This window comes from Notolepis coatsorum, assembly GCF_963971535.1.
Source record: "Notolepis coatsorum genome assembly, chromosome: 4".
NCBI classification, from domain to species: Eukaryota; Metazoa; Chordata; class Actinopteri; order Aulopiformes; family Paralepididae; genus Notolepis; species Notolepis coatsorum.
The window spans coordinates 21,485,247-21,629,425 of NC_140168.1; the positions used below are offsets into that span (position 1 = coordinate 21,485,247).

At 43.4% G+C, this 144,179-nt stretch overlaps 5 protein-coding genes across 7 annotated transcripts in view; 1 reads left to right on the forward strand and 4 right to left on the reverse strand.

Moving 5' to 3' along the window:
* Positions 1-17,028: 17,028 nt before the first annotated feature.
* LOC311226303 (borealin-like) lies at positions 17,029-30,857 on the reverse strand. The gene is made up of 11 exons (XM_084311719.1): positions 30,763-30,857; positions 30,392-30,490; positions 30,075-30,203; positions 29,925-29,965; positions 29,438-29,510; positions 22,578-22,654; positions 22,334-22,407; positions 20,562-20,660; positions 19,831-19,960; positions 18,731-18,817; positions 17,029-17,532 (listed from the first exon to the last, which is right to left on the reverse strand). Exons 2-11 carry the CDS (start codon positions 30,483-30,485, stop codon positions 17,491-17,493), a joined length of 846 nt encoding a protein of 281 aa, XP_084167845.1. The 5' UTR covers positions 30,486-30,490; positions 30,763-30,857; the 3' UTR covers positions 17,029-17,490.
* Positions 30,858-34,954: 4,097 nt separating this feature from the next.
* Positions 34,955-68,095, reverse strand: LOC311227099 (sialin). 2 transcript variants are annotated; one of them, XM_084312637.1, is made up of 12 exons: positions 67,974-68,095; positions 63,308-63,432; positions 62,252-62,413; positions 61,417-61,637; positions 55,427-55,660; positions 54,393-54,567; positions 49,960-50,078; positions 47,193-47,354; positions 46,522-46,654; positions 41,183-41,330; positions 39,692-39,782; positions 34,955-36,759 (listed from the first exon to the last, which is right to left on the reverse strand). In XM_084312637.1, exons 3-12 carry the CDS (start codon positions 62,337-62,339, stop codon positions 36,565-36,567), a joined length of 1,566 nt encoding a protein of 521 aa, XP_084168763.1. In that variant the 5' UTR covers positions 62,340-62,413; positions 63,308-63,432; positions 67,974-68,095; the 3' UTR covers positions 34,955-36,564. The 2 variants fall into 2 exon arrangements, with proteins under 2 accessions (XP_084168763.1, XP_084168762.1); XM_084312636.1 differs by having other exon boundaries at positions 62,252-62,416.
* A 191-nt stretch (positions 68,096-68,286) lies between these two features.
* On the forward strand, positions 68,287-96,168 carry ppt1 (palmitoyl-protein thioesterase 1 (ceroid-lipofuscinosis, neuronal 1, infantile)). The gene is made up of 10 exons (XM_084312416.1): positions 68,287-68,366; positions 69,000-69,131; positions 74,010-74,119; positions 77,758-77,885; positions 79,529-79,599; positions 85,185-85,287; positions 88,272-88,362; positions 90,044-90,142; positions 92,080-92,151; positions 94,530-96,168. Exons 1-10 carry the CDS (start codon positions 68,360-68,362, stop codon positions 94,650-94,652), a joined length of 936 nt encoding a protein of 311 aa, XP_084168542.1. The 5' UTR covers positions 68,287-68,359; the 3' UTR covers positions 94,653-96,168.
* Positions 96,169-102,267: 6,099 nt separating this feature from the next.
* Positions 102,268-130,913, reverse strand: cap1 (CAP, adenylate cyclase-associated protein 1 (yeast)). Of its 2 annotated transcripts, none has more exons than XM_084311820.1 (13): positions 130,805-130,913; positions 122,921-123,013; positions 119,860-119,960; positions 119,654-119,731; positions 118,265-118,408; positions 117,722-117,807; positions 114,627-114,732; positions 111,543-111,717; positions 109,840-110,009; positions 105,824-105,947; positions 105,199-105,281; positions 104,334-104,477; positions 102,268-103,824 (listed from the first exon to the last, which is right to left on the reverse strand). In XM_084311820.1, exons 2-13 carry the CDS (start codon positions 123,009-123,011, stop codon positions 103,741-103,743), a joined length of 1,386 nt encoding a protein of 461 aa, XP_084167946.1. In that variant the 5' UTR covers positions 123,012-123,013; positions 130,805-130,913; the 3' UTR covers positions 102,268-103,740. The 2 variants fall into 2 exon arrangements, with proteins under 2 accessions (XP_084167946.1, XP_084167947.1); XM_084311821.1 differs by having other exon boundaries at positions 130,848-130,888.
* Positions 130,914-139,093: 8,180 nt separating this feature from the next.
* kiaa0319l (KIAA0319-like) overlaps positions 139,094-144,179 on the reverse strand; it is a 79,455-nt gene continuing 74,369 nt past the window's right edge. Inside the window, exon 25 of the mRNA XM_084312219.1 lies at positions 139,094-142,943. Coding sequence (XP_084168345.1) covers positions 142,738-142,943 — 206 coding nt within the window. The 3' untranslated portion in view covers positions 139,094-142,737. The remainder of the gene's footprint in view (positions 142,944-144,179) is intronic.

Here is a 144,179-nt window from a genome sequence, read left to right on the forward strand (position 1 = left end):
GGATGCTAGATCCTAATGTGAAACACTGTGATTTACCATACCTTGCTACCTGTCTATCTTTTTTATGCCCGCTTATGCCTGTAATTTTTACTGTTGTGAAGCACTTTGAACTGTAACCTCTGTATGAAAAGTGCTATACAAATAAAGTTATTATTATTATTATCCAGCTCACTGATGAACTATCAAAACCAATTGCTTTTAGCTCATCAATCAGAATGGAGTGAGAGTGATTGACAGTGTTGAAAGCCAGCACATGCCGCACTAATTGCCCGCGTCCACCTCGTGTTTGATGTGGTCGTTCAAATAGAGAAGGCATGTGTCAGTGGAGTGGGATGTTCTGAAGCCAGATTGGAATTCGTAGATTCGCTTTTTCCCCCCGCAAGGTACTTTTCGACCTTTTCGTAGAATTTTTTTTCCATAACTTTCGAGATGGAGGTAAGAATAGAAACAGGGTGGTAGTTGCCTGGGTCTAATTTGCTGCCTTTTTTGTGCAGGGGGGTCACTCTCGCAATTTTGAAATCTTTGGGGACGTGTCCCTGTTTTATGGAGACGTTTATTATGTGGGTGATGACTGGGGTGATCGTGGCTGCTGAGTCTCTGTCCCTGTACAATGTGTACTTGCGTCCATTGTGCGCTCAGGTCTGAGAGTGTGTTCACCATGTATTTCGATTCAGCAACATGGCGTAAAGAAATTTAGGCCCTGACTTGAAAGCAATGGTCTACTACTACTGTCACCCCCCCCCCCCCCCCCAACACTGAATAATGTGAATCATAAAGTCATCAGTGGTGGAAAGTAAGTAAGTATTTTTACTAAGTACTGTACTTAAGTACAATTTTGAGCTACTTGTGCTTTACATGAGTATTTTCATTTTAGGGAACTTTATACTTTTACTCCACTACATTTATCTGAACCCATCAGTTACTTGTTACTATTTTGCATAGAAAACATGGGGGGAAAATTATGAATATTATATACTGTACTTTCACATTTGAAGCCTGTTAACTTCAAGAGGACGTAATCAGAGCTGCATAACTGGACCATATACCACTTGAACACAATCTTTAATCAGAGCAGCATCACTGGACCACATACCATGCACTTTAACAGAACCGCAATGGATTGAGGCTTGAATGCTCCAAAGCACTGGAATACACAAACGTCATGTAGAATGCATACTTTTACTTTAGATACTTAAGTATATCCAATAGCAAATACTTCTCTACTTTTACTCCCCTGTCTCGAACGCTGCTAGACCATGCCTCCCACTGGTCGGCTGCAGTGAGGACCAAGCCTTGCATCACGTGTCCCCTCCGGTACACGAGGAGGCAGCTGTCGCATCTTTTCACCTGAACAGCACGATCTCTCAGTGGCGAGGAGTAACGCGTGGGAGGCTCATGCTGCCCCCGATACTGCCTGATTCTGCTGTACAGGCGCACCAACCGACCTTTAGGAGTCGCTGTCCACAACGTCCAATCCCCACTCACTGGCTTTCCCACCCTCTAACACTGCCCAATTGTGTTAGTACGACGGCCGGCCAAGCCGGAAGCAACGCAGAGAGCTGGGCTCGATACCAGCATATCCTGTGTTAGTGGTGAGTGCCTTGCCCACTGCGCCACTCAGCCGCCCTCTACTTTTACTTTTTAATTTAATAATAATAATAATAATAATAATAATAATAATAATAATAATAATAATAATAATAATAATAATAATAATAATAATAATAATAATAATAATAATAATAATAATAATAATAATGGATGGAGGACTTTTACTTTTAGACTTTTAGAGTACTCATTTATCTGGGTATTTCTATTAAGTTAAGGAACTGTGTACTTCTTCCACCACTGAAAGTCATATATCTCAAGTGATTTCAGTTTCTTCTTATTTATTCAAAGGATCACATGGTGTGAATAATGGTGATTTCATGTTCATACAAGCAGAATGCAAGTGGAGCAGCCTTGTATTAAAGCTCTTCATGGCCACAGGCAACTACTGGTAATTCAAATGAGGTCGCCCCATTTGCAACACATTGGCACTTGGCAGTCCTCCTCCCATCTCCTGCCGCCACCTCACTTTGATAAGCAACAGGAGATGGTTGAGGTTCACCATTTGGTATGGGGCCTATTCTCTGGATTTAAAAGAAGTGTTAAAAGAAGGAGAGGTTTTTAACACATGTATAGTATGACTCTAATAAAGTGACAGGTAAGTATCCATCCTCTCCAAACAAAGAGCCTAGGGTAATTAACAACCCATTTGGTGAGCACTTTTACCCTGAGTGCACATTTGCACAATAGGCCATGGGTGGCTGCCCCAGTGGGTAATGTTAGTGCTGTACTCTGCCCATTGGGCAACACAGGACCAATATTCATGAGAAGCTTCTATGAATAAGTTTACTGATCTGGCAATGTCATGTGAGCAATGAACATTATCTTCACTAACATAACTAAAATCGAACTGATCTCAAATCAGCATACCAAGTCTAAGGTACTGTATTGACGCAAACCCTGATCCACATTCAGTTTAGCCTTTCAGACTGAGACCATATAACCTATAAATTCCTATTGGGTCCCAGTCAATAATCCTAGATCAGCACTGTTACTTTGAAAGGCTTGAATCTTGAGAGTAGGCTAATATAAGACTATAGGCCAGTGCTGGTCATATTTATGTGATAAGCTATACAGGTAAGTTATCATATACAGATCCCTCAGACACAATAAGACACAACCCTAGTAGCAGAAATAGTCTCTTTATTGTGACATTTCACAATATTTGACAAGGCAAATGAATGAACTGTATTGCACGCTTCCCTTGACCTACTCCGTCCAACGGCAGACCCACAACCTCTCAAGGGAAAGGTAGGAAATAAGTAAAGCTATATAAAAAACGGGAGCCACTACAAATCTGTGGTGAAATAACCACTACAAATACACTGCACTAGATAGATAGATAGATCTTTATTTGTCATTGTTGGTACAACGGAAATTTGTTAGGAACATCACCACTGGCATACAAACATAAGATATAGCATGTGCAAAATAATAATGTCAATAATAATAATAGTAATATAGTAATAAAGTATCAATGTAATAAAGTATCAATGTCCCAATGTCCTCAATATATAACATACTATCATTGTCCCAAGTGCATTTAGTGCTATAGTGCAAATAAATTAATAAATATAAATATTTCCTTGACAGTCCAGTGAGTTAATGGAAGGAAGGGGGGGGCACAGTTCTGTCATGCACTATACACACTGGTGTTCCATAAAACACTTACTGTAAAAAAAAAATGCAAACCACACACCAACCCAAACCTCCAACAGCAGCTCCAACTATGGGGATTTTAGAGGCTGTTGTGGAATATTTTAATGAGCCAAGACAGTGAACTGTAGAAATTAGTTAATTGTATAAAAAAAAAAGAACATGAGATTAGGGGTTTTGTCGTATCTGTCACAAGATTGATATGAAGACAACAAGAAAAAGAACAAGATGTGATTTACTTGGACATGTCATATCTAAGTCAAGCTGTCCTGACCTTTAAGTTGTTTTAAGAACACTGTGAGACTGTCGCCTATAGTGTCTTGACTAGTTAAACTAGTTATAGCTTTGTACAGAGAAATATGTATTTATAACAGAGCTATTTTTTTATCCTATTTTTTTCTGTGTTTTTATTAGTGTTATTAGTCAGGTTTGTGGAAGTGCTGTTTTAACTATGATATGCACTTTTAGGGGATGTTCGATATCAATTTTAGCATTTGTCCTTTTATACTGTTTGTGTTTTTACATATTTTTCCTGTACTGTTTACACAGAGTTTTGCGCATGTACCTGTATTCCAATGTGGATTCGTCCATACATGGCAATACAAATCTTTGACTTTTGACATGATCATATTTTCGACCACAGGGCACAAGGAGGAGGCAAACATTCAGGACCAGACAGACGAACACACACACAAAATATGGAGGAGAAGAGGCCTTGCACCGCACCCACCGCAGCCAAGCAGAGGCCCTTCTCCAAAGAAAAGAAAAAGTCACTTGAATTTACCTTTTGCAAAGTCCCGCCCCCTTTGGTTATTGTTGCTACGTCCGACAAGCTTTCCGTCTGAGAGCCAGCTACTGTACATCCGACAAGCTACCCGTGTAACAGCTAGCATGGAGGGTCTCCGTAGCGTAGTCGTCTTAACAGACTCATTTTGGAGCAATACCACCACAATATCCTCCAGAACTGCCAGTCCTATTAGCGTCAGACGTTTTGAGGGTGCTGGAGTCGGACCTCAGTGAGAAGAATTCTGAGGGCAAACACGTCTCACAAGATGACGTGCGTTTAGTGAGAATATTCAGCAGAAAGAGGATGGCCACCTGGAGATGCCTCTCCCGTTCAGAGGTGGTAGTCCTCCCTTGTTGCCAAACAATAAGAAGTTGGCCACTATTCACTTGCAACATGTAAAGAGGAAGCTTAAGGCCAATCAACAACTCTATATGATCATTTATGAAGGACGTAATCGACAATGGTGATGCAGAGCTATAGCTCCAGAGGCACCTGCGGGAGAGATCGTTTGGTATAATAATAATAATGCAGGACCTCTTTAGAGAGGTCTTTATTCGGCATGCAACGACACAACAACATGCAATGGGCGGCGCACACACACACACACACACACACACACACACACTCATGCAATTGTCTTTCTCAGGGTCGCCAATGCGATTGAGCTCTGCCCTTGACCCATCCCGTCGTCCTTCTCATTCATCTTATCGGGAGGGGAAACCCTTGCGAGCACGGGGAGAACATGCAAACTCCACACAAAAAGGCCCGGGAGATACCCCACCTGGGTAACTGGCAACACCGCAACCTGGTCCCCAAGCGGGAATTGAACCCACAACCTTCTAGCTATGAGGCGACAGTGTTAACCACTACACCAAGAGCGTGAGTAAGTATAGAGAATGACATAGTATCCATCTGTGGATGGTGTTCTACACCCCAAACCTATACTGCGTGGCCATTGGGTGTTATTGTGTGTGGACATTTTTTGCCATTGTGGCAATTTACTATTGTTATGTGCACCCCCTCCATGACTCTCCAAACCATTCTATTGGCTGCTACGGCCATGTGTGGTTCTTCTTCACCAGGCTGCGCTGCATTCAGGCCACCTGTAAGCGGTCCAAAATTATATAATTCCTATCCCTGTATCCTATTGTGTTTTTCACACATTGTAATACATCGTAGGCGACGTTATGAATTGAAAATGGGGGACCCTGATGTAAACAAGATGAAAATCTTTCTCTGGTCTGCATCCCCTTAACAATTGTGTGTATTGAGCCGTACTGTATTGTACCGATTCTAAAATCTGTTAATACAATTTTCAATCAATCAATGAAACCAAAGCAACAGTTCTGACATTTTGGTTCATTAATTCAATGTCAATCGTTTCTGGGGGAAACGGATACACAATTGTAAAAGGCTACTTTTCTCTGAGTTCTAATGAGATAAGTGCTGGGTCTGTAATCTGTATCAATTTGTGTTGACCATGACCATGATAGTGTATGATCATGTAATAGAATTAATCTTTTTTATTATAATTTTTTACCTAAAGAGTAGTTAAAAAGACTATTAATAACAATCTCCACCGCTACCAACGAGGTAGAGAACTTCTACCTAGAGATTGAAATATCAGATGAATAACTTAATAACTGAGTTTAAATGATTCTGTATGGATATATGGGTTAGATATAGTCAATATGAATTGAAAATGGGGGACCCTGATGTAAACAAGACAAACGTCTTTCTCTGGTCTGCATCCCCTTAACAATTGTGTGTATTGAGCCGTACTGTATTGTACCCATTCTGCAATCTGTTAAATAAAGTTTTCATTCATTCATTCATTCAGATGTTGATAATAGGGTATCCAAAGGGAGTACCATGGCTTTTTTTTATTTTTATTTTTTAATTATTACTCATTTTTAAGTCTGTATGTAATTATTATTTTATTGTCTTGTCATTATTATTATTGTTATCAATGTTGTGTGTGATGTACCAGTAGTTAAAAAGAATACATAATTTAGTATTGTATAGGAGAGGACAATAGATCAAAGCAGGACCATTTATTATTGGTAATAAATTACTCTGGATAAAAGGGCCAGTGTGTACAAAGCAGTCACAAAAAAAAGAAGTGAATAAACAGGGGAAGCAGAATACTGCTGCACCCTAATCTCGTGTAGCCACTATTTTAACCACCGCCATCTGCTGGTGCAGAACGTATATTACCGGTATGTAGAATAAGCGCATCTTGTGTCACTCATGCCCAGCCCAGTGATCCATTTGCAAAATAAAGAATAGTGCGGAACATGTATATTTTATATATAATAAAAGTATTAGTATTATTCATAGGCTATACTGTATAATACTTGTATTTTATAAAAAGCAGAGTAGACAGTCCACCTCTCCATGTATTTTCTTTTATTTTGACAGTAGGCTAGGCTCACTATGAATTGAAAACGGGGGACCCTGATCATGTAAACAAGACGAATGTCTTTCTCTGGTCTGCATCCCCTTAACAATTGTGTGTATTGAGCCGTACTGTATTGTACCCATTCTGCAATCTGTTAAATAAAGTTTTCATTCATTCATTCAGGCTACAGACTTTTACGTACGACGCATCATGGAGATTTGGAGGTGCAACGTTTCCCACTGCGGTCGAAAACCAGGTCAAGCACAGCCGCCGCTTGGATCTTGATGCGCGTCTATTCGCACTGTTACGGTACCGGTGCTTGGAGCGGCCAAAAAGGACGACAGACGTGATCAGCAACACGTTCTACTCATGATTCAATGACGTCAGGTTTTTATCTCACGAAGATAAAACTGGGAACGAGGTTAGGTTGAATGTGACGTCACCAACCAGTCTTCAAAACTGTTTCCATAGTACAATAGTTTCCAAATTTGTACATAGATACATTAACCCTTATGATAATAATAATAAAAAAAGAAGTTATATAGAATTAAGAATTATTTTCTGTAGTGACGGATTCAAGTATATTGACATTTATTGATGTTGTTTAATTATTATGTTTAGATATATTTATATTTTATATTTAATGTATTTGCTTTTTCATATTTCATTGATATCAACTTTTGTAGACATTGGAATCCTCATTAGGATGATCCTGAAATTATTATATTTATTTTTTAAGTAAAGGAAAAGTCAGCTCAAATCTCATAACATTCACAATTGTCATAATGAAGTCAAGTCAAGTCAAGTCAAGAGTTTTAATTGTCACGGCATACAGGTATACAATGAAATGCGGCTGGTCTTGCCCGCGACGATGTGCAATACAGTGGTACAACATATAATAGAATCCAATAAAAATACAGTGGTACAACATATTAATAGAATCCAATAAAACAGTGCAATAAACAGGTACATGGTGTGCCATCTCGGTATCTGTACATTAGTATTTACAGAGCATATAGGACATGCTAGGTAGCTTTAGTAGTGCAATACACTGTTCCTGATGTTATACTACTTTAAGTGGCCTTTCCTGTATGTATTGAGCCGTACTGTATTGTACCCATTCTGCAATCTGTTAAATAAAGTTTTCATTCATTCATTCATCCTCTGGCCATAAGTGTGCGTGTGTGCGGCATGAGTGTTAAAGTGGCTGCTAGTGTGTGAGCGTGCTCAGCGTGCGTGTCGTGTATGTGCTTGTGTGTGGATAGTTCAGTTTCTGTGTCTCTCAATGTTCATTGTTCAAGGCTCTGATGGCCTGGGGGAAGAAGCTTAGCCTAAGCCTCTCCGTCCTAGTCGCTGGAGTTCGCAGGCGTCTGCCTGACCTCAGCAGCTGGAACAGGCTGTTTTTGGGGTGGTGGGGGTCTTTCATTATCCTGCAGGCTCTGGATTTGCACCTCTTGTTGTATAGAGCCTGCAGGGGAGGTAGCGCAATACCCGTGGTACGCTCGGCTGAGCGCACCACTCTCTGTAGGGCCTTCTTGTCCTGTGCCGTGCTGTTCCCATACCAGGCAGTGATGTTTCCGGTCAAGATGCTCTCTACAGCTCCTGAGTAGAAGGACTGGAGTATCTTCCCCGATACTCTGAACTTCCTTAACTGTCTCAGGTGGTAGAGGCGCTGCTTCGCTTTCTTTACTACTGTGTCTATGTGTGTTGACCATGTCAGGTCCTCTGAGATGTGGACCCCCAGGTACTTGAAGCTGCTCACCCTGTCCACGGTAGCCCCGTTAATCCTCAGTGGTGTGTGTGTCTCCTGCTGTCCTCTCCTATAATCCACGATCAGCTCCTTGGTTTTACCAATGTTCAGGAGCAGGCTGTTGTCCTGGCACCAACGTTCCAGTACCTCAACCTCCTCTCGGTAGGCCTTCTCGTCGTTGTCCGAGATCAGCCCCACCACCACGTGTCGTTGGCGAACTTCACAATGGAGTTGGAGCTGAACTTGGCCGCACAGTCGTGTGTGTAGAGTGAGTACAGCAGGGGGCTTAGAACACAGCCCTGGGGGGACCCGATGCTCAGGGTGATGGTGTTGGAGGTCTGACCCCCCACCCTGACCGCCTGGGGTCTTTCACTCAGAAAGTCCAGTACCCAGGCGCTCAGGGCGGAGCTCAGGCCTAGCTCGATCAGCTTGTCCACCAGTCTGGTGGGGACTATGGTGTTGAACGCTGAGCTGTAGTCAATGAACAACAGTCTCACATAGCCCCCCTTCTGACGGTCAAGGTGGGAGAGAGTGCTGTGCAGTACCTGGGAGACCGCGTCATCAGTGGACCTGTTTGTCCTGTATGCAAATTGCATAGGGTCCATATCACTGGGGAGAGAGGCACAAATGTGGTCCTTGACCAGCCTCTCGAAACATTTCATGACCACAGAGGTGAGTGCCACCGGTCTGTAATCATTTGGACATGTTGGGGAGGGTTTCTTCGGTACAGGGATGATGGTAGACATCTTGAAGCAGGCAGGGACTACTGACTCCGCCAGGGATTGATTAAATATGGCGGTGAACACCGGGGCAAGCTGGTTTGCACAGGACTTAAGTATGCGTCCTGTTATACCATCTGGGCCTGCAGCCTTCCTGGTGTTCACCTGCATAAATGCTCTTCTCACATGTGAGTTTCCTGATCCTTCGCCCGACATGTTGATATGCGGTATATGTCTTTATCCACACAAAGAACGCCCGATCCGTTTTGTTTCTTTTATGTGAATAGTTTATTTACACGTGATTCATTACCAAACTTCTCCATTGCAACATTACAATGCTCCCAGCTGGGGCCGTGGCCCGTAACCACTCTGAACACCATTTCACCCTGTGCGCACCGACAGCTAAGTACGTTCTCGGCATAGTTTACTGACATTTTCAATGGAATTCTGTTCATGACCCTGACTATGAGCAGAAATGTTTACATACTCACTGCACATACCCGCCATCACCATTGTTCCCATTAAGGCTGTTTGCTTTAAGTGGCCAGGGATGACAAAGTCTAGGCTGGTGTGCGTGTGTGTGTGTGTGTGTGTGGGGGGGGGGGGGTCTGGGTCTTGGGGTGCAAAAATCTGTGCACATTGTAAACATTTAATTTTTTTTACATATTTTACAGTTAAAGGGAAAGTCACTTGACCACAGTAATATTTCCATGTATTTGAAACAATTAAAGCAAAGCATTTCAAGCATGCCAAAAAATTCTGCACATTTTCTTTTTTTTTATCTACTTTTTCTCCCCATTTTCTATTTTTCTCCCATCCCAATTTCATATTATCCAATTCTTCCCTCCCGTCTCGAACGTTGTTAGACCATGCCTCCCACTGGTCGGCTGCAATGTGGACGAAGCCTTGCATCACGTGTCCCCTCCGGTACACGAGGAGGCAGCCGTCGCATCTTTTCACCTGTACAGCTCGATCTCTCAGTGGCGAGGAGTAGCGCGTGGGAGGCTCACGCTGCCCCCGATACTTCCTGATTCTGCTGTACAGGTGCACCAACCGACCTGTAGGAGTCGCTGTCCACAACGTCCGATCACCACCCACTGGCTTTCCCACCCCCTAATACTGCCAATTGTATAAGTATGAACGACCAGCCAAGCCGGAAGCAACGCAGAGAGCTGGGCTCGAACCCAGCATCTCCTGCGTTAGTGGCGAGCGCCTTGCCCACTGCGCCACTTAGCCGCCAATTCTGCACATTTTCAAAGTACAACAATGGAAAAAGAATTATTGCATTCATTAAAAAAATATTGTATATAATAACTTTTGGGGGCATTTCAGCCAAAAACAATGCAGAATTATTTTGCACATAATCTTACATCCAAAAATGTAGTTTTACACATTCACTTGGTTTGACAGTTATGGAGTTTGAATGTAGCCACCAGTGGTCATCGGGGACACTGGATCCTTGTATTGTTAATTACAGGCAGCACCATGAAACATTGTAGATGAATAAATAGCAATACTTTGTCTTATAGGGACTGCTACCTTATTTAATAGAGCTGAAATGAACACAACACAATAATAACTTGGTTTTCTATAGCGCCTTTCATAAAACCGAAGGTTGCTTTACATACGGCTAAAAACAACAATAACAAATATGGACAGAGGACAGACACACAACATTCAATGTGAATGAATGTAGGACGTTAGGGGTCAAAGGCCATGTTGAAGAGGTGAGTTTTGAGGATTTTTTTATTTTTATTTTTTATTTTTATTTTTTTATTATTTTTTAAACAAACACATAAACAAACATAACAACACACGATAAGATATACAAGCATTAGTTGTCAGTGCACATCCAATGAAATCACATTTTAGTTAATTGTCTTATATAGGATATACCCCTAATACCTGTTATCTAAAAACCTACACACATATGCTCCAGCTCGAACCCCCCCCTCCCGGACCCCTCTTTGGATAGTACCTCCATTATCCCTCGCTCCTAACCAGACACTACCATTATAAGCTAGCTTTTATTCTCTCCACCACTTCTAACCACATTGACATTTTGGATTCATTGAGACCCAGAATTCATGCTGTAGATATTTCTTGATAAATCACATCGAGATATGTAAGAAACCAAACTTTCCGGCACATTTTTTCCGGTTGAAACCAGCGTGATGCGATCAGCTTTTTAGCTACTGTGATACCCGATAAAACCAATCTCTTTAGCTGTGGATTTACTGCAAACTCAAAAACATCATTCAATAGTAATACAGAGGGGTGTACAGGTATATTCCAAGATATGAGTTTTGATAATTGTTGGGTCACATCTTTCCAGAATGTCTTAACTGGTGGGCAGTCCCAATACATGTGCATAAATGTCCCTTCGTCCCCATTTGTACATTGGGAGCATTTGGAGTCTTGTTTAAGACCCATTCTGTTCAGTCTTATAGGAGTCAAGTATGTCCTGTGAATATAGTTAAGATTGATTCTTTTTTTAAGGAGTCGAGAGTTGGGGCGTTGCAGAGTTCTGCGGGGAGGGAGTTCCAGAGGGTGGGAGCTGCCATGCTGAAAGCTCTGCAGTATGATTCAGGGAATGGAGAGCTGAGCAGTGTCCGAGGATCGCAGGGACCATGACTGAGTGTGGGGGTGGAGGAGGTCAGTGAGGTACCGAGGTGCCAGAGCATGGAGGGACTTGTAAGTGAGCAGGAGGGTTTTGTAGGTGATGCAGAATTTGATGGGGAGCCAGTGGAGGTGGATGTGGGTGGGGGTGATGCGCTTCCAGGGTTTGGTGCGGGTGAGGAACCCTGGCAGCTGAGTTTTGAACATACTGGAGCCTGTCCAGGGTTTTGCTTGGAACCCCAAACAGGACCCCGTTGCAGTAGTCCAGGCTGGAGGTGACGAAGGCATGGATGTGAGGGTCTCAATTGTGGAGTCGGAAAGTGATGGTCGGAGTCTGGAGATGTTTCTGAGGTGATAGAAGGCGGATTTGGTGATATATTTGACATGGGCTTGGTAGGAAAGGGTGGAGTCCAGGATGATGCCCAGGTTGCAGACCTTTAGGGAAGGGCAGATGGAGCAGATGTCGATGTCCAGGGTGAGATCTCCAACCTTCCGGAGCAGGGCCTTGGGTGCCAAAACCATGAGCTCAGTTTTATTGTTGTTTAGTTTGAGGAGGTTAGATGACATCCAGGTTTTTAATTTTGTGGAGGCAGTTGACATGGGAGCATGGGGGGTCCGGGGAGCTGGGTGGATGGTTTGGTGGAGAGGTATTGTTGTGTGTCGTCTGTGTAGGAGTGAAAACTGAGGCCATGGCGGCGGATTATCTGACCGAGGGGGAGCATGTAGATGGTGAACAGGATTGGGCCAAGTACAGAACCTTTTTGGTTAATAACCCAATACACAAGGATTCAGTGTCCCAGATGACAGCACTGGCAACCATATTCTAACTAATTTACTCTCAATAACTTAGTTTTTGGATGTGTGTGAGATTATGTGGAACTTAAATCAGAATATTTTTTTGGTGAAGTGCCCCTTTAAGGTAAAGTTTCAAAATCAAATCTCTAAAAAACTATTTGAGGCAACACATTACTGTACTCTTTCTTGGAAAATGACTCATACTTTCAAGCGTTCTCTTTAAGACCACTGATCACCTGGTTTGATTCTCAAGCAGCAGTATCCTGGAGACCATTGGAGGAGAAGATAGTGGCCCCACATAGACTGCAGGATATAGTATACACCAACATATCAATTAAGCAATGCTTAAGATTTGGCCCTCTTATTACACATGTGATCCGGATTTGGCGTGACACACAGAAAACGTGTACTAATCACCATAAATGGCACATGCATTCTCCCCTATTTAATAACAATTGACTCCTTATTGGACAACAACCTATCAGACACCCTGGTTGGGAAAAGAAAGGCATACACACATTGGGGGATATCTTTGATGACTCTGGTCTCCGCTGTTTTCAAGATATATCCAACAAATTTGACCTCCCCAGATCCTCCTTTTTCTTCTATTTACAAATAAGAGCAGCTCTGAAGGCTCACGGCGTCCCATGGGATGCTCCACTTGAGCACCACAAGTTTCACAAATTCTTTTATGACAAGGAGACGTCGAGAGGCTTCGTCTCTGACATTTATCGCCACTTACTTACGGTCTGAAACTTAAGGTCCTTCCCCTAGACACGGTTTGGAGGAAGGATATCCCAGAGCTGGAGGTAGATTTTGATTGGGATGCAGTCTGGGAAAATGTTCGGCTATCATCACGCAACCCAGATCACCAACAGATTAATCTTAACTTTGTTCATAGGACTTACCTGACCCCTAGACGATTGAACCTAATGGGTCTCAGACCTGACTCTCGATGCTCCTTGTGTTCAAACGGTGCTATTGGTACATATATGCATATGTATTGGGAATGCCCTCCTGTTGAGACCTTCTGGGAAAATGTTACCACTCAATTATCAGAGATTTTATCTCTGACCATACCGACACTGCCTTCTGTACTGTTGTTGAATGATGTTTCTCAGTTATCAACCTCTGTACATGTAAAGAGACTCATTTTGGCGGGTTCTACAGCTGCCAAAAAGTTGATAGCGTCATGCTGGATTCAACCGGATAAAATGTGCCCGAAGGTATGGATTCTCACCTATCTCGATGTGATTTATCTAGAGATATCTACTGCGCGGGTTTTAGGTGTTAATGAAGCCAGCATCGCCAGCAGTGTTCTATATATATCTATGGGCTATACACATGACAGGGTGGCTGTGGTGGATACGATAAAGGAACGCATATAAATTTGTAGTTTTCTGATGTTGAATGAAGTAGTGGATGTATAGCCCATAGATATATATAGAATACTAGATAGCTTAAGGCGGAGTCACCAGCGTCGCTGAACCGCCGCCATCTTGCCCCAGTCAGCCTTTCTGTTACGTTCTATGGTAGCTGTTGGAGGGTGAGTGATCTGCACAGACAAAAATACTCATAACTAGCTGAAATATTGACGGATTTACAAACGGTACATTTATGATGCAGGACATTGCTGGCTTTGTGTTTACAGAAGTACGCGACCTACCAGTGGAACATGCCTGACTTTTGTGCAGCTTATGGATGCTATACTCGCAGTAGTGTAGAATCAAGAAGACGTGGGATCACCTTTCACCTGTAAGATATGACAATATTAGGTCTATAATTAGGATAATCGCTAGTTACTTAGTGGATGTATGTACTATACAAGTCCTGCTACAAAGGAATAGTGGGGTTATGTGAGATAGTGTAGTGGGCACTTACATGGACACTTACATGGACTGGACATAATCCACCTACACTGTCACTTTAAGGACACGGGGCATTGTGGGTAGCTAGAGCGGCCATATGAACTCTTGGCTTGGTTTATTGTGGTATCCACGCTGCCTATTGCTTATTAACAGCGGAGCAGTGCTGCCGTTGCTTCCGCGTTTTCCCTGATTGTATGCGACACGCCCCGCGGCAGGCGCGGCAACCGCAGAGCGGAGCGGCAGAGCTTGCGGCATTATGTAACCGCCCTAATCCGCCATGATTTTCATTTGAAGCTCAGCTCACCTGGCAGCGCAGCGGTCCTGCGGTCCGTTGTTGACAAGTTCGAATCCCATCAAATTTTTTTTTTAACGTGTATTCTTTCGCCGGTTAAGGTTAGGCATGGTTAAGGTTAAGGTTAGGCATTGTTTCGGAGTTGGTTAAGGTTAGAACGGTTAAGTTTAGGCGCTGTTAAGGAGCTGGTTAAGGTTAGAGTTTGTCTTAGAGAATGGCAATATTCTTTCTATGGTTAAGGTTAGGCATGGTTATGGTTAAGGTTAGGCATAGTTTCGGAGTTGGTTAAGGTTAGAACGGTTAAGTTTAGGCGCTGTTAAGGAGCTGGTTAAGGTTAGCGTTTGTCTTAGAGAATGGCAATAGACAGCCTATTTCCGCATTGCCGCTCTCTCGCGCTGCCGCGGTCACATGGTCAAATTGTCACATTCTTGCACACCTCCGCTGTTAAAAAGCAACACGCATCCACGCTATGCTAATAAATGATGCACACTGATGTGTGGTCAAAGAAACTTCACTCTCTCTGGTCGTGATTTCCCATCTCCTACAATAGCCTAATAGTATTGCAAGATTGTTTTTGACCCAGCCTTTTTAGAATGTTGCTAACATTGTTTACAAAAATCATAGAATGTTTCTTTTGGACACCTTTTTATAAATCTTAATGTGGTCGTCTTATTCTTAAAATTTGCATAAATGCATACAATTACCCCAAAAATATCATAATTTAGGTGTGTATTTTTGTCCTTACTGCTAAAGTAAAGTAAGGTGGAAAATGTTGACAATAATTTCTATATTTGGCTACCTTTCTCATGTTCTGAAGGTTTCCCAAAGCCGGAGAGAGGAGGAGACAGTGGGAACTGGCATTAAGGAGGGACGGTTTTGTTGCGACTGGCACGACACTGCTCTGCAGTGACCACTTTACCAGTGAGCAATTTGACAGGACGGGGCAGACTGTCCGCCTTAAAGATGGTGAAACACAGCATGGCATTGACAGTCACCACCATATGCTGTTGACATTAGTTGTGTCCCTGTTTTTCAAGCTACGGCTGCACCACATTGCCAAATTAGATACTCTGAGCTTACAGAGTGGCAACTTGAGACAGAAGCTCACCAAAACTGTCCTTTTCAAAGGGCATTAGGAGAGTAAGAGCGTTGACTTGGTGTTTCTCTCCTCAGTCGTACTCCGTTTCTACTACTTTCTACTGGTGGAAGAGGGGTACACAAGAGAGGTACACAAATGTGATGTTATACATTCAGGTGCTGGTCAGAAAATTCCACTCCTGTTCTGAGATCACACTCTTTCCGGCTTACTGTACCCCATCTATACGGCCCCCTTGTGGGTAAAGTTTAAGAAAGCGAGCATGCATAAAATTCAGGTTGCTTATAATGACTGCATGCGCATCTTGCTGAAAAAGCCCAGATGGACAAGTGCAAGTGAACTGTTCTGTAAGGCGGGGGTGGCCACTTTCCAGGCACTCCTGAGAAAACTGAGGTACAGGTTCATCTGTAGAATAAATGTGTCTCAGAATGCCATTATCACGCTGCTCACTGATCCTGGGCTAAGCACTGTGAGATACCAGTCACAAATGTGGAAATTCTGGTATGACTCTTTTATAAACGTGTTTTTTGTGTATGTGACATCTATGTGTATGTGACATCTATGGACCAAGTGTCTGACAATAAAGGTTTGATGATTGATGATGATGCTGTGTGGCAATACAATTATTTTAACTTGGAGTGATGTCCTTATCCTTTTTCTTTAACTATTGACAATGTAATAAAATAAGTGGGATGGATATATGTATATATATATATATACACATATATATATATATAGATGTGTGTGTAAGTAATATAAATAGGCTACCTTATCTGTGTGTGTAAAGCCATTGCTTTACTTATCTGTTTAAAGTTATTTTCATATGAAAGTCCATAATTATAAGTATGCAGTATCATAACTACATCTTTGATGTTTATAGCAAACCAACCCGTTTGAAAATCGGTAAAGAATTGCGCAATATATGGTTAAATAGTACATGCACCATAGACATTAATGTTATCAGTAGCTGAGCTGCCTGGGGCAAGATGGCCGCCCTACGACGACATTGCTCTCCATTGGCCGGCAGCACGGGTAAGCCATCTAGTGTTCTATATATATCTATGGTATAGCCCACGTTGGGGTCCTGAGGGGGGGGGGGGGGGGGGGGGCGAGCGAGCGAGTGTCCATGTATTGTATTTATTCTTTTTATGTCTTTTAGTCTATTTTAATTCTGATTTAATTACCGGACTGTCATTATTGTTATTATTATTTCTGTTGTCCTGTGAGTTATTGTTGATTATTACTGTTACTGTATTGTTTGTCTTGTTTCATGTAAAAAAAAAAAGAAAGAAAATAAAACATTTGATAAAAAAATAAATAAGAAATTACTCATACATAATAGTGTAGTTGTGGAAAAAAGAAATTAAATCTGGGACACACCTGGAAAAAACAACAACATATAATTTAAATACTTTTTAGAAACGTCCTTTTATTTTTTCACATGTTTCAAATCTAAGCAGGCACTGAACAACTCAACAACATTGGCACCAAAAATAACTCAATGCAAACGTCACAACGCAAGCCAACATAACAGTGTTGTAACCTGGTGGGACTTTAAAAGGTCAAGTCAGATAAAATAGAAAGAAAAAATATTAAGATTATAAAAAGTATTATACAAAATTAAATCAAGATACAAAACAAGATAAAAATCTTTATAAAAAAAGTATAATACAAAAGGGTGGAGGACAGAATGTTGTTAACCCTTTCACTACCACACTACGGAAGGTTAACCCTTTCACTACCACACTACAGACGGTTAACCGTCTGTAGTGTGGTAGTGAAAGGGTTAACCTTCCGTAGTGTGGTAGTTAAAGGGTTAACCCTTTGTCATGTGGCAGTGAAAGGGTTAACCCTCTGTATTGTCCCAGTGAGAGGGTTAACCCTTTGGTAGTGAAAGGGTTACGGCTGGTGTGCTGGTCCACACAGTGCCGTGAGGCGGTTCTGTCGAGATAAACACAATGAGACAACAGGTAAGACACACACCGTGACATCATTTTAAAGGACCAAGTTTCCCAGGATGTAGGAGACACTTAACCACAGACTGAGGGAACACCCCACACACTAACTCTGGTTAGTATCGTTACTGGTGTGAGATCAAAATGAAACCCTTTTCTCCACCTACAGTATAGACAGCCATGACATACTGGAGGAAAGATAACTACCTCTCTGGGAGCTGGGTTGTGGACTGTAACCAATTAATTGAATTATTTAACATCACGATTGGACTCGTTTCTTTTTCTTTTCTTACATTCACCACTTTTTAGCTCTATTTTAGCCCTATGTATTTGTCCATCTTGTTTTTAACACATACTAAATAAGTGTATGTTATGTATTAACTGTTTCCATTAACTGTTTTTAAATTGCTGTTATGCTGTGATGGACATCTGAATCTCCCCTCGGGGATAAATAAAGGTTTTCAATTCAATACAATACATAAACATTCTGTGCAAGGCCTCTATTCTGAACTAGATCCTGACTGGCATTAATAATCTTCTAAAAAAGCGGATGCCTCTTGGATTAAATGTTATTATATGGGGCTTCATGGACTAATGCAGATCTAATTGGGGTGTAAAAGTCATTCATATTTGAAAGCATTTTCAAATATGACTTGATTGATTGATTTTTATTTCGAAATTACAAACGCATCATAAAAAACATGATCACGACCAATTTGTATTCCGGAGGATATCACCTATAAAAGCATGAATTAAAACACTTATTTCCAAGGTGGTCCTCGATGGGGGAAAAAAATGTAAAAACACAGAACCTAGGAAGAACTAGAGTTTCAGTGCCCCGTGTCTAGCCCTGGAATCTGATTTTCTGCCCTATGGCTGCGGAGCCATGTGCTCTTCCCATAATTTAGCCTTTACCTTTGTTTTAAAAAAATGCTTTTGGTTTGACTTTGCTTGGCAGGCAGAGGTAGTTCATTCCAGAGTACTACACCTGTGTAAAAAAAAAAGGAGCTTCTTGCCATCTTACTCTTAACTTTAGGAACACTGCAAGACATAATTCTAGCTCTGGTGATATGATTGTGTAGCTTGGTAGACTTGGTCATAAATAGATGACAAACAGCAAAGGAGGATCTTTTTGGCTAATGACTCAATACAAGTCAAGTTGGAAGGAATATTAATAACTGTACCTGGAGCAGCCGGATGCTCTTCAGGGCGTTCTCATCCAGCAACGACAGGTCAACTGAGTCCATCTGACTGGCCAACAGCTGGACACACTGCAAAACAACAACACAGTGGAGAGGCTTTTAGTCGGGCTGTTAAGACACTCAAACACATACAGTACACTCCCAAATATACACACAGATTAGTAGATCAGCATTCCCAGGCATGTGTTCTTATTTCCCCTGAATAATAAACACAGGAAAACTTCTTTCTAAGCTAAATCAGGTTTACAGCTAATCATTCTACCCATCATTCACTTTCCACTCTTATTAGGAAACCCCTTTTTTGGACATTACCAAAAGTACAATGAGAAAAATAATTCTGCACACTTGAACAAAAGACATGGGGGGGGACACACAGGTGGTGTGTCAAAGAGAAGTCACTTGAGAGAGAGGAAAAGGTCGCGCACACCGTTTTCATTGAATAGAATTGAATTCATCATATTGATAAGATAAATGTTTGGATCCAGTAGATCGTCCTCTCCATTGGGATCCCCAAGCCTAACCTAGTAAACGCTCACCTCTCCACTGGGATCCCCAAGCCTAACCTAGTAAACGCTCACCTCTCCACTGGGATCCCCAAGCCTAACCTAGTAAACGCTCACCTCTCCACTGGGATCCCCAAGCCTAACCTAGTAAACGCTCACCTCTCCATTGGGATCCCCAAGCCTAACCTAGTAAACGCTCACCTCTCCATTGGGATCCCCAAGCCTAACCTAGTAAACGCTCACCTCTCCACTGGGATCCCCAAGCCTAACCTAGTAAACGCTCACCTCTCCACTGGGATCCCCAAGCCTAACCTAGTAAACGCTCACCTCTCCACTGGGATCTCCAAGCCTAACCTAGTAAACGCTCACCTCTCCACTGGGATCCCCAAGCCTAACCTAGTAAACGCTCACCTCTCCACTGGGATCCCCAAGCCTAACCTAGTAAACGCTCACCTCTCCACTGGGATCTCCAAGCCTAACCTAGTAAACGCTCACCTCTCCACTGGGATCTCCAAGCCTAACCTAGTAAACGCTCACCTCTCCACTGGGATCCCCAAGCCTAACCTAGTAAACGCTCACCTCTCCATTGCCGACCGGCACGTTGATCACAATGTCGTCACTGCTGGCTGCAATGGGAGAGCCGTTGACTGACATGCTGTAGACCCTCTCTTTATGCTTCACGCTCCTCACTGCAGGGGTCCTGGGAAGCCTGAGAGAAGCAGAGAACTGTGAGCATCGTGTCCCCAACAGGTAATGTGGCTTATTACAAAAGAATAGTCCAAAAACCACACCTCAGCGATTTGGACCAGTGCAATTTTGGCCGTCTTTAGCTCTTGCCAGACAAAATGTACCCATTGTAGACAAAACGTTTAATTGTGAATGGTCTGCTAACTCGAGTGGTTCAGTGCAACAGGGTCACCGACGGCTGTGGAACCACGCCGTCCCCAGACTCCAACAACATGCCCGAAAACTTGGGGCATAATTGTGCAGCGTGGCTAGTGCCACACGGCTGTCCCAGAAGTTGCCTAATGCAGCTTTAAGTGAACTGGGCCAGTCGAATCAATTCAGCACACAAATGCAACTTTAAATGGTTGTGCTTTAAAAAGCAAAATCTGAGATGTGGACGTTTTCCCTTTTGTCATTCTGTTAATATCATATTCAGAGTGAATAAAGAGGATCCCAGTTATAAAGGCACAAAGTCTGTTAATTTAAGACGAACTGTGAAGGAAAACGGATTCATCCTTCAACCACCCCTGTGGTTCCATTTCAACAAACTGCCCAACAGTGGGGCTGCTGTAAATACTCCTTACCTGGGGTCAAAGCGAGGGGTGATGAGAGGAGTGGTTCCCATCAAGCGAGAGGAGTCGAGCGTATTATTCCCAGCAGGAGTCAGAGGGGCCCTGCTGGATCTGAACACATTCACATGTGTTTATTAGTCACAGCTTTCATACAGAGCATAAGCTCAGAGCAGTGAGTCAGCCTTTTCTACCAGAGCTGCGGAATCTTGTAAACTCCATACCACCACACATCCGCAATATGGAAACAACCAGGCATGTGACCACAACAACTAGGCCCGCCACTTCCAGCCTCGATCTCTAAGTGCCCGTTAGTCTGTGTTACTAGTTCATTAGTAGTGTGTGTTACTTAATGTACGTCTGTCTGCATGCCTACATGTTGCTGATGTTACATTGTCCCCGTCTTGCCTTGTTGTCCCAGCATTTTTTCCTGTATTGTATTCTCCCATCGTATTCTGTATTTTCCCCACTTTGACAATAGCAAATTGTGTATTTAATAGCCGTAACCACTTTTAACTATGCCGTTATATTAAAATACGGTTCCAATTATGCTCTTAAAATGCTCTATTCAGTTTTTACCTGGCATTTATCATCTTGCTTGGGACTGCAGTTGAAAACTAGCTACACAGCCAACACTGGCATATTTACAGTGGTGGTACTTTGTCTCATTACTGTTGAATAATGTGCACTGTCCCCATTTAAATAAACAAAAAAATTCATAAAAAATAACGAGTGAAAACCCTTTGTCTCAGCTCCTCTGCCTAGTAGCAGCAACATCAATAAGATAGGACATCAGAAGAAGAAAAGAAAGCTATAGAAATAGTGTTAAAAATAATGGTGTAAATAGCTCTAATTTGCAATACACTAATTTACATTACATGGCGTTTTCACATTCACCGAAATGCTTGCTTGGGATTGGTCAATAGCCCCCCCGACAGCGGTCATTATCAGACAATAATGACCGCTGTGGGACAATAATGACAGCTGTGCGCAGCTGTTCGCAATCAAGCCCACTGACACACACTGTTTCAGTGCAATTAGACACTGCCGGTGTTCTGCTGCTGGCGATGACAGGGGGCGGAGCCAGAACGCAGCCAGAACCAGTGTTGCGAGTCGATGTAAAATTAATTAGGTATATTGTTAGTAAGTTAGCCATGTAATAAGCGGGATAATGTATAGCTATACTCGATCATTGTCGGAAAATAATTGACCTTCACTGACGTTTAAAACACCTCGCCGAGGCGGCTCGGTATTTTAAACTCTGTCGGTCAATTATTTTGCGACAATGACCTCGTAGCTATACATTATCCCTTACATAATCACATTGTGGGTGTAATGTGTGCAAAGTGGCAACAGTAATTCAAAATGACTCACAACCCGGCATCAGCTCCCAATATTCTTCTAATTTTATTTCATTAAAAAGACAAAAAGAGCCGATACAGTGTTGAGTCTTTTTTGAATTACATGAATTCACGCTTCTCGACTCGGCACCTGCTAAAAGAGACGTGCGCGTGTATGTGTATACTCTTGACTACAAAGTGGCAACAGAACAATGATAGATTATCTCTAGACTATAACATAACAACCATGTGCAAAACAGCAGTAGAAACAACGGTAAAAATACTCAATTACAATATAACAATCAAAGTCGGGATGTAGTGTGTGCAACGTAGCAGGGGGGGGGGGGGGGGGGGGGAGACGACTGTCGGAGGCTGCTGGTCCGGGCCCCCTGCTGGAACAGTCCACGAATGGAATGGAATCCCATTAGAGTTTCTTAAGCTTGGTACCTGGCAACGGGGGTCTTTTGCTTGCCGACAGCCTTTGCCTTTTTCGACGTGGTAGGAGGCTTCCTAGATTTGCCCTGAAACAGGAAACACAGACAGTTAAGACGTGAAAGAAACACTTCCGTTCAAGCTAAAGGATGCTGTGAGTCAGCAGACACCACCGGCTGCTCCATGGCCTCCTTCCTTGTGACCGACACATGTGATGTAATGTTGGGTCAGAATGCCGGTGCTTATTGAAAACAACTACCTTCTTCACTGTGCTCTGGTCCCCCATGTTCTCCTCATCCTCGGAACCCGCCTGGGCTGTGGCCCGTTTCTTTGATGCTGCAGGAGGAAGGGGACGGACTGTTCATCGAGCGTTGTAGTATGAGAAAGCATTAGGGTCAAAGGCCAACGCATTGACAGGAGCCAGAGAGAAGTTGCACACGAGTCTGGCTCCAATCCGTTTTGTCTGCCACTTCCACCACAAAGGAGTCCTCTTTTAACATCCCATCCAAAACAGTGGTATTATTATTAACAGTCGCAGTCGTGCTTCTTGACACAAAACTTGATAATTTCATTGAAGGTTAAACGGGTAAGTTCAGAATTTTGGAGCCTGAGCCCCGTCTCCTACTAACTAATCATGTTGCTGATCGTTCAGTCCTTTGAGCACAATGTGTTGCCGTTTCTCATACTGATTTGATTTTTTTTTTTTTTTTTTTTTTTTTATATTATTAGGGATACCCATTAGCTGGTGCGATAGCAACCAGCTAGTCTTCCTGGGGTCCACACACAAAAAAAAAAATACAAAAACAATCACTATTGCAAAAAACAAAATTATTAAAAGTCAGTACACACAATGCATAATGAACCTACTGTAACAATTAATATAGCTAAAATTACATTAGTGTAAAACAAAAACAAAAAATTACTTTACAGTGTTAAAAACAATTTAAGATTCTTTTTAAAAGTGAATCTACTGTAAATGCAGCAGAGGTTCCGAGGCAGGCCATTCCAAAGAGTTAATGCTCTAAAAATAAAAGATCTCCCCAAAGCGCTGGTTCTAGGACCTGGCAATTCAAGCTGCCCACTACTGGAACCTCTAGTGTAATGCTCGTGCACAGTATTACTAAAAACAATCCGATTATGTATAAAAACAGGAGTTTTACGGCTCATGACCAACTTGAACAGCACAAGTATATTAAAAGTAAGGCTGTCAATGTTAACGCGATATTAACGCGTTAACTCCCGATTCTATTAATGCCACTAATTTTTTTTAACTCAAGATTTACTTAAAAAAAAAAAAAAAAAAATTGTACTAGACTTCACTCAGGTGTATTATTGATGCTCTCATTGATACTATGTTTGTTTCTGAAGTGTGTGTGTGTGTGTGTGTGTGTGTGTGTGTGAGATATAGAGAGAGAGGGGTGTGAGAGAGATGAGGAAGGGGCAAGAGAGAAAGAGAGCTGGGAGAGTGTGTGTGTGAGGGAGAGAGGGGGGTGTGTGATTAATCAGCCCTTGTGTGTGTGAATGTAACAAGTTCCTAACGTTTTTTCCCCCCTATTATTTCATGCACACTTTATTCATTGTTTTAAATTATTATTTTCTTTTAAGTTATTTTGTGCATCACTCTGTTTTGAACTTGATGCAAATTTGCAATGCATGAGGGTCATCCTTTTGTGTTAAATGGCTGCATAAAGCAAGCATTTGTTGACTCACATGTTGATAAGAGTATTAAAACTTGGAACTTGAAAAAGATCTGTTTAACACTTTGACTGCCGGGAACCGTCTTTAGACGTCTTTGCTGGCCATGCTAAAGTTGCCGGAGGACGCGTTACGTCGTCCTTATATCAATATTTCAAAAATCTGCGATCGGATTCATATGTCCCCTCCGCTGGCCTGAGATCCACCAGCAGGACCCACTGAGGTCTCTGGCGGTTCAGGAGCGCCATCTGGTGGCCGATCGGCGCAATCGCCAAACAGGATGTTGCATAGAGGTTGTCCTAGACGTCCGTAGTACTTCCGGGCGCTCGCTATAGGTCATGGGACTCTGGCTCGTCACGCTACACGGTGATCGATTGGCAATAACTCGATAAACAACATGATTTGGACGTATATACCATTATACAAGCTGGAGATGGACCGGGTAAAAATATATCCCATAATGATAAGATTTCTACTCTACGACGATCGCCCAACGGCGCGCGGAGACTGGGGTGAGTTTCAGCGTGTAACGTTACCGTCTTCGATACTAACTGCTATTATCAACATTTGACCCACATTAGATGATTGGTATAACGCTGCCCACGGAATTATAAACGCCCCCTCGCCCATCCGGTCAACATCAGATGACGTGTAGTAACTTCTAGAAGTACGTCTAGTTGGGATTTTTTATATCGCGCCGATTGCCATCAAACTATATTTCATCATCAATATAATGCATTTGGGGCTATATATCACGTTCTGGAGAAAGCTGCAGAAAGAGATGAAAACATACTTATACATTAGACCATACTTTACTATGAATATGTGAATGAAAAAGTTTAACGTTGCTACACAATGAATAATACATATAGGACTTTGAATGGGCCCTAATAATGGCAATGTAGCAATAGAATTAAAAAAGTTATAGCCCTGCAAAGAAGGGGACTTTCTCCATAGACAAATAGCGCTGGCAATCTATGGTATATCATGAATTTAACCTTAGGCAGCCAAAGTGTTGGTAAAAAAAATAAAAATGCGATTAATTTGCGATTAATCGCGAGTTAACTATGGACAATCATGCGATTAATCGAGTTAAATATTTTAATCGTTTGACAGCACTAATTAAAAGACAATCTATTTTCAATGTTAAGCCAAGAGAGGCGGCTCACATTAGACCTTAGTGAGCAGCCCAGTACCAACCGTGCTGCCCTGTTCTGGACCACCTGGAGCTTCCTGAGGTCACCACTGGCAGCAGATGACCACATCGCAGAGCAATAGTCATGACATAAAACTAAACTTTGCACTATCAGACATAAAAGGGGACGGGCAACAAAAGAAGCACATTTCCTGGAAATACCAATTGCTCTTCCCATTTTTAAAACAATATAATTAATATGCTGAGACCAAGACAGAGTGCAATCCAGCATCACTCCAAGGAGTTTAGTACTTTCAACTTGTTGAACTGCTGAATTACACAAGTTTAAATTAAGCTTTGGATTTGTAGATAACCTGTGCCTTGTTCCCAGCACAATACATTTAGTCTTGGAGATATTAAGGACAAGTCTATTACATACTACCCAGTCATGCACAACTTTAAGTTCTCTACTCAAAACTTCATTAAGTACATTGCATGATGGTGCAGCGTAATACAATGTTGAATCATCTGCATAAAGAACTGTTGTAGCACATTTGGTAGCCCAAGATAAGTAATTAGTAAATACAGAGAAGAGCAAAGGTCCTAGGCAACTTCCTTGCGGCACGCCACACTCTAGACCTCTGCTACTGGACAGGCTGCCATTTAGATACACCTTCTGTGATCTAGACAAATAACTTAGTATCCACTTTAAAGCAGAAGAGTTAAAACCATAACATTTAAGTTTATCAACCAGTAGAGAATGGTCCAGCACATCAAATGCAGCACTAAAATCTAACAGCACAGCTCCCACCAACATAGAGTTATCTATAGCTTTAAGCCAGTCATCAGTCATCTGTATCAAGGCAGTAGAAGTAGAGTGACCAGCTCTATAGGCATGTTGAGAATCTGTTGCAAGCTTGTTTGAAACAAATTAATTTGTGAATGCACCAGCTTTTCCATGATTTTGCTCAAGACAGGTAAAATACTTATAAGTCTAGAATTCCCCTCATTAAAAGCAGCTTTGGTATCCTTAGGTAAAGGAAAAACCTTAGCCTCCTTCCACATCTTTGGAAATAGACCCAAATCCAAACATCTATTCATAATATGGCATATAGGAGATGCTATAATACCAGCAGTCATTCTCAGCACTTTACTATCCAGGTTATCTAGGCCTGCTAACTTACTATCAGGAAGAGAGCGGAGTAACCGCTCCACCTCACTGACTTCAGCCTGATGAAATTCAAATTCACACATTTTGTCTTTCATTATAATATACTTAATACAGTCATTTGTTTTAAGGTTGTTTGAAATATTCATAGCATGCCTTAGTTTAGATACTTTACCCACATAATAATCATTAAAATGATTTGCAATCTCACCTGGTTTCGTGAGAACAAATCCATTTGATTCCACTAAGGGTGTGCACACAGTTGTCTTTCGACCCATCATTTCATTAAAAACATTCCATATTTGTTTGCTATCATTTCTCGCATCATATAACCTTTGTTTAAAATAGTCCCTTTTTTTTTTTACCTCGTTTAGTTTTGTCACCTGATTGCGTAAAGCACAGTATTTATACCGGTCATCAATTGAACCAGAACTAACCGAGGCTTTTTTGGCCATGTCTCTCTTTCATTAGGGTCCTGAGACTGCCGTCAAGCCATACTGGATAACTGCAGCTCCAGCTAGTGAGCCCCAACACAGATGCAAACTGTGGAACAGTCTGAATGTGGTGCTAAAGCAATGTCCAAACATGAGACAATTCAAACTGAACTATAAGGAAATTATTTTCACAAGGTACAGGGATGAGGAAGGGATTTGACATTCACGGGTGTTTACATTTTTATTTTATTTCTTTCATGTTTTACATATATAATAATTTCTTTTGCATATATATGTATTTGTTTTGTAATGTTTTAAATTAGTACACTCATTTGAGTAGTGGAAAAGGGGTAGGATTAAATAAGTGTATACTTTCGAACATGTAAATTGAGTTATGTTTTGTTTTTGTTTATTTTTTTTCCCATTTCATAGAGATCAATGATTTGTTTTGATTTTATATTGTTTGTATTTACATGTTTGAAATAAAGATTTCAAATCAAACTCAAGGAGACCACGCTCCAGTCTGAACAAACACCTAATTTGCGACACTGTTGGCCACAACCACAACGAGGACGGCGCAGGGAAGATCACACCACCTTGATGTTTTTCTTTTTTTATATGGACTTTTTCTCCTCCTTTTTCTGTTTTTCTCCCATCCCAATTTAGTCATGCCAATTCCCCCCTCCCCTGTCTTGATGGTTGCTCACATGTGCCCCCCACTGGTCGGTCGTAGGGAGGGTAGATAGATACTATCGCATGTCCCCTCTGATACTTGCGGTGTCAGCCCGCCACTTCTTTTCACCTGCCAGCGCGGACTCTCATTGGCGAGGTGTAACGTGTGGGAGGCTCACACTACCCTCGCCCTCTCCTGTCCTCGCTGTGCAGGCGCCCTGACCGACCTGTAGGAGTCGCTGTTTACAACGACCAGATTACCACCCATCGACTTCCCTCCCGCTGACTCTGCCAATTGAGTCAGTATGACGGCCGGCCCAAGCCGGAGGCAACGCCGACAGCCGGATTCGATACCGGTGTCTCTCGCGTTGGTGACGAGCGCTTAGACCCGCTGCACTACCCAGCCGCACTACCACCTTGATGTTTGAACAGGTCCTGCATTATTATTATTATGTTTTTCAAGAGTTTTGGCAAGTTGAAATCGGCTCAGGACTAGAATGTGTGACAGTGGAGATATGGAGTTCTGTTGACTGTAGTTAATCTATAGGGGTCACGACCCAAATTGGGGTCGCGGGTAGGTTACAGTGGGGTCACGCATTGGCAAGTAATTTAAAAAAAAAAATTTTTATTTTATTCTGGCAAGATATTCTGCCTTGTTTTATAAATGTGTGTTGATAACAATAGTGCTGTAAAATTTTCGAAATAAATATGCATGATCAAATTCTACAACGTGTGCTTTTATTTTGATATTCCTTACTTCCACGTTGAAATTACTCAATACATTAACACTTTGAGAGCCCACCACGACATAACACGTGTTATCAGCCCGCCCCCTGAATGCCCACCACGACAATTAGCGTGTTATTCTTTTTATTAGCGATCCGAATTCATATTTCATCAACCGAGTCTCTCGTTGGGAAACCAGCCCCATCAGGAGCTCAGATGTGAAAAAAGCGCCCCCTATCGTCTCCCAGATGGTAATGCACCCTTTTGGAATGGACTCAATGAAAATGGATGAGAAAAGAAAAATTCGGAATCCACATTCTACTTCTCAGGCATGTAATCCGAGCCGATTGCAGTCATTCTGGTCCCTCAGAACAGCGTGGAATATGTGTTTCGAGCACCCAGCGTTGGATCAATAAAAGCAATCGATTTTTGGAATGGCGATCAGGAATTGGAATGATCTTTTTGGCGAACATCTGATCTGAGGTAAGGAATCTATTTTACAAGTCTTGGGATAATCAGAGTTGTATTCGCTGAGCTCTCAGCGTTCGCCCTATGTGTGTGTGTGTGTGATGTTGAGGAAATGAGGTAATCGATTTTCAGCTTGCGGCCCCAGCGTGCATACGTACACATATACTATCGATAATCTAGCGTTTATTTGAAAACTAACTGATGGCAGAGGCAAGCAACCATGCAAGGTGCCAACCTGCTCATCGGGAGCAATTAGGGGTTAAGTGTCTTGCTCAAGGACACTTCGACACACTGCCCGGGAGGAGCAGGAATTTAACTAGGAACCTTCTGACTACCAGATAACCGCTCTACCTCCTGGGCCACTGTCGCCCCATATATATGTATATATATGTGTTGGAATGGAATATCTTTGCGCATTAGTATAGTCACACCCCTCTCACCTTTGAGAAAGTAGATTGATAAACCTGCCCCACCAAGCTGCACCTCAGCTCAGTGTTTAACCCTTTCACTACCACACTACAGATGGTTAACCTTTCACTACCACACTACAGACGGTTAACCTTTCACTACCACACTACAGACGGTAAGCGGTGATTTTTCTTTTGAAGTGATTTTGAAGGTCAAAATCGAACAGATTTAATCTCATTTTGACTGATTTGACTTAGAATTGAAATCTTGTAACCCCTAATTGGGATATATTGTGGCATGATATATAGTCACAAGTTCAACCCCTTGTAGTGTGTGTGTAGTTATCCAAAGTTCTGAACTTGTACATTAACAGGGACCAGTGATCGGAAGCACAGAAGTTTGTGTTGACTTACTTTTTTGGACTTTAGGAGGCATCATGAGAACCTCTGCCAGGGCACTTTCCACCTTGGCAGCATCTTCTTCCCCCTGTAAACAAGACAAACAGGAGGGCAGAACGACATGACACACAGAGTGACCCAGTTTTATAAATACCAGTTCCTGATTATATGCCCAATATAGAAATGTAACAGATGATGGATAAATAAATAGTAACCATTCTGAAGACAGAATTTACTTGCATGGTTTGTATGTTATTCTGAATCGGGATACATGTCTTGTGCAGCACAGTATGAGACATTATGGTACAGCACAGTATGAGACATTATGGTACAGTATGAGACATTATGGTACAGCACGGTATGAGACATTATGGTACAGCACAGTATGAGACATTATGGTACAGTATGAGACATTATGGTACAGCACGGTATGAGACATTATGGTGCAGCACAGTATGAGACATTATGGAAAACATAGATGTTATGGCAACTCAGTACTCACCTCGACTTTATCTTCTGGTGACATGATGGGGTGCTCTGACCCTAAAGAGAAACAGAGGGGTTATTTAATGTTACCTTAATCTGATGACTGTCTGGAATGATCATGCAGTCTGGATGGTTAGAGGCTTGTGTGCGTGTGTCCTCCACTTACTGTAATGCTCCAGCCAGTTCATTGTCCTGACTGCCTTGGGAAGCTTGATGAGAGCCATGTTGTAAGCGTTGTCTGCATCTTTCAGTAGCTGGTTTTTCCTCTCCTCAAGCGTCTTGCACACAGTTTTCACTGTGAAAAAAAGAATCCGCCAGTGATTGACTGGAAACTGCCGAACCCTGAGCCAACGTGTGATATCCCAATACATTTACTGGCAATGGTGGCTTTTATCTGGGGTTTGTTATATGGAGAGAGTAATGTAATTGGTTGAGGATTACACGGTACATTTTCAGTATATACACAGTATCTGACCAACATACCTTCGAGGTCGAAATCTTGAAGGAAAGCCTCCAGCTTGACCGCCTTGGTTTTGTTTATGAGTTGTTGTTTGGTAGTCTTTTTCCTGGGAGCCATTATTGCTGTATGGGTGGTTGACGGTTTGAGTTATTTGGCTACTAACAAACAGGACACATCACAGTAAGCTACATTAACACTAACGTGCATTACTAGAAAAAAGAAGACTATAATATTGACATGTATTCGATTTGTTGGCTACCTAGCTACGGAAACGTTAGCTAACTTCCCGTTTGTCCTCGGTTCGATTCCATCCATTCCAACGATGCATGCATGGAGACAATGTTAACTAGCCAATGTCTCACAACAACACTTAACGTTAATCGTGTGCTTTTACCTGGTGATTAGATGTGTTGTTTAGCAGCTAGCTAGCTCTCTCTCGTTCTCTCTCCCTCGCCTCGGTCTCTCCACACAAGCAAGCAGATTATTTTCAAATCTTCGCGCAGGGAGGAGGAGCCAAGATGACGTCCATAATATAGCATAATTACGTCAGGAGACCGGAACTTGAGTACAAGAGCAAATAGTTCCGAGTACAACAACAGTACCACGGCAGCAATATTGGTTCCACATCCATGAGAGAGAGAGAGAGAGAGAGAGAGAGAGAGAGAGAGAGAGAGAGAGAGAGAGAGAGAGAGAGAGAGAGAGAGAGAGAGAGAGAGAGAGAGAGAGAGAGACCAAATAATATATTGCATTGATTGATAACTTTATTAACAGATTGCAGAATGGGTACAATACAGTCAGGGCTTGACGTTAACTTTTTGGCTCACTAGCCACTGTGGCTAGTGGTTTTCCAAAGTCACTAACCACTCAGCATTTTCACTAGCCAAAAATCCCCGCACTCGCGCCCCCACCCAAAAAGTAATAAATATAGGTAATTTCTTCTTCACTAACCCCTGCTGGGGACAGTATCATTGTAATCATACTGCTACATGATGAATGCTGCTACTGCTGCTTTATGATGAATTGAAAATGGGGGACCCTGATGGAAACAAGACGAAAGTATTTCTCAGGTCTGCATCCTCTTAACAATTGTATGTATTGAGCTGTACACTGTACCCATTCTGCAATCTGTTAATAAACTTTTCAATCAATCAATCAAAACACGCCAACTGTACAACTGTGCTTCTGACTGTTGACTCCATTGTTTACTACTGCCTGCGACCAGTGACTCAGCCGCAAAAGGAGCTCCAGTTGGGGCAACGGCTGACTGGGACAAGATGGAGGGTGTAGATGTGGAAGAGTTGTGTTGAACCTAGCAATTACATTGTTGCTCCAAACGCTGTGAACATTATCATTGACACACCTATGCCTTGGCTGTGTTGAACCTAGCAATTATATTATTGCTCCAAACGCCGTGAACATTATCATTGACACACCTATGCAGGGCTTGACGTTAACTTTTTGGCTCACTAGCCACTGTGGCTAGTGGTTTTCCAAAGTCACTATAGCCACTCAGCATTTTCACTAGCCCTGGGCAGGTGGGCAGGTGTCAACGTCAAGCCCTGAATACAGCACAGCTCAAAACAATGTAACCCCCGCCCCCCACCCAACCCCCTCCTAATGTACAGTTTCCTCCCCTCTATTATGTATATAGTTTCTGTTAGGATCTCTGTTAAACAGTACTGTATATTTGTATATCTTGTATGTCATAAATGTAACAGTACTGTAACGTTTCACGTTATTGACGACTCACCGACTCAGGGGGTTAGTTCGCGTTATGGTTTATTCCCAGTTCTTGGGTTACAGTCACAAACTGGGTGCATCACCTCTCGTTGTCCGAACTATCTGCACCTGCTACTGTCATACTACCAAGAGAGGGCACCCTAGGTGCCACACCCTCTTATACCTTTCCCCCAGGTCAGCCCCTGCCCCCTCCCCTCTACCAACCCCGGGCTCGCGCAACCAATAGCGTCGCCGCCAGCCCCAGGTTGGCAGAGTGACAGCTCGGCTGACCAGTCACCCCAAATCCCAGGGTCGTTACAGTACTGTATATCTGTATGTTGTGTATGTCATAAATGTCATTATGAATTGAATATGGGGGACCCTGATGTAAATAAGACGAAAGTCTTTCTCTGGTCTTTTCTCTGGTATTGTACCCATTCTGCAATTTGTTAATACAATTTTCAACCAATCAATCAATCAATCAATGTATTGCGAGAGTGACCCCCCTGCACAAAAAAGGCAGCAAATTAGACCCAGGCAACTACCGCCCTGTTTCTATTCTTACCTCCATCTCGAAAGAGATGGACAACATAGTCTACGAACAGGTCGAAAAGTACCTTGCGGAACCTTCTTATTTACCAGAGAGGAGATCCTGTACAAAATGTTGTTCATTGGTTGACTTTTTTTATTACATTGGTTGCCATTTTGTCACAGGAAATATTTGCCTCTAGGATAAACAGGAAGAAAACCAACCTAATGATGATCAACACCTCTACCAACAACACAGTCACAGTAGGTGATGAATCCATACAGGAAGTCAACTCCTTCACTTACCTAGGCAGCATCTTGGATAAGAAGGGCGACACAGATGGTGACGTCACAGCCAGAGTAGGCAAAGCCAGAGCAGCCTTCATCATTCTGAAGAACATCTGGTCCTCCAAGGACATCGCCATGACAACCAAAGTGCGGCTCTTCAATTCAAATGTAAAATCCGTCCTTCTCTACGGTTCAAAGACTTGGAGAATGACGAAAAGAACATTGCAGAAGATACAGACCTTTATAAACAGCTGTCTGAAACGCATCTTTGGAATCCGGTGGCCAAACAAAATCAAGAATGAGGAAATATATGGCTGAAAGGAAGACAGGAACCAGTGGAGAAGCAGATCCTGAGACGAAAGTGGGGATGGATAGGCCACACTTTGAGGAAACCGGCTACCAGTACTACACTTCACCCAGGGGAAGCGGAAGAGAGGGCGGCCTAAGAACACCTGGAGGCGGGACACTGAGGCGGAGCTCAAGAGACGAGGAACTACCTGGGGGAGGCAGAAAGGACAGCCCAAAGCCGTGTTGGATGGAGAAAAGTCGTAGATGGCCTATGCTACATTGGGAGCGATGGGCCTAAGTAAGTAAGTAAGAAGGATGGAACCCAGGTAGGTAATTTCATCTTTCCTTGTGACAATATTGTCACCCACTGTAACAGAGAAGGCGTTGGCCTTGCTGAGTTTGTTATTTGATCCAAAGATAATGGACTCTGTTTTACCCAGGTGTAATGGTAGTTTGTTATCAGCGAGCCAGGTGCAGATTCTACCGAGTTCAGAGCTGAGGGTTTTTTCAACCTGCAACTTGTCCGTCAGAGACCAGCAGGGCAGTCGTCCGCGAACAGGAACAAGTTGCAGTCACAAACTGATGACATGTCATTTGCATAAATTAGGAAGAGTAAAGGTCCTAATATGCTTCCTTGTGGAACACCACAGCTCACAGGGGGGGGGCAGTGTACCGTTCACCTCCACCATCTGTTCTCTCCCCTAGGATTGCATCCAGCTCATTGACTAAACCAATTGCTTTTAGCTCATCAATCAGAATGGAGTGATTGACAGTGTCAAAAGCCTTACACTTACATTTTCTCACTGAGTTTTGCCAAGACGGTATCGTATCCACTGCTTGTAAGAGCTTGATGTGGAGATGCTCTTGCAGGTCAGGGAAGGAGCTCACAGTTTGAACATTTCACAAATGTTACTCAAGGTCTTGGGGTCTTTATGTGGTCTTTTGGATGGTATTTTGACAAATTTCAAGTGATCAAAAATGGTCAAGTAAAAAAAAGGCTGTATTTAGTGTTTAGGCCAGCCAGACTGACCAGAAAATAAATATATATATATATTTATTAATTTTATTTATATATTATCTATATATAAAATACATAAAAAAAAACGTCTAAATCACTTTAGTGGAATTTTAAAACATCCTATATGCCATGAAGACAATAATGTATGCCCTGCATAGGGAATTCCAAATAGTTAAGACGGTAAAAACACACTTCGTGAGATCATGCCCCGACATTTAGAATTTTCTTATTTTAATTCGCCAAGTACATATCACACTGTGGGGGACATTTCTGTAGCCTATTCACAACATCCCGTTGAGGAATACTAACATAGACAAAAAGTACTTCATGGTTAGTTGAAGGACCTATTTCCCACCATGTGTCAAGTAGCAAGGACAAATTACTACAGATTAAAACTTCAAATGTCAAGGTATAAAATATATAACATTTTAAAATCTGTGCTGCATCTTGATGGGAACACAAATATATGACAAATAGACAAATAGATTAATGTATATAAAGTGTTGGTCATTCCTTACTTAAGTATCTGCACCGTTTTCAGATATAAGGCTTTTGGTAAACTTCAATACTTAAATGTGCTATAGATACTTATGTACATAGAGTAATCATAAAAAAGAAATTAAAACATCCACAGAGCTTTTAGAAAGGTGCAGAATAAAAGTATTGCTTCCCCCCCAAAAAATTTATGTATCATTAACCCTTTCACTACCACACTACAGAAGGTTAACCCTTTCACTACCACACTACAGACGGTTAACCGTGGCAGTGAAAGGGTTAACCTTCTGTATTGTCACAGTGTGGTAGTGAAAGGGTTAAAACAATTTGGGTAAAAAATGAACATTATTTACATTTACCCTACTTCCTATTTCTCCATGTGGAATGTACTTGATTGGATAAATGACATGCTGATGCTCTAGTCTAGTGCGACATCTAATGGATGAATGTTATCTATAGCACCTTTTAAAGGAACATTTCACACAAAAAAACAATGCTGATTTATTATTAATGCACATAATCTCACACATATCCCAACACCTCTAAACAGGTTTGCACATGTTAATTTGTTTTGACAGTTTTATTGAGATTTAATAACTTTGAATGTCTTCCAGTGATGTCATTGTAAGACATTTATTGAGCAGTTGATTACAGCTCAATGAAATTATAGAAAAAAATTGCAATCCTTCCATTCTCCCCTCTCTTGCTATTTCTTTATCTACATAATTTCATTGAGCTGTAATAACACAGCACAATGATTTAGTGTCCTTCAATGACATCACTGGATAACTCTCTAATAGCTGATCAACTAAATTAATGTGTGCAAATGAACTGTTTAGAGTTTTGGGATATGTGTGCTATTTCTTTATCTACATAATTTCATTGAGCTGTAATAACACAGCACAGTGATTTAGTGTCCTTCAATGACATCACTGGATAACTCTCTAATAGCTGATCAACTAAATTAATGTGTGCAAATGAACTGTTTAGAGTTTTGGGATATGTGTGAAATTATGTGCACAAGAAATCAACGTTATTTTCCAGTGAAGTTCCCCTTTAACTAATTACCATTGGTCCAGGTCGACATTGAAAAAGTAGTAGAGAACAAACACACAATACAATTAATACCACGTGGCTAAAGTACATCACAAACCACATCTTTGTAAAATCCCTGGTGCTTTGAGTATTGTCTGTTAATAAAACACAGGTCCCATCCATTTCATAGCCAATAAGAGATATTAAAAAAGTACTTAAAAAAAAAAAGCACCTAATGGTGATTCTAACCAGAGTTGCAGGATATCTCACAGGTTATACAATACATCTCACAGGTGCCATTGACTCTAGGCTAGCTGTGGTATAACTCAGAGAGAGAAAGAGAGACGGACAGACAGAGAGAGAGAGAGAGAGAGAGAGAGAGAGAGAGAGAGAGAGAGAGAGAGAGAGAGAGAGAGAGAGAGAGAGAGAGAGAGAGAGAGAGAGAGAGAGAAAAAGGTTACAATAAACAATGTCTTCGTGAAATCCTATAGAAATGTGGACGCAGTCACAATGTCTTGTTTCGGAAAAGGTGGAGGTGTCCAGCGAGGCAGTGAGTGACTGAAAACAGCTATTGCTGATTCTTGTCCAATAACCACCAGCAGTCTAAATCTGTCCGTCTGTCTTGTATACGGAAACAAATCCATTCCTTTTTTCCCTCTCTTTTTGTGATCAAAAGTTTATCCGCCCATCAGTCTTTCACGTTGGAAAAGAAGACCAAAAGAAAGAATGTATATGTAATATGTAAGACCCGGCGCCGATCTCCTTCTCGTCTTCGATTGCTGTTGTGAAATATTACGTCCCGGGCTGCGTGTCAGAAATAGCCTCTCACGAGATGACAGCCCTCTCCCCCTGCCTGTCCGCCTCGGCCCTCTCCCCCTGCCTGTCCGCCTCGGCCCTCTCCTCCTCGGTCATGGCCCACGGCTGAAGCTTCCCGCTGCCCAAGAGCATGAAGACGAGGGCCCCGCCGGCGCTGATCCCTGCTGAGATACAGAAGACCATCCTCCAGCCCGCCAGGGAGTGCTGCCACGGGAGGGAAGAGGGGGGGGGAGCTACATGTTACCGAGTGTGTGTGTGATTTGATTTATAATAATTAATAATACTAATATAATAATAACTTTATTTATTTGTATAGCACCTTTGGCAGGTCAAGAGCAATGCATAAAGTGCAGTATAAATGAAATTTATGATAAAAACAACAAAAGAAACACCACTAACCTTCTTACTGTCCTGACCTATACTACCATGCACTCCTCCTACTATACTAATGTCTTATGTCTATGCACTCAATACTGCAGCACCCAAGTTTCAGCACTGTTTGATCCTTGTTACTCAGCTGAAAGAGTTTTTTTTTATCCACCTTTTCTCCTCCTATTTTTCTGTATTTTTCTCCCATCCCAATTTAGTCGTTATGCCAATCCCCCCCTCCCCTTCCTGATCGTTGCACGCATGTGCCCCCCACTGGTCGGTCTAGGGAGCCCTGAAGTCTATCAGATGCTTCCTCCGATACATAGGAGACAGCCAGCAGCCTCTTTTCACCTGACAGCGAGGACTCTCACTGGGGAAGTGTAACGCGTGGGAGGATCACACTACCTTACCCAGTTCCTTCCCTCGCTGTGCAGGCGCCCTGACCGACCTGTAGGAGTCGCTGTTTACAACGACCAGAATACCACCCACCGGCTTCCCACCCGCTGACACTGACAATTGTGTCAGTATGACGACCACCCAAGCCGGAGGGACAGCTGGATTCGATACCAGTGTCTCTGCGGTGGTAGACAGACGCTTAGTCCGCTGCGCTACCCGGCCGTGTGTATATTTTCCCCAACGGAGTTTCACTTCTGCGTTCGGTTTGCACGATCTGATTGGCCACTGACGTTTCTTTCAGCGCCAATCGCGTTACTCCTAACAATCGCGCCAGCAGGCTGTTACCCTAACCCTAACCCTAACCTTAACCAACTAACCCTAACCCTAACCCTAACCTTAACCCTAACCTTAACCAACTAACCCTAACCCTAACCTTAACCCTAACCTTAACCAACTAACCCTAACCCTAACCTTAACCCTAACCTTAACCAACTAACCCTAACCCTAACCTTAACCCTAACCTTAACCAACTTCGAAAGAGTCGCCAAGCTTAACCAGTTTGTTAGGAGTAACGCGATTGGCACTGAGAGCAACGTCAGTGGCCAATCAGATCGCGCAAACCGAACGCGGAAGTGAAACTCCATTGGGGAAAATATACAGGCTACCCGGCCGCCTACTCAGCTGAAAGAGTTGTACCCTTCCTGCTGACTTGTCGTACAGAACTTGTAAGTCGCTTTGGATAAAAAGCATTCAGCTAAATGTAACTGTTAATGTATAAAACGAGCATCAAAATAGAACATTAAATCACATAGTTCTTCACATTAGGATCTAACATCCCAATAGGCCTCTTTGTTTACGGTTTGATCAATTTAAAAATAGACAGTAATAAAAGAGCAAAATAGAGTAGACAGAGCAAAATAGTGCAATAGTGCAGTTGTGAATTACTGTTAATTACTGATTTGATTTATTAGAATTAGACGATTGTAACAATACACGTCAAGGATAAAACAAAATAAAGTCAGAGAATTGTTTCCATTGTGGTCCTTGGTCTGGTACAAACATGACATACAGTTTCACAAAGAACAGACATGGGTACAACGTGGAAATCATCTTAAGAACAAAACAATTTGCATTGCAAAAATTTAATAAATATAGCTACCCAAGATTAAATACAATATGCTATACTGCAACATTTTCTAAAAGCCAGATTTGTACCCTTTTCTTAAAAAGATAGCGACTGCTGATGCTCCAAGGGAAGTTTGTTCCAGTTCAAAGCTCCACGGTACAGTAATAAATACAGGAGCATTTATTCTATTTTATTATTTTTAGTATTGCCTATTTTTAAACTGAATCAAACCGCACTTTTTTTACTGTCAATTCTATTTTATTATTTGTATTACTGAATGAAACCGTAAACAGAGAGGCCTATTGGGATGCTAGATCCTAATTTCTTTTTTACTTTACCTTGCTAACCTATCTTTTTTATGCTCGCTTATGCCTGTATTTTTTACTGCTGTGAAGCACTTTGAACTGCAACTTCTGTATGAAATTGCAGTTTCATACAGATAAACAAAATAATAAAGTTTATTATTATTATTATTATTATTATTATTATTATTATTATTATTATTATTATTATTATTATTATTATTATTATTATTATTATTATTATTATTATTATTATTATTATTATTATTATTATTATTATTATTTATTTACCCATGTTGGTTGAAAACCGAGGCAAGTACAAGTGTGTGTGTATGTGTTGTTAGTGGTACGTGAACATGTCAGCTGGACAGATTTAGCTCGATCTCCGCTGTAACGGGTGACCAGGCCGTGATGGGAGAAGTACACAGTCGTAATACTCTTGTACTCAGAATTCTACTTAAGTAAAAGTATTTGAAGTATTTGATATAGAATGCAAATGCAAAAAAATGTTGCCATGTTTTCTATGCGAAAATCTTAGTAACTACTAACTAGTAAGTAGTAACTAATTGGTTCAGATTAATGTAGTTGAGTATGAAGTACAATATTTCCTTTGCAATGTAGAAATGTAAATGTAAAATGTAATGGATTAAATGTTTATGTTTGTCCCAAAAATGAAAATACAAAGTAAAGCACAAGTACCCAAAATTGTACTTAAGTACAGTAATTGAGTAAAGAATACTTTAGTTTCCACCACGGGTCAGATACATTTCCTGTACCCATAGGTGTCTGTTTCTCTGTTTAAGTGTTCACTGGATATATCATGTCTTGTAACATACGATTAGTGTTTGAATACATTTGATGACTGCTGATTGAGTTACCACAGAGGTATGATGTGCAAAATAACACATTGAAATTGAAAGTTGAGGAGGGAAAGGGGCCTTACATCTTCGGTGAGGTACCCTGTGACAATAGGTGCCACGACACCGGGGATGGTCGCGAAAGTATTGGTGATGCCGAGAAGGAAACCAGCATACCTGGCAGGGAGAAACATATATTAGAAATACTGTCACTGTCTTTAAGAGTAGAGGAGGAGAAACATATATTAGAAATACTGTCACTGTCTTTAAGAGTAGAGGAGGAGAAACATATATTAGAAATACTGTCACTGTCTTTAAGAGTAGAGGAGGAGAAACATATTAGAAATACTGTCACTGTCTTTAAGAGTAGAGGAGGAGAAACATATATTAGAAATACTGTCAGTCTTTAAGAGTAGAGGAGGAGAAACATATAAAAAATACTGTCACTGTCTTTAAGAGTAGAGGAGGAGAAACATATATTAGAAATACTGTCAGTCTTTAAGAGTAGAGGAGGAGAAACATATATTAGAAATACTGTCACTGTCTTTAAGAGTAGAGGAGGAGAAACATATATTAGAAATACTGTCACTGTCTTTAAGAGTAGAGGAGGAGAAACATATAAAAAATACTGTCACTGTCTTTAAGAGTAGAGGAGGAGAAACATATATTAGAAATACTGTCACTGTCTTTAAGAGTAGAGGAGGAGAAACATATTAGAAATACTGTCACTGTCTTTAAGAGTAGAGGAGGAGAAACATATATTAGAAATACTGTCACTGTCTTTAAGAGTAGAGGAGGAGAGGGCGGCTATGTGGCGTAGTGGGCAAGGCGCTCGCCACGAATGACGGAGATGCTGGGCTTGCCTGTTCGAGCCCAGCGCTCCACATTGCTTTCAGTTTAGCTGGTCGTTCATACTAATACACATTGGCTGTATTAGGGGGTGGGAAACTGATGGGTGGGGATCGGGCGTTGTGGACAGCGACTCCTACAGGTCGGTTGGTGCGCCTGCGCAGTAGAATCAGGAAGTGTCGGGGGCAGCGTTAGCCTCCCACGCGTTACTCCTCGCCACTGAGAGATCGAGCTGCGCAGGTGAAAAGATGCGACTGCTGTTACCTCAAGTACCGGAGGGGACTTGTGCTATGTATGACTTAGTCCACATTGCAGCCGGCTTGTGGGAGGCAAGAAACAGCGTTCGTGACAGGGGAGGGTTGAATTGGATGATACGAAATTGGGATGGGAGAAAATGTAGAAAATGGGAGAAAAAGTGGATAAAAAAAAAATAGTAGAGGAGGAGAAACATATTAGAAATACTGTCGCTGTCTTTAAGAGTAGAGGAGGAGAAACATATATTAGAAATACTGTCACTGTCTTTAAGAGTAGAGGAGGAGAAACATATTAGAAATACTGTCACTGTCTTTAAGAGTAGAGGAGGAGAAACATATATTAGAAATACTGTCACTGTCTTTAGAGGGCTATTATTATTTTTATTTATTTTACGTCAAATTTCGGCCAATCAAAGTCAACTATCCAAATCCTTAGTCGGGGACAGCCCTACTATCTGGTTCATAAAGACCCACCGAGGAGCGATGTCGATCTGGTTTATAAAGACCCCGGCAGCACTGGTTCCCCCGAGGGTCGCGGAGAGGGTGAGGAAGGTGACGACCATGACCGCACTGCAGCCAGCGTAGCCCACCGCCACCAGGAAGGCAGAGGGAAGCAGCAGACCTGAGGGGAGGGGGAGGGGGGAGAGAGGTTAACCTGCATGCTGGAATAGTAAGGTGTTTATTTCAGGTTATAAAATAGATATAACATTAAAAGGGCACTTCGCCAAAAAACAATAGAATAGAATAGATAGAATAGAAATACTTTAATCATCCAGAGGAAAATTTGGCACTACAAATCGCTCACAGTAAACATTTAGGTAGACAAAACAAATCACGAATAAAAATAACAAAAAATTGCATAAGAATAAAGAATAAAATAAGCCTAAGAATAAAATTATAATAATCAAATAAAATAAAATACGGTCCGGGATTCACATTTCCTATGTAATGTATTGTACATTCTAATAAATATACAGTAAAAAATACAGAGATCTACATTAAGTGTACTGTAAGTGTAATATTGACAATGTTGTTTTAAAAGTAAAAGTCCAGGAAGATGGTAATTGTCACTCTGTGCTCAGTGATGTAGTGAGGCACAGTGATGCATTGTAGAGTCTGATGGCTGTCGGAATGAAGGACCTGTGCTGTTCAGTGCTACATTTTGGGAGTGTTAGTCTAGCACTGAACGTGCTCCTCCTGTCAGCCAAGTCTGTGTATAGTGGGTGGGAGCAGTTGTCCCTGATGGCCTGGAGCTTAGCAAGGCTCCTCCTCTCCGCCACCACCGCTAGAGAGACCAGCTCCACCCCCTACCACGTTACTGGCCTTCCTGACCAGCTTATCCAGCCTGTTTGCGTCCCCGCTCTCAGTCCGCTGCCCCAGCAGGTCACAGCGTACAAGAAGGAGCCCGCCACCACGACTCATAGAACATCCTCAACATCCTCAGCCTTCTGAGGAAGTAGAGTCGGCTCTGGCCCTTCTTGTAGAGTGCCTCTGTGTGTTTTGACCCGTTCAGTTTGTTGTCGATGTGAACTCTGTGACAGGCAACATGAATGACCACAAGGTGGCAGGGACGCGGGAAGTCCGCGGGAAGTGGGGGTGCTGAGATATCGATCGTTTTTGATTAATTTTTTTTTTTTTTATATAATTTTTTTTTTATAAAATATATATATTATATAATTATACTTGTAGTTGTATTGTCTGCGAGACATCGCCACCACGCAACACGTCAAAATGCTCGCTATCTGCAAACAGCTCCACTGTCTGTCACGTCATAACCAACACTCTCGTTCACTAGAGGATACTATGATGAATTGAAAATGGGGGACCCTGATGTAAACAAGACGAAAGTCTTTCTCTGGTCTGCATCCCCTTAACAATTGTATGTATTGAGCTGTACTGTACTGTACCCATTCTGCAATCTGTTAATAAACTTTTCAATCAAACTTTTCAATCAAAACCGCTGCCCAACTCCGCGCTCTGAGCGTGTGAGACAAACAATGTAACCGTTCTGATCACAGCCCAGCTTACCCCACCTGGCTGTTGCGCCCTCCCTCTGCAATTCGTTCCCCGCATACATGATCGCCGACATGCAAAAGGTCTTCGACCAGACGACCACCCTCCTGGGGGCTCGGATAGTTCTGCTGGCTTGTTCATATATTCCTTTACTGCGAATTCAGCGTGCCAAACGCGTGTAGCATAATGCCAGCGGAAGAGTGCAAGAGCGCTCTCCGCTGTCAATATAAGTCTCTGTGATACTTTCTGAATATGATTTGGGAATGGGCAGGGTTATATTAGAAGAAAGACAGTGTAAACAATATAATTAACTCTGAATATAATAATGACGAAAAATAAACAGGATACACAACAAGGTGCATGCGATGAGGTTATATGTAGTGCACCTTGTTGTGTTATGTATCCTGTTTATTTTTCGTCATTATTATATTCAGAGTTAATTATATTGTTTACACTGTCTTTCTTCTATTATAACCCTGCCCATTCCCAAATCATATTCAGAAAGTATCACAGACTTCTATTGACCGCGGAATTAGTTATTATTAGTAAGACACAACATTTCCGTAGTAATTGACCACCAGACTCGTTCTCAGTTAAGGCATTAACTGGGTTAATTAATATAAATGTTATATTGTAACTGTCTAGTTACACATTGGTTCCGAAACATGTATGTTCCAGGCTGCGATTAAAACTTTGAATCTGAGAGAGCTCTGGTCAGCGAAGCCGGCGCCGTTCGCGACCTCCATGTTTTGGGGCTATTCATCAGAAAACTCGGATCCGCGATTCGGCTCCCATCCGTCGGGCAAGAACTGGCGGTTTTCAGCCTCTCTCTCTGGAGCTTAACGGAGTTTCGAGTTTGGGATTCACCGTGTTGAATGGGGCGTCTGAACTAAGCGAGGACCTCATGCGCATGCGCGGCGAAGAATGCGGAAGCGCTCTTGCACTCTTCCGCTGGCATTAAGCTACACGCGTCCCAAACCTATCCCAGGCAGGGCGCAGCCGCTGTGTCTATTTTTTTACCAACGGATTTCCAGTTCCGCGTTGACGCTTCCAGGCCGCGTCTATTCGAATCCCAACCGGTTCATGCGTCGGCTACACGCTGTTAATAACACTGCATTATCGAGACAGCGCCCCTATGACGATCTGAATGAATTCCAAGAGTAGGGTAAATCTGCAGTGCCGCTTCGCTCTGTGACATGAGTAGCCTCGGTTACAAATGTGGAATAAAATCCAAAACAACCTTGCAGTTGCAGTTACACTCCCATCCAGCAGGGGGTGCTGCAGCCCCTGCCGCACCCCCCCTTCCAGCGTCCTTGCAAGGTGGCGAGATACAACGTAAGGAGGACAGTAATAGAGGCAAAACGGCGCTACAGGGATAAAATTTAACTTCAATATGAACAGGCTGACTCTAGAGGTATGTGGCAGGGCCTCAAAACAATGACAGATTACAAAGGCACCTCCCTCAAGCTGAACAGTGACATCCACTTGGCAAATGATCTCAATACCTTCTATGTGAGGTTTGAGGCTGTGAATAACAACACCAGCATACAAACCACTGCAATGGAGGGGGTGGCCACTGCCAATAGAGACTCAGTGTTCAGGATAACAGAACATGAGGTGAGGAGGACCTTTAAGAAAGTGAATATCAGGAAGGCAGCAGGACCGGACGGTATCCCCGGCCGCGTCCTAAAAGTCTGTGCCGACCAACTGGCCCCGGTATTCACTGACATATTTAACCTGTCCTTAGAACAGGCTGTCATCCCCACCTGTCTGAAGAAGTCCACCATTATCCCTGTACCAAAAAAATCCAAGCCCGCTTGTCTCAATGACTACCGCCCTGTAGCTCTCACCTACATAGCCATGAAGTGCTTTGAGAAGCTAGTGAAGGGCTACATCTGTTCCTCCCTCCCCATCAACCTGGACCCCCTGCAATTTGCATACCGCCCTAACAGGTCCACGGAGGACGCCATAGCCCATGTGCTGCACACAGCAGCATCACACCTGGACAAGAGGCAGGGGAACTATGTGAGAATGCTATTCATCGACTACAGCTCAGCATTCAATACCATAGTCCCCTCCAAACTCATAGCCAAGCTCAGGGACCTGGGCTTGAACTATGACCTCTGCCAGTGGGTCTTGGACTTCCTGACGGGCAGACCCCAGGTGGTGAGTGCAGGCAACTGCACCTCCTCATCCATCACTCTCAACATAGGGGCCCCCCAGGGCTGTGTTCTGAGTCCCCTCCTCTACTCCCTGTACACACATGACTGTGTGGCACAGCGGAACAACAACACAATCATCAAATTTGCTGACGACACAGTAGTGGTGGGCCTGATCTCTGCAAACGACGAGAGGGCCTACCTGGAAGAGGTAAAGGTTCTAGCGGGATGGTGTCAAGAGAACAGCCTCTCCCTGAACGTCAGCAAAACAAAAAAGATGATTGTGGACTTTAGGAGGTCAGGGGTCAGGGACTACAGCCCCCTCAGCATCGACGGGGCACCGGTTGAGAGAGTGAACAGTTTTAAGTACCTCGGAGTCCACATATCCGAGGACTTGACATGGACCACACACATTGACAGTGTTATCAAGAAGGCACAACAACGCCTCTACTTCCTTAGGCGCCTAAGGAAGTTCAAAGTGAGTCAGAAGATCCTCAAGAACTTCTACTCATGCACAATAGAGAGCATCCTGACTGGCAATATCATCTCCTGGTTTGGGAATAGCACTGCACAAGACGGTAGCAGACTACAGAGAGTGGCCCGTTCAGCCAAACGCACAATTGGAGGGGGGCTTCCCACTCTCCAAGACATTTACAACAAGCGGTGCATGGGTAAGGCTAAGAGAATAATCAAAGACCCCAGCCACCCAAACAACTGCCTCTTTGAACTGCTGCGGTCAGGCAAGAGATACCGGAGTCTCATGGCAAGCACAGAGAGACTCAGAAGGAGCTTCTATCCCCAGGCCATCAGGATGCTCAATGAACAATGAACAATAACAGACCATCAAATACACCCACAACACACACATCCACACGCACACACTCACTTTAAATAAACAACACACTGTAGCACCCACTTTACCCACTTTAGACACTAACACACTTTATATTTATTGGCATCAATCTCATGCACCTCATTGCACCTCACCACCACAAGGTGGCACCACAAGCTAAGCTATACCTCACCATTTCTACACTGTATTGTAGAATTGTATCTGCATTGTATAGACTGTACATATACTGTATATATATATGTATATTGAAATTGTTTGTTTTGTTTACACTTGTTTACGTACTTGACTTTCTATTTTATACTTATATTATACTATTTGATCTTGTTATTTTATCTAGCACAAAACATAAAGAAGCATTTCATGCAAAAGTATTCTGTATTTCTGTATGACAACTAATAAAGAAACTTGAACTTGAAACTTTAAGAAGGACCTTTTTCCAATATATATGTGTCACGATATCTGCTTAGTCGTGAATAATCACATGTTAAGTATCCATCTGATCATATCGAACAGCACGGTAATGGAATGTGTCAAAATGAAAGTAATATTTGATTAAAATTCTCAAATATTTCTAAAGTAATTTATTGAGAAATCTGACTTAATACTTACTTTTTCTTATTAATTTAGACAACAACAAAAACCATACGACCACAGAGGTAGTCAATAAATAATACATATCATTACATTGTGTCACACAAACACACACACACATCCGAAACAATGCAGTTTGATGATACCTTACTGTAATCAAAGTAAAGTAAATCTCTTCAAAGTAAAAGTCCCCTTGCCTGTGACAGTGAATGTCTTGCGTACTGCGGTGACACTGAGCAGCCTCCTCTCAATGAGGCAGTCTGCTGCCACACCAGACAACAGAGAGAAGAACCACCCGCCGAGGTAGGGCAGGCCTGAGAGGAAGGCATTCTGGAGAGAGAGAGGGGGGAGAGAGGGAAGGGGGAGAGAGAGAGGGAGAGGGGAGAGAGAGAGGGGGGGGGGGAGGGGGGAGAGAGAGAGAGAGGGGGGGAGAGATGGGGAGAGGGGGGGAGAGAGAGAGAGGGGGGGAGAGAGATGGGGGAGAGGGGGGAGAGAGAGGGAGATGAGGGAGAGGGAGATAAAGAGAGTCACTACAGGGAGCACAGCGCAGGGAGGGAACATGTTCACTTGGATCCTGGATCAGACCACGAGGAGTGAAAACACTGGTCCATGTTCACAAATACTGAAGGAATACTGATCTAGAGTCAGCTTCAGTCTGTCAGTTTGAATAATACTGAAGGAACACTGATCTAGAGTCAGTTTGAATAATAATGGTCACTGGGTCCCTTCAGCTTTGTGAATATGTGCCACTGTATGTATCTGTGGAATGTGGGAACCCACAACTTACTTTTATAATTTTTTTTAAATAAAAAAAAATCGCCTCAATATGGGGTCAAATAAGAAGGTGAGAGAACCCCTAAATCCTTACCGATTTGAGGTCAAAGTGCAGCACGGTGTTCATGTATGTGGGCAGGGAGGTGAGCAGGGTGTAGTAGGACCAGTTGGCGCACATCTGGGAGATGATGATGCCCCACAGAGGCACCGACAGCAGCATGGGCAGCAGTGGCACGGACCAGCCGTGACCGGTACCCTGGCAGACGGGACCGAGGACGGGGGAGGGGGGGAGAGGAAGGAGGAAACAGAGGAAATTTTTTTTATTGTCAAAAGTATGCATAATGTTGTGTTAATTCCACGATAAGAGATATGTAATGTTAATTACCTGAAATTATTCCGTTTTTTGGGGGGGGGAAACCCTGCATATATCGGTATCGGTTGATATCGGTATCGGAAATGAAGAGTTGGACAATATAGGTAAAAAAGCCAACATCGAGCATCCCTAGTCTGAACCCATCATCACTGCACTCTTATCAGTGGAAAAACATTGGGGTTGTTTGCATTTCTTAAACCAACCACAGGGGGGCACTAAACCTCCAAGATGCAGTGACTTGCAAAATAGTGTTGAACTGAATGAATGAATGAATGAAAACTTTATTTAACAGATTGCAGAATGGGTACAATACAGTACGGCTCAATACATACAATTGTTAAGGGGATGCAGACCTGAGAAAGACGTTTGTCTTGTTTCCATCAGGGTCCCCCATTTTCAATTCATATAGACATTTATGACATACATAACATACATGACATTTATGGCATAGGGACATATAGGTATTTAGTACTGATACATTTGTGACATAGGCGGTATTCAAATATACAGTACTGTTACCCCTAGATCCTGATAGAGTATATACATATGATGGGGAGGGGACTGTACATTAGGAGGGGGTGGGTGGGTGGGAGGGGAATATACATACGGCGGGGAGGGAATATATACATGCGGTGGGGAGGAGACTGTCTATTAGGAGGTGGTGGGGGTTTTGGGCATTTACGGTGGCCAGTTTCGAATTGCAGCCTCCCGTAGGTGCTCTTTAAGGGCGGTTTTGAATGTGGGCAGGGATTCACATTCCTTTACAGCTTTGGGTAGGGCGTTCCACATTGTTGTGGCATAATTGCGAAACGTGTTTAGTCCCTTGTTTGAGCCGAATCTGGGTTTAACATGATTTGTTGAGCTTCCTCTGGTGTAGTGGTTGTGGTATTCACTGACCTTTGGGAAGTATTTTGACATGTACATGGGCACCCCGGTCGTATAGTGTATCTTGTAGACCAGGCCCATTGCAAGTTGCTGTACTCTGTCGTCTACTCTAAGCCATCCTAGGTTGGCAAAGTGGGCAGGGGTGAGGTGGGTTCTGGGGTTCAGGTCAAGTAGTAGTCTGACCAGTTTGTTTTGTGATGTTTGTAATTTTGTTTTAAGCGCCTTTGAGGTGCTTTGGTACCATGAGGTGCACGCATAGTCATAGTACCCTTGAATGAGTGCTCCTGCCAGAGTCCTCAGGGTATTCTTGTTTACCAGAGAGGAGATCCGGTACAAGAATCTAGTTCGTTGGTTGACTTTTTTTATTACATTGGATGCCATTTTGTCACAGGAAAGATTTGCCTCTAGGATGGAACCCAGGTAGGTAATTTCGTCTTTCCTTGTGACAATATTGTCACCCACTGTAACTGAGAAGCCGTCGGTCTTGCTGAGTTTGTTATTTGAACCGAAGAGAATGGACTCTGTTTTGCCCATGTGTAATGATAGTTTGTTATCAGCGAGCCATATGCAGATTTTGCCTAGTTCCGTGCTGAGGGTTTTTTCAACCTGCAATTTGTTCTTGTCAGAGACCAGCAGGGCTGAGTCGTCCGCAAACAGGAACAAGTTGCAGTCACAGGCTGACGACATGTCATTTGCATAAATTAGGAAGAGTAGCGGTCCTAGTATGCTTCCTTGTGGAACACCACAGCTCACTGTGAGGGGGGGGGATAGAGTACCGTTTACCTCTACCATCTGTTCTCTCCCCTCCAGGTAGGATTGCATCCAGCTCACTGATAGGCTATCAAAACCAATTGCTTTTAGCTTGTCCATTAGAATGGAGTGATTGACAGTGTCGAAGGCCTTTTGTAGGTCCAGCATGACCATGCCGCAGTATTTGCCAGCGTCCACCTCTTGTTTGATGTGGTCGTTCAAATAGAGGAGGCATGTGTCAGTGGAGTGGGACGTTCTGAAGCCAGATTGGAATTCGTAGATTAGGTTTTTTTCCGCCAGGTACTTTTCGACCTGTTCGTAGACTATTTTCTCCATGACTTTCGAGATGGAGGTAAGAATAGAAACAGGGCGGTAGTTGCCTGGGTCTAATTTGCTGCCCTTTTTGTGTAGAGGGGTCACTCTCGCAATTTTGAAGTCCTTGGGGACGTGCCCCTGTTTTATAGAGAGGTTTATTATGTGTGTGATGACTGGGGTGATGGCGGCTGCTGCGTCTCTGAGGAATTTGGAGGGGATGTTGTCATGGCCAGTGGCCTTGTTAGGTTGGAGGGCGCTCAATTTTTTGAGTACCTCATCGGTTGTTACCATTTCAAGTTTGAAGTCGTCTTTGTGGACCCCTAGGTTTTTGTAGTATGCTACTATGTGTTCTACCCCATAATGCCCTGAGTGGGAGGGTAGTTTGTTTACCAGTGTTGTGGCTATGTTTGTGAAGAAGATGTTTAAGTAATTGGCTACATCCAGCTTGTCGAATCAGACTAGACTGATTTAGAAATGCAGTGTTTCTGATACTGAGACTCAGTGAATCAGTGACTAGATTCAATCTTTTAAAACATACCTGAGATCCTATGGAGCTGATGATGTAATCTCTTTCCTCTTTGCTGATTCGACGATGGGTGCGAGGGTCATCTGATACCAGCATGAACCAAAACAATGACCAGAGGCAACCGATACCCCCTGAGAAAGAGAGAGAGATAGAGAGAGATAGAGAGAGATAGAGAGAGAGAGAGAGAGAGAGAGAGAGAGAGAGAGAGAGAGAGAGAGAGAGAGAGAGAGAGAGAGAGAGAGAGAGAGAGAGAGAGAGAGAGAGAGATGGGGAGAGAGAGAGATGGGGAGAGAGAGATGGGGAGAGAGAGAGAGATAGTTCACAGTTTGGTCTTTATAAAGTTCTATAACGCATCAGAAATTTGTACTGAACCAGATTTAATAGCAGGACACGGAAAAACACAAAGAGAAACTTAGGAAAAGAGGCCGAGAGCAAATCTGCTCATTTGTAAACATAGCGTCTATGTAAGTCAGCGTGCATAATATAACACGTTCTGTCATTTTCAGTCAAAAAGCGCTCGTTTGATGTTTTTGTTGTTTTTGTTGTTGTTGTTGTTGTTGTTTTTCAAATGTTGATTACAGCTCAATGAAATTATGTAGATTATAGGGACTGCTACCTTATCATTTAATAGAGCTGTAATTACAAGGATTCAATGTCCCCGATGACATCACTGGTGGCCATATTCAAACTCATTTACTCTCAATAACTGTCAAACTGAATGTGTGCAAAACTGTTTAAAGTTTTCGGATGTGTGTGAAATTATGCGCAAAAAATAAATCTGCATGGTTTTTTTGTGAAGTGTCCCTTTAAAGCTCAAATTGTGTCTGGGGGGATGGGGGGTTAATGTGACCAAAAACTAGGACAGGGTAAGTCACATATGAGTCAAGTGTGTGTGTGTGTGTGTGTGTGTGTGTGTGTGTGTGTGTGTGTGTGTGTGTGTGTGTGTACAACTGTACAACTGAACAAGCAAATCTGTACATTGGAATATTGACAAGACCATACTTGGTAATTTACTGTACATTGGGGGGGGTTGTGTTAGGACATTTACAGGGGCCAGTTTCGAATTGCAGTCTCCCGTAGGTGTTTTTTGAGAGTGTTTTTGAAAGTGGGTAGTGATTCACATTCCTTTACAGCTTTGGGTAGGGCGTTCCACATTGATGTGGCATAATTGCGAAACGTGTTTAGTCCCTTGTTTGAGCCGAATCTGGGTTTAACATGATTTGTGGAGCTCCCTCTGGTGTTGTGATCGTGGTATTCACTGACCTTTGGGAAGTATTTTGACATGTACATGGGTACCTTGGTCGTGTAGTGTATCTTGTAGACCAGGCCCATTGCAAGTTGCTGTACTCTGTCGTCTACTCTAAGCCATCCTAGGTTTGTCAAAGTGGGCAGGGGTGAGGTGGGTTCTAGGAGTCAGGTCAAGCAGTAGTCTGACCAGTTTGTTTTGAGATGTTTGTAATTTAGTTTTTAGCGCCTTTGAGGTGCTTTGGTACCATGAGGTGCAAGCATAGTCGTAGTACCCTTGAATGAGTGCTCCTGCCAGAGTCTTCAGGGTATTCTTGTTTACCAGAGAGGAGATCCGGTACAAGAATCGAGTTCGTTGGTTGACTTTTTTTATTACATTGGATGCCATTTTGTCACAGGAAAGATTTGCCTCTAGGATGGAACCCAGGTAGGTAATATCTTCTTTCCTTGTGACAATATTGTCACCCACTGTAACTGAGAAGCCGTCGGTCTTGCTGAGTTTGTTATTTGAACCGAAGAGAATGGACTCTGTTTTGCCCATGTGTAATGATTTGTTTGTTATCAGCGAGTGTGTGTGTGTGTGTGTGTGTGTGTGTCTATCTCTCTCTTTCTTTTTCTTCTCCGTTGACTTTTCGTTGACTTTTCAAAGTGACTTTACAATTTGTTCCTCACATTTGACCCATTCACTCACACATTCACACACCGACGGCGGAGGCAACCATGCAAGGTGTCAACCTGCTCACCGGGAGTAGTTAGGGGTCAAGAGTCTTGCTCAAGGACACTTCGACACACTGCCCGGGAGGAGCGGGAATCAAACCGGGACCTCCGGATTACCAGACCACTGCTCTACCTCCCGAGCCACTGTTGCCCCACAATGGGTTATGACTTATGAGCATTAAAATCTCCAACCCATATAACCGGAGATGTAATTTCCCTCATGATATTCTCAAATTCTGCCATAGTCAACCATTTACAGGGATTGTATAGATTGACTACAGTCAACCTCCCATGAAAACTCCAGATCTCCGGGCGGCGCAGCGGACATTGCGCTTGTCACCAACGCAAGAGACACCGGGTTCGAATCTGGCTGTCAGCGTTGCCTCCGGCTTGGGCCGGCCGTCATCCTAACTCAATTGGCAGAGTAAGCGGGTGGAAGTCGATGGGTGGTAATCTGGACGTTGTGGACAGCGACTCCTACAGGTCGGTTGGGGGACGCCTGCACAGCAGAGACAGGAAATGGTGGGGGTAGTGTGAGCCTCCCACACGTTACACCTCGCCAATGAGAGGCTGCGCTGGCAGGTGAAAAGATGTGACAGGCTGCCTCCTCGTGTATCGGAGGGGACACGTGATGCAAGGCTTCTATCCTCCCTACAACCGGCCAGTGGGGGGCATATGCGAGCAACGTTCAAGACAGGGGAGGGGAGAATTGGCACAGTGAAATTGGGATGGGAGAAAAATAGAAAAAAATATGAGAAAAAGTGGATAAAATTAAAAATTAAAAAAGAACTCCAGATCTCCACTGTCACACATTCTAGTCCTGAGCAGATTTCAACTTGCCAAAACTCTTGATGGCAAAACATCAAGGTGGTGTGATCAATGAGCCACCATCTTGTTTTTCATACCAGCGCTTGTATTCCTTTTTTTTTTTTTGGTCTTTTTCCCCCTCCATTTTCCTCCGATTTTCTCCCATCCCAATGTTAGTCGTATGCCAATTCCCAGTCCCTTCCTGGTCGCTGCGCTTTACCCCCCACAGTCAGATCATCTGGGAGAGTGGAGGCTACCACATGCTTCCTCCGACACACGTCCAGCCAATCACCGCTTCTTTTCACCTGGCAGCGCGGATTCTCATCGAGAGGGCGTAGCGTGTGGGAGGACCACACTATCCCCCTCACGTCCAATCCGCGCTTAGCAGGCGCCCCGACCGAACTGTAGGAGTCGCTGTTTACAACGACCCGGACCCACCCCGCCAGCTTCTCCCACCCTCTAATACAGCCAATTGTATCAGTGCAGACGGCCAGCCAAGCTGGTGACAACCCCGGAGCTGTGAGCTGGATTCGAACAGGCGAATCAAGCTCACAGCTCCGGGGCTGGTGACGAACGCAATCTCCGCTCGACCACCTAACCGCCTCAGCGCTTGTATTCCTAATGCTTTTTTGTTCTTTGAATTGCCCATCTGAGGTTTCTCCCCAAGTTTTCCCCCCTATTGCTAGGTTTTATTCTTTCCTTATCTTCATTGGGGAGTCTGGGGGTGTTGCAAAATTGTGGATTTTACGGTGTTTTTGGTTGTGGATCTATTGTGATCTGTTTAGATCTGTGAAGGCAAAGGGGGCAATTTGTTGTGATTTCGGGCTATACAAATGTGATTTGATTTGATTTGATTTGACTTGATTTGATTATCCCCGAAGGTAATCAGGAGGACCGGGGTAACTCGACCCCCACCCTCACAAGCTTTGAATCGCTTGATCTTCTCCGATAGATCTGTCTCTGAAATATCAGCACATACCCCATAAATAACTCCCGTTAGTTCCAGATTTAACCTCAGGGATGACCTCCTCCCAGACGCCTTTCCCAACTTCTTAGCCTTCTCCAATTGCTCAGTGTTGATGACACATGTAACCATTAGCAGTCCATTAGGTAGGATCCTCTGGCCTTCACGCAAAGCACTCAGCGCTTCTGTTATTTTCATGGGATTTACTGACTCAAACATCCCCATTCAGATCTTTCAGCTTTCAGTTACAACGCTCCTTCTGGATGACCCCTGACCTCTCCTGATACAGCAGATCCATCTCTTTTCCTGGTATCACACTTTTTCATTATGAATTGAAAATGGAGGACCCTGATGTAAACAAGGCGAACGTCTTTCTCTGGTCTGCATCCCCTTAACAATTGTGTGTATTGAGCTGTACTGTACTGTACCCATTCTGCAATGACAGACATTTGATTTCTCTCTCTCTCTCCAGTTTTAAGTTTTCTCTCATTCTCTCTATCTCTCTCTCCACAGACTTGATTTCTCTCTCTCTCTCTCCACAGACTTGATTTCTCTCTCTCTCTCTCTCTCTCTCTCTCTCTCTCTCTCTCTCTCTCTCTCTCCCTCCCTCCCTCCCTCCCTCCCTCCCTCCCTCCCTCCCTCTCTATCTCTATCTCTATCTCTATCTCTATCTCTCTCTCTCTCTCTCTCTCTCTCTCTCTCTCTCTCTCACCACAGAGGTAGAAGACTGCAGGCCAGCCCAGGGTCTGACAGATGTAGCCGGTGAGGGGAAGAGCCACGAAGGCTCCAAAGTTCGCCCCGGCGCCCGACAAGGTCATCAGGCGAGAGCGCTCCATCGGAGGGGCCCAGCGAGCCCACATGGCCATCATAGCTGGAAACGTCACACCCTGTGGGGACAGACAGACAGACAGGCAGAGACAGACAGACAGACAGACAGACAGACAGACAGACAGACAGACAGACAGACAGACAGACAGACAGACAGACAGACAGACAGAGGACAGACAGAGACACAGCCGTACACACATCAGGTTTGATGTCATTAAAAATCTTTTTAAAAAGTGTAATTTATTTGTTAAACGCTTTCACACAAACACAGTTTGATACAAAGTGCTTCACGTGTACAAATAAGGCAACAAAATAGACGTGTGCACGTGACACTAAGGAAGGGAAAAAAGACACTTTAAGAAAATAACTTGTTGCATAGTATAGTTAGTAATAGCAAGTATAGCATAGGGACATAGAAGTAAAACTGTATATTGTACAGTAGTGTACATAGGACCCAGTGCCTTTAAGTCGTAGCTCAACATTGTATTGCAATTATGTCAGGATTTATTAACATGTCTATTTTATCATGTCTATTCTACTTATTTTATTACTATTTACTATTGTACAATAGTACAATCTTTTATTGCACAATCGAAGCGGACATGGCCAACCGCATTTCACTGTATGCCCATGGTATGTATGTGATAAATAAACCTCTTGAATTTTGTATCTTAAATCTGCATGGTGTGCTGGGTGACAGACAGACACAGGACAGCAATATTCACCACAATGGAAGGCTTTGGACTAAAAATATATTTTTCAGACGGTTGTTTAAAACCACTAATGAAATCCACTAATTTAATACTAAAAAGCTAATATACCACTGTATTCAATACATTCTTCATACACACACAAACCCTCCTCAGATCTCACACTGTATATATACCACCATCCTCTATCTTTAAAACACATTCTTACCTCCCCAAATCCCTCCAGCGCCCTTAGTCCAAACAGCCAATAGGATCCCATCTCGGCAGCCAGGGGGGTGAGGAGGGTCAGAATGGCGGTGCCCAGCACCCCCCCTCCCAGGAATAATGACCCACCATAGTGACCCGACAGGTAGCCGCCTGGGATCTGGGTGCAGAGGTAGCCAAAGAAGAAGGCTCCTAACAACCAGCCCTGGGTCTCTGAGTTCCATAAGTACTGCGGGATCTGGGAGACAAGAGGCAGAGGAGAGGAGAGGAGAGGAGAGGAGAGGAGAGGAGAGGAGAGGAGAGGAGATGAAGGAGAGGAGAGGAGAGAGAGAGAGATGAAGGTAGAGAGGAGAGGAGAGGAGAGGAGAGGAGAGAGAGGAGAGGGAGAGGAGGAGAGGAGAGGAGAGGAGAGGAGAGAGAGAGAGAGGAGAGAAGGAGAGGAGGGAGAGGAGAGGAGAGAAGGAGAGGAGAGGAGAGGAGAGGAGAGGAGGGAGAGGAGAGGAGAGGAGAGGAGAGGAGAGGAGAGGAGAGGAGAGGAGAGGAGAGGAGAGGAGAGAGAGGAGAGGAGAGGAGAGGAGAGGAGAGGAGAGAGAGGAGAGGAGAGGAGAGAGGAGGAGAGGAGAGGAGAGGAGAGAGAGGAGAGGAGAGGAGAGGAGAGGAGGAGAAGAGAGAGGAGAGAGAGGAGGAGGGAGAGGAGGAGAGGAGGAGAGGAGAGGAAGATAGAGGAGGAGATAGAGGAGAGGGAGAGGAGAGAGGAAGATAGAGGAGGGGAGAGGATAGGAGGAGAGGAAGATAGAGAAAGAGAGGAGAGGAGATAGAGGAGAGGAAGATAGAGGAGAGGAAGGAGAGAGGAAGGAAGAAGAGAGAGGAGAAGAGGAAGATAGAGAGAGGAAGAAGAGGAGAGGAAGAAGATAGAGGAACAATGAACGAACAATGAATGAACACTACCACACAACAACCACCAAACACACATAGCACACACATCCACACGCACACACTCACTTTAAACAACACACTGTAGCACCCACTACACAACTTTATAGCACACACCACTTTAAACAAACACACTGTAGCACCCACTCCCCACACTTTATATTTATGGATGAAGGATTGCACTACAACTCGTACACCTTACTGTAAATTGTACCTAAATTGTACCTCATCCCATTTCTGCTTTGCACTAGATAGTACTGTACATTAGTACACTGCATAGTATTGTGTATTGTATATTATATGGTAACTCAGAACATTGTACATATGTCTATACCGAACAACTGTGACCTCATTTTCTTCTTCTAAATTCATGCTATATTATGTTATTATGTTATTTGATACTATCTTGTCTAGCACAGTCTCTGGAGCGTAACAGTAAGAAGCATTTTGTATGAAAGTATTCTGTACTTCTGTATGACAACTATTAAAGAACTTGAACTTGAACTTGAGGATGATAGAGGAGAGGATGATAGAGGGGAGGAAGATATAGGAGAGGGAGAGGAGGAGAGGAAGATAGAGGAGAGAAGAGAGGAGGGGAGAGGATAGGAAGATATAGGAGAGGAAGATAGAGGAGAGGAGAGAAGATAGAGGAGAGGAAGATAGAGGAGAGGAGAAGAGGAAGATAGAAGAGAGGAAGATAGAGAGGAGAGGAAGATAGAGAGGAAAAGGTGGGGTTGAGGACAAGTGCAAGTAAACATCAAATATGACAATTTGACTGACAGCGTTCAAATGTAATCAGAATATAAAGTAATAGTGAAATAGGATTGTCTCCGGTGAATGACGTAAAACTTCCACCAAATGACCACAGCAGTGGTGACAAATTCCAATTTGAGCATTGAAATATAATACCTCGGTATCTGACGTTTTACTACATATCAATGTGACCCAGATTTGAATGGCATCCCCCCCCCCTTTTTTTACTCTGTGAAGCCTTTTTCCATTCGCACTGATTTGGACATTAGATCTGTGTCACATACGAGGGATAAAGAATTCAGAATTCGGACACTTTAGCTGCAACAATGATGACCATAACTGTACATGACTGTGTTCACATCATCTGGAACACAGTAGAGGTAACGGAAATACACAACACATCCATAGCAAACGGATTGAGGTGTTGGAGCTGGAATGAGCACGAGAAAGCCAGTAGAGTCCACTAGTCCAGGCACTGAAGGCTTCTGATGCAAGTATATGTATTAACTCTGCGTGATTAAGGGTGCCGTGTAATTCCATTTCATCCCTCTGAGCCTTACATTTTGGAGGCAGAGTGCGTGGGGGAACATGAGGGGGGATACAAGGTCACCGGTAGATGCTACATAGAAGTGTTATACTGTACATCATCTGAAAGATACATAGAAGTGTTATACATAATCTGAAAACTACACAGAAGTGTTATGTACATAATCTGAAAGCTACATAGAAGTGTTGTACATAATCTGAAAGCTACATAGAAGTGTTGTACATAATCTGAAAGCTACATAGAAGTGTTATACATAATATGAAAGCTACACAGAAGTGTTATACATAATCTGAAAACTACATAGAAGTGTTATACATAATCTGAAAACTACATAGAAGTGTTATACATAATCTGAAAGCTACACGGAAGTGTTATGTACATAATCTGAAAGCTACATAGAAGTGTTATACATAATCTGAAAGCTACACGGAAGTGTTATATACATAATCTGAAAACTACATAGAAGTGTTATACATAATCTGAAAGCTACATAGAAGTATTATACATAATCTGAAAGCTACATAGAAGTGTTATACATCATCTGAAAGATGGAACCCAGGGCCCTCATTTATCAATAATTCTTAGAAAGTGTTCTATTTTCGTTCTTAAACACAGAATTTAGAATGTGTGTACGTACAGAAAAATCGGGATTTATCACACGTGCGTAGACGTGTCCCACGCACACCTGCAAGTACTCTGTGTTGATAAATATCACTTGATCTACGCTCCACGCTCGTGCACGGTTTTACGTATTTGCATATAGAACCGCCCGTAATTAACCATATATGGTAATGAAACACCCCCATGAAATGTGGAAAAGTGGACTAAGCCGAGCGAATGCCTGGGAGAAATACGCTGACAGACATGTACACGGTGATGTCGGAAACAGACTGGGAGAAATACGCTGACAGACATGTACACGGTGATGTCGGAAACAGACGGATATGATAGCTATTAACTTCCTAAAGACCATTGCTGCCTGGGCAGCGCAAACACTAATAAAGACTGTTAACCACTGTTTGCCATTGGTGTCATTAATAACCATGCTGGAATATGACTGCTTTTTCTTTGTTTCGTTCGATTAATACCCAGGGATTAAAGTTCTCCATAAATTTCATTCCAAATCGCGACGGATTTTCCGTAAATTTTCTACCTGCATATGATTTGTAGAGGCATACAATCCATTTTGATGTCGGTATTAGGTAGCCTATATAAACAATAATACGAGAGCATATACAATAACCTTTCTATTCACATAACTGCATTTGTGATGGAGCTTTGACAGCTACATGGGTGGTACAGTAACAGTCTATTGCTCGATCCATCTCCAATATCATGATGGACCGTGCCGGTGGCCAAACACCCGAGGGTGGAGACTGACTTGAATGTGCATGGGGATGGCATTTGTGCGTTTTGTTCCACGATCCAATTTCGGTCTTAAATTGCGGTACAAATAAAGGAGGTGTCTCGGGTATAGCGGACTCTAGTTAATATTTTTTATGTTCTCTCGGCAATTAGACTGCCCCTCATTCATTCATTCATTCATTCATTCATTCATTCATTCATTCATTCATTCATTCATTCATTCATTAATTCCTATCTGCTATCTCTGAAAACAGTTCCAAGCGGAGCCCAGTCAGTGCACCCCATAGTATTCCGATAACCCTATATATAAACCATGCTGCATTCATACGGAAAGAAAGACTTATTCCAAATGCTATATTTATAGGGTTTGACCATAATTACACTATTCGCTATTTTACAATGAACTATAATGAAATACGGGTCATACTACAGAACATGCCAGTGTTGAAACTATGCACAGAAGCTTATTTCCGCGTTGTAGTCTTCATATTCTACCACCGGGCAGCAGGTACGCACGGTCGGAGCTGTGCGTAAATATACGCACAAAGTCAAGCACACGTTCAAATTGATAAGTCCCACACTTTGCTTAGAAATGATCGTAGGCACGGGTTACGCACATATCTGTGCGTACGCACCATTGATAAATGAGGGCCCTGGAGATTACTTTGAGATGTGGTTTAACACTGTGTGTCAATGTTTTCTAGTCATACATATCTAACTATAAAGGAAGGAATCGGTTGTCTGTCCGTCTGTGTCTGTATGTGACTCTCCTTCGCGTATCTTGAGAACCGTTCATCCGATCGATTTCACACTTGGCATGTGCATTTCTGAGGACCCAAAGGAGTACAGTATCGAGTGTGAAGTCAATCGGATGAGCGGTTCTGAAGAACCCTGCAAGCAGCCATGCTATGAGCCAAGCAAGTGGGTCGTTCCGAATGGGCACACGTTCCGAATGGCCGCTCGCTCCGAACGGGCAGTGCACTATTGTAGTAAAATTATGTTTTTCAGCAATTGTACACTCTAAGTTTAAAGTGTACAAGGGCATGGGACATTATAAAGGAAACATTTTATGGCCATTCTCAAACTCAGTTAATAGATGTGCAATAGATATTGCTGCAGCATGATTTTGGTTGATATGATTAGTTATACAGATTTGAGGCATGAACCATTGTTTGACCACTCAAAAATGGTCACATGTCACTCTAAAAGACAACCTTTAGACATCAAGACCTTGAATAACACTTGTATAACAATGTTGATACTGTCATTTGATATCAATAACCTGACATCTGGTGATTTCGCCAAGAAATATTCCTACAATTCCTACAATTGGTTAGTGAGAAAACCCCCTTACTAACATCTCTAGACAAACCACACGCTCTGCTATTGGCTCAGGTTTCTAGTTTATGGGTGTAAAGATTCACAATGCTGTGATTAACCTAGAGGCCACAATAGGTCACTTTATACTATTAGGTAATTTTTTTATGCTAATTATAATGTGAAATTACCTTCTTTTCAAAGTCTTTATCTTGTAAAAATGCTACCTTATTCAAAATGGTATTTTCTCACGCAATTCCCATCACAGTCTTTATAATAGGCTACTGCTGCAATGTGCAGTTTTTTTTAATATATTATTAGATTAAATAAATAGACGACAGCGTTGTTAAAATGCATACCTTTGCGTATCTCCATGACGCTATACGGTGACACCTGGGCACTAGTACACAGTATGATCATACTTAGTCATGCAGTTATATGTACTTGTGTAAGCTGTAAATCTATTGTTACAGTATATTGCTTCTCATATCTATAAAAGTGTCTAGACTGATATAAAGGTACAAGGGGGACAGTGGCTCGGGAGGTAGAGCAGTCGTCTGGCAATCCGAAGGATCCCGGTTGGATTCCCGCTCCAACCGGGCAGCGTGTCGATAATAAAGTACTCAACCTCTACTGTCTTTAACTATGAATGAACACAACACTCTAACTCACCATCTTTAGATAATAAAGTACTCAACCTCTACTGTCTTTAACTATGAACGAACACAACACTAACCATGGTTAGATGATAAAAGTTTTAAAACATTGTTCTTCCAAAAACTTAAAAACTGAGTTATATGGTTCCTCGTCTGAGGTACTCAATAGACCATTATTCACACAGTGGCCATTTTGCTTTTATGTCATACTCAGGTTGGGTTCCTTGGGTGGTGAACAGGGTGGAAAGGAACCTCAACCTGAATATGACATGAGAGCAAAATGGCCGCCGTGTGAATATGGTGAATTAAGGAGGGGATTTGCGCCTCTCTCTCTCTCTCTCTCTCTCTCTCTCTCTCTCTCTCTCTCTCTCTCTCTCTCTCTCTCTCTCTCTCTCTCTCTCTCTCTCTCTCTCTCTCTCTCACCCCATCAGGTTGCTGCGGCGTCTGACTGCTGTTGTCCATCGGGGGGGCAGGCAGCGGACAGGCAGGGTGCGCGGTGTGGTTCGGGGCCGGCGCGGGCTCCGTGCTGTTGACCATGGCCACCATGGCGACGCTGAGGTTAACGCGGAGGCCGTAAACCACGGAGAAACCGAGAAACATCATGGCGGCCAGGTTGAGACGAGCCGAGCAGCATTGGCGAGGGACTGTTTAAACACAACAACAACAACAACAACAACTGTCTGTCACACTCACAACAACAACAACTGTCTGTCACACCAGACCAGGCTGCAGAAACTAATTAGTGGGGGGGCATAACATTTTCTCGGATCTAATAACACTGTCGATTGTTTTATATCTTTATGTGCGTGGCCATTTTCACAACAAAGGAAAATACAACCATGATGTTGCTCACGAATACGTGCCAACAGTCACTGACTTACATAAACGTGTTATTTGCTTCAGGACAAGACACTTTGTTTCTTTATAGGTGTATGGCTATACATATTCAAAAGGCTAGTCAAAAAGACCACATTTTTTGCTGTGAAATATTGTGAAGTATTTAGCTGTGAAGCTGTGATACATCTACATTTTACATTTTTACCTGTACATTTGACTGTATATTACTGTATATTTTGGCTGTATATTTTAGAATGTATATACATATTTTAGAATGTATATCCTTGACTGTATTGTTATTCTTATTTGTGATTTTTTACTACCTAAATGTTCATTGTAAGCAATCTGTGGTGGTGAATTTCCCTCGGGATCAATAAAGTACTTCTATTCTATTCTATTCTAAGACTAAAAGAAAACACACCTGGATCATTTTCAATAAGGGGTTCAGTGTCTGTAATCTCTTCCAACGTGTCGGAGCTGAAGCCGTGGCCATTGGGTAATAACGCCATGGCACCCGGTCAGGTGACCCAGGGAGGAGCAGGGTATTGGACGAGGTCACTGGGCCATAGCGTCTCTGTGGAAGCTGCTGGACAGATCGAGAAAAGCAAGTTCAAGTTTTCAAGTTTCAAGTTTTGTTTTATTTGTCACGTATAAAGTGTTTGTACTATTACAGTGAAATGCTTGGTTCTGTATGAGCCGCCTGAGAATGTGCTTCATACAGTAAAGAAAGTAAAAAGAATAAAGACCAAACACTATACAAGAAAATATACAATATACAAACTAAAGTACAACCTAAAGTACAAAAATGCTAACTTTTTCAAATGCAAAAATTAGGTTTGGCTGTAGTACAAATCTTTTTGTAATAAATAGATCAAATATAGTGTAGTGTTAAAGTGTTTAAAGTGTCTAAAGTGAATGTTAACGGTGAGTGTTTGTTTAAAGTGAGTGCGTGGATGTGTGTGCAATGAGTGTAGATGGATAGGTTAGTGTTGCATAGAGTCATTGAGCATCCTGATGGCCTGGGGATAGAAGCTCCTTCTGAGTCTCTCTGTACCGACCATGGGACTCCGGTAGCGCTTGCCTGACCGCAGCAGTGTAAAGAGGCAGTTGTTTGGGTGGCTAGAGTCTTTTCTCTTAGCCTTAGCCCTGCAACGCCTGGTGTAAATGTCCAGTCAGTAGGACAATGAAGCAAGGAAACACCCAATCACACACAGATAAATAAAAAGCAGTCAATGTGCAGATCAATATGTGGGACAAATCAAAGGACATGTGTCGACAGGGTGAGTAGAACTGAATAGAGGAAAACGGACGCTATCTCTCACTCTACAGACTTCCTCTAATGTCTTTAAACAAAACAGAGATCTAGTATTGACGGCTTGATAATGACAGCACCTCAAACAGTGACACTTTGAGCTTGATGTCGGGTAAAGTGATAATCACAAGAAGTACAATGCACTGAACCTGATAGGGCACTCACTTTAAGTTACTGATGTCCAATAGGATTGTGCAGGAATGTCATGCCTGATGATGATGATGACAGTGGTGATGATGCTGCTCCGAGGTCAATGTAGCCGGTGCTAGCGTATCTTACTTGACTGGATGCTACAAACATGACAGTACAAGCAGGACAAACATTCGTCAACTACATATTTGTGTGAAAGAAAGAAAGAAAGAAAGAAAGAAAGAAAGAAAGAAAGAAAGAAAGAAAGAAAGAAAGAAAGAAAGAAAGAAAGAAAGAAAGAAAGAAAGAAAGAAAGAAAGAAAGAAAGAAAGAAAGAAAGCTGGATGTGATTAGATCTAACCACAGTGTAGTGCCGAGAGATGAGAGTCGGAGACGGTGGCTCGAGGCAGAGCAAATAGCATTTATTAAGCACAGAAATACAACATGCTACTGCTACGTTGCTTGCAGTCGACTGACTCCTCCGAGAGAATTGCCGAATATATATATATACATACACCTGACATATACATGACATCACACGGAGCCATCACCAATGTTCTAGAATGTTCGGCTATGACATCACCACAAATGTTCCAGAATGTTCGATGTTCTAGAATGTTCGGCTATGACATCGTCACAAATGTTCCAGAATGTTCGGGCGAACATGGGTGAATTATGTACCATTACAATCACTACACAAGCCCTCCCAGAATTCACCCATGGTCAAAATCTCTACGGCGGGGAGAGACAACGACCCGGCCGCGGCGTGTGCGCGAAACCGGGGGCGAGGAGGGAGGGGCGGCGCAAGCTGCCAGGAGTTCCTTAAAGGAGTCTGTGGTTCAGTCTGTGGTTCAGCCTGTGGTTCAGCCTGTGGTTCAGGCACAAGTGCATGACTTGAAGCCTGACCAGATGGATTCTCTCTGCTGTGCAAGGTTAGGTTAGGTCCTCAATCAGCACAGTACAGCAACGAGGACCATGTAGACTAACCACTAAGTAAACACTACATTTTGTGCGTAGAAAAATCAATTCCAGTTCACAGTTTTTGTGTTCATAATTTCCCCTTTTAAGCAAGTGGCCTCATATCTGTCATATCACTCCAGTGACTGCAGAGCGTGGTCACGAGTTTAATGAAGAATCCTACATCTCTCACAGCTGTAGTCAAAGCATTCAAGGCCTCTAAGTGGACTCACAGTGTGCTGGTTTGTCCACTAAATGTAGGTTAGAGACTCACGTGCGTAGTAGACACTGTCCACTCTAAATGGAATAGGCCCAACTTTGACTTTGACTAGAAATGTGTGAGTGTATGATGTGTGTTTGTGTGTGTGTGTGTGACTGAAATAAAATGTGATGCCCAGTACTCTGCTGACTGCTGTGAAACCATCACAGTTCTGTGTGTGTGTGTGTGTGTGTGTGTGTGTGTGTGTGTGTGTGTGTGTGTGTGTGTGTGTGTGTGTGTGTGTGTGTGTGTGTGTGTGTGTGTGTGTGTGTGTGTGTGACCAAAAGCAGATGTGAATGCCAGTATTGTGCTGACAGTTGACAACCATTACACACAAAAGTGTGTGTGTGGGTGTGTGTGTGTGTGTGTGTGTGTGTGTGTGTGTGTGTGTGTGTGTGTGTGTGTGTGTGTGTGTGTGTGTGTGTGTGTGTTTTAGCTAGCTGCCTGCCCCCTCTTAATTGATTAGTCAACCAATCAGTTGTGAGGATCTTTGCTTTGGTCTTTAATATACAGACTAGATTTGAGGAGATCTGTCTGCATGAATGCATTCATTTTCAGAAGGGCAAGAGCTTGAGAAACACTTTGCATTTTGGCAATTTCTTCCACCCCATGTAAAGGTAGAATCTGTAATGCCCTCAAACAGCGACCTCTAGCCCCGCTGGGTATTGCACTTTGTTTACATTTTCTTGTTTTGATCTGATGGGTGGGTTGGAGCTTAGTAACTTATTACACTGTGGATTTCTCCAGATCTCTCTTGGCACAGCCTGAGGTGTAGTCAGCAAAAGCAATCCCTCCCCATATCTCCCCAATCCCCATCAGACCAAAACTCAAATTTAAACAAAGTGCAATACCAAGCAGGTAAAGAGTTCATGAGTTCATGAATTGACAGAATTTCCCAGCGAGGCCTTCCTGAAAGACACGTAGCCCACATGTTAAGGGGTAAGCCTACATCAGACCTTGTGGTGGTCTACCAGTGGTCCATGTTTGGTTGCCAAGCTTGACTCCTTTCTCTCACATCTTAAACATACACTGTAGCTCTAAGGAAGGATTGCTATTGACTGCAATAGACTTGAAGCATCTTTAAAAGGCAAAGCAAGGCATGGCAAGTTTATCTACTGTATATAGACCTGGGGAGGAGTCACATGATAGTTCTAAGACTATAGGAGTTTCTCAAGGCATTGGGTTTATATGGTTTCACTTATTAAATTGGTCCGACATTTGACAGGAGGAGAGTTGAGCAGAATTAAATGAGATTTGCGTTTTTACATTTGAGGAAAAACGAGAAAAAAAAAGTCCTGGGTACCAGACTGTGCAATTTAAAACATGTTTTCTCAAAGATTAAGTTCAAACATTTATATTTATTGGTTATAACAGTAGGCTATACAATTTTTTTTATTTTTTTTTAAAATATATATACCTCCGTCAAAGATTATAAACCTACACAATAAGGTTTGGCTGCAATATGTTATATATTTTTTTTTCTTTTAGTTTTGATCTTCAATGGGGGACACGGGTGGAACCTCACTCCCCAGGTCTATAGCACATCTGATATATAGTCCATTTCAGAGGCAATTCAAAGTGATTTAGTACATAACATAGATAAAAAAAAAATGAAATAGTTTAAAACGTTAAATACTTATTGTTAATAATACCCTGTTGTCTTACATATGGCTACATTAGGCTATTATAAGATACAGATACAATAGATTGCCATACAAATGCTCTCTACTTAGATTTTACTATTATACTATCATTAGATTTTCAGGAATGACGTGGAGCAAGTAGGTACCATTACACAGTCGATAATCATAGTATCGTCTAGGGTCTGGGAATCTTTGGGAATCTCATAGTGGAGCCATAGGGTGGGAATCCCATGATTCAATTGGAGTATTGGGATCAGAATTTTATTTAAACCAGATTTACATTTAGGTGGATTAGATTCTAAATGGCTATTAGCCTTTGTGTCACAAAGTTTGTAGGCCTATATTTATAGTGAGTCTCTCTGCTTGGCTAATCTTGGCAATTTAGTGAGCTAGATTCATTCCATTTAAATATAACTGGCTGAAAACTGACGTCAATACTAACTCTCACGAAGCATTTCAGTCATGAGTAAAGTAAAGCACATCCTGGATAGAAAATCACTCTACATTCTCTACTGTTCACTAGTTTTACCATATTTAAATTACTGTGCTGAAGTATGGGGAAACAATTATAAGTCTACACTACAACCACTTTTTATACTCCAAAAAAGGGCCATAAGGATAGTTCACATTGCAGGTTATCGTGATCACACTAACATATTGTTTCTGGAGTCAAAGACATTGAAGTTAAATGATCTTGTGGAATTTAAAACGGCACAATTAATGTATAAAGCAAAAAGTCATGCACTTCCAAGAAACATTCAAGAATTGTTCTTTGATAGGGAGGGGGGTTATAATCTGAGGGGTGAACACAATTTAAAGGTGCTAAACGTACGCACTACCATGAGAAAACACTGCATCTCAATATGTGGAGTGAAACTGTGGAACAGTCTAAATGTGGTGCTAAAGCAATGTCCAAACATGAGACAATTCAAACTGATGTATAAGGAAATTGTGTTCACAAGGTACAGGGATGAAGAAGGGACTTGATATTCACGGGTGTTTACATTTTTATTTTGTTTCTATTTTATTTTATTGTATACATATATAGTTTTTGTTTTTTGTTTTGCATATATTTAAATATATATTTTTTTTCTTTTCTTTTCTTTTCTTTTTTATGTTTAAAATAGTACACTCATTTGAGTAGTGGAAAATGGGTAGGATTAAATAAGTGTATACTTCTTCCTACTCCTTTTCGAACATGCAGATTGAGTTGTTTTTCTTTTTTGTTATTGTTTGTTGTATTCATTGCATGTTCGAAATAAAGACTTCAAATCAAATCAAATCAAATACATTTCAGAATGTTTGTATTCTCCTAATTATATTATCTTTGTTACCAAGTACATTTGTATAAATCTGCATTTTACCCATCCTAACCATTTAAAAGCAGAGGCAGTCCAGTGCACTCCAGGGCTGTGACAGGAGTAGGATGGAGGCTATTGATTGATTGATTGATTGATTGATTGATTGATTGATTGATTGATTGATTGAAAACTTTATTTGTTTATTGCAGAATGGGTACAATACAGTACGGCTCAATACAAACAACTGTTAAGGGGATGCATGCAGACCAGAAAAATTCGACTACTGTGTACCCAAGGAAAGTGTATATCATAGCTAGCTTGCATCAATTTAATAAGTACTAGAATCTATATACTACTATCAATAAGTTCAAGTTTATATAGGTTTAAAGCGGTGGGTAAACGCCGTTTCACAAATTAAAATGTGGGTACGACTACGATGCACAACAGCTAAATGAGTTTGACATCATCCTGCTAAACCTGTTTATAATTGGGGCCAACCTATGTAGCTGTGTGGCCACTGGAATTTTTTGCTCTAAACTTACCAGACAAATGTCTTCTATGGGTCTTCTCTCCCCACGCCTATCTTGGCTCAGCCACTCGTTCCCAGCCCAGGTAATAAACATGTAATAGCTGCTCCAAATGTCGCCGCATATACAGCCGTCTACCGGTGAACTGCTGTTTGTTTTAACAGAGACACATCCACGGTCACATGAGCAGCGCCGCCCCTCCCGCACCCACACCGACTACTACTGTATGGCCGTAGATGTATATAACAAAAATCCGACGCAGTGGAACGCGACAAGCCGTTCCACGTTTGTCATAGATCAGTTCAGACGATCTGACGTTGTTTCCGGGTAGCGCTCGACGCGAACCATATGACAAGCGCGACTGCTGTTGTTGTGATCGAGGCTAGCAGAGCTCTGTCTACATGGACGGTGAGTAGAAGCTAGTTATTGTATTATTGCAATTATTAGATAATGTAGTTCAATATGAGCTTCAGTTTACTTACACACAGTTACGTAACGTTAAATAGAATAGAATATAACCTAGTACTTTATTAATCCCGAGGGAAATGCAGCACCACAGATCCCTCACAATAAACATTTAGGTAGTCAAGAATAAGAATACGAATAAGAATAAGAAGAATACACAGTCAAAAATTAAGTTTGTGATTTGTGCTTATGACGTGCTTTTGACTAGCCTCTACAAGCTGTCCTCCTTAATAAGGAAGTAATAAGCACCAAACGAATTTTGTGAAGCAACATTTAGCCTTATTCCTGGTTTGTGGGGTTCTTGCTGATTGTTCAATCTCAGTCTAGACATCATGAGTTGTTTGTTCTGTTAACGCATAACGTTAGCCCGTGTCATCATGACTAGGCTGGATAACAGGAAATGCACAAACATTTTATGTTCCTTTAAATTAAGTGATGATGAGTGATATTATATCTGTAATAACAACAACACAATAAGCTACCCAGTCTATCTACCCCCCTCCCTCCCCCATCACTACTTCACAGACGCAGGCCGGTAAAGAGGATGATTATTTGCTGTGACACCCTGTCATTTAGTTTCAGGGTCCAAGATGACACCAACACCCCTGCACGTCCTCCTTGTGTCCAGTGTTTTGTTGCTGGTTGCTGGAGGCCCAGCCCATCGACTCAGCAATGACTCCTTACCGCTGGTGATGTGGCATGGGATGGGTAAGCACTAATCAGTACACTAACATTATGACACACTCAAAGGCGCTTAAAACAAAATTACAAACATCACAAAACAAACTGGTCAGACTACTACTTGACCTGAACCCCAGAACCCACCTCACCCCTGCCCACTTTGACAACCTAGGATGGCTTAGAGTAGACGACAGAGTACAGCAACTTGCAATGGGCCTGGTCTTCAAGATACACTATACGACCGGGGTGCCCATGTACATGTCAAAATACTTCCCAAAGGTCAGTGAATACCACAACCACTACACCAGAGGAAGCTCAACAAATCATGTTAAACCCAGATTCGGCTCAAACAAGGGACTAAACACGTTTCGCAATTATGCCACAACAATGTGGAATGCCCTACCCAAAGCTGTAAAGGAATGTGAATCCCTGCCCACATTCAAAACCGCTCTTAAAGAGCACCTACGGGAGGCTGCAATTCGAAACTGGCCACCGTAAATGCCCAAAACCCCCACCACCTCCTAATAGACAGTCTCCTCCCCACCGCATGTATATATTCCCTCCCCGCCGTATGTATATTTCCCTCCCACCCACCCACCCCCTCCTAATGTACAGTCCCCTCCCCATCATATGTATATACTCTGTCAGGATCTAGGGGTAACAGTACTGTATATTTGAATACCGCTTATGTCACAAATGTATCAGTACTAAATACCTATATGTCCCTATGCCATAAATGTCATGTATGTTGTGTATGTCATAAATGTCTATATGAAATGAAAATGGGGGACCCTGATGGAAACAAGACAAACGTCTTTCTCAGGTCTGCATCCCCTTAACAATTGTATGTATTGAGCCGTACTGTATTGTACCCATTCTGCAATCTGTTAAATAAAGTTTTCATTCATTCATTCATTCATTCATTCATTCATTCATTCATTCATTGTACATTCTGGTACAGTGATGCAGGCACTGTTTACCTTGCTTTATGCGTTACTGTTATTAGCTGTTGTAAGAGTACATTTCTTGTACGTACATGAGCTCTGTGTCGTTGTAAACGGTCTTTGTGAGTTGTAGTTCATGCTTGACAAATTTACAAATTGTTCTGAAAAAATTTACAAGAAGGTTTAGTGTGGGGGCGGCTGCGTAGCGCAGCGGACTAAGCGCCTGCCTACCAAGGCAGAGACTCTGGGATCGAATCCAGCTGTCAGCTGTACCTCCGGCTTGGTTAGTCGTCCCTATACCAACACAATTGGCATTTGGCAGTGTTAGAGGGTGGGAAGCCGGTGGGGTATGTGTCCTGGTCGTTGTAAAACAGCGACTCCTACTGGTCGGTCGGGGCGCCTGTTCAGCAGGGAAGGGATCTGGGGGAGGTAGTGTGATCCTCCCACACGTTACGTTCCCCCAGTGAGAGTCCTCGCTGTCAGGTGAAAAGAAGCGGCTGGCTGACTCCACATGTATCGGAGGAGGCATGTGATAGTCTTCAACCCTCCCTAGACCGGCAAGTGGGGGGAAAATGCACGCAACGACCAGGAAGGGAATTGGCATAACGACAAAAAAATTGGGATGGGAGAAAAATACAGAAAAAGGGGGAGAAAAAGTAGATACAAAAAAAAAATCTTCTGAAAACATTTACAAGAAGGTTTAGTGTGAGTGTTCTGACTTTGTGGTTCGAACGTACATTGGTTGGAGACGACGAGTTTCCCACTTCCAGCTTCCCACCTATGACAAATGCATACCTATAAACAACTGCAGCATCAATATCTGTTAGTTGAATTTCTGTTGTATATTTTGAAGAAAAGATAGGAGGAAAAAACCTGTCCGGACTCTGTTTTCTTTATTATTATTTTTTTAAGATATGTTTTTTCAGCATTTTACAGCTTTATTGTGGATAGGTCAGGCAAAGAGGAAAGTTGGGTGAGGAGATGGGGAGGACATGCAGCATAGGTCATGGGCCGGATTCGAACCCAGGACGCTGCGATTACACTGCGAGCGCAGCTACTTGGTGCGCCACAGTGGTGCCCCCAGCAATACAATTCAACAATACTTTATTGAATACAAGCATCTTAATAATTTCTGCAGAAAATGATTGAGTTCACAACACAGACACATCTCAGAAGAGCCGTCCCTATAGAGAGTCAACTAAACTCTTACAAGAACACCGGTCCAATTTGTATACTTTTGGATAGCGCCACAATGTAAGACAACTCCTTGAGTTATTTTCCTATAGACACAGCGACTGACCTTACTGTGGTTACAGCTGTGCCGGTTCAAAGGTCACTGCAGTAAGAACTTCTCTTAATCTAGTAGTGAGCAAATACCTTTTCATGTGACCTAGAAATGTTGAAAGATCACATATATTGACTATAACATCCATCTTTTTAAGACACGGGTGATGTTCCTCAAGTTCCCCCAGGGACAGTTCTGTGGTTCTGGGGCCTTGTTGCAGCTCAGTCTGCAGAGAGAGAGAGAGAGAGAGAGAGAGAGAGACAGACTTATCCCACAGACCTACTCATCTTTAACTGACCAGGCAAAAACAGTATAGTCCTATATGAGTTGTCGGTAAAAATACACCACAATTACATATACACTGCACCACAGTCTCTGTAATGTGGCCTTTGCTGCTCCATCAGCCTTGTATTTGTCTATACGAACCTTGAGATATCTTGAAAAACTATAGTCACTTTATCACATGTCATTTTATCACTCTAATATTCTTCTTCTGTTGATACAGATGTGTAAATAGGCGATGTGTTAAAGGGGCACTTCACAAAAAAACAATGCTGATTTATTTCGCACATAATCTCACACACATACAAAAACTCGAAACAGCTTTGCACACATTCATTTAGTTTGTATAGTTATTGAGAGTAAATTGGTTTGAATATGGCCACCAGTGATGTCATCGGGACACTGAATCCTTGTGTTGTGTTAATTACAGCCCCTTTAAATGAGTTTAGTTTATTTCATTGTGAAATAGTTTATGCACCAATTCACCAGGACAGTTTTCTAGCACATGCAAATGGTATTTTGCCTTGATTCAGCCCCTGAATCACTAGCTGCTAGTCCCGCCTACTTTAGAATTATTTTGTGGTCTCAACGGTATGAACGGTATAGTCAACGGCGAGAGGCAATGTTATAGCATCAAAAGCTATCAATAATGTTAGCTAACTTGCGAGTCAATCAACTTTCTTGACAAAATTATCTTTTAAATTGACAAACATCATTTCATTTGTGTAATTCATGGCACAACTCAAACAGGATAAAAAAAGTATTTGTCTCTCGCCATTGACTACCGTCCATATTTTTTCTGAAATAGTGTCCCTTCGTGGAACTTTGCCTCTCTATTCTGGTTGGGACCTTCAAGGCGAATCAGCATCTGTTACTAGGCGGAGTCTACTTATTTCAATACATTTTAATTCAGTAATTTATTAATTTGTTGGTGGAATTTGATTTCGGTACAGCCTGGTGGTTACCTTCGATGCAGCTGGATTTGCAAGATCACACAATAATTTTGCGCATCTGGCACATCAGGTTAGCATGATAAACTCAATTCAACAATGTCAGTAGCAAGAGGCTGCGGTCTCGACTCCCAGAGAGTCAGCATTGCCTTGGCTCGGGCTGATCGCTATACTAATTTGTTTGGCTGAGTTAGGGGGAGGGGAGCCGTGGGTGGGTCTTGGGCGTTGTGGACAGCGACCCCTACAGTTCGGTCGGGGCGCCTGCTCAGCGAAGGTAGGATCTGGTGAGAGGTAGTGCGGCCTCCCACACGTTACACTCTCCCGGTGAGAATCTGCGCTGCCAGGCTGGCTGCCGGCTGGCTGCACATGCGTCGGAGGAAAGCATGTGACAGTCTCCGGCCTCTCGGACCAACAGTAGGGGAAAGTGCGCAACAACCAGGAAGGGGGTTGGGAATTGGCATAACGACTAACAGTGGGATGGGAGAAAAATCGGAAAAAGAAGGAGGGGGAAAAAGATAATAAAAAAAAAAAAATGTCAGTAACATCAAACATAGGCAGATAATCAAAATCGCATTAGACACAATGATGAGCACAACAGATTGCCACAGGACAAAAGCCACAGACAATATTTACAAGATTGATGCAGGAGTTTTAAGTGCAGGTACATCTGTCAGCGGTACTTACACCTATCAGGTCTGCTGATCATGAACCTTTCCACTAAATAATCTTCCTTGCCTATATTACAACCTACTATATTAATATGTCTCTACTACTATGTACTCAAGACTGCAGCGCCCAAGTTTCAGCACTGTTTGATGAACATTGTTACTCAGCTGATAGAGTTGTACCCTTCCTGCTACAGAACCTGTAAGTCACTTTGGATAAAAGCATCAGCTAAATGACTAAATGTAAATGTAAAATGATTAATAACACTTAAAGTCGGCCGGACTGAAATAATCAAGTGAAAAGGAATGGAATTCAGGAGAATTAGGCAAACTGTACTTGGTGATTAATGTTATTAATTCTTAATCCCTTTCCTAACCCTCCTGCTACTTGTTGTACAGTACACAAATTGTAAGTTGCTTTGGATAAAAGCATCAACAAAATGACTAAATGTAAATGTTATATCAGAGTTATTATGATTTAAATGCTGGGGAACTCTTACAAAAGTCTTGAAGAACCTCTTGCATAGAATAAGATAATCATAATTTCAGTAAGATATTAAAGACCATGTTCTGTGCGTTGTAGTCCGGCTGGCTGGTTACGGAGGCCGTCTAGTAGTCAAAGGGTTATTGGTTCGAATCCCGTTATTGCCACAAAATTGCCACAGAGGTACATGTGAGGCACCTGCTCCAAGGGCCAACAATGAAAAGAAGCTAAGAAGCTAAGCTAACAACCCTGTCCATCTTTGTAGAAATAAACCATATGTGTCTATTATTAACAGGTGACAGTTGTTGCAACCCTCTCAGCATGGGATCCATGAAGAAGATGGTTGAGGAGGAGATCCCTGGGATTTATGTTCTGTCATTGATGATCGGCAAGGATGTCCTCCAGGTACTCTCACAGTATGGCAGCTTTTAAAGATGCAATGTATATAGGGCTTGGGAAGTGGAGAGTTAAGATGGTCGCTAAGTGGAGAGTTAAGATGGTGACGTTTGTGACGTTACCTGACATCACATTCCCATTTTTTACCCGGAGTGCTATCTATCCATCCAGATAATTTTGGTGTGATTCCTTTAGTTTTGGAGATATCTGCCGTAGAGATATCTGCAATAGAGATATCTATCGTCACTCCAATTCAATAGAACTGAATGGCACTTGGTTTGTTGTGTTTCAAGTTTGTTTATTAATTATCACAATAAAATACACCTACTTTACAGTGAAATGGTTGGTTCTGTATGAGCCCCTGAGAGTGTGCTTCAAAAAAAAGTAAGAAAGTAAGTAAAGAGGAATATACAATATACATATATACAATATACAATCTAAAGTACAACCTAGGTACAGTCTAAGTACAGTGAGTAAAATGAGTAAACAGTGAGGTACAATGCAGAAAATGAGGTACACAACTTTGAGGTAAGTTTTCAAGTTTCAAGTTTGTTTATTAATTGTCATAATAAAATACAGAATACTTTATAAGGTAAGGTGCAAATGAGGTATGAATATAGTGCAAACCTATTTAATAATAGATAAATATAATGTAGTGTTAAAGTGTCTAAAGTGAGTGTTAAGGTGAGTGTTTGTTTAAAAGTGAGTGTGTGCATGTGAATGTGTGTGCAATGAGTGAGTGTAGATGTATAATATAGCATTGTATAGCAGTGTACATAAAGACCCAGTGCCTCATCCGTAGCTAACAGTGTATTGCACTACCACAGGACCTATGTCCTACCATGCTCTGTAAATAACTCATGTACATATACCGATATGCCCTACTCTGTTACTTGTTTTATTGCACAATGTCGTTCTATTGGATTCTTATTATATATTACTATTGTATTATGCACAATCGCTGCGGGCAAGACCCCCCGCATTTCATTGTATACTTGTATGCCGTGACAAATAAAACTCTTGACTTGACTAGATGATGGGTTGTTACATGGAGTCATTGAGCATCCTGATGGCCTGGGGATAGAAGCTCCTTCTGAGTCTCTCTGTACTGGCCATGAGGCTCCGGTAGCGCTTGCCTGACCGCAGCAGTTCAAAGAGGCAGTTTGGGTGACTAGAGCCTTTGGTTATTCTCTCTAATAGCCATGGCCCTGCAACACTTGTTGTAAATGTCCTGGAGAGTGGGAAGCCCACCTCCAATTGTGCGTTCTCAACATAATCCACACACCTTGTTGTGAGCCGTTTCATGTAGGAACTATTTTCATTCATCATACATTCATTATTATGGGGGTGTAGTTTGATAATAAATGAAAATAATTCCTACATGAATCAACTGAGCTCACAACAAGGTCTGTGGATTAGGTTGAGTAATCGGGTCATGATTTCTGGAAAGAGACATTGTTTTTGAGTTTTTCCAAATGTATTTTGTTGGTGCTTTGAGCGCCACAAGCCCAGTGCCATTCATCTCCATTGTATTGGAGTGAAGGCAGACGTCTTTACAGCAGCACAGTGGCACAGTGGTTAGCGCTGCTGCCTCACGGTAAGAAGGTCCTGGGTTCGAACCCCAGCAGGGGGCCTTTCTGTGTGGAGTTTGCATGTTCTCCCCGTGTTCTCCGGTTTCCTCCCACACCATATAAAGACATGCATGGTAGGCAGGGACTACAGATGAAAACGAGCTGATTTGCTAATTCTGGCACATTTACATTGATGTGGAAACTGAATATGTTTTATTGATTATCTTTTCCCCCCCTTCTTTTTCCGATTTTTCTCCCATACCACTGTTAGTCGTTATGTCAATTCCCAACCCCCTTCCTGGTTGTTGCGCACTCCCCCCTACTGTTGGTCCGAGAGGCCGGAGACTGTCACATGCTTTCCTCCGACGCATGTGCAGCCAGCCGGCAGCCAGCCTGGCCGCGCAGATTCTCACTGGGAGAGTGTAACGTGTGGGAGGTCACACTACCTCTCTCCAGATCCTACCCTTGCTGAGCAGGCGCCCCGACCGAACTGTAGGGGTCGCTGTCCACAACGCCCAGGACCCACCCACGGCTCCCCTCCCCATAACTCAGCCAAACGAGTTAGTATAGCGATCAGCCTGAGCCAAGGCAATGCTGACTCTCCGGGAGTCGAGACCGCAGCCGCTTGCATTGGTGACGAGCACAATCTCGGAAACTGAATATGTTGATATAATGCGCACTGTCCCTGGGTAAAAAATAAATAATTAAACTTAAACTTAGATATCAACAAAACTAGACGAATCACAACAAAACTATCTGGATAGATAGATTGATTGGCTGAACCGCCCCATGAAAAGCTGTAATGTATCAATCTATCCTGATCCTAATCCTAAAAGGTGGTTGCCTTGACAAACAGTAATTCCTGTTCTGGGATCTGCACTATACGCTTTCATTTGGGCCAGCTGGGAGTTTCCGTGGCTTGGATTCAGACCTTTTGAATTATTTTGTAGTTCCGGCTCTCGTCCTGCTGCTCTGATTTGGTGCTTTCTCTGGTTGGATCTTCAACCCGGCCAATCAGCATCTGTTACAAGGCAGAGTCTATTCATTGCAGGTCTAACAGGTCTTTGTTTACCAGGATAATAACCAGACCATCGACATATCGACCAGACTGGAGGCACTTTCACACTGAATAAGGACGTGAAAGCTGTGACAGTTCTCCGACAATACATTTGGCTGTCCCAGTGAGCTACTGTCAATCTGCATATTATTTGGTTATTATTATAGAACGGGAGTGGATCCATCCTAATTGTATTAACCATCTCATTATACAACCATCACGGGGGCAAGTAGTACGACACAAACCACATTGCTGTATGTGACGTTTCTGCCATGACGTCATGTTGTCCATTTCCTGGACACAGAGAAGGTGTCGTTTTTTTCTTGCCCCTGTCTCTCCCCCCCCCCCCCCCCTCCCCTCTCAGAGGATGGTACTGCTGCTGCTGTTTTACCTCTCTGTCACCTGGAACACTCCTTGGCCCTTATACCCTTATGAAGATAGTTCAAAATAAGGGTCCGAAATATCTATCCAATGACTTCAATCGTTTCCGTGACAATCATTCATATTCCACTAGAAGGAGCAGTACAGATTTTATACTTCCAAAATTCAACTCATTAATGGGCACGGCACGGATACTTTTTTATATTCTGCTGCATTGGAGTGGAAGAAGCTTCCAGTGGCCCTGAAAAGCATTGAAGAGGGGGGAAGCTTTAGACGTGCCACAAAGAAATGGCTCGCCAGTGAACTGTAGCCACGTCTAGGAGGGGGAGAGGGTAGGGCGTATCTGTCTATAGTCTCTCGATATTATGTAGAAGTGAAATACAGGTTAATGTTTATTATGGGGTTGCTATTATGTTTTATTATGATGCTCTATGTTTTTATTATGATGATCTATGTTTTATTATGATGCTCTATGTTTTATGATGTCTGTCCATGTCCAAAATCAGGGACCATGATGGAAATAAGTGCTTGCACTTTCTCATGTTTTTATCCCTTGGATGCTGTCTTTTACTCCACAATAAAAATCAATCAATCAATCAATCAATCAATCAATCAATAGATTTTTCCATTGTCTGTAGGACACGGAGAACGGCTTCTTCCTGGACGTGAATCAGCAGGTGTCCATGGTGTGCAGTCAGCTGGCCAATGACCCCAAGTTAAAGGAAGGCTACAATGCCATGGGCTTCTCCCAGGGGGCGCAGTTCCTGTAAGTCTCTGGTGGCCTGGGGAGAGGTCTTTATCGTGTGGCTATATGGTAGAAATAGGACAGAAACTGTATCATTTGTTTAGCTGACTTTCTTTGCCCGTTTTCTCATAGCAAATTGGAGGGAAAGTATTCAATTCAAGGTCATGAATTAATTTCTTAACTGTCCGACAGCAGGCTGGTTAGGGCTCATGGGCTCGTGATCGGAAGATCGCCAGTTTGAGCCCCGGTTACGCTGTTGTCAGAAAGTGGTGTTGTCCCACAGGGAGCACTCTGTCCTCGGGACTTGACGGTAACAATGTCCCAGTGTCTCGGTGTGGCAGGGACACCATACAGTTACGACGAGTGCCGTCCTTCGGCTGAGACGTTAAACCGAGGTCCCGACTGAATTCGGTTGTTAAAGAACCCAGGGCGCCTATCCAAGAGTATACAAAAGAGTAGGGCGTTTCCCCGACATTCCTGGCCAAATTCCAATGAGTTTCAAGTTCAAGTTTGTATATTATTAAATATCACAATAAAATACACATTAGTAAACAGTGAGGTACAATGCAGAACATGAGGTACAAAACTTTGAGGTAAGGTGCGATTTCAAATGAGATATGAATGTAGTGCAAGTCTCTTTAATAATAGATAAATATAATGTGGTGTTAAAGTGTAAAGTGAGTGTTAAGGTGTGAGTGATTGTTTAAAAGTGAGTGTGTGCATGTGGATGTGTGACGGGTTGTTACATGGAGTCATTGAGCGTGACACCAAGGCCACCTAATCACCCCCCACCTTTAATTGGCTGATATCAACCCTTGTCTCCCAAGCCTTTCAGCCATTGTGTCGTGCGTTGTGTGCCTGGTACCAGTGTATGGCAGCCATTGAGCCTGCATAGCCCAAGGTTGGGTGCTACACAGTGGCGGGCGAAGGAGGCAATTTCCACCTTACATTGTGGGGAGCGCTTTGAGTGTCTAGAACATATACATTGCTATATAAATGCAATGGATCATTCATCCATTCATTCATCTTCCCTCCTTTAACCCTTTCACTACCAAAGGGTTAACCCTTTCACGGCGACAATACAGAAGGTTAACCCTTTCACCGCCACACTACACGAGGTTAGCACTTTCACTACCACACTACCAAAGGGTTAACCCTTTCACTGCCACACGACAAATGGTTTGTCCCTTTGTCCGAGACATTGTTACTGTCAAGTCCAGAGGACAGCGTGCTCCCTGTGGGCCAACACCACACCAACGCCACGGCGTAACCGGGGCTCAAACTGGCGATCTTCCGATCAGGAGCCCACAAGCCCTAACCAGCCTGCTGTCGGACAGATAAGAAATGAATTCATGACCTCGAATTGAATACTTTCCCTCCCAGGAAGAATAGCTTTTGTCAAGTGCAAAAGCTAATGGGGGATCTTAAATAAACATAAACATAAAACACTGCCACACTACAGAAGGTTAACACTTTCACTACCACACTACCGACGGTTAACCTAGTGTAGTGAAAGGTTAACCTTCTGTAGTGTGGTAGTGAAAGGGTTAAGAAAGAAGCGAGGAGGGGAGATACATGGGATTGCCATGAAGTACACGTTCTGCAGAAGAAGAAGAAACAGTTATGAACAAGTGAAGACTTCTTGGTCTTTTCTTTCTTCCCAGGAGGGCCGTGGCACAGCGCTGTCCCTCCCCTCCAATGAAAAGCCTTCTCTCAGTTGGTGGCCAGCACCAAGGTAACTATTGTTTTATAAATAACCTGAGATGCGTTATTTCAATGCTTATTAAAGGAACACGCCAACATTTTGGGGACATTAGTTTACCGTCTTCTCCAGAGAGAGACAAGCAGATAGATACCAGTTTCCTCTCTGTGCGTTCAGTAGAAAGCTATCTGGCTGCATGTTAGCCTAGCTTAGCACAATGAATGGAAGCGGACAGTGATGGGTAGCCTTCAGGAGAGGTGTTAGTTGGACAATGCCTAGACTACCCGTCACTGTCCGCTTCCATTCATTGTACTAAGCTAGGCTAACGTGCAGCCAAACTGGTATCTATCTTCTTGGCTCTCTCTGGAGAAGACGATAAGCTAATTTCCCGAAATGTTGGCGTGTTCTTTTAAACTTTGAGCCACACTATACCAAACATGTCAAATACATTCCTTTCACCTAGCATTTACATTTAGGCATAGGGGGAGGGGAGCAAGTTTCTTTTAAAAGAGATTTAAGTTAAACAGTTTTTCATCGTTTTTGTGTTCAGGATTATTTTGGGGCGGGCCTTAAATCATGGCTCAGTGACACGCTGGAGCCGTCCTTAGCATAACCCCTCCCCTAATACTATATAAAAACCGAGAACTCATTAGCATAACCCCTCCCCTAATACTATATAAAACCTGAGAGCTCATTAGCATAACCCCTCCCCGAACACTATAAAACAAGATGTCATTAACATAACCCCTCCCCGAACACTATAAAAACAAGATCTCATTAGCATAACCCCTCCCCTAACACTATACAGATAGACTACATTAGCATAACCCCTCCCCCACCACCCTCCTGGTTAAAGTTGAGCCTATTACCCACTAAAGGTATGTAAGTTAGGCATTTAGTTTATGCTGTTATAGAGAGGTGTAGTGGTTACGTCATTGCCGTTTTTCGTGTTCCACCCTCTGTCCAATGCAATGTATTTCCCCATTGCCCTTTTCTAAATGGTCTCGTTTAAAACAAATAAAGCATTAACATTTGCATGGTGTACCTTTCTGTGCTTATTCATCCACAATCTATAGCTCAACATGAACATATTGAAAGCTTTTCAATTTCCATGCGGCAGAATAGTTACAATAGCCGATAATCCATTTTCCCAGGGCGTGAGACCCTTCCACATATGTTCAGATCCATTCCGTTATCATCCCCTGATATGAACGAGAACCCGTCGACAACCACACAGGGCGTCGGAAGAGGAAAAACCCCCATCCCGATTGCCCTATAAAAACGCTGTTTTAACCCCAAGCAATCAAGGCGCGCCAGTCAGTTACCTAATGTCCAACAGAACATCCTGAGTTAGCACTATGTGTGCGTTGGGCATATCCACATCAATAATAGGCTATTTAGACCATCTTATTGAATCCCCAAGACGCCCAGGGGAACGACAAGAGGGCGGGATGCAACCAACTCCATGAATGAATGAATGAAAACTTAACCAACAGATTGCAGAAAGGGTACAACATAGTACGGCTCAAAACACACAATCGGTAAGGGGAGGCAGACCTGAGAAAGACGTTAGTCTTGTTTCCATCAGGGGCCCCCATTTCCAATTCATCTAGACACATCCAACTCTTTATAATAATAAAGAAGAAGCATCACCCGTATGAACCCAACTGCACAGCTGGGAGTAAAAAACCCGTTTTCACATGATTTTACATCCAGTCACTCTTCTTTAATCAGAGAGTAAAGACTAGACCCTCCCAGAAAAACCTTCCCACACGAGTGGTAGTCATGAGAAAGACATGCCAACTGTGAGTCACGTGACCAACTGACTCAAGTTTACACATAAATCGAGCGCAGCAGACCCGTGAGCCCTACGCTCTAACTCGACACCTTAAGACACCGTAACTCATGGAAGGCGTTGCCATAGCAACACCGCTATGACGGGGGGAAATTCTGCCGGCCCCCCCCCCCCCCCCCTGCCAAGACGTCTCACCGGCTCGGCCCTGACTGGCTCAGCAGAAGAGATAAAAATCCCCTAAACCAATCAAGTGGGAAGGAGGGGTTTATTCGACACCCCCTCACAAAAAACCCTTCGTTCCCTACACACAGAAACAACCGTAGCCATTTTGAAAACCTCCGGTAGAATGCTAATGTATAGCGTAAGCTAATACAATGCCCGCTACCCACAAAATGTGAACAGGATTTACAACAAAAACAAGTCGCATGTGTGTGAATCCTACACCCGTTGACTATGTCGTACATAGCAAAAAACGCTGACGAGAGTAACGGCTAGGCCGTGGAACGTGTGTGTACGAGTATTACTGCAACTAACAACACAGCATTGTGAGACACATATACTTAGTTCAAGCAATGGAATAACACCAGTTTCTACCTGCATGTGGAGCGTCAAGCTAATAGAACCTATTACTGAGTGTATGTTGCAGACCTTGCTTAATCTCGTAACACAACACGACTCATCTCACAACGTAAAAGTGCAGATTCATATTTACACAACCCCACCATATGACTTGTTGAAGAAACACACAGTTTGTTCGGCCAAAACATAGTCCCCCTTATGTCGGGGAACTTCTTTATTATCATAAGTTGTTTTAAGGCACAAAATCATAGAGGGGCCGCTCGAGTCTTGCCACCCCGAGGAGCCCCGGAGGGACGGTAGGTTACTGTCTGCTGGTCACGACGTTCCCTACCGTCTCCTCCGGTCGTGGATGGGCCGGCGGTAGCAGAAGCGCCGTCTCTTCTCCTGGGCCAGCAGCGGCGGCGGAGGCAGTGGTAGGGGCGACGGAGACAGCTCGACGTCGGGGAAGCCTTCTGACTCCACCGGCAAGGACGGGAGGCGGAAAATGGGGTTGGAGGATGGATCTCTCCTCTGCCATCTCTCTGCATGTTGAGGTCAACCGCAGGGCCTTCCCGAACAGACCAGCGTCGGAGAGGGCGGCCGTCAGAAGAGGGCCGTCAGAAGAGGGGCTCTCTTCCGTTCCTGCACACGGGCCTGCTCCAGCCAAAGATGACGCTGGCCCAGGGTAGCCAGGGCGCGCACTTTCCCCATGGCTATGGCCAGCACCTGGGAAAGGTGCAGGACAGCTCCTGCCGCCTGGGTGATCTGATCGCATTTTACCTCGTTCAGATCCGTGCCGCCCGTCATAATCCCCGATACAAATCTTTTTTTTTTAAACTTTGACCAGTCAGCTGGTTCTTTTTAGCGTTTATCGCTTTTTCTGGTCAAGCATGACCGACAGAAACAGGTTGAATAGGATATAGATCGGGGGAAAGACACTCTGAGAAAATACGGCGAGTCCGGGAGTCGAACTCGTGTACCCCAGATCTGTGACGCGCACGGTTGTCCCCGACGCCGAAATAGCGCCGAGATACGCGGTGAGCTACTGGAGCTCCCCCCCGATACAAATCTAGCCAGGTGGGCGATGTTAGATGCCGCAGCCAGCGATTGTGTACCAGCGATGAATGACTGGTCACCCCAATATGCCAATCGCCTAGCCGATTTACCCTGGAGGACCGGCTTGCATAAGGGTTCCCACACCATATCCGGACAGAGGAGAGCGGCCATCGGACTATCAAGCCGAGGCACGCCCTCCCCCATACCTTTGACTAACCCCGACACCCGCGTAACTGGTACGTAGGCGGGGGTTAGTCCCATGATGTTGGCAACCGCCTGACCCTGACGAACATAGGCCCCCATTGAGGGGAAAAATGGGTAAACAACGTCCACCCCTCTCACTGGGCGACGCTGCCAGCGATGACCTATGAGATCATCAGGGACAGGTGCAGGCAATGGCAGCGGCAGCGGCACGCCGTTTGCGGCGGCGGCTACCGCCATGAGCTCGGGAAACAAAGCCCGCAGTTCCCCCTGCGGACCTTCCTCCACCGAACCCGCATCCCTCACATGCAGCAGGCTGCAACTGGTCAAGGAGCCACAGTCTGATGTGGCCGATAGTAGGGCATCCTGCTGATGAGGCCAAGGTGGTTCCTCGACATCCTCGAACAGGGAGTCCCATGGAGCCATTTCTCCCCCCTCCGGTGTTTCTTGGATAAGAGGGATACTCTCCTCCACGGGACCATCATACAAGAATCCGTCCGCCTCTTCCATGAAGTCCTCAGTTTCCATCGGAAATCCAGAGCCGGACGCATCCTCGCTGGTCTCCAGCAGTTCCCCAAACCCAGGCCGTTCGCGCCTGCATGCTACCATCTTGCGACGTGAACGGGCAGACGTGAAAAGTTTGCGTCGCAAATCCTCCGGCTCCAAAACAACCGACCGTTCACCAACGGACGATTCCCTGGAACCAGAGGAACCAGAGTCGAGATCAGGCCATCGCCGGAGCGACGGCACCGACCAGAGGGAGCTCCACAAATCATGTCAAACCCAGATTCGGCTCAAATAAGGGACTAAACACGTTTCGCAATTATGCCACATCAATGTGGAACGCCCTACCCAAAGCCGTAAAGGAATGTGGATCACTACCCACTTTCAAAACCTCTCTCAAGGGACACCTACGGGAGACTGCAATTCAACACTGGCCCCTGTAAATATCCTAACCCAATCATTCCAACCCCCTCCAATGTACAGTCATTTACCTAGTATGGTTTTGTCAATAGTTCAATGTACAATTGTGTTTGTTTGTACAGTGTCTCCCCCCCCCCCCCCCTCAATGTACAGTGTTACTTGTTTATACAGTATGCCCCCCGCCCCCCCCCCCCCCCCCCAACCACCTCCAATGTAAATTACCCAGTATGGTTGTCAATATCCCAATGTACCCAACCCCCCCCACCCAACCTCCAATGTACAGTTTCTACGTCAAATGTATATACTCCCTTTTCTTGACTCCTTCTGTATCACAAACAGTACTGTATTTGCAAATCTGGTATGTCATAAATGTATAGATGTAGCAGTACTGACTATCTGTATGTCATGTATGTCATATATGTCTATATGAATTGAAAATGGGGGACCCTGATGGAAACAAGACAAACGTCTTTCTCAGGTCTGCATCCCCTTAACAATTGTATGTATTGAGCCGTACTGTATTGTACCCATTCTGCAATCTGTTAAATAAAGTTTTCATTCATTCATTCATTCATTCATTCATTCATTCATTCATTCCTCGGCTCTTCGGAGAGGCAAACTATCCATCGGCTGTCTCCTGGGCTGGGTCGGCAAGCACAAAAGTGGCAACAGCCCAGCACCAGAACGCACGACGGAGGCGGGAATGGAGAACCGCTGGTGAAGAGTAGGTCTAGCGGGTCTACTCTCCGCAGAATACATTATGACCCAAACTTTTTCTTTACAACAGATATGAGAGAAGAAAAAATTAAGCACAATGTAGACTTGTCACAACTCTTTTCAACTAATCAACACGTCAAGTGGGGTACTACCGAGGCACTTCCTTGTGGTGAAAGCGAGAAGGAGGAGAGCAGGTGACCACACACCTGCTTATGAAGGTAAGCTGATGAGGGGTGTGGTCAGACTAATACTGGTATTAAAGGTACATTTGTGGAATTTATTCAGTGCGCGTGCACGTACGCGAGGGAGTGCATGAGTGATGCCAAGCGGATCCCCTAATGATACAGAACCTTTTCTTCACCTGCAGGGGTGTATGGGCTTCCAAGATGTCCGGGAGAAAGCTCCCACATCTGTGACTGGATTCGCAAGGCGCTGAACAACGGAGCCTACAGCGACCTGGTGCAGAAACAGTGAGATGTTTTATTTATTTATTTCATTTCATTTTTTTATTTAGATCTTTGTGTGTGTCGCGCACGCGTCCATTGACCAACTGATGACTCTTACTGCTTTATATAACGCTATGCAGGCACGTGCATACATAGGGGTGAAGGGGTGCCCGGGCACCTGCCTTTTTCATTTTTCATTAGAAAGTGCCCTTTTTATGCCACCCTCTTTTTTTTTTCTTTTTTTTTTTACTGTTGCACATATAGATATACTGCCCTGCCCTTCCAAATGAAAGATGTCACGATAGAATCGAAATATTAGGTAAAGAAAGAGAAATGCCACCCCTCTTGTAAATAATAGGTCCTTCCAAAAACACGTCGCCAGATCACCCCTCCCCAGCCCAGTGGTGCAGTCCTAATATGGGAACTGGTAACACGCCACGCCACGTGCACGCGCACGCGCGGGTACGTGCATGCGCACATAACTGATTTATACACACACACGCGCACGCACACACACGCACACACACACACAAGCGCATATACGCAAGTGCAATCTTTCTATCATACAAGCTCTTCTTGCTCTCTATTTGTGTGAATGTGCGCGTGGAAAGCTGGCGCACAGCACAGACGCTTGATTCAATATCATAAGCAGGTAGACCCCCATCACGAATTCCGAGCCACATTAGTATTCACCTCCACTGCCTGTGTCACACAGAATGAAGGGGGAGATGCATTCAGATAGCCAACACCCAGACACTTAGTCTACCTGCGCTTTTTGTTATGTAAAACGGTGGCCGGGTACTAGTCACAACGAATGGATACAGCGCATTTTTGTGTGCGCGTACACGCGAGTACACATCCGTGCGCGATCGCGCGTACTTCTGCCTCAGTGATCTGGTAACACGGCGTGTAACCGGGTGTGACCGCGACTGCACCACTGCCCCAGCCCCTCCCTGTCTGCTGCTGCCTGGAAAATCACGCAGCATACTCTCTCACTCTCTCTCTCTCTCTCTCTCTCTCTCTCTCTCTCTCTCTCTCTCTCTCTCTCTCTCTCTCTCTCTCTCTCTCTCTCTCTCTCTCTCTCTCTAACAGAATAATTTTGATTGACAGTCGAGTCTGCCAATTACGTCACACGGCTTGCACCCGCCCTGCTGTTCTTAGCACCAATCGGCAAGCACTATTAGTTTTTGACTTCGTGAATGTCAGGACTGTGTGGTGACAAGTTTGACAACAACAAAGCTACAGTACTAACAATAAGCTATTTGGCTGGATGCAGTCTGGAGGACAGTGGATATACATCAAGACAACAGTCTGTGACTGTGGGACAGTGGACATTAGGGCTGGGCGATATGACCAAAAACGTTATCGCGATAAAATTATAAAATTATTTTCATATAATTCGATATCGATAATTATCGTCGATATAATGTCCGTCAAGTTTAATTAACTTCTTATGCTGCTGCGAATGTCTCAAGTCGAGTTGATGTCGTCATCAGTCCGCGCACGTTACACGTTAAGCAAGCGGAGTATCTCATGACAATAAATATGACACTAAAATACTCTCTTCCGCCACAATATATTGAAACGAACTGTATACCCCACACTACTATAAACGTGGCCTCAGAATTCAAAACACACACATACTCGGCACGTAAATATATAAAACGTCGCCGTGCAAGCTAATTAGCCTAGCAAGCCTGTAGTATCTAAGCGCTGTATTCCATGACAATGTGCTAAATATTACACTAAAATACTCTCTTCCGCCACAATATATTGAAACGACGTCCACTGTATATCCCCACTACTATAAACGTGGCCTCAGAATTCACGTCACACACATACTCGGCACGTAAATATATAAAACATCGGCGTGCAAGCTAATTAGCCTAGCAAGCCTTGTTGAGTGAGTCCTACCTCCTTCCGGGTATATTTCGCTCTCGGCCATCTCCTTCACTGATTGGTTGTTAGCTGTTGTGCGTAAACACGTCATCACGTAACGTTGGTTGTTGTTAGTGAGTGAGCTGAGCCGAGGCTGAACGGAGCCAAGCTTGGAAAATCGATATATCGAAACTTTGCGACCACGTTTCATGTTTATTTCGAGGAAATAATTTATCGCGATAGTTATCGTTATCGTTTTATCGCCCAGCCCTAGTGGACATAATACTTCATCAAGCCCTCCTGACCTGGACCACGTTTCAACTAAACAAGGTAGTTAATGCGGTCTCGGTCGGTCGGTCTCTCTCTCTCTCTCTCTCTCTCTCTCTCTCTCTCTCTCTCACGCAGCTGTTGGTCTGGAGCGCATATTGTGTTATTAAAGGGACACTATGTAGTTTTGGTGACATCTATCGGTGAAACTGAATGTACCGGGAGCTCCAGTAGCTCACCACGTACCTCGAGCGCTATTTCGGCGCCGGGGACAACCGTGCTCGTCACGGATCTGGGGTTTAGCGAGTTCGAATCCCGGACTGCAGCCGTGCCTTTCCCAGAGTGTCTTCCCCCCCCATCTGAACCCCTTCAGCCTGTTTCTGTCGGTCATCCTTGACCAGAATAAATGCGATAAACGCAAAAAAGAGCCAGGGGAATGGCCAAAGTAAAAAAAAAAGAAACTGAATGTACCATAGACTTGTATTAACCCCAAAAATGTCCTGTGCACGTCCCTGACGCTATGTATGTATATATGTCACTGTGTCACTGTGTCACTATGTCCCTATGTCACTGTGTCACTATGTCACAAGAGAAAACTTGATTGGAAACAAAAAATTATTATAATTTCTTTTACTTGAATGGAAACTTAATTGACTCATTTATGTATATGTAGTGTATTTGTATAAATGTAGATCTTTATTACATGTCATCACTCAAGGACCCATTCAGAACTCATTACGTTCAGAAATGACAGGTCATCATCAGAAAAGAACGTTGTTTTTCCTCAATTCCGAGGAAAGAAAACAAACAAACAAACAAACAAAACTACTGTGACTGACCGTGTGTTGTCGTGTGGTCCTCAGCCTGGTGCAGGCGCAGTACTGGCATGATCCCCTCAACAACGACCTGTACAAGGACCACAGCCTCTTCCTGGCCGACATCAACCAGGAGAGGGTCAGTATAACGACGGCCTCCACAGAGCCAGTGTTCTCCTCGGGGATGAATGCTTCATGATGTGATATGATATGATACATTTATTTATATTGCGCCCCTCAACCAATAGTTACATCGGCCCGGGGCGCATCCCGGGAAAGAAAGAGAAACAAAAAAGACAGGAACAATACGAAAACAGAAAAAAGACATGCAGTCCAACCAAGCAGATAGAGAACAGACAGACATAATACACCAGACAACAATTCATGCTCCCCATTGACTTCCACTAGCACTGCTTACAAACGCTAAAATTGTCTACTTCCAGTACTTCGAAAACAAACCCTGGAGTAAGTGCTTTTTGGACTAAAGGGACGATATCAGACAACCTTCTTAACCCTTTCCCTACCACACTGCAAAGGGTTTGTAGTGTGGTAGGGAAAGGGTTAACCCGTAGCATGGTAGTGAAAGGGTTAAACATGTGGCCTATCCATTTTAAAACGCGAGAAGGTGGAATGACTTGACAAACACGATATTTGCATCAAATGCAAAATTCAGAACGAGAGGTGAATATGCAAGTGAATATGCAATTATTTTGCACATTACAACATAGAGGGTTGCTTCAAAGGAAGGCAAAATGGTTGTATAATATATATATATTTTTTGTTTCACTTTTTTGTTTATTATACTATACAAGTCAAAGTATATGCATTATTGTATTGTCATTGTCCACATAGAACAGATAACAACATTAAACAGAGAAAGAAAAAGTAGACAAGAAGACAAACAAACACTGACTTGGTCGCACAACAAAGTTATCTCAAAAGTATATATATATATATATATATATATATATATATATTAAGGCTGTCAAATATATCGCGTTAATATCGCGTTAACTCCCGATTCTATGAATGCCACTAATTTTTTTAACTCAAGATTAACTAAAAAAAAAATAAAAAATTTGTTTACTAGACTTCACTCAGGTGTATTATTGATGCTCTCATTGATACTATGTTTGTTTCTGAAGTGTGTGTGTGTGTGTGTGTGTGTGTGTGTGTGTGTGTGTGTGTGTGTGTGTGTGTGTGTGTGTGTGTGTGTGTGTGTGTGTGTGTGTGTGTGAGATATAGAGAGAGAGGGGGGTGAGAGAGATGAGGAAGGGGCAAAAAAGAAAAAGAGTTGGGAGAGTGTGTGTGTGAGGGAGAGAGGGGGGTGTGTGATTAATCAGCCCTTGTGTGTGTGAATGTAACAAGTTCCTAACGTTTTCTTTCCCCTATTATTTCATGCACACTTTATTCATTGTTTTAAATTATTATTTTCTTTTAAGTTATTTTGTGCATCACTCTGTTTTGAATTTGATGCAAATTTGCAATGCATGAGGGTCATCCTTTTGTGTTAAATGGCTGCACAAAGCAAGCATTTGTTGACTCGCATGTTGATAAGAGTATTAAAACTTGGAACTTGAAAAAGATCTGTTTAAGGTAAAAAAAATAAAAAAATGCGATTAATTTGCGATTAATCGCGAGTTAACTATGGACAATCATGCGATTAATCGAGTTAAATATTTTAATCGTTTGACAGCACTAATATATATATATATAGTATATCATATATATAGCACATGTTCAAGTACCCAAACAATGGTTGTATAATATATAACACAGGATGTGAGTTTTGTCCAATGGAGGAATGTTGTGCTTCACAGGCTGTGAATGAGACTTACAAGAGGAATCTCCAGTTACTGGACAAGTTTGTGATGGTGAAGTTTCTGCAAGACACCGTGGTGGATCCCGTCGACACGGAGGTACGGCTCGTAGACGAGAGACGTCTCTGTGTCTGTGTTTCACTCTCTGAAAGCAAAATGAAGGAAGTCTACTTGAGTTCACTTCCTAAAGAGAAATGTCAATGAACCCCAGCCCAGCTAGCAAACAAATAAACCCCTAACTAACTCCCAATACACCCTTTCCCAATACACAGTTTCCATAATCAGCCTTGTATTTGTCATCACTCTCTGTATACGAACCTCGACATATCTTGAAACACTTTATGGTCGTTACTTTACTTTACACTTTATTTTATAGTCAGCAAAGAAACAATGCTGATTTATTTTGCACATAATCTCACACACACATCCAAAAACTCTAAACAGTTTTGTACACATTCATTTAGTTGAGTTTGAATATGGCCACTAGTGATGTCATCAGGGACATTGAATCCTTGTGTTAATCACAGCTCCATGAAATGATGTAGATGAAAACATCTCGTCTTATAGTGACTGCTACCTCATCGCTTCATGGAGCTGTGATAGAATCAAGAATCAAGAGGTTTATTTGTCACGTACATACCAGGGCATACAGTGAAATGCGGGTGGTCATGCCCGCATCGATTGTGCAAAATACAATAATAAAATAGACAGAAAAAAAAAATGGGTAAGACACAAGATGTGCATGATAAAAAAAAATACATGCTAAGTTCCTGAGAAATTGGTTCCTATGTACACTACTATACAATATATAATTTACAATTTTAACTCCATAATTTTTATACTTAACACTTTCCGTGCCGGAGCTCGGTGCCCCGGAACCTCCTTGAATGCCGCGACCCACTTCAATGTTAGCATTAAAAACGCCTAATCTATGTTTTAAATTATGGCTATGTGTCTAATCTGCCCGTCGCTTATCAATGACTCGTTTTCCAGTCAACATTGTCGAAGCGGATTGTTTTTTTATCGGTTCATTTTCGTTTTATAGCATTTTGAAAAGCCCTCGTTTTCAAGGAAAATATAAAGATTCCATGATAAAAGACATTTACTGGAATATTCTAGAATACACAAAAACGTTGTCATTTTTCAGCCTATTTATGAATCGTTTTAAAATAAACGCTAGATTATCGATAGTATGTGTACGTATGCACGCTATAGAGGCGATCTGAAAAATCGATTATCTTATTTCCTCATCAGCGATCGCGCACACAGAGACACAGACACACATAGGGCAAACGCTGAGATCTCAGCGAATACAACTCTGATTATCCCAAGACTAGTAAAATAGATTCCTTACCTCAGATCAGATGTTCTCCAAAAAGATCATTCCAATTCCTGATCGCCATTCCAAATATCGATCACGCTTATTGATTGAGTATTGGCTGCTGTAAACATATATTCCAGGCGGATTCCCGTCCCGCGATGACTTCCATGTTGATCAGACTGCTCGCCAGCACAAGGAACCAGCTGGCTCCGCCCCTACATATCTACAGATCCCAGGTCAGTCTAAGCGACTGACCTGCAGTTACACAGGGATAGACGATAGGGGGCGCTTTTTTTCCCCATTCTGAGCTCTTGTAGGGGCTGCTGTACCAACGGGAGACTCGGTTGATGAAATATGATTTCAGATCGCTAATAAAACAATAAAACGTTATTTGTCGTCATCGGCACTCAGTGGGGGGCTAATAAAACAAGATATGTCGTCCGTGGCACTGAAAGTGTTAATGTATCTAAACTATTATACTATACAATACCTCCTCCTGATTAACACAACACATTAAGGATTCAATGTCCCAGATGACATCACCGGTGCCATATTCAAACTCATTTACTCTCAACAACTGTCAAATTAGATAAATGTGCGCAAAACTTCCTGCATTGTTTTTTTGGTGAAGTGCCCCTTTAACTGAACTATGACACTGTATAGCAACCACAGAGTGATGTAACGTGTCCCCTGCTGTGACTCCTGTTCCCTCTAGTGGTTTGGCTTCTTGAAGCCTGGCCAGGCCACAGAGACTGAGACTCTGCAGGAAAGTGTTCTCTACAAGGAGGTAAAACACTATGATGCTCATGCACTGACAGGGAATACTGTCAGTACTGTATGTTTGGTATGCTTCTTGTACGTAAAGGGAAAACTGGTCGGTAAATGTGAGATTTCTTTAGACCAATAATCTGTTAATAATTAGCTCTAATACAGTGAACACGTGAGGGTTTATATCCTAATCTGATTAAATTCTCCACATATTTTTATGCATGTTTCTTTTATTTATTTTTTTTCACTTTTTCTCCTGTTTTTCTGTGTTTTTCTCCCATCCCAATTTAGTCGTTGTGCCAATTCCCCCCTCCCCTTCCTGGTCGTTGCTCGCATGTGCCCCCCACTGGTCGGTCTAGGGAGGGTTGATAGATACTATCACATGTCCCCTCCGATACATGCGGAGTCAGCCAGCCACTTCTTTTCACCTGCCAGCGTGGACTCTCATTGGTGAGGTGTAACGTGTGGGAGGTCACACTACCCTCACCATCTCCCTTCCTCGCTGTGCAGGCGCCCTGACCGACCTGTAGGCTGTAGGAGTCGCTGTTTACAACGACCAGATTACCACCCCACCGGCTTCCCTCCCGCTGACTCTGCCAATTGAGCCAGTATGACGGCCGGCCAAGCCGGAGGCAACGCTGACAGCCGGATTCGATACCAGTGTCTCTCGCGTTGGTAACAAGCGCTTAGTCCGCTGCGCCACCCAGACGCCCCCTTATGCACGTTTGTTTATAAACCTAACTCTTACCTTAACCCTAACCCTTACCTTAACCCTAACCGTGATCTCACTGGAGACGTCACGCCTAGCGTTAGCCTAAAATAGAGATCACTTGGTGGCTGATATCCTGATCTGTTATTCATCATGTCACGTTTTCCTCTAACGTTTATCCACCTGACGAGGAGCGTACGACCGTACGTATATCCCAGGAAATGTGCAAAACCACCGTTTTCCAAATTTCATATATATATATATATATTATATATACATTATACATCACGAATACCACCAACCTGGTTCTGTAGCAATAAAGGAATCTTGTATCTTGTATATACACAGGTTCAAAATAACAACAATACAATTTTTAAAAGGACCCAAATTAATTTCCTGTTTGTGTTTACTAATGTAACAGCTGACAGGAAATACACTTGGATCCAAACTCTTCCCTAGCAACAGGATACCAGTGAAACCGTCTATACTGTATATTACTATTTATTTGTTAGCTGTAGTCAGTGTTTCAACAAGGTTTAACATAGAGACATGGAAATACATATAGTCAAAGGCTTGACAGTTTGCTCTTTTAGGTGTATACTTCACTTTAGATGTGTTAAGCAGGCGATAATCAATGATGGTTGATGGACGACTTGTAGGCGAAGAACCACCCAATGCGCAGCGTCCTTAAAACGCACACCTGACTTACTTGACTGACTTAAGCCTTTGCACTCTCTGCAGAGCATAGGTTATTGACGATTTCATAGGCACACCTACTCGTTGATTATCCCGCTTATACCATGGTCATTTGCCAGCAATATGAAATAAAAGCATTCGCAAATTTTGGTTGAAAGTTTTGCACTCAAAATCGAAAGGTTATGAAGCGAGAGCTTGCTGGAATAATTCTAGTCCCTTTTACCACACTTTCTTCTCCATTCCATTCCTGGAATTCCTTTGATATATAAACGGGTGCTTGGCCAAGCTGTCTATCAAACCCTATAGAGACACACATGCTTGTTAGCGAGGTGTGGCCTTGGAGGCATGTGTTCTGATCGGGAAGGGCGTTGTCAAATTTGGTTTAACGATTTGAAAATATTTGAAAAGTTCTGCCCGAAATCTACAGCTGCCTATTGCTCCTTTAAGGAAGGTAACGGTGGAGATACTGCTAAGCCATTTTCAGTCGTTTACTGAACAATTGAACAGAGAGACTCAAAAGGAGCTTCTATCCCCAGGCCATCAGGATGCTCAATGACTCTATGCAACACTAACCTACCCATTCTACATTCATTGCACACACATCCACATGCACACACTTACCGTTAACATTCATTTGAGACACTTTGAACTTTTGAAAACTTTTTAACACTACACCATATTCTATCTATTTATTACTCAAATATTTGCACTACCTCTCTACCTCATTTTTGCATTTGTTTGCATTTTGTACTTTAGTTTTGTATATTGTATATTTTGTATAGTGTTTGGTCTTTATTCTTTTGACTTTTTTTACTGTGTGAAGCACAATCTCAGTGGGCTCATACAGAACCAAGCAGTTCACTGTAATGTACATGTATACCTTATATGTGACAAGTAAAACAAAAACGTATTTCTTTATTTAACATAAACAATTTACAATTTATTTGTATATATACGATTTAGAACAGATTTAACAGAATGTCTTCCTGCAGGATCGCCTGGGCCTGGCGGAGATGGACAAGGCTGGAAAGCTGTGGTTCCTGGCCTCGCCGGGAGACCACCTGCAGTTCTCTAGAGAATGGTTCACTGCCAACCTCCTGCCCCACCTGCGCTAAAACACCCGTTTGTCTAGGGCTGTCCCCGACTAAGGATTTGGATGGTCGACTAGGATTGGCCAAAATTTGCCGTTAGTAGACTATTGGTCGACTTAAAAAACAAAACAAAAAAAAAAATATATATATATATTATATTTTTAAACTTAATTTTTTTTATTTTAATTTAATTTTTATCATTCCATTTGGGCTGTGGGGGGTGCTTAATGTCTGAAGGAGTCGACTGAAGGCTTCTTGTCCTCTGCAAAAGCATGCAATTGGTCAACTGATGGATACATCTTGATATTTGTCTAGTCGCCTCTGTGCCTGTTTTCGTAGGCAGTTACCCTCTGGTATGCGTGCCATTAGTGTTAGCCACGCTTCTAGGCCTATTTTCTTTAGGAAAGAATGATAAAAAAAAAAGTATATTAAAAAAAAAATATATAAAATTATATTCGACTAAGAGGTTGGCCAGTCGACTACGGCTCCTTTCGACCGATTAGTCGACTAATCGATTAATAGGGGTCAGCCCTACTTTTGTCAGTGGTCAATTCACTTTCAGCTCTGGAAGGTTTAAGAGTAAGGGTACTTTCGAGTCTAAGTTCTTTTGAAATGGTCAGAATAAGAAGTGAAATTGTTTCAATGGTCAGAATGAGAAGTGAAATTGTTTCTTTTGAAGTTTTTCATTCGGTACTGTGTTTTGTTTGACATTGCCAATTGACAAACGAACCGTACTTTATAACGAAAGCCATGTGATTATTATGTAGGTCAACATTTTTATTAGAATCTTTTTTTTAATCCTAACGAACATATGTCCAAGCATGCAATTTGGAATTTTGTGGGCTGACTTTCTTTGGCGATATTGAGTATACACATTCATTTTATGATGAAAAACCATGCATTTTGACAAATATTGGAAACATGTCAACAAAAACTGGCCAATCCCCTTTATTAAATGCAAAGTGTTCTGGATATTCTCCTGCCTTTGTTCCCACTATATTTCTTCTCACTTCAAACAAACTATTCACGTGAACGCCGACTGAGACCACCTTTGTGCAAGCGGCCAAGGGGTGCTGCAGTTGTTCAGTGCAGACCAGAGTTTGATCGCGGTGTTCTCAGGGTTTGATCTAACTGGGCTAAACGAAGCAGGTTTGAAAGCACCCTTAATGAGAATGATCACTTCTAGAAGAGAAGAGTTTCTAAATGAAAGACTTGATAGACAGACAGTGAATTGACCACAATATCGTACTGTACATGTTTCCTCAATACTGTAATAATGCGTAATGATGCACGAGGAGCTGGCGTGTAAAGACACGCACACAATTCCTTCCTATTGCACTGATCACTCCTAGGATACCGACGCTGTGCCATTGCAGTCTGACGTATGATACTATTTTTCTTTTTTATTGGTATTAACAACCAATTTGTTCATTACTGTACTACTGCTACCGCTGGAAGTGAGATGCATGTTGGGTCAAGTTGGTTTTGGGATGTTTGAAATGACTGAGAAATTATTTTGTAATAAAAATCTAACAAAGTTTTGCTTTTTCCCGTGATTTCCTGCAATTAAAAGAAAGTGTCAGAAGTGTAAATTGTGTGGAATGTAATACAATGCTTTATAAGGAATTACACATCTTGTGCATCAGGAATGAATAAAGCAAGAAGAATAAAATAATTGGAATCAATCCATAATATCTGGAACTGTCCCATTGCAATGACATCATCTAAACTTAAATCAGAATTGAATATGGTACTCAATGAATAAATCAAGGGCTACTCACTATATGAATAATAGACCTAGCCACCTTCTTGCAAGCATATTATACACCAATGATCATTCAGCACATATACAAACAATACTATCAGAGAGACAAGAAGATATACCAGAGGGAGCTCCAGTAGCTCACTGCGTATCTCGGCGCTATTTCGGCGTCGGGGACAACCGTGCGCGTCACGGATCTGGGGTTCACGAGTTCGACTCCCGGACTCGCCGTATTTTCTCAGAGTGTCTTCCCCTGATCTATATCCCATTCAACCTGTTTCTGTCCGTCATGCTTGACCAGAAAAAGCGATAAACGCTAAAAAAATGAAGTTAAAAAAAAATATATATACCAGTTTCCTCTCTGTGTGTTCAGTAGAAAGCTATCTGGCTGCACGTTAGCCTAGTTTAGCACAATGAATGGAAGCGGACAGTGGCGGTTAGCCTAGGCATTGTCCAACTAACACCTCTCCTGAAGGCAGTAGCAGTACTGTCTATCTGTATGTCATGTATGTCATATATGTTATGATGAATTGAAAATGGGGGACCCTGATGTAAACTAGATGAAAGTCTTTCTCTGGTCTGCATCCCCTTAACAATTGTGTATTGAGCTGTATTGTACTGTACCCATTCTGCAATCTGTTAATAAAGTTTTCAATCAATCAATCAAAGGCTACCTGGCCATTTCCGCTTCCATTCATTGTGCTAAGCTAGGCTAACATGCAGCCAGATAGCTTTCTACTGAACTCAAAGAGAGGGAAATCTATCTTCTTGTCTCTCTCTGGAGAAGACGGTAAGCTAATTTCCCAAAATGTACACATTGAGTATTTAAAAATGTAGGGAACGTTATACTTTTACTCTACGACATTTTAAAGGAAATATTGTACTTTTTACTCTTTAATCTTTTTTGAAGCAGCATAACTGGACCACATACCACTTCAGTGGATCGAGGATTGAATGCTCCCAAGCGCTGGAATACAAAACATCATGTAGAATGCATATTTTTACATTCGATACTTAAGTACATTCAATAGCAAATACTTCTCCACTTTTACTTAAGTAGAATTTGAATGGAGGACTTTTACCAGAGTACTCATTTATCTGGGTATTTCTACTTTTACTTATAAAGGAACTGTGTACTTCTTCCACCACTGCTTTTTTTTTTAAGATACCCTCTCTTTCTTCAGAGGAAGCTCAGGCTCAGGATGCTCCTCTGTCTTTACCTGAACTCCAAATTGCTCTGAATGCAATGAAGGGTGAGTCGCCTGGCCTGGATGAGATATATCCAGAATAATATTTGAGATTTTGAGATGATTTATTTTAAGTCCACCGCTTCTTGCTATGCGAAATACAGCATTAGAGGTATGATAATCTGAGAGAGATGCCAATACATAGCCATGAAGTGCTTTGAGAAGCTAGTGAAGGGCTACATCTGTTCCTCCCTCCCCATCAACCTGGACCCTCTGCAATTTGCATATCGCCCCAACAGGTCCACGGAGGACGCCATAGCCCATGTGCTGCACACAGCAGCATCACATCTGGACAAGAGGCAGGGGAACTATGTGAGAATGCTGTTCATCGACTACAGCTCAGCATTCAATACCATAGTCCCCTCCAAACTCATAGCCAAGCTCAGGGACCTGGGCTTGAACTATGACCTGTGCCAGTGGGTCCTGGACTTCCTGACGGGCAGACCCCAGGTGGTAAGAGCCGGCAACTGCACCTCCTCATCCATCACGCTCAACATAGGGGCCCCCCAGGGCTGTGTTCTGAGCCCCCTCCTCTACTCCCTGTACACACATGACTGCGTAGCACAGCGGAACAACAACACCATCATCAAATTTGCTGATGACACAGTAGTGGTGGGCCTGATCTCTGCCAACGACGAAAGGGCCTACCTGGAAGAGGTAGAGAACCTGTCACAGTGGTGTCAGGAGAACTGCCTCTCCCTGAACGTCAGCAAAACAAAAGAGATGATTGTGGACTTCAGGAGGTCGGGGGTCAAGGACTACAGCCCCCTCAGCATCGACGGGGCACCAGTTGAGAGAGTGAACAGTTTCAAGTACCTCGGAGCCCACATATCCGAGGACTTGACATGGACCACACACATTGACAGTGTTGTGAAGAAGGCACGACAACGCCTCTACTTCCTCAGGCGCCTAAGGAAGTTCCAAGTCAGTCAGAAGATCCTTAGGAACTTCTACTCATGTACAATAGAGAGCATCCTGACCGGCAACATCACCTCCTGGTTTGGGAATAGCACTGCACAAGACCGTAGCAGACTACAAAGAGTGACACGTTCAGCCGAACGCACAATTAGAGGGGGGCTTCCCACCCTCCAGAACATTTACAACAAGCGGTGCAAGGGGAAGGCTAAGAGAATTATTAAGGACTCGAGCCACCCGAACAACTGCCTCTTTGAACTGCTGCCGTCAGGCAAGCGATACCGGAGTCTTATGGCGAGCACAGAAAGACTCAGAAGGAGCTTCTATCCACTGGCCATCAGGCTGCTAAACGAACAATAATCGCTAAACGAACAATAATCACTATGCAACAACCATCAAATGCACACAGCACACACACCCACACGCACACACTCACTCAAACAAACAACACACTGCAGCACCCACTCTCCACACTTTAGATCACACAAACACACTTACACTTTATATTTATTGATAAAGGATTTGCACTACAACTCGTACACCTACTGTGAATTGTACCTAAACTGCACCTCGTCCATTTATGCCTTGCACTATATAGTATTGTATATTAGTACACTGCACAGTATTGTATATTGTATGGTAACTACGTCTACGAACATTGTACATATGTCTAAACTGAACACTGTGACCTCTTTTTTTACTTCTAATTTTTACTATGTTTTTATTTCATACTTATCTTGTCATGCACAGTCTCTGGAGCGCAACAGTAAGAAGCATTTTGTACAAAAGTATTCTGTACTTCTGTATGACAACTATTAAAGAAACTTGAAACTTGAAACTTGAACTTGAATACTGCTCTGATATCACTACTACTAAATGCTCTCAATGTCACTATGAATTGAAAATGGGGGACCCTGATGTAAACAAGACAAACATCTTTCTCTGGTCTGCATCCCGTTAACAATTGTGTGTATTGAGCCGTACTGTATTGTACCCATTCTGCAATCTGTTAAATAAAGTTTTCATTCATACATTCTGATTCATAAATGGTCTTCCCAAAGTATTGGCATCCTGGTTAGAAATGGTTTTTATCCAAACTGGTTCATCCAGATCAGAGCGATTTTATTAAAAAAAAAGTTTATCCTCAGAACTTTTGATGCAGAAAAGGCTTTGACTGTCCTATCTGCGGATAATCCGGAAGGAAAATGGGAATAGGCACAAACTTCATTACCATGATAAGAAGCTCTATACCAATCCATCGGTGTCTGTAATCACAGGCGATGTCTGCTCCCTGCCTACAGGACTACAAAGAGCAGTCGGCAGGGTGACCCACTCAGCCCTTTGGTTTTTATTCTTTCAATCAAACCTTTAGCTCAGGTCATAAGGCAATCAACACTGATAAAAAAAAACAATCATTTGCCACTCAACTAATATTTGAATGCAGATTACATATATTTTGACGAGGTTACACACAACTATTTAAAGTATTATAGAAGATTTCAGTTATATAATAAATTGGACCAAGTAATCTCTACTCGGAATAAAATGTATCCACCATCAAAGAAATAAAGAACCAGGTGGCCTTTCTCTTCCAAATTTCAAATGAGATTTCCAGTCCCTACATTTTCCCTCTTTGTTGAATTGGTTCAGTCCCGGGTCAACACCCCCCTGAAAGGAATTATGGTACCACCGACTCCGCTAGAGCAGTGGTTCCCAAAGTCGGGGTCACGACCCAAAGGTGGGCCGCGAGCAGCCACGGGTGGGCCGCGAGATGATTTAATAAAAAATAAATAAAAAAATTAAAAATTAAAAATTAAATTATTTTTTATTTTTTATTTTTTATTTTTTTATTATAATTTTTTTGTCAGGCCACTGAACGTAGAAGCAGGCCAGGACAGTGTTTCTAGTTGTATTCTAAAATTCTATTCTATTGTATTCTAAAATGTGACTATATGGTTTTATATTAACTTAATAAATAAACAAAAACGAAAAATCTACTTATTTCAACGAACATTTCAAACTAAATAACAGATTATGCACATAAAACGCTGAAAACAACCGAAGCAACAATAGTATTTTAATGAGGCTATTATTATTATCATTATTATTTTGCAACAAGTTAGCCCTCTCATAAATAGCACATATAAATGAATAACTAACTTGAACTAACTTAATAGGATTGAAGTGATATTTGGCTAAAAAAATCGGTCACCTAAAAAAAAAAAGAAAAAAAAAAGCCTGACGATGTGCATTGGGCCGCGGCTCTCTGACGCCTTATTTTCTGGGCCCTGGCCTGAAAAGTTTGGGAACCCCTGCGCTAGAGGACTCTGAAACAATGCAGACAGTGATATGGCCCAATTACAGCAGATTACATTTCAATTTGGCAAAAAAAAAAAAAAAAAAAAGTAGACAAAATGGTATTCCCTCACACCGCTAACCGATTAACAACGATAAGACAACCTACGGGAGGGGGTCCAGGACCTGGCGGCATGGTGTGCTGACAACAACCTGGCCCTCAACACCATCCAAGAAAACCAAGCAGCGTAGACTTCAGGGAGGGCCACGGGAGGCACGCAGTACACCCCAATCCGCATCAACAGGACCGAGGTTGAGCAGCATGTGTCCAGCTTCAGGTTTCTGGGCGTCCACATCTCTGAGGATCTATCTTAAGCCCTCAACTCCATGGTCAAGAAGGCTGACCAGCATCTCTTCTTTTTGAGGAGACTGAGGAAAACCAGTCTCCTCGGATTCTGGTGAATTTCTACCGATGAGTCATAGAAAGCATCCTCACTAACTGCATCACAGTCTGGTACGGCAACTGCTCTGCCTCGAATGCACTCCAGAGGGGGTGGTCAAAACCACCCAAAGTATCACCAGTACATCACTCCCAGGTGTCTGAGGAAGGCACATATCTTCAAGGACACCTCACCCCTCACTTTGTGTACCGTTACACCCCTAATATATATATATAGAGAGAAATTCTCCCGTTGCAGGTTGCAATTTAGGACCTTGATCTCTCCCCCCATCAAGTTCTACGCATTTTGATTTATCCCTTGCATTTGTCTACCCTGGTATTGTTGTCGTATTGTTTTCATATTCTGTGATTTTTACGCTTTAGTTACGATTGCTCATCTCTGTATGTAAACCTGACGTGACGGAAACCTTAGTTGCCTTTAGAGTATAAATAAAAGGTAATTCATTCCATTCACAAATTATGACTGGTGAACATACCATATTATATTCTAGATGTGGTATGTAAAGGTGACTGATATCCCAATGAATGCATCTCGAAACAATACAAATATCACAAAATAAAGTGCAAAAATCCTTTAAGTGAAAGTACACCCTGATACAACAGTACACTGTAAAGTCAGAGTTCTCCATTCAACATTCTATTTATGTAGACATTTATTTGATAATGAATGTACTTGTGTATCAAAAATTCTATATAGTTCATTTTGCATTGATCTCTGAATGTTGCGTTTCCAAGTGTTTGGTGGTCCAGTTATGCTGCTCACTTAATTTAGCTCTTTTTAAAATCAGCTCATCAGTTTTGAATACACAGCCAAGTAACTCTCGGGTTGATGTCAAATGTAGTGGTGTAAAAGTAGAAAAGTTCTCAAATTGAAATACTTTAGTATTAGAGTAAAAAATGTATTACGGCCACAAAAGAGTTCCCTCTGCCGGATAACAAGACAAACAATTGACAATTCACTCCTTTTTAAAGAAAAACAAATCTAGTCATTTTATTGCAACGTTTTTTTAATGGTGTTTTCCGGTACTAATGAGCAGAGTTTTGATTCTGGACCCAAATTAAGGAGATAAAATAGGAACACAGACAATACAAAAGAAACTTGAGCTAAGAGCTTGATAGTGATAGCTACAGGAGCAGAAACAAAAGAGTTTAGACTATGAATATGGAGAGGGGAATATAGTCTAATATTCAAGACTATTCAAGAACAATAACCGATATCTGTACAGATCATAACAATAACCAATATCTGTACACATCATAACAGCGGATGTTTCCCATCAAGAGGACGCATAACCACCATCAATAACCCGACAGTCGTGTCCTGTCCTCACCTCTACCGTCTCTCTCTCTCTCTCTCGCTCTACTGCTTTCTGTACCAAGAACAAGAGCCACTCATCACTACCACAGAACGTCAACATGCTGCAATCGCACCCTTTTTACACTTTGTTACGGTTCTTTTCTCTTTTTTTTTCTCCTTTCACATCTCTTTACATGGAATGTTCATTTGAAAAGCTCAAGGGAATGTGCCATGTGTGGGCTTTAGGGTTCGCAAATGGAATGCCAGCCCCATCTCACTCATTTAACAATATTATTGTTCCAACATTTAGTTGGAGTGTGTTAGGATAAGATAAGAAAAGAAAAAAATAAAGAAACAGTGATCCTGCACCTTACTTAATTTCTTTTAAACCTATTTATGTTCTCTGTGAGAGTGATGACAAGTTGTGTTACCGTTATGTTATTCACTATGACCATTATGTTAATACCATTGTCATTATGGTCAACATCAGAATAAGTGATATCTATAGCATTGTCATTCTGTATAAGGGCTTGATTGGTTATACATGTGCTTCGCCGTTGGAATTGCATATAATGGAACAGAAACCTATTGGACCCCTATTTAAAACACCTGCCCCTCCTGACCTGGAAGAGGGATGACGACATGATCAATGATTGGTTGAAGCAACCAGGAAGCATAGCCTGATGAGCCACAGTGCTGTTTCTGCAGAGGAGTCAGGAAGTCTTCTCTTCCTCATCATCATCTTGGCTAGTCTACATGTTCAATTTAGCATAGCATTGATTCTTTTGGAATGGTTTAAAGAAAATAGACGCAGAACATGCTGGTTTTTGGCTAAACTCATGAATGTGAATGGAAAAGTGCTCACTGGCCTTTGGGAAACCAATTCGAATGACAAGCTGCTCCCTGCAATTGGCTGAAGGAATGCTCCAGATAAAGCAAGCAGTCCTCTCATTGGCTGATGGAAGGAACAGCTTAAGCTGTGATTGGCTGATGGGAAGGAAAGGGGAAAATATGGGCGAGGTCCGAATCTCAGTCTACTTTGTTGGAGTTAGCTGGTTGGGTGGTCGATCAGTCAGGTAGGCATTTACAAAAGGGGGGGGGGGGGGGGGGGGTGGGCGTCGAGAGAGGTGGCCCCTCTATCCAGCGATCTCTGTTGCTGTGGTGACGAGCTTCTTGCCATTCCAGACGGTCTTGAACTGCTCCGGAACCGCCATCTCAGTCTGAGGGGAAGAAAGTATACAAATGGGGGAAAACGTCATGTCAAATGTCAATCGCACCCTAATTCAAGATTCAGAAAACAAAATCATACTCGTTATATTTGAAAAGGCTGTGAAAGAACAAGCTCTTGTTTATGTCCGTTAAAAATCCATCAAGAGAACTTTGAAGTCTACACTGCTGCTACTGCTGCTACTACTACTACTACTACTACAAATACACCTTCCAGAGGCGAACTACGTTCCGCTCATCACCTGGTTATCACCAGTGCCTATAAACAAAAGACCTGAACAAAACCCAAAGCACGGCAGATTTGTACGGAACAAATGTACTTATTAGACTCGACAGATCAGCTATATAAGGATGTTCTAACAGTTTCTTGTGCTTTAATAGTGTCATGTACATCTCTTGTCCTGTCTTGTGTATAAGCGCAGCTGTTTGCCGTATTCATGCCTTAAATTGCCCCTTGCGGGACTAATGACGTTTTTTTTAATTGAAAGATCTGGACACTCACAAACTCTCCGTCTTTGTTGGGGACCAAGATGTTCATCTCTGAGCTCTTGCCGCTGATGATCTCACACTCCAGGGAATCCTTGCTCAGGTAGACGTGGCAACCGTCCGTCTTGTTGATGGAGATGGTGGGGACCTTCCCCAGGACCTAGATACAAAAGAAAAAAGGGACAAATTATTTTCTTGATCTACTTTTTCCTCCCCCTTTTTTCTGTATTTTTCTCCCATCCCAATTTCTTGTTGTTATGCCAATTCCCCCCTCCCCTTCCTGGTCGTTGCGCACATTTCCCCCCACTTGCCGGTCTAGGGAGGGTTGAAGACTATCACATGTCTCCTCCGATACATGTGGAGTCAGCCAGCCGCTTCTTTTCACCTGACAGCGAGGACTCTCATTGGGTGAGTGTAACGCGTGGGAGGATCACACTACCTCACCCAGATCCCTTCCTCGCTGAGCAGGCGCCCTGACCGACCTGTAGGAGTCGCTGTTTACAACGACCAGGACGCACCCCACCGGCTTCCCACCCGCTGACACTGCCAATTGTGTCAGTATGGACGACCGACCAAGCCGGAGGCACCGCGGCAGCTGGATTCGATCCCACTGTTTCTGCTGTGGTAGGCAGACGCTTAGTCCGCTGCGCTACCCGGCCGCCCTGGGACAAATTATTTTCAAAATGTCTTCAAATTCAACAATCCCAACCATTGCAACATACGAGCATTATGATCCATAAGGTATACGGTTTGTCTAAAATCTTGCTGAAATTATATCTTTGTTGCTTTTCTCATGTCCTCTCCAGTCCTCGTTTTTGTCCCCCGTCTCCAGTGTTTCATGTCACTGTATAAAGTAATCAGTCCATGTCTGTTGTACAAACCTGAACCTTGCAGTCTCTGCAGTTGATCACTTCGATGATGCCTACGACATTTTCAAACACCAGGCCCATTTTCTTACAGTTGTCTGACGGGGGGGGGGGGGGGGGAAGAAACAAAAAGCACATTAGGACGATTGAAAGACATTTTATCAAATGATGTGGCAGGGAACACGTAGTCTCTAGCAGGTAGGAACACAAAGAGGTGTATGTAACCGAGGACACAGAAGAATTTGGTAGATTTCCTGAGCCTAGTTACTGTAAAACTAAAACTGTCCTGGGGTGCGCCTGTAGCACACCATATAGCGCGCTGAGTCGCGAAGCGGTCGTCCCGGGTTAGTTTCCCAGTCCCGGCGACCATTTGCCGCATGTCTTCCCCACCTCTCCTCCTGTTCTCCCTCTCTCCTCCATCTGTCCTGCGTGGCCAGAAAAAGCTGAAAATGCTAATAAAGATTAAAAAATAATAAAAAATTTAAACTAAAACTGTCCTCTTGCCGTGTGGAGACCCCCACTAGCTTCAGACATGCTAGTATGATGCTGCTACCAATTCACCCACAAATAAAAATAATAAATAAACAGCAGCGCCCAACTGAAACACTGGTATAATGCGTTGTCCTGGCCGTGGTCTTACCTAGAATGATGGAGTTGATCTTGCCCTGGACCTTCAACATGCTGTTATTGCACTTGTAGGCATAGACGACCTGTTTCAGCTCCGTGTCACTGATCACCAGGTTCTGAGCCCCCTCATGGTTCTCCTACAGAGGGGGGGGGGGGGGGGGAACGAAGGAAAGGGGTAGCGGGATGTATGTGGAGGGGTGGGAAAGAAAGAAGGAGGGGCAGAGGGAAGGATGTGGAGGGGTGGGGGGAGAAGGAGAGGGCGGGATGTGGAGGGGGGCAGAGGGAGGGGGAAAGGAGGGAAAGAAAGAAGGAGGGGGGAAGAGGGATGGATGTGGAGGAGGGGGCAAGGAGGGAAATAAAGGAGGGGGGAAGGAGGGGGGCAGAAGGATCGATGTGGAGGGGGGGAAGAAAGAGGGATGGATGTGGAGGGGGGAAATAAAGGAGGGGGGCAGAGGGAAGGACGTGGAGGGGGGAAGAAAGAGGGATGATGTGGAGGGGGCAAATAAAGAAGGAGGGGGGCAGAGGGAAGGACGTGGAGGGGGGAAGAGAGAGAGACAGAGAAAGGAGAGAGTGGAAGAGAGAGAGGGGGGGGGGGTGAGAAAGGAGTTTACTATAAAAGGCTGTGGTATCAGAAATATAGTCAGAGTCATTCTGAAATCTCTCATGATTACATAAACAAAAGCCAGCCGGGCTGTAGTTTCAGCCAAGAGCCACAAACGGCTGCTAAGCTGTAAAAGCCACTGTAGGCAACTTCAGAGAAATGAGCGAGAGACAGTTTGACCTGCCCAGCAGAAAGAACGAGCTCTGCACCACTTCTCAAATGCAGAAGACGCAGCAGATGTTCCCCACAGACTCCCTAGGCTGGTAAAGCTATGCCTCCCAAAGTGTGAAAACGGAAGTACAGGAAGTACCGGCTACAGGCTTTCCGGGTTTCGACAAAACAATTATAGAAACGTGTGAAGTGCACAATATTTCCTCGTTTAAGCCACTGCAACGGCTTTGCCTGAAGAATTTACTACATGACCGGGACGTTCTAGCATACACCGGAAATTCACACTTTCGGCCGTAGTGCTTTACCAGTCTTTATCTCACGGAGGAGATCAAACTGGGAACGAGGTTACAGACTCGCAGAGGCACCGGCTGCTTTAACCCTTTCACTGCTGCACTACCAAACGGTTAACCCTTTCACTGTGACAATACACAGAAGGTTAACCCTTTCACTGCCACACAACAGCAGGTTAACCATTTCACTACCACACTACAGACCGGTTAACCGGGATTTGAATGTGGAACAACACACAAATCCCAAAAAGTGCTAAAACACAAGTTTTTGCTCCATAGCTAATTAATTTGGGAGATGTTATAGATGATAATGTGAATACCGAGGGCAATGTTCCGAGTATAATGGGTAATTTCTCCGATTTTAAAACTGACTACTACTATAGAACAAAGTTAATTTGGGTATAAAAAAAACAAAAAGGCCAACATTAGCTCATGTTCACAAATATTGATTAAACCTTTCTAGGCCATGGAAATAACATATTGGAACTCTTGATTTGGGGGATGTTCCCATTAACACATTCTGCGCCAAAAACGAGTTTACTCGTTATTGCCCGCCAATCGTTGAGCGCCAACAACGAGTTGACTCGTTTTTATGATCGTCATTTCCTTTATTCGCTATTGGCATTCATAATTCATCCAGGAAGGCTCCGGAAGCCAGTTGGACTGTCTGATATTTCAACGCCTCAATACCGCCACCTGGTGGATTTCGGGGTGAGTTGCACTCCACTCTAAACCGGATGTGGCGCTCTGTGCATCGGGGAAAATGCTCCGGCAGAGCTATCTTGTTATGTTGATCAAGACAAACACTCGAGTGCATTGGATCGCTTTCGAGACGCAAGAATCAATATGCTTTCGGCGTTTATTGAGTCATACAAACGGAAAATGGATCTAGCAGATCGAAATCAAATAATTTGAATATTTGGGGCGGCTACGTGGCGTAGTGGGCAAGGCGCTCGCCACAAAATCTGGAGACGCTGGGCTTGCCTGTTCGAGCCCAGCGCTCCACATTTGCTTTCAGTTTAGCTGGTCGTCCGTACTAATACACATTGGCCGTATTAGGGGGTGGGAAACTGATGGGTGGGGATCGGGCGTTGTGGACAGCGACTCCTACAGGTCGGTTGGTGCGCCTGCGCAGTAGAATCAGGAAGTGTCGGGGGCAGCGTGAGCCTCCCACGCGTTACTCCTCGCCACTGAGGGCCCTTTCTCACTCACCCTATTCGTTTCTATTTCGTTCCGTTCTGCCCGTTCCGAGATCCGATGCGAACTCCCCCCCCCCCTCTCCCCCCTCTAGTTTGTGTACACACTTCAGTCTGGGTGCGCTCTGGGTTTTGTTTACGGTTTGCGTTTTGAGCTTGTAAGCTTGCCGTAGTCGATGATGTCACGCTCGAAATGTAAACACAGGAAGTGTTAACACGGAGACTGGAGAATGGATTCTGATATAAAGAAACAAATAACTAATAAATATGAAGTTATATTTGAACCTCTGTTGTCAAGCCTCGTCAATATAACCCACCCCCCTTTTCTCACGAATGGAACTCTGTTGTAGAGTCCGCTTTTGATCGTTTTGCAGGGTTAACAATAACGCTAAGCTAACGGCTAACGCTAGTTAGCTTAACCTTTTACTAGTAACATTGCTCGCATCGATTATATTGAATGTCATTGATCTACTGGTCGACCGAAAATGTAAACAGGAATGTCTTAACACGACTGCGGACTCTGGATGCTGATATAAAATGAACAAATGGCCAATAAATATGAAGTTATATTTGAACCTCTGTTGTCAAGCCTTGTCAATATAACCCACCACATTTTATCACGAATGGATGGTGTTGTAGAGTCCGCTTTTGAGCATTTTAACGATAGCGCTAAGCTAACGGCTAAACGCTAGTTAGCTTTTACTAGTAACATTGCTGCATCGATTATATGCATTATATTGAATGTCATTGATCTACTGGTCGACCACGGGTGCACGCCTGAGACCACCTATTTCAGTGGTCCAGGTTCAGCGCCCCCGGGGACGAATCAGCGGGGGGCGGGGGACAGCGTTCTCACTCAGACAGACACACCCTTTTCTGATGCGAGCCAGGTCTGATTCGACACAGAGCAGTGAGTGAGAAAGAGCAGTGAGTGAGAAAGGGCCCTGAGAGATCGAGCTGCGCAGGTGAAAAGATGCGACTGCTGTTACCTCAAGTACCGGAGGGGACTTGTGCTATGTATGACTTAGTCCACATTGCAGCCGGCTTGTGGGAGGCAAGAAACGGCGTTCGTGACAGGGGAGGGTTGAATTGGATGATACGAAATTGGGATGGGAGAAAATATAGAAAATGTGGATAAAAAAAAAAGAGAAAAAAATGAATATTTTCTCTCCAGACTCATCGGCCACAGGTAAGAGGAATCTAACGTTAATCCCAGCTCGATTGTCCATTTATTTCATTGCAATCCATCTGATCAACGTATGATGTCGTACTAAAGAAAGCCGTTACTGACAATCAAGGAATCATAAACGACCCCCCCCTTTTCTTCACGCATGATGGAGCATAATGTATACCGAGCATATGCATTTGAATTTTTTAATATAGCGTGTATAGGAACGAAACGCCAATCGATTATGTATAATATGCGTGGGGGCCTATAACTCGCGTTCTAGGAATTACTGCTCTACAATCTAAAAACACTTATATTCACGACGGTACTAACACGACAATATATGAATGGAAAAATATAACGTTCCCACATCCGGAACGATAGATACCCGATGTTGAATGGGCCATAGTAATGTCGATATAGCTATAATATTTAAAAAGTTATAGCCCTGCAAAGAAGGTGAGCGACTCCATAGGCTTACAGCACTGGCAGAGAGTGGTATAAGATGGGCAAACTGTGTGGCACAGAATGTGTTAATGGTAAAAGAAAACTCAAAGTCATAATATTTCATTAAGGAAAAGAGAAAGTGATAAAATATCGTACCACTTTCCACTTCTTTCCATCCAGCTCCAGGACAGGGGGCAGTTTGCTGACGGCGGCGGGTCTGGGGGTGGCGCTGAAGGGTTTGGGTCCGGTGCGTACTGCAGGCGTGTCCTGGGTCCTTAGAGTTGGGTTCTTATGGGTCATCTGGTCGTTAGACACGTGCTTCAGGCCTGGGGACAGAATGACAGTTCAGGGAGAATCAAAACACAAACAGGCTTTTGTTACAATGAACAATTGTATAGAAATGTTATTAAAAAGTCCCCCGTGTTGCACTGTATATATTAGAACCAATGACCGCCTTCTAAAGATAAGAGCCAATGCTGGCTAATAACTTTACAGCCTGTATAACTGCACTCTACAGGAAGAGGGTGGAAAACGATTGCCCTCGCTGACTCCTCCTTTAACATGCCCTCGCTGACTCCTCCTTTAACATGCCCTGGCTGACTCCTCCTTTAACATGCCCTCGCCGGCTCCTCCTTTAACATGCCCTCGCCGACTCCTCCTTTAACAAGCCCTCGCCGACTCCTCCAACAAGCCCTCGCCGACTCCTCCAACAAGCCCTCGCCGACTCCTCCAACAAGCCCTCGCCGACTCCTCCTTTAACAAGCCCTCGCCGACTCCTCCTTTAACATGCCCTCGCCGACTCCTCCTTTAACATGCCCTCGCCGACTCCTCCTTTAACATGCCCTCGCCGACTCCTCCTTTAACATGCCCTCGCCGACTCCTCCTTTAACATGCCCTCGCCGACTCCTCCTTTAACATGCCCTCGCCGACTCCTCCTTTAACATGCCCTCGCCGACTCCTCCTTTAACAAGCCCTCGCCGACTCCTCCTTTAACAAGCCCTCGCCGACTCCTTTAACAAGCCCTCGCTGACTCCTTTAACAAGCCCTCGCTGACTCCTCCTTTAACAAGCCCTCGCTGACTCCTCCTTTAACAAGCCCTCGCTGACTCCTCCTTTAACATGCCCTCACTGACTCCTCCTTTAACATGCCCTCGCTGACTCCTCCTTTAACATGCCCTCGCTGACTCCTCCTTTAACATGCCCTCGCTGACTCCTCCTTTAACATGCCCTCGCTGACTCCTCCTTTAACAAGCCCTCGCTGGCTCCTCCTTTAACATGCCCTCACTGACTCCTCCTTTAACATGCCCTCGCTGACTCCTCCTTTAACGAGCCCTCGCTGACTCCTCCTTTAACATGCCCTCGCTGGCTCCTCCTTTAACATGCCCTCGCTGGCTCCTCCTTTAACTTCCCCTCAGGGGAATCCCCGCTGCCATCTTAAGCGCCGCTTCCTTACTATGAGAAAAGAAGAGATGGACCCTTCGAGGGCAGAGGGAGCGAGTCCACAGCGATGTTCACTCAGAGGCACATTTTACCCAGAACGCATTGCGATTTCTCATCGTTTCCCTGTGCGAGAACCAATGACTTAACAAACTATAATACAAGTAAATAAACAATATCGGGATTAATTATAATAATCCTAGACAACCCATCTGTGATATCTTCTGACTCATTACCCCCCCCCCCCCTAAAGCTTTAGATTCCCCCCCGTTGTCTGCATAAGGGAAAGTGCATTCCATTTACCCCCTCCCCTCTGCAAGTTGTGCAGCGCTACACGTTACCGAGGGGAAGTCGGGGAGGAGGGCGACATGGCAGCCGATCAATGAAAACGCCGCCCCCGTGTCGGTTCTCCCGGCCACCTACCTTTGGTGATGTCATGTCCCTTGTTGATGGAATCGAACAGCTGGTTCCGGCTGGTGCCGCCGCCGCCGGATGACGGGCTCATGTCCATGAGAGCGGGGGGAGGAGGAGGAGGGGGTGGGGGGCAGCCGCCGGCAGGAGGAGGAGGGGCAGCGGCCCCGGCCGACGCTACAGCACCCTGACACGGAGAAAACGGCTTTAAGTGAGGTGTCTGGACATAAGAGTCCAGTAGGGATGGGCGATAAAACGATAATTATCGTGATATATTTTAATAATCGATTAAATATTATATTAATATAAAAAATTTAAAATAAATTTATATATTTTTTTGTATTGCGAGTGACCAGCAACAGGACAGCTTTAAAACCAGACAGTGGACAAACTTGTCTCGTCTTTCTTGCCTGCAACTTAAAGTAATGGCTTTTCTTGTCCAAATGACAAGACTGACCAAATTGAGATTTATTTTTCTCTTTTCTCTTGTCCATTCATTTTGTTTGCTTTCTAATTTAAAATACAGTTTGAAACAGTCTGTACACAGTAGGCTATGTGTGCTAGCAGAGCTAGTCTCCAGTCGCGAGTCGCCAGTCATGTGCGGTGGTTTGTCCACCAAAAAAAGCACCAAAAGATAGAAAAGAAATTAGCAGAGCCAGAACTGTTCAACTCCCCTGGAGCCACAGCCAGCAGAGAAGCCTGTAGACCAGGGGTGGGCAATTATTTTTCCCGGGGGGCCGAATGAGCAACTGAAAATATGTTGGGGGGCCGGGCCAAAATTCCAAACTCAATTATGCATAATATACATTTTATTTCTATATAAAAAGCAGTAAATGGCATTGTTTTGACCCCTGGTAAGAGTGTATGTTATTATTTGGCAATTAAAAGGTGAGGTTATAGCTTTCAAAAATATCATTTATTCAAATAGAATTTATTTCCAAAATGATAAACAAAATGTGAAACATTAATAACAAAGGGAATTTTGAGTTTCATATACTATTGAAACAAGGATTTTCTTAGCTTTCTAAAGACATCACATAATCTTATAGCAAAAATAAACAAGACATGTCACTGAACTGTGTAAAGAAAAGTGTCCCAGTTTTGTAGCCTTTTTTACTTTACATGCCTATATTAAACATTTTATGTTTTCAAAACTGTGCAAAAAAAGAAAAAAAAATATCAAGTGTCCCATTTCACTTGTTATATTTCCACATTTTAGTGTTCTTCAGTTCTTTTTTTTCATTCAGTGTGAGAAATCCAGTCTCTGTTGAGCTTTAACAAGTCCATCAAAGTCAGGTTGCATGTCTGAGGTGGAGATGCGAAGCACAGCTGCCAGATGTTCATCAGTGAGAGAGGATCTGTACCTGGACTTGGTAAATGTCATGACTGAGAATGTCTGTTCACATATGTAGGTGGATCCAAAGAGAACCAACATCTTCTGAGCATGTCTCCTAAGTGTATACTGTGCGTGTGAACGTTGACATGAAAAAAAAGTAAAAAAATAAAATAAAAAAAAATATTAAAAAAATATATTTTTTTTTTTATTTTTTTTTATTATCATGTAATCATTCGCGGGCCGGTCAGAATCATCCCGCGGGCCGGATCCGGCCCGCGGGCCGTACAATGCCCAGGTCTGCTGTAGACCGTAGAGGTGGAGTACTTTCTTGTGATGGAACACATTCACACTCCCAAGTGATTTGGATTGACTTTATAACAGAGTTTTATGGTTCTTCCATGGACTCGTACTATGCACGGTTTTACTCGTTTCTTTCATGCATCCATCCAGCCTCCTGAACTGGGCCACATGGCCAGCAGCCCAGACGGACACAATAGAGGCCTTGCATGGAATGCGTGTGTAGTTCTTACTTCCAGGACGGCTGCCTGTAACCATTGGTAACCACGTTCAAAAGAAAATGCCTAATTCCTGTGCAGTGGTAGAGTAGGCGAATAGTGGAAAAGCACAATATTTCGACTGAATAATTCACAAGATCCAGTAATAAGACACCAAATGATTATGTTTTTGTTTGTATGTATATATATACACACACAATCAACACATAGCAACCGTTGTCTCTGGGGAAAAAAGAATGGTTGCAATTAGGGATGCACCAAAACTTCGGCCGAAAATGGTTAAAAAGGCTCTTTCTGCCGAAAGGGTTTTAGCACCGAAAATATATCACAGAATGTCAAAGAACAGGGTTACGTAACGTTCGTAACCTAAAGTGTTGTTGTGATGACGTAATCAATCAAGTGTAATGTGAGCAGCTTGGCAGCTCTTCCTGCGTTCTGCAGCCTGCGATAACTAACTCCTCTTGGGAGTCGCGCTGTTTCTATAAACTCCGCGAACAACGCATCCAATAAATGCGTCTTTAACATGCTTTATATCCTCGCCATTACTATATGCCCGTCGCGGTTAAAACATTTTGAACTGGGGAGCTCCCGTAGATCACCGCATATCTCGGCGCTATTTCTGCGTCGGGGAAAACCGTGCTCGTCACGGATCTGGGGTACACGAGTTCGATTCCCGGACCCGCCGTATTTTCAGTGTCTTCCCCTGCTCTACATCCCATTTCAACCTGTTTCTGTCGGTCATGCTTGACCAGAAAAGCGATAAACGCTAAAAAAAAAAGTTAAAAAAAAAAGAAAAAAAAACTTTTGAACTAACGTTAGTGTTTCAGTATCGGTTTCGGCCAAGAATTTCCCATTCGGTGCATCCCTAGTTGCAATGTTACAGGCAGCCATCCTGGAAGAAAGAGAACTACAACATTCCATGCAAGGCCTCCAATTATGAACATTTGAGGAAGACAGATTGATGTTTATATTTTAACGAGATGTACTAGTCATGAGTCACTTCCTGTTTAATGAACTAGAGGACAGCACAGAGCGAGACAAGAGTGAATTGGATTATATTCCATACCCTAAGCACATATATATATATATACAAACACAATAAAAATAAAACGTCTAAATATTGCAACCCCCCCCATATCTCCCAGCCCTACATGCAAGCAAGCAATAAAAAGCCAGAGAGCGATAAGAGCGAGAGCAAGAGAGAGAGAACGTGGCGAGAGAGAGAGGGAAGATGGTAACACTAACAGTCTTGCTCCAGGCCAGTCCGGTCGTATGGTGCCCCTTGATGTAGTCCACCAGCTTACTCCAGATCTCCATATAGGACTTGACCCAGTCCACGTGCTTCTTGTCCCTGGAAGACAGACGGCAGTCATCATCACACTGTCCAATCAAAAACGCACACAACATGCAGAACCCCTACACACAATAGTTACATGGATAAACGGTATGGAAATGGTTTATATTGGGCGGCTAGGTGACGCAGTGGGCAAGGCGCTCGCCACTAACGCAGGAGATGCTGGTATCGAGCCCAGCTCTCTGCGTTGCTACCGGCTTGGCCGGCCGTTCATACCAACACAATTGGCAGTATTAGGGGGTGGGAAAGCCGATGGGTGGGGATTGGACGTTGTGGACAGCGACTCCTACAGGTCGGTTGGGTGACGCCGGTACAGCGGAAACAGCAAGTATCGGGGGCAGCGTGAGCCTCCCACGCCGTTACTCCTCGCCACTGAGAGTTCGAGCTGTTGCGGTGAAAAGATGAGACAGGCTGCCTCCTTGTGTACCGGAGGGGATACGTGATGCAAGGCTTCTATCCTCACTACAGCCGACCAGTGGGAGGCATAGTCTAGCAATGTTCAAGACAGGGGAGGGAAGAATTGGAAATACGAAATTGGGATGAGAGAACAATTGAAAAATAAAAAAAAGATGAAAAAAAAAGAATAGATTTATATTCTAAAACATGAGGTTCTCAGACCTCCACCCCAATTGATGAGGCATTCTGACCCAAGAGGAAGTTTGTTGTATAGAGATTTGTAGTATTAATTATCTTTACCAGTCGATACCAGGAGGGCCAAGGGACGAAATGTAACATGGGTGGTGGGCTGTGGGCCAAATAATGTGACTTTTTCAGTCCGGTTCTCATTCTAGCAGCCTCTATACCCCTCCGTTTCAGTCCTGCTCTCATTCTAGCAGCCTCTATACCCCTCTGTTTCAGTCCTGTTCTCATTCTAGCAGCCTCTGTACCTCTCCGTTTCTAGCAGCCTCTATACCCCTCCGTTTCAGTCCTGTTCTAATTATAGCAGCCTCTATACCCCTCTGTTTCAGTCCTGTTCTAATTCTAGCAGCCTCTATACCCCTCTGTTTCTAGCAGCCTCTATACCCCTCTGTTCTCATTATAGCAGCCTCTATACCCCTCTGTTTCAGTCCCGTTCTCATTATAGCAGCCTCTATACTCCTCTGTTTCAGTCCTGTTCTCATTATAGCAGCCTCTATACCCCTCTGTTTCTAGCAGCCTCTATACCCCTCTGTTCTCATTATAGCAGCCTCTTTACCTCTCCGTTTCAGTCCCGTTCTCATTCTAGCAGCCTCTATACCCCTCGGTTTCAGTCCTGTTCTCATTCTAGCAGCCTCTATACCCCTCTGTTTCAGTCCTGTTCTCATTCTAGCAGCCTCTATACCTCTCTGTTTCAGTCCTGTTCTCATTCTGGCAGCCTCTATACCTCTCTGTTTCAGTCCCGTTCTCATTCTAGCAGCCTCTATACCTCTCCGTTTCAGTCCTGTTCTCATTCTGGCAGCCTCTATACCTCCCTGTTTCAGTCCTGTTCTCATTCTGGCAGCCTCTATACCTCTCTGTTTCAGTCCTGTTCTCATTCTGGCAGCCTCTATACCTCTCCGTTTCAGTCCTGTTCTCATTCTGGCAGCCTCTATACCTCTCGGTTTCAGTCCTGTTCTCATTCTGGCAGCCTCTATACCTCCGTTTCAGTCCTGTTCTCATTCTGGCAGCCTCTATACCTCTGTTTCAGTCCTGTTCTCATTCTAGCAGCCTATATACCTCTGTTTCAGTCCTGTTCTCATTCTGGCAGCCTCTATACCTCTGTTTCAGTCCTGTTCAGCACAACGTCTACGAGACCCCAAATGATGTAGTACTGCATCACTGTATGTACTGCAGAAGAACTGAAAAAGTGAGTTTTCCACAAGATGTGAGCTTTGAATAAAATAAATTGCTCCCTGTGCCGTTCATCTGACCCATCAGGTTGACTTCAGAGGAATCGCACAGCAAGCTGCAGTCACTGCCTCATCTTTTTGTCAAGTCATTGCGGTATAATGACCACTACAAGTAAGTGCTTAGGGGTTTAACTCAGCCCCGTCCACAGTGAGTCCAGCACTAATGTGTGTCAGCACTGCTGAGTCAATAAAAGCGTGGGGTTAAAAACAGTGAAGCACGAGGGAATTAAAGACAGATGGATACAGGAAGAAATCCTTTAGAGCAAACCGTTGCTTCTAAGCGTTCGTACTACAAACTATTGAGCATGCATCCCGATCATACTACCTTGAAACAACACCACAAAAGGATTCACAGAGTTGTGGTACACACCACAGTGAAATATATACTTAAATGTCTTGGAATAGTTTGCAGTGTACTGCTGTATACCATGTAGTAGGTGTAGTAGGCAGTGTGTACTTTGAGACGTAGGTATATTTAAGTAGGGGTGTAAAGGTACACGCATCCGTACCGAACCGTTTCAGTGTGTACCATACGAACACAACGGTATGTTAACCACTAACGACCGCCCACGGGGGCTGTTTTTTTTTCACAATCTAATATAATTATTATTATTTATTTTCTATACAAGTCGATTATTAATTTGATTTCAATATAGAATATTCGTTGACAGCCCTACAAGTACAATTATTTACTGCACACTACATCACCCCTGAGTGGAACACGGAAAGCCAAACTTTCCCCCGCTGTACCGAAAACCCGTACCGAAACTCGACTTCAAAACCGAGGTACGTACCGTAGTTTGTGTACCGTTACACCCCTAGTAATTATAGGAGCACGTGTACTTTGAGACGTAGGTATAGTAGGCAGTGTGTACTTTGAGACGTAGGTATAGTAAGCAGTGTGTACTTTGAGACGTAGGTATAGTAAGCAGTGTGTACTTTTGAGACGTAGGTATAGTAAGCAGTGTGTCATTTGAGACGTAGGTATAGTAGGCAGTGTGTCATTTGAGACGTAGGTATAGTAGGCAGTGTGTCATTTGAGACGTAGGTATAGTAGGCAGTGTGTGCTTTGAGACGTAGGTATAGTAGGCAGTGTGTACTTTCAGACGTAGGCTTACTTTTCCTTGTAGTCCTTGAGCACACGATTGGTGTAGAACATGGCAGCCTCCTGCATGTCTTTTACATAGGGGCCTGGTTTAGGGGCCTGCGACAGACGGAAGGAGATTGATGAACAAAAAGAACATGAATCAGGGGTTTAAAAAAAATGCACATGGTCTGAGCTTCAGTAAAATAGTGAAGAAAACAAGTGGCCTAAATTAGATTATTAAAGTATTTAGTAAGTTTCTCTTTTTTTTTTGTGAGGAGGAGGCAGCATATTATTAATAATATAACGCTTCAGACATATATTCAGACAGTGAATTGCAATCCATTAATCATCATCTAGGGCTGCAACAGCAGACACAGTGGAGACTCTGTTGCCGGCTTTCACGTTCACGCCAAACTACTGTCGCTCCACAACCAGATTGCCGTGACAGAATGAAAGGGTGGCTTGTTTCCGACAATTACATACTCATTTAACGGTCCATGCATGCATGCATACACGATGAATACACACACACACACACACAAGATGGGCTGGCAGTGCCAAACCCCCCTCTCACCATGGCGACCCAGCCGAGGGCGGGCACACTCTCACTGATGGCGGAGAGGTGATTGAATAATACGGAGGAGCGGTTCTGCTCGCGGAACGTCTGCACCTGAGAGATCAACGTGCTCATTGGCTGCAGGATGGCCGCCAGCGCTGCCTGGGGAGATTAGAACGGGAGAGGATTAGAGCGGCGCAAGCTGCAGAGGGCACTCAGTCTCAGGAAGGAATTCTCTACCATCGGCTCTTTGACAATAAATGTTCTCTGCGAAAAACAGAATTCATCATCTTTGATTCCCAACTCTGGCTGCGGAAGCCGCTCTCGCCCGGCATTCATCTCGAGGGCCGACTTTTAGCTGCAAAAAAAAGTCTATAAGCTATCTAGGTCGTCACCTGGTCGGCAGCCTGAGCGGGGAATCCATGGCTCTCAAGACGATGAGCAAGGTGAAAGGCAGAACTACATTTCTGGCCAGAAAAGCATATTAATTAGACCCAGAAAGCCTCTGCATGCTGGCAAATTCACTAGTTTCTTTTTTTTCCACATGAAACAAGACACAACACAGTAACAGTAATAATAAACAATACTTCACAGGACAATAACAGCAATAATAATAACAATAATGACAAGATAATTAAATTAAATATATAAAGGAAGAGACATACTATAAAGTGAAACATCCCGGGCCCCCGTCCCGACCTCCACCCCATGAGGACCCCAAGTCCAGAGCCCCAGTGAGTCAGAGCATTTAACACTCCGCCTGTCTACCACCACAGAGACAGTGGGATCGAATCCAGCTGTGGTGCTTCCGGCTTGGCAGACCGTCCATACCGACACAATTGGCAGTGTTAGCGGGTGGGAAGCCGGCGTGGGTGGGTCCTGGTCGTTGTAAAGCAGGGACTACTACAGTTTGGTCGGGGCGCCTGCACAGCAAGGTCGGGTCCTGGGAGAGGTAGTGTGCTCCTTCCACACGTTACACTCCCCCAGTGAGAGTCCGCGCTGCCAGGTGAAACGAAGCGGTGGGCTGGCTACACATGTGTCGGAGGAAGCATGCGATAGCCTCCGCCCTCCCAGACCGACGGTAGGGGGCAGAGCATGCAACGACCAGGTAGGGGATTGGGAATTGGCATAACGACTAACATTTGGATGGGAGAAAAGCGGAAAAAGGAGGGGGGGGCGGGAAAGAAAGTAAAAAAAAAATTAAAAATAAAGAAGGTTAGCACTCAAGAATCTGTATAGGACATGAAACAAGTGTCATGGGTGCATCCCTAGAAACTATGTTTTAGAGATTGTAATACATTTCCGCTCTTCCTTCCGTTGAATAAGTGGGATGGGTCATCTGACATACGAGCGCTGCCACGCCCCGGAAAAGATTTACTGAGCAATTATCAAGCACATGTAACTCACATCAGCGGGCTTCTGGGAGGAGGAGGCCGTCACAAGGAGCTGTCTATGACAGCGGAACGCCTTGTTCATCATATCCGCCTGGGACACACACACACACACACACACACACACCAAAAAAGATTGTTCATGTCGATCTACACACAAGGCATAAATTAACCTTTGGTCATTCTACACGTTCTATGAAACATTCCATCCCCCGTGCTCACATGTTTCTGGACGTCGCCCCCTATCTGCTGGCTGAGGTCGAGGTACCGCTCGACGGGACCACTGATGAGGTCATCGTAGGCCTCCACGTACGCCGAGACAGCTGAAAAAGGAGGTGGTAGACCGAAGAGTCAACACAACAGGGAACAAAGTCACAGATGCCAACAATAACATGTTATGAGTCATGTTCTAATAGTGGCTCCAGACACACTGGCAGAATTTACTTTTGTGCTGCGACTCATGGAACCAACAGAGGCATTTAAATGGAATGGATGGTAAATGGACTGCATTTATATAGCGCTTTTATCCAAAGAGCTTTACAATTTGTTCGTCACATTCACTCACACAGACGGTGCCAACCCGCTCATCGAGAGCAATTAGGAGTCAAGTGTCTTGCCCGAGGACGCTAAAAGGGAGGAGCGGGAATCAAACCAGGAACCTTCCAATTACCAGACGACTGCTCTACCTCCTGAGCCACTGTCGCCCCCCCCGCCCCTCATTTAGTTCTATACTTTTAATTTTACATTCAAACAGTATCACTGCATGATCTTCTAAATAATACCAGACTCAACGGACTGAAGGACTAAATCAAAAGGAGTTCATATGGAGACGGCGTGTGACAGAACGGCTCAGTCAACGCTTGGTTTGAGCAACGGCCGTCAGAGATAGTTCTGGCATCACTGATGTGATGACAGTGTGGGTATAAATGCAAACACATACAGGATAGAGACGCTCCTTTAACTAAAAAAGGACTTGCCACAGAATAGTGCTTTTTTTATACACAGACCAAACAAACTGATCCCGACCACGGGTCAAACTTCTACAAGATGTAAATATTTATTACTGTTGCGATGCAAATTGTGCATCCATGTATAAAGTATAATTGACTAGAGTTAGATAAACGAGACATTCAAAAGCGAATTTATTACATGCGATGTTATTGCCATGGAGACGATTAGATCACTAGTTGTTGATTCCAAGGGACCGTTTGCATATTTGTAATGTATATAATTCTGTACAAATAAAAGCCGTGAGCTTTTATTTCTACATATTCCTAAATAGGTCTTATTCATGTTCTCACAAAGCAACTCATAGTAAGTAACCTATACATATAACCACCAAGCATGATCACACAGACTACTATATATGATCATTTATACCTATAACCACCAGGCATGATCACACAAGACCACTATATCTGGCTATATATGATGATCATTTATACCTATAACCACCAGGCACAGTCACACAGACTACCTACCAAATCCATTGATGTGAATTCTTCAATATAAAGCTGACTACCATATGCAGCCACTCTGTCTCCAAATGTCTCTCCTTTGTATCGCTCTCTAAAAACACCTTGCACCGTCTCCTTCCCTCCCTTTTCTCAGTCTGTAATATTATTAAACTGCCTATAATATTCTCAGAGACGGCAACAACAAATATCGCTCGAAGATGGGATAGTTTTCTTGTTCTTATGCCACTTGGAAATGTCGCAGACGCAACAGGGAATAATGCTCATGATGGTCCACATGGGCTCAGCGGAATCAGTGAGGGGATGGCCTCATTGAAAGCTGCTGGTCAGACATGTAGAGCCTGAAGAAGCATACATCGTTCAAGGAAGCACGGCTTCAGAGGATGTCAGCTTTTACAGGGAGGAGTGGCCCACACGTCAGCTGACCAATAACAAATGTGGATAATATGGAGTCACAGCGGTAGACTCGCAAGGAATGCCGTTGCATGTTACAACCTGAGGCGAGGCATAACGGTAGATGAAGAATTCACATTAGGGTACGGGCGAGCATGCCTCTCAAAACACAAGGGGAACCACACTGAATACAAGTTAACCCTTTCACTGCCACACGGCAGAAGGTTAACCCTTTACTATCACACAACCGACGGTTGCCGTCGGTTGTGTGATAGTAAAGGGGTAACCTTCCGTCATGTAGCAGTGAAAGGGTTAACCGGCTGTAGTGCGGCAGTGAAAGGGTTAACCTTCTGTGTGTCGCCGCAGTGAAAGGGTTAACCATTTGGTATTGCGGCGGTGAAAGGGTTAAAGGCAACGTGGGTCGTCTGTGTGAATGCCGCGCCAAGGCTTCCGAGAACGCAGAGTTCACCAGGCTATGGACACGACTCTCTATATCTACAGTCTATTTGACTGTTGCATGAGCAAATTATTAAATCCTCAGGAAACCAACAAATTAAAAGTAGTGAAGTTGATTTAATGAAGTCATTATTTATTCAAGAAAAGACCGTATGCAGCATATAGCTGTGCTCATTAGTTGTTGCCGTTTATATCGTCAACGATTCTGCCATGCATTTTTAATGATGGTCTGAGAAACTGACTGCTAAAAAGGGGTGCGGTAATTCTGGCGAGTGTTAAAGGAATCGTTATTTCATTTCAGCACAAACCCAGTCGATCACTTCCAGTCCCGCTCCCTCCATAAACTTCAGATGGTCCAAAATTCAGCTGTGTCCTGTGACCACATCACTCCTGTCCTCCACTGGCTCCCGATCAAGGAATGCATAAACTTCAAAATACTACTACTCACCTTCAAAGCCCTTCAAAGCCCTCCATAGCCTGCCCCCCCCCCTACCTGACTGATCTTCTTCTCCCTTACCGCCCCACCCGTTCCCTCCGGTCCAAACTCCAAAGTTTTGGTGACCGGGCATTTTCACGAGCTGCACCCAGACTTTGGAACACCCTCCCTCAGACTGTCAGAGACTCTTCCTCACGACTCAAAACCTACCTGTTCTCCCAAGCATACAACCTTCCCTACCCATAACCACCCTCCTCCAACCTACCACCTCCCCTTCCCCTTCCCTACTTTCTCTCCGTCTCCTGCTCCCCCCCCCCCCCTTCCCTTCCCCTCGGTTTCCTTACTTCCCTGATTGTTCCCCTACTGGATTTTGTATTTGTTTTACGTCTTGTGTATTCATACTGTTGCTCGTTTCCCTGTGGTTCTATGTTTCTCCGTTTGATTTGTTTTGCTTATTATCAGCGTCTTTGGGTTCTGGAAAAGCGCTATATAAATCAAATGTATTATTATTATATTAGATTACCTCCACCGCCTCCTCCTCCGCCGCCAGACGCAACCTCCAGACGGCCCACTGCTACCTCGAGCCGCTGCACCAGACTCGCCAACTCTGCCATAACTGTGAGGTAGAGAGAGAGAGAGAAAGGTAAGAGGGAAAGAGATAGAGAGAGGAGAGAGGAAGAAAGAGAGAAAGAAAGACAGAAAGAAAGGAAGAAAGAGAGAAAGGAAGAGAGAGAGAGGGAGAGAGGAAGAAAGAGAGACAGAAAGAGAGAAAGAAAGGAAGAAAGAGAGAAAGGAAGAGAGAAGAAAGAGAGAGAAAGAAAGGAAGAGAGAGAGAGAAAGAGTAGAAGAAAGAGAGGAAGAGAGAGAGTGGATGAAGAAGGGGGTGGGGGGTCAGAGAAATTATGAGGCGCAAGAGTCAAGACTCCAGCTGACAAGAAACGGACCACTGGTTACAAACAAGCATAGGCGATTCAAACCCCTTACCCTTGGTGGTGTGATTATTTGCAAAATTCTCACGTGTTCATTTCTTTAATTTGTATTTAGTGGCGATGATGACTGTTGTTGAATGACAGAGGATAAGCCCGTGCAGCCCTTGCTTAGACCTGTACCGTTTCAAGTGCTTCCTTGACAAAGCGGTTTGCATAATCAAAGGAATGGGGCCTGTGGTGGGAGTCGAGTCGGGACCCGCTGCTGGTAAAGAGAGGTATGTAGGCGTCCAGAGACTGCTGCCTTGCCTTTACTGCAGAACAGCTCACAACACAACCAACCACCCACTGCTTTCACCGACATGGGAGTGACAGCCAAGTTAGAGGAAACTCCATTGACTCAGTTATTAACAGTAAGACTCGATATTTTGTGTTTTGAGCAACTTGTTTACAGAAGCTCTATACAGGACCATAATACGAGAGGGGCCAGAAATGGTCAGTTTGTAGTGTACTCCCTCGTATCTTTACAAATGGGTAGGTATTGTATGTTTTAGCCGAGGAGATGCCAAAGTGTGAGGTGAAAACACTGCAGACCACTGACTGGTCAGAGAATCAACACTTGCAACACAACAGCACCAAGGAAGGACAGCACTTTTACAGGCACTTATTGTACTTATAGGTGAAGTATAACCAATGTTCGCCATTTGGTGAAACAAAGATGGCAGCTCTGGCCAAAGTCACTACACCATTCTACACAATGACGGCCTAATGGGCAAAATAGCGAACATTGAATACTTAACCTGCAAACATAAAGAGACTGTTAGTGTTCCGACAGCACAATATTGGTATAACTAAGAGTTTTTTAATGCATAGTTAGTGATACATCAACGACAATATGAGAGTGACTGTGGTATTAAACAGTGGTGTTACTCCGAATACGAAAAATAATGGCTTGTTAATCACATGCTGCATATTGCGCTGTTGTTGCACTTTAGTTAACCTCTGAGGTGGGGAGAACAACAGTTAGGAGTGAGAGGATGAGGAGAGAAAAGTAGCCTGCAGTTTTATTGTTGAGGAGCCAAGAAATTAATGTTGTTTATGGAAGAAAGAACTGTATGTATAAAAGAGTGTGTTTGACATCAACTATGGACGTCTGTAGCCTAATGTTTAGCCCACAGTGTTGGCTTGGTAACATTACATAGTGCGCATGATGAAGATAACGTTATAGCCTGTGAGTGAGGACAGCTTGTGTTTTCATGGGAGGTGGGACTTTTGTGGACTATATATGATTTCACCCGAGTTTCCCAAAGGGGATCAATAAAGGAATATCTTATCTTAACCACAGACTGTGTGTGTTCAGTTACTGGATCGTGAATTGCAGACCTGCCATGGATTTACAGAAAGAAAGTGCTTCGGAGGTCAGAACGATTCTGCCTGTGCCTCTTCTTTGCCATTCGCGCCGTTGTCATTCACTTCCTGTTCACGCATTGGCATGCCAAGCCAACGTTAACAAACACACAAATGGACACACTGACCAACAAACACATTGACCACTCTCCAATTCTAACCATTAGCAATTAGCATGCTAGATGGTAAGAACAATTGTGCCCGTTCTCTTTGCGCTTGGAACCTGTTTCTAACATGCTTCCTATCACCCTTACTGTGCTTCCTAACATGCTTCCCATCACCCTTCCTAACATGCTTCCCATCACCCTTCCTAACATGCTTCCCATCACCCTTCCTAACATGCTTCCCATCACCCTTCCTAACATGCTTCCCATCACCCTTCCCAACACCCTTCCTAACATGCTTCCCATCACCCTTCCTAACATGCTTCCCATCACCATTCCTACCATGCTTCCTATCACCCTTCCTATGCTTCCCATCATCCATCCTATGCTTCCTAACACCGTTCCCATCACACTTCCTGTGCTTCCGAACATCCTTCATATGCTTCCTAGCATCATGTCAAGGACAGCTCTCATCCCAATCATGGACCGTTTGTCCTCCTCTGGGAGGCGCTATAGGAATCTCCACTCCAAGTCAAGCAGGCTCAGCTTCTTCCCCTCAGCTGTCATCTCTCTGAACTCTGTAACCACGGAGACAGCCCCACCCTGGCCCCATACCGTATAAACTCTGAACTCCATTGCCTACAGGTTCTGTTACCCATACTGTACCAACGTTTAACTCTTTATTTATTATGTTTTGTATTTCTCAACGTCATTGTAAATGAGAGCTTGCTCTCAGTCATCCTTTGTGATTAAATAAAGATTGAATGAATGTTGCCTATACTCAATTTATACCAAGATTCAAGAGACTTTATTAGTCACATACATACACAAGACATGTAGTGAAATGAAGGTGGCCATGCCCGCCTTGATTGTGCAAAAAGAAATACAAATAATAGAATAAATAATAATAGACCTGATAAAAGGTACTGCCTAGTACTGCTTTCACCGTCTACACCGCCTTACATGGTAATCATAACCAACTACCTCTAACTACAGTCTACCAATATAACTATGATTCACAATAATGCTAATTTACCATTACCACGGGCCCCCATGGAATACGCGTCCTGTGCGAGTAGGGCTTAAGAGCGTCTTTAAAGTAGAGGACAGCCCTACTCTCTGGTAATGTTCCAGTAATTGCATTATCCCCTATGCGGGCGAGAACTGCTGCGCCTATCTGGCTGGAGGACTGGCATTACATAGGCTGGACAATATATGCCTCCTAAAGTGTCTAAACGGAAGTACAGGAAGTACAGGCTACAGGCATTCCGGTTTCGACAAAACAATTATAGAAACGTGTGAAGTGCACAATATTTACTCGTTTAAGCCACTGCAACGGCTTTGCCTGAAGAATTTACTACACGACTGGGACGTTCTAGCTTGTTTGCCGACAGGAATCGGGAAACGTTTGGTCCGTTTCGGAGGCAGCTTCCAGGGGAAGTACATACACTGGAAATTCTACCCCATAGACACTTTCGGTAGTAGTTCTTTACCAGGCTTTATCTCACGGAGATAAAACTGGGAACAAGGTTAGGCATTACATATCCTGCTAGTAACATGACACTGCAGTCATCTCCTGTGAGTGAGACTGCCGCCCTCGAGTTTCACGTACTTTCACCTGGCAGAGGCTGAATACAAGCACAAAGACCTACTCTCACTAATGACTGACCCGACAGCCAATGCAGGACCAAATTCTCATGGGATAAATTCTTCCCCTCTCACTTTCACAAAGGAAGAGGGGGCAGAATAAACACTTAAAACTGATGCTAAATAAGGAATGATGCTTCAGAAGGCAAAACAAATATTTCTGTTTGTTTGTTTTAACCATGAGAAGTTATATCTACATGCTGCGTGTATGTCAATAATGTGAAGGATATCGTGTCACAAATAAGTGGCCAACCGATTTGAATAGCAGAAGTCAGCAAAACACACTTGACACTTTTTTTTTGTTTTCTAACAGTTGCTTGTTCTTCTGAGGGAGTTAATGTGACGGCAGCCTAAAGCCAGGGCGTCTTCTCATTAGGAACGGGTGCTCCGCTCCATCCTCGCTCCGTCCTCGAGTGCGAACCTCCGTCCGCCCTCCCTCCCCCCCTCTGGTTTGTGTACAGAATTGCCAGGCCTAACTGTATGCGACTCCGAGCCAGGGAAGTCTTGGGCTTGTAAAAACGTGGCTTCATCTCGAAGTTTTCGTATTGTTGTCCAGTTGTTGCTGTATGTTTTTATCTGCCCAAAATTCAAGCAAGCATGGAAGCATTACAGGTTAGCTTGCACACCACACTCCGTTCCGTCGTCGGGGACACTGGCGCGCACCAGAAACCACCTATTCCAGCGGTCCCGTCTTGGAGTGAATCAGCGTCCCCGGTGGCGTGAATATTAAAGGCAACCAACATGTGTTCGGCTTTTCTCTGATTGGCCGCGCCCCCCGCCCCCACGCGCAGGCAAGCGCAGTCGTCCCACGTCCCAAATGAAATCCAAGGAGCGCAAGCGAGCGGCAGCGCGGGCAACCAACTTGTGTACCATGGGCTGCTGTTCCAACGCACTTGTGTTGGGCTGCTGTTTCACTCGTGTATAAACAAAGCCCATACAGTTATGAAATGCGCTGAACTAGAAAGCGTAACGTTATTATGTTTCGCGTTTTTAACAACCAACTACCAGATTCACTCGTGTATAAACAAAGCCCATACAGTTATGAAATGCGCTGAACTAGAAAGCGTAACATTATTATGTTTCGCGTTTTTAACAACCAACTACCAGATTCACTCGTGTATAAACAAAGCCCATACAGTTATGAAATGCGCTGAACTAGAAAGCGTAACGTTATTATGTTTCGCGTTCCATTGATTAACGCCATTACCTGCTGTGCTGTAGGAAGCAGAGGTACAGTAAGTTACAGTAGGTGTAGGTTACATGTTTAATCAAAGCCCATACCATTTTTTAGATTAATGATTGTGGATATAATATAGAAAACACATCATTATGATATTGTCAGAGGGAGAGGCATGACTTCGCGACAGCCATATTAGACACTCACTGTACATCAGTGTGGAACTGTAACGTTATATGTTATTTCGCCCGTGGAGGCTGCTGAGCCTGAAGCGCCAGCGGGGCGACGCGGTGGTTTATCCCTGGCTTTCGTGCGCCGCCGCCGGCTTGATCCAGCTTCAGCAGCAGCAGCGGCGGTGCTCTGTTGTAGGAAGCCCTTCAATGACAGCGGCGCGCTCTCATATTTTGCGAATGCATAAACTATATCTTAAATTATGGCTATGTGTCTAATATGGCTGTCGCTTATCAATGACTTCGCGACAGCCATATTAGACACATCGCCATAATTTAAGATATAGTTTATGCATTCGCAAATATGAGAGCTCTGTCATTGAAGTGGGTGGTGGCAGCATTACTAACGGTAGCGATTTTTATTGTTTTGTCATGACCAAACATAATCCCAACATAGATAGGAGGTGTACTGTATGTCAAATGTCGGTCATGTGGTGGAAGAGTTTAGTACAGTCACACAACAGAACACCGCTGTAGTACAGTCACACAACAGAACACCGCTGGTTCGACCAGCTCTCCTGCCGCGTCTCTCTTGCCGCAAGGGCGTGTGCTAGTGGATTGATTGATTGGCCGTGTGGCCAATCAGAGAAACGCTGAACGAAAAGCTGAACACAAGTTGGTTGCCTTTAATATTCACGCTCCCCGGTGACGGGGGGGGGGGGGGGGGGGGAGCGTTCTCATCACTTATTTTGGTGCGATCGTGCTCTGATTCTACCCCGAAGGGCTAGTGTGAAAGCCCCCTTAGTCTCAATGATCAGCCGTTCCACAATCTCTGGATAGACAAAAGTTCCATCAGTCTTTTTGCCTTTTTGTTTCAAATGCAGTTCTGTTCACTCTGATCTCTCCAGAAGAGACCCTTTTTGAGATAAAATTAGATGTCAGCAAAGCAGTGTACACACACACACACACACACACACCCCGACTACCCTTGACCTAAATGTAGGGCCAGGCCTCAGCTGGTGATCGTAGTCACTGTGGCGGTGAGACAGGCCTATTACAAATACCAAGCAAGCAGAGTTCGACAGCTTCGTTCACTTCCTTGTTACCTCAGGTATGACTCAACCTGCAATTGAAACAGGGTGGGTCCCCTCAGGGTCTGTGGGGGAAATGGACACTGGTAGGACATGCGTGTTGGCCTACTTAACCCTTTCACTGCCACACTACAGAAGGTTAAGCCTTTAACTATCACACTACCGACGGGTAACGCTACAGGGAACACGAACGTGCCCTTCCAGAAACAGAGAGCCACAACCCAAGAAGTGTCACACACAGTGCAACGCATTCCACCCATTTAGTCCTTGTACTAGGCTACGGCCAGACGATTGGATTGATGGAGGTAAGGAACCCCGTTCTTGATTTCACACTTAAGTCTATGGCAAGCAGCGTTTTTTTTTTTTTTAATATTTATTTTAGCGTTTTTCTGGCTTTTTCTGGTCAGACAATCAGACATGACCGACAGAGGAGAGGGTGAACGGGAGAAGACACGATGCAACAAATGATCCCCCGGGAGCGGGAAGCGAACCCGGGACGGCGGCGTATAGGTGCGCGAGGCACTATGGTATGCGCCACGAGGGCGCCCCCCGTAGACAGCGTTTCTTAACCCTTTCACTACCACACTACAGTGAGGTTAACCTTTCACTACCACACTACAGGTTGTGAAAGGGTTAACCCTTTGTCATTATGGCAGTGAAAGGGTTAAGGTTAACCATTTGGTCATGAAAGGGTTAACACTACGCCGGGTTGGGTGGGTCCCAAAATGAGTCATCAGTCGACTCACGGCCCCCACCACAACATGCCAAGAGAACAAGTCCCCGTTCCTCAGCTCCTGGGTACCACCACCAGGCTGGAAAAAGTGAGACGTTCGCGGGGGTTGACAGGAGTCGGCTGGCTGAAGGAGCCCTCGCCTTCATGTACCAGAGGTCAGTCTCCTGCTGGTCCCCCCTCCCGCGTAACCCATGGCTACTGTTTCCTAGGCCTACTTTTGTCAACACATGGCAGGAGGCACTGCGTAAAAGCACAATCAGTTCTGCAGGTGGACGACTGAAGTAGGTTGGTGACTGGGTTTTTCTGCCAACACAGCCTGAGGGCAGACGTTCAGACATAAGCGGAGCATAAAAGCTGCAGTCAGTTGTTCTGTGTATCTTTTGATAAAAAACTATACGAATTATGTGGTAAGAACAGGGAGGGGGGGGCAATGAGTCCAGCAGAGACTAGTAACCACACACACAGGCTGATGATAATGCGATTGGTGATGATGGGTGGGTGGTAGCTAATGTTAGCTTAAGCTACGCAAGGACAGCACCAATGTAGGCTAACAAACTAATGACAGTGTGGTTGACATAAGCACAATGCTGATCATGCTTAAAAAAAAATCAACTATCAAAGTAAAAACAGATCAAAATGCCGAAACAAGACTGGTGTCTGTCATTCTTCTCCTCCCCTCCCCGTGTGTCACAGTCTCTCACGTCTCTGTGTTTCGGCATTTCCTGTGTTTTGCACAACACCCCTCCCGGTGTTGTTAACGTTAGCTACGTTAGCTCGCTAATGTTGCACTGATCTGCACAAAAAAGTAGTTTCCACATAAAGATAGCCTGCGTTTCCGTATATGATGAAAAAATACATTTAAGATTATGGCTAGTTTTTTTTTTTTTTTAATCCACTTAGCAGTGCAGCCCACTTTCCTGGGCTGTTAGCTAGCCCAACACAGCTCACATAACAGTTATATTTTTTATTAATAAATAATTTCGAGATTTTAGTGCAGCGACAGGGAGCGCCGCGACGTATTGTTAGTCGCACAGTAACGACTGTAACGCTGGGTATTTAATAATAATAACATTAACAACAGAATCACTTGAATGGTTGTTATTATTATTAGCTTCGTAAAGTGGGTGACAAATGCGTGCTGCTGCTGCTTACCTGCTAAATTGGTCAAGCAGTGATTTTGGTCTTTAATAATCACCGTCAGTTTTCTCCGGGACTCTGCTGCCGTGTTGGTGTCGGAGGCTCAGCTCTGCCGTTCTTCCTGTATTTGTGAAGTTCCCAGAGGAGGGTATATCTGCAGAGCCGCAAGCCCAACGTCTGGGCGGGGCTTCGGGGCTTGTACTGTGTGTTGTTTCCTGTAAAACCCGGAAGTCGTCAGTTTGATTGATTGATTGATTGATTGATTGATTGATTGAAAATTGTATTAACAGATTGCAGAATGGGTACAGAATTGTTTACATCAGGGTCCCCCATTTTCAATTCATCATAACATATGACATACACGACATACAGATATATTTGCAAATACAGTACTGTTTGTGATACAAAAAGAGTCTAGAAAAGAGAGTATATTTTACATTTGACTTCGGGGCGTGTACTCTGTGTTGTTTCCTGTAAAACCCGGACGTAGTCAGTTTGTGCTGTTTATTTTTAACCCTAACCATAACCCTAACCTTAACCCTAACCCTAACCTTCAAGTTCAAGTTCAAGTTTCTTTATTAGTTGTACTTGTCATACAGAAATACAGAATACTTTTGCATGAAATGCTTCTTTCTGTTTTGCTCCTGATAGTGTGCTAGATAAAAATAACAAGATAGTGTAAAATAGTATAATATAAGTATAAAATAGAAAGTCAAGTACGTAAACAAGTGTAAACAAAACAAAAATGTTCAATATACATACAGTATATGTACAGTATATGTACAACCTTAACCCTAACCCTAACCTTAACCCTAACCCGCAACACGGAACACAGAAATGCAAATTCTGTCAAGTCCTCACAGCTTGTAAAAATAAACAGCACAAACTGACTACTTCCGGGTTTTACAGGAAACAACACAGAGTACAAGCCCCAAAGCCCCGCCCAGACGTTGGGCTTGCAGCGCTGCAGATATACCTACTCGCGCGAGCCATTCCTTTGCCATATAAGGAGTGGTGGCAGAGTGCAGATAAATTGAAAGAAAAGGACGAACCGTCTTTTCCTTCCTTCCTTAGTTCCTTCTACTCTTGTATCTCTCTGTTGCAGATATATTTCACGCCATTATCTTTTGCAATTCAATATGATGTCCAACACGGACAACAACTTAATAAATAATTTCCTTCATAAAGACAGCTGTTTTTCCGTTTGTCAACCTCCATTTGAATATGACAGGCCTTCTTTCATTCAACACATACAATTTCTAATAATCTAATACAATTTCTATTTCCATGCATCCACCAGCAGCACTGACAGACAGGCAGCCAGCCAAACAGACAGTTATTTGCATAGCCTTGCATTGCAACTTGCTCAATTACTCAATAATCAACTAGGCTGCAGTAAAAAACTTAAAACCAGATTCTCAAACATAAACATAAAGACGGACAACACGCTCATCACAGACAAGCTGGATGTAGCCAATTACTTAAACATCTTCTTCACAAACATAGCCACAACACTGGTAAACAAACTACCCTCCCACTCAGGGCATTATGGGGTAGAACACATAGTAGCATACTACAAAAACCTAGGGGTCCACAAAGACGACTTCAAACTTGAAATGGTAACAACCGATGAGGTACTCAAAAAATTGAGCGCCCTCCAACCTAACAAGGCCACTGGCCATGACAACATCCCCTCCAAATTCTTCAGAGACGCAGCAGCCGCCATCACCCCAGTCATCACACACATAATAAACCTCTCTATAAGACAGGGGCACGTCCCCAAGGACTTCAAAATTGCGAGAGTGACCCCTCTACACAAAAAGGGCAGCAAATTAGACCCAGGCAACTACCGCCCTGTTTCTATTCTTACCTCCATCTCGAAAGTCATGGAGAAAATAGTCTACGAACAGGTCGAAAAGTACCTGGCGGAAAAAAACCTAATCTACGAATTCCAATCTGGCTTCAGAACGTCCCACTCCACTGACACATGCCTCCTCTATTTGAACGACCACATCAAACAAGAGGTGGACGCTGGCAAATACTGCGGCATGGTCATGCTGGACCTACAAAAGGCCTTCGACACTGTCAATCACTCCATTCTAATGGACAAGCTAAAAGCAATTGGTTTTGATAGCCTATCAGTGAGCTGGATGCAATCCTACCTGGAGGGGAGAGAACAGATGGTAGAGGTAAACGGTACTCTATCCCCCCCCCTCACAGTGAGCTGTGGTGTTCCACAAGGAAGCATACTAGGACCGCTACTCTTCCTAATTTATGCAAATGACATGTCGTCAGCCTGTGACTGCAACTTGTTCCTGTTTGCGGACGACTCAGCCCTGCTGGTCTCTGACAAGAACAAATTGCAGGTTGAAAAAACCCTCAGCACGGAACTAGGCAAAATCTGCATATGGCTCGCTGATAACAAACTATCATTACACATGGGCAAAACAGAGTCCATTCTCTTCGGTTCAAATAACAAACTCAGCAAGACCGACGGATTCTCAGTTACAGTGGGTGACAATATTGTCACAAGGAAAGACGAAATTACCTACCTGGGTTCCATCCTAGAGGCAAATCTTTCCTGTGACAAAATGGCATCCAATGTAATAAAAAAAGTCAACCAACGAACTAGATTCTTGTACCGGATCTCCTCTCTGGTAAACAAGAATACCCTGAAGACTCTGGCAGGAGCACTCATTCAAGGGTACTATGACTATGCGTGCACCTCATGGTACCAAAGCACCTCAAAGGCGCTTAAAACAAAATTACAAACATCACAAAACAAACTGGTCAGACTACTACTTGACCTGAACCCCAGAACCCACCTCACCCCTGCCCACTTTGCCAACCTAGGATGGCTTAGAGTAGACGACAGAGTACAGCAACTTGCAATGGGCCTGGTCTACAAGATACACTATACGACCGGGGTGCCCATGTACATGTCAAAATACTTCCCAAAGGTCAGTGAATACCACAACCACTACACCAGAGGAAGCTCAACAAATCATGTTAAACCCAGATTCGGCTCAAACAAGGGACTAAACACGTTTCGCAATTATGCCACAACAATGTGGAACGCCCTACCCAAAGCTGTAAAGGAATGTGAATCCCTGCCCACATTCAAAACCGCCCTTAAAGAGCACCTACGGGAGGCTGCAATTCGAAACTGGCCACCGTAAATGCCCAAAACCCCCACCACCTCCTAATAGACAGTCTCCTCCCCACCGCATGTATATATTCCCTCCCCGCCGTATGTATATTTCCCTCCCACCCACCCACCCCCTCCTAATGTACAGTCCCCTCCCCATCATATGTATATACTCTGTCAGGATCTAGGGGTAACAGTACTGTATATTTGAATACCGCCTATGTCACAAATGTATCAGTACTAAATACCTATATGTCCCTATGCCATAAATGTCATGTATGTTGTGTATGTCATAAATGTCTATATGAATTGAAAATGGGGGACCCTGATGGAAACAAGACAAACGTCTTTCTCAGGTCTGCATCCCCTTAACAATTGTATGTATTGAGCCGTACTGTATTGTACCCATTCTGCAATCTGTTAAATAAAGTTTTCATTCATTCATTCATTCATTCATTCATTCATTCATTCAAGCATAAATGCATTTTTCTGGTAGATTTTCCTGCTTGAACTTGTCTGATTGATTGATTGAACATTTTATTAACAGATTGCAGAATGATTGGGTACAATACAGTACAGCTCAATACACACAATTGTTAAGGGGATGCAGACCAGAGAAAGACTTTCGTCTTGTTTACATCAGGGTCCCCCATTTTCAATTCATCATAACAGACATACATGACATACAGTCGATAGACAGTACTGCTACATCTATACATTTATGACATACCAGATTTACAAATACAGTACTGTTTGTGATACAAAAATAGTCGAAAAAAGAGAGTATATACATTTGACGAAGAAACTGTACATTGTCTCGGTCTCTTGTCTCTGTGTTGCAGATATATTTCACGCCATTATCTTTTGCAATTGAAGCAATTCAATATGATATGTAATTCCACCCTGTCCAACACGGACAAACACTTAATAAATTATTTCCTTCATAAAGAGTAAAAAAAGTAAGCTGTGGTGTTCCACAAGGAAGCATACTAGGTCCGCTACTGTTCCTAATTTATGCAAATGACATGTCGTCAGCTTGTGACTGCAACTTGTTCCTGTTTGCGGACGACTCAGCCCTGCTGGTCTCTGACAAGAACAAGTTACAGGTTGAAAAGAACTTGAACTTGAACTTGAAAAAAACCCTCAGCTCAGAACTAGGCAAAATCTGCATATGGCTCGCTGATAACAAACTATCATTACACATGGGCAAAACAGAGTCCATTCTCTTCGGTTCAAATAACAAACTCAGCAAGACCGACGGCTTCTCAGTTACAGTGGGTGACAATATTGTCACAAGGAAAGAAGATATTACCTACCTGGGTTCCATCCTAGAGGCAAATCTTTCCTGTGACAAAATGGCATCCAATGTAATAAAAAAAGTCAACCAACGAACTCGATTCTTGTACCGGATCTCCTCACTGGTAAACAAGAATACCCTGAAGACTCTAGCAGGAGCACTCATTCAAGGGTACTACGACTATGCTTGCACCTCATGGTACCAAAGCACCTCAAAGGCGCTAAAAACAAAATTACAAACATCTCAAAACAAACTGGTCAGACTACTGCTTGACCTTACTCCTAGAACCCACCTCACCCCTGCCCACTTTGACAACCTAGGATGGCTTAGAGTAGACGACAGAGTACAGCAACTTGCAATGGGCCTGGTCTACAAGATACACTACACGACCAAGGTACCCATGTACATGTCAAAATACTTCCCAAAGGTCAGTGAATACCACGATCACAACACCAGAGGGAGCTCCACAAATCATGTTAAACCCAGATTCGGCTCAAACAAGGGACTAAACACGTTTCGCAATTATGCCACATCAATGTGGAACGCCCTACCCAAAGCTGTAAAGGAATGTGAATCACTACCCACTTTCAAAAACACTCTCAAAAAACACCTAAGGGAGACTGCAACTCGAAACTGGCCCCTGTAAATGTCCGAACACAACCCCCTCCAATGTACAGTAAATTACCAAGTATGGTCTTGTCAATAATCCAATGTACAGTTTTGTTTGTACAGTTGTACAGTGTGTCCCCCCCACCCCTCCTACCCAACCCCCCCCCACTCCTACCCAACCCCCCCCCCCCCAACCACCTCCAATGTACAGTCCCCCCCACCCCCACCTACCCAATCCAATGTACAGTTTCTACGTCAAATGTATATGCTCTTTTTTTCTGGACTCTTTTTGTATCACAAACAGTACTGTAATTGCAAATCTGGTATGTCATAAATGTATAGATGTAGCATTACTGTCTATCTGTATGTCATATATGTTACGATGAATTGAAAATGGGGGACCCTGATGTAAACAAGACGAAAGTCTTTCTCTGGTCTGCATCCCCTTAACAATTGTATGTATTGAGCTGTACTGTACTGTACCCATTCTGCAATCTGTTAATAAAGTTTTCAATCAATCAATCAATCAAGACAGCTGTTTTTCCGTTTGTCAACTCGTGATGTACCGGGTTAATTAATAACCTCCATTTGAATATGACAGGCCTTCTTAATAATCTAATTCAATTTCTATTTCCATGCATCCACCAGCACTGACAGACAGACAGGCAGGCAGCCAGCCAAACAGACAGTTATTTGCATAGCCCAAGCATAGTATAAATGCATTTTTCTGGTGGATTTTCCTGCCTGAACTTGTCTGTCACTGGCAACCAAATGGCTAGTGGTGTTAAAGCAGTAGCATGCATACATGTAACTTTATAATACTGTAATAGCCATGTCATGTAATGCAAGAGATTATGGCTATAATCACACAAAAAGTCTTCCAAAGTTCACTGCATATATATAGGTTTGCAAAGAGGCAGAGATTCAAACCCTGGAGGGATGGTATTACATCCAACATGCCAAAGTTCACTTGAGCAAGGCACTCAACCCCTCCAGAGGCGACACATGTTTAGATACTACAGAACTGTATGTCTAAAAAGGGCTCAGCAAAAAAACATATATACATTTTAACCTTGTGGCAAATAAATATGATCATAATAAATAATCTCTTGCGTCTTACATAAGAATACTGCCGGATAATGTCCGGTCTGATCTAGTCTAGTGCCCATAGCGGTCATTGATCCAAAATGTTTGCCTGCCTCTAATTCTTGAGCTTCATCAAACCCAGTCAGGCAAAATGGCATGACGAGGACCGAAGACATCATCATCATCATTGCCTGTTATGGAGCTGGTCAACTCTTCAGTGGCATTAGAGTTATGAACCAGTAAAGGAGAACGGGGACATTAATGATCAGTCATAAAAGACAATGAGAAAACAAAATGGGGGAACAGATCTGTGTGAATGAGAAGGCGACCATTATACGAGGACAGGGCCACGACACTGGAACATTAGGGGAATACGAGTGCCCTCCATTATGTTTGATAGCAGTTGGCTGGTTGGTTGCACAACACAGTCAATTTAGTACCTCAAGATGAAGAACCATATCATTGACATTTAGTCATTTAGCTGAACGCTTTTATCCAGAGTTCTGTACGACAAGCCAGCAGGAAGGGTACAACTCTTTCAGCTGAGTAACAATGTTCATCAAACAGTGTTGAAACTTGGGTGCTACAGTCTTGAGTGGTAGAGACATATTAGTATAGTATAGACAAGGAAGATTCATTAGTGGAAGAGTGCATGATAGAAGAAGACAGTAAGGTTATTTTCTTTTCTCCTTTCATTTCAGATATTGATTGAACAAGTGTGTTTTAGGCGGTAAGACCATTTAACATTTTCAAAGGAACAATGTTTTCAAACTTTATTATCTAAACATGGTGTGGTGTACACTCAAAGTTAAAGACAATCAAGGTTGAATAGTGTCTTGTCATATATCACATTCACACTCCAAGTGATTTAGATTAACTTCACAACTGGGCTGTCCAAAAAAAAATCTAAACAGCCTTATATGTTTTTTCTGTGCAAGGGTTCAATTGGTCAAGGCAAAGTTAATTTAAAGTGCGTTTCACAGTAACCAAATTTGGAGAACGATGAATCATAAATGAGGAAGGGTCACACTCATATGTACATTAAGAGGATGCAAGTTATCGAGATGACAGATATTACATTTACCTGACGCTTTTATCCAAAGCGACTTACAAGTTCTGCACGACAAGTCATCAGGAAGGGCACAACTCTATCAGCTGAGTAACAATGTTCATCAAAGTGTTGAGTGCTACAGTGTAGGTTAGTTTATTAGGACAAGTGCATGACAGTAAGGTTAGTTAGGGTTAGATTTCTTTATTTTTAAACATTTAAAATTTTAGATAATGGTTGAAGAAGTGCGTCTTTAGTCGACGGCAAAAGATTGGACGGGATTCGGCTGTCCTAACTGTGGTGGGCAGTTCATTTCACCATTGTGGGGCAAGGACTGAGAAATATTACATTGTCATGGATCTCCTAGGAGATCCCCTGCCATGTAACTGATCTATAAGAATAGAGGTGAACATCATAAAAACTACACCCCATTGTGGTGTAGAAACTATTGATAAACCAAATGTGTAGGAAAAGTCCAATATTAAACTAGAAGACTTCTGATGCCGTAAAGTACAATCTCTGAATGAGTAATTTCCCTGCAAAGATGTTGTCGTTTTTTTACATTGACAGATCCATTGAATATCTTTGTGCAAAACACAGGGTTTTATGTAGGTTGCATATTCTTTGTCATAATCTAAATTATGAAATGAGCATTACCCTGAATTTCCCCAAGGGGATCAATAAAGGAATATCTTATTCTTATGAAAATGATTTAGTCTGGTCCCATTATTTAAAAATGCCTGTTTTATGTTACTATATGGCAAAGATTAAATTCCAATGATGAACATATCCTATGTTCTGATGTTATGATTGACCTTTGGATCATGTACCTCAAACTCTTCAAACAGTTGTGATTGGAGGATCAAGAAAAGCAGGCGGGCTTGAGATGGATCAATTGATCCGGCTTTTTTTGGACTGTATGGGATTTTAATTCAATATGCCCCCATGTCATCAAGTCCTTCTACTGTACTATTATACAGCACATCCCCTCACAGCTTGGTCATGTTTTGGTCCCTCTTGAGTCACGTGTGGACTCACATTCATAGGTAATCTAATATACAGCAGAAAATGAAAACGGACAAAATTAAACATTTATTTAATTTACAGATGATCCAGTTGCATCAGAATCCTTCACTAAAATCTTGTTATCCAAGACCATTTAAACTAAAACACAGAATCCTTTTCATGTTGTGGATGCTGCCTTCTGCCTTCACAGTGGACTCCTCCAGGGTTGCGGTCAACAGACCTTCAATTCCATCCAGTCCAAATCATTACATTATTATAGGCAGAGTGCAAAAATATTTCTGTGGGTAAGGTTTTTAAATCATTTACATTTTTTATTATTATACTTTTTTTTTAAACAATTTAATATTTCTAAAAATATATATGATAGAATTGCAAGTGAACGGACCCCAAACTCTAACCATTATCCAAAATGATATTTGCTATGGATGGATGTCCCAACAGGCCTGGGTAAATCATGTAATATGCGGCGCCGGTGTCCATAAAATTCAGGTGTGTGCCCGATTTGAGTTTGTGTTGCACATGGCATTTTAACTTTTGGGAGGGTATTAACCCTTTCACTGCCAAACAACAACAGAAGGTTAATCCTTTACTATCACACTAGCGACGGTCGCCTGCTGTCGTGTGGCAGTGAAAGGGTTAACCTTCTGTGTGTTGTCGCAGTGAAAAGGGTTAACCGTTTGGTAGGGTGGCAGTGAAAGGGTTAAAGTCCTTGACCAGTTAAAACAGGGAAGTATGAATATCGTCAAACAAACTGGAAACATGTCCAATACATGTTCCTCAGGTGTGGGTGGTGTGGACTAGGTACTGCAGGTGGCTGAAGAACACACAAACAGAAGTAGTGCAATAGTGACCGAAAAACAGCATGAGATGACGTTACAAAAAAAAAAAAAAAAAAAAAAAAAATGATTGCTTATTTCACACAGAGTACAGCTTCAGATCAGATCAAAACGTGTACCCTTTCAACATTCAACAACCAAAGAGGTGACTCAAAAGCTCCACTCACAGGCCACTTTCACAGTCTGCATGCAAAGCGGTCACGCTACTCGAGTTCACAGGGGGAGTGTTATACGGTGAAATGGAAGAGATTTCCCCACTTGTGGGCCCGGTCCAGAACCACAGCCCCACCTACCCACCTCCTAGAGCGTCAGTCTAGCACAAAGGTTCACCTTCCCATCATCTCCTAGAGCGTCATGGTCTAGCACAAAGGTTCACCTTCCCATCAAGCGTCATGGTCTAGCACAAAGGTTCACCTTCCCATCAAGCGTCATGGTCTAGCACAAAGGTTCACCTTCCCATCAAGCGTCATGGTCTGACTCTAGCACAAAGGTTCACCTTCCCATCAAGCGTCATGGTCTAGCACAAAGGTTCACCTTCCCATCAAGCGTCATGGTCTAGCACAAAGGTTCACCTTCCCATCAAGCGTCATGGTCTAGCACAAAGGTTCACCTTCCCATCAAGCGTCATGGTCTAGCACAAAGGTTCACCTTCCCATCAAGCGTCATGGTCTAGCACAAAGGTTCACCTTCCCATCAAGCGTCATGGTCTAGCACAAAGGTTCACCTTCCCATCAAGCGTCATGGTCTGACTCTAGCACAAAGGTTCACCTTCCCATCAAGCGTCATGGTCTAGCACAAAGGTTCACCCGCTCATCATCTCCTACCTAGAGCATCATGGTCTAGCATTCTCTTCACAGCCGACCCCTATTCTGAGGTTTGATCCTGTGACCTTTAGCTCTAACTGAAACAGCGGCAAGGCCTTCACAGTGGCTTCTATATGTAAACAAAAACCAGCAGTCAGCAGCAGTTTTTCACATCTTTGTTTTCATCAATAATGACCAAATATTATTACGATAATTATAGGCTGATGGGAATTTTCCATTGGGAACCCTACACGATTCTCCCAAGGTAAGATCCCCTCTCTCCCCATGTGGGTTTCCTTCACTGGCATAATTTCCTGCTTCCCTAAATTGAATTGAACTCAATGCTTTACTCAAAGAGGAAGCACACCGGCTGGAGGAGAGGTAGCAAATTCTAATTCTTCGAAAGCGAGGGATAAAAGGTATGCCCTCGCCGTGTCCTACGACCATTAGTGAAAAATACCTGCTAAACAACAGGCCCTTGTGGAGCGTCAGGGAACTGGATAGGTGTAAGCAATACTGTGAAGTCTCCGCCATGACATAGATACGGCTTACACGGACCTTATCCGACCCATTTAGTGCCTACAGGAGAGAAAGTCATGTCGTCTGGGCGCCTTTGGACTCGGGGGGGGGGGGGGGGGCTGTGGGTTCAGGCCGTCTTCAATTCAAATGCATCCTTTTCCTCGACGTTCCCCCCCCGACGACGAGACTTAACTAGAAGAGGTCACGGGGGGGAAAAAACACTTCCAGACAATTTGAACCGGCGGTTCCGCTCCCTCTTCACCGGGTGTCGGGTCACAGGTTCGATCCCCTTCTTCAGCCGCAGAGGAGACGACGACGACGACGGCGGGGTGGAGTTGAGAGGAGGCACAGAGACAGAAACAGTGGTGTGTGAAAGCAAAGTGCATCAGCGGTCAAATAACTGGGTAAAACCAAAAGTATTAAAAAAAAAAAAAAAAAGCAAAAAAAAAAAAACGTACAGCTAAAGTGGTCTTTTCAGGTTCACGGCGTCTCATTTCGCGAAGTGTCTTGAGGACGCATTTGTCTCCTCGGTCCCGTCTCGGGCTTCCCAATCTTCTCCTCCTCGTCCCCCCCTCCTCCTCCTCCTCCCCCTCTAGGGGCCACAGTGATGGGTTTGCGAGGGCCTCTGCAAAAACACAGTTTCCCAGCATCCTCTGCCTCCGACTAACATGAAAAAAAAAAAAAAAATAATATTTCAGGCGCCCGCTCACACAACACATGCATTCCCAACATCTTTAAGTCTTTTTAAGTGTACCAGAAGTGCAATGTGTCGCTCATCATGCACATACGTCCAGTTACAGCACGATTCAGGGGGGGGAAACGGAATAGTTCTTTGTTGGCTTTTCAGAGGAGTGTTGTCTTCTTCTTGACCAGTGTGTATTTAACAGCCACAGTACATCAAAGCAGGGTTGACCATTAGTCGGGTTGTTGATGGCAGTGTTTGGTAGCATTGGTCTAACCTGGGTAGAGTGACAATGCAGTGTGTGTGTGTGTGTGTGTGTGTGTGTGTGACGCTCGTGTACGTCTCTCAGAGAGCCTTCGTGAGAGTGCAGTATAAGTTGAACCTCCCCTCCAGTCTGTTCCTTTTAATGAAATAGGCAGTCTGGTGGCCTCTTCTGTGAGTGACAGGGGAGGGAGGGGGGGGGGGAACGGTACATTCTAAATGTCTCTGTTACACAGGGCTTTTGCTTCGTCATTTCATTACCATCCATTCGATTCCACGTTAGTGTTAACCCCCTACTTCTCCGTGGAATGGCAGAGTCCTCTCTCTCTCTGCGCCGGCTCAGTGTGTGTGGAGCAGGGAAGCTCGAGCGTAGGGGGTGTTCTGCGAGCGTGTGCGCGTCAGTGGATCATGGCTACAACCCGTGTCCGACGTGTTTTCTCCTCTCCCCCTCTTTTTTCCCCCTTTCAAAACCCACATTGTCATACATAGTGTCTTTATGGGTTTGAGGTTTGAGCATAGATGAACAGAGAGCGAGAGAGAGAGAGCGAGGAGACAGAAACGGAAGGATGTGAGCGGGCAAGAGGAAGTGTGTAGAAGGGGAAGTGTGCCCCCCCCCCCCCCCCTCCTCTGTTGCTATAGCAGCGGCTCTCTCTGCTGCTTCTTGCCGCTCGCCGGGCCCTGGCCGTTCCGCAGGGAGCCGTTGTTCTGGGGCCGCAGCAGGTGCCCGCGCTCCCTCTCCGTCCAGGGGATCCCTCCCTGCCCGTCGTCGCTGTCCAGGTCCGAGTCCGAGCGCATGAGGGCGGAGGAGGCGGCGGGGGCAGGGGGCGGCTTCGAGCGACCTGCGGAACGAGAGGGAAGGGTTAACGGATCGAGAAACACGGCAGATTCAGATTTATTGTTGAATCTTCGTTTTTCCACATACAAAAAAAAAATAGATAAATTCTTGGGTCTTGCCCCCTCGACCTACAGAAGGGCAATAAAATACACAATAGAACTATACAATACACAAAAACTAGGGATGTCCGATATTGGCATTAAAATGTGATATCGGAAAATATCGGTAGGCTATCGGTTTTCAAAAAATTTAAATAATTACCGGTATTATTTTTACATTTCTATAACCTTTATTTACCCAGGCAAGCAAGTAAGAACAAATTCTGATTTTATTTATTGTCAAAAGTATGCATAATGTTGTGTTAATTCCACAACAAGAGATATGTAATGTTAATTACCTGAAATTATTCCGTTTTTTGGGGGGGGGGGGGGGGGAAACCCTGCATATATCGGTTGATATCGGTATCGGAAATTAAGAGTTGGACAATATCGGTATATCGGTATCGGTAAAAAAGCCAATATCGAGCATCCCTAAAAAAACACAATAGAAACCAGCATAATAGTGATTTGAGAAAGTGACGAGTGTGGTTGATATAAAAAGGACAGAACGGCTTGTGTAGAAAAAAAAACCGAACTGTTCCGTTCGACTCGTCACGGTTTGGGGAACCTAGAGGTTTACTTTGGTGCCGTTGTTGAACCAGACTCATCGATTATATCGTAGACAGATCTTCTGATCAAAATAGGTTTAAATCGTAAAAAAATTTACCAGCACAAGAAGAGATCCGGGACGGCTAAAGAAACTCCTTCTCCCAAACGTATTTTACACAAAACAACCTCTGCATTTAGATTCTGAGTTGACTGGGCAAAATCCATAATCAAATCCATAATGTTGTTATTTATAGTGAACTGTATGCAGGCCCAATGCAGTCACGCTATTTCAGTGCATAACATCAACATGCACGCTCACACTGTACCGACCGTGCCAGCTAAGATTATAACCACTTTGTGGCTCTTTGCTTATTTAATGCACAGCGGGAGACAAAGAATCAAAACAGGTTTCAGCGCTTGGCTTTTCGGAAATGTTTTTCTTTCGGCTTGAGTGAGCCAGTTCTTTGAACATCGCTGTGTATCAGAGCAATCCAAACAGAAACGGCCAAGTAAGCAAAGGTTGAGGGGCGTCGCCAGTAATGACACGCGTCTCCTTTACGTTTCATCAAACAACTTTGGGCAGCAGCTATGCC

What these genes read in the sequence shown, in the direction of transcription:
- LOC311226303 (XM_084311719.1), bottom strand. Translation starts at nt 30,485, where the DNA reads ATGGCTCCCAGGAAAAAGACTACCAAACAACAACTCATAAACAAAACC. An exon ending in CACCAGAAGATAAAGTCGAG is followed by an intron (nt 29,511 to 29,924) that starts GTGAGTACTGAG and finishes TCTTGTTTACAG; the next exon opens with GGGGAAGAAGATGCTGCCAA. An exon ending in CAAAAGACCCCCGTTGCCAG is followed by an intron (nt 20,661 to 22,333) that starts GTACCAAGCTTA and finishes GAATGTGTTCAG; the next exon opens with ATCCAGCAGGGCCCCTCTGA.
- LOC311227099 (XM_084312637.1), bottom strand. Translation starts at nt 62,339, where the DNA reads ATGGCGTTATTACCCAATGGCCACGGCTTCAGCTCCGACACGTTGGAA. An exon ending in CGCCGCAGCAACCTGATGGG is followed by an intron (nt 55,661 to 61,416) that starts GTGAGAGAGAGA and finishes CTTGTCTCCCAG; the next exon opens with ATCCCGCAGTACTTATGGAA. An exon ending in CGCTGGAGGGATTTGGGGAG is followed by an intron (nt 54,568 to 55,426) that starts GTAAGAATGTGT and finishes CTGTCCCCACAG; the next exon opens with GGTGTGACGTTTCCAGCTAT.
- ppt1 (XM_084312416.1), top strand. An exon ending in TGGATCCCGTCGACACGGAG is followed by an intron (nt 90,143 to 92,079) that starts GTACGGCTCGTA and finishes TGTTCCCTCTAG; the next exon opens with TGGTTTGGCTTCTTGAAGCC. An exon ending in AAAGTGTTCTCTACAAGGAG is followed by an intron (nt 92,152 to 94,529) that starts GTAAAACACTAT and finishes GTCTTCCTGCAG; the next exon opens with GATCGCCTGGGCCTGGCGGA.
- cap1 (XM_084311820.1), bottom strand. Translation starts at nt 123,011, where the DNA reads ATGGCAGAGTTGGCGAGTCTGGTGCAGCGGCTCGAGGTAGCAGTGGGC. An exon ending in ATGGAAAGAAGTGGAAAGTG is followed by an intron (nt 105,948 to 109,839) that starts GTACGATATTTT and finishes CCCCCTCTGTAG; the next exon opens with GAGAACCATGAGGGGGCTCA. An exon ending in GATCAACTCCATCATTCTAG is followed by an intron (nt 105,282 to 105,823) that starts GTAAGACCACGG and finishes CCCCCCCGTCAG; the next exon opens with ACAACTGTAAGAAAATGGGC.